A 121,896-nucleotide genomic window follows, 5' to 3' on the forward strand; every position below is an offset into this window, starting at 1 on the left:
AATAAAAATACTCTTATTCACCGCAGTGGAATACAAAGACCTTGAATTGTGATGCACAAATATTCTTGTTTTGTGAATTTCTGGACAGCCTGAGGAGGTTGAATTCTAACCACAAAATGTATGATTCCTTCAAATGTTGTCGCTCAGCAAGTCTTTTTTTTTAATAGGGTAAATTACCTATAGAGAATAAACTGGTCGCTGCAGCTTTACTAAAGGTCAGAGCTATTCAGTTCTGTTAATGGAGGGCCATGACCCGCAAAGTTTAGTTCTAATCACATCAAGTTGCTTGATTAGCTGATTCTATTTGATTGATTTTTTAATTGCATTCTGCAAGCCATGGCCTTCCAGGACTGTAATTGTATAGCCCTGTTATAGGTTCTAAAGCACCACTTGATACCAACTATAATGGGGGTTTTGATTTATCAAAATCATATCAGTGACTCAAATCTTTTGAATCCATTCACAAAAAGAATTGGTTCAGAGTTGCTTAGTTCAGTGTAATCTTCTATAGGTTAGCCTACATCATTGTAAGCTACTGGATTCAGTAGGTGGAAGAAAGTGTTATATTTGTGTGTTATTAGTGAGCCAAAAGCAAATAAATGATTACTTCCAATGTCGTCATTACATCATTTTAATGGTCAGTTTTAGACAAATTCTTCAGTCCCCTTACTTGTTGTGAACAAGATTGACTCACAAGCAAAAGAACAGATCCCCTCCTCCTGTCTGTCATCAGATGCTTGGTTAGTTCAGTGCTTAAGTTCAGCCCGCAATGTAATACTTTTCCATCTTTGAAGGCAGGAAATTTATCACATGCTTCAAGAAGCAGAGATAAAAAAATATCCAGTGCACAGAAGTGAACAAACGACTCGTTAATTTAAAAGATTCGTACAACACTAATTTGTTCACGAACACAACTAATACCAATCAGTAGGCCACTCTAGCAATACATCAAGTGCAATGTCAATAATTTCTCTTAGCTTGAAAATATTGAGCAGGGGCCTGTTTCAATAAGGAGGTTCAGCCAACTCTGAGTTAAAACTTGAACTCTGAGTTGATTTAGCCTGAGATTGGAAACTCTGAGTTTTCGGTTTTAGAACATCTGAATTGAGTTGGTTTAATCTACTCTGAGTTAAGCGCGTGCACCACGACTATGAAAAGCCATGAATCAATGGACCCATGAAATTACGATTCACCATGGCAACAGCACCCGACAAAAAGACGTCTGCATACTTCCGAGACAATAAACAAGTATAATTCTCAATCACTGTTATATTATCAGGTGAAAACTGACAGAAAGGCAAGTTATTGAACTAATACTCATTTTCATGGTATCCCACAGGCAAAAAAAAAAAAAAAAAGAAAAGAAGGTGACAGCAACTAAAAATGAATATTAAAACCGTAATTTAATATTTTAAATATTTAAGCATAAAAGGTTCATGGCTGTAGGCTACATGACTTTACAAACATTTAACATATTAAATTAATTTTTATTCAGTGTCTATTTCAATGTGGCGCAAATGTTTCCATGTTGTATAATGCTCTTTTCACATAATTAAATGTTCTCTAATCCAACCCGTTACATTTTTTAATTCGGCTAATGAAATTAACATTTGGCTTCTACACCGCCAACAGCAAGAAGGCAGAGGCTGGTCCTGCACCACCACGGATAGATGAAGAGGAGATACACAATATTGGAAGAATATTAAAATCCAAAAGGAAAAGAATTACTGTTGCTTTTGTATTTGTAGTAAATCAAAATTACCAAATAAATTGTGAATAATTTGTGTATTTAACAGCTGTGGTGGTTACGGCATAGATCTCTACCCTTCCATCTGGCATCCTCCCATTCCATACAGTAATCTGGTTCATTTTCGGAAGGTGCGATGATGGGATTTTGTGTCTCATTAATGCATCCAACCACACTGGAAATCATAAAGGAAATTCTAATTATTAGGTTACTTTCAGAGGTCACAGCAAGATGTTATCAAGTGAACATCATTTATGAGATTAGCCTCATTTAAACCGATTGGTTTACACTTCACACTTTCCTTCCCGCTCTGATACAGTGGCCTTGCTAATGTGCTCTGCATCTCCGATGTTATATAGAAAAATGCGCAATAAAGAATGTACTGCACTGCAAAAAATGCTTTTCTTACTTAGCCTTTTTGTCTTGTTGTTTCCAGTCAAAATATCTAAACATTCTTAAATCAAGATGCATACTACATAAGAAAAACTCTGGGTTTATCTAAGAAAACCTGCTCCCGACCAGGTTAGGTTCACAGAGTAAGTTGCCATGAAACGGACTTGACTTACTCTGCTTTCTCGGGTTTGACATACCATTCTGAAACGGAAAAGCCAGAGTTTCTCTCATTTCAGGGTTAACATACTCAGAGGTTTCACTTAACCTCCTTTCTGAAACAGGCCCCAGGCCTATGGCTGTAACGTGTTCTGTGTTGTGTTTCCCTGTGACCTAGTTTTCCCCAATCGGTTTGATTAGTGATTAAAAATGTCCTTCCTTTGTTTGCTCTGTGTATTTAGACCCTGTGTTCTCCCTCAGTCCTTGTCTGTTCTCGTTAATGTTTGTGTGGTTTTCTCCTGGTTCCAGAGTTTTGTCATTAAATACCTTTATAATCATTCTCCTTCGTGCTGTTTCCACATTACATTACATGGTCTCTAGGGATGGGCAAATGAAGGCTGCTGAAACCGCATACTCACTGAGTAGGTAGGCTACTTGGTTTCAATGAGTAGGCTACTTAAAGGGATACTCCACTTTTTTTGGAAATAGGCTCATTTTACAACTTCCCCAGAGTTAAACAGTTGAGTTTTACCGTTTTCGAATCCATTCAGCCGAACCCCGGGTCTGGCGGTACCACTTTTAGCATAGCTTAGCATAGATCATTGAATCGGACAGGACCATTAGCATCTCTCAAAAAAAAAAAAAAAAATCTCTCCCAAATTTTCACTTCATTTTCTTAATTTTATACGCAAAAATATTCACCCACAAGCAAAAGTTTTCCTCTTGTTGAATTTAACCCTCGTTTTATCCCTCAGGCTTATAGCAAACAAAAAATGTGGTTTCTTTATGTATAAAGGCCCGTACACACCGGGCCGAATTTCGCGCGCGATATTCGCCGACGTTTAACGCCTCGTGACTAAACAAAGGGCGCCAATGTGAGTGTGCACACCGACGCGAAAAACGCCACGCGTAAAGGCGTAATTTTTTTTTAAACGCCTCGGGTTCGTTTTTTTGGTTTGACGCGCCGCGTCAAAAACTATCCAACCAATGAGATTGGCACTTTTGCTCACGTGTCACGAGCTTCTGAAGTTACAGTAAAACACAACTTGAGGGCGCTCAAACACAAAACGGTCTTGCCGAGCACACATACGTAACAGCGAAGAAGATATACGCCAAGTAGCGTCTACACTGCCCATAGACAGACACTGCCGGGAAGAAATGACGAGGAAGATGCAAGGCAAGATGAATGTAGAGCTGCTGGTCTTGTTGGTGTCGGAATAAAGAACTATATGACAAACGCGACAGCGACTACAAAAATCTTGTTAAAAGAGAACTGTTATGGAGTGGCAGAGTATACTGTTATGGAGTGGTATTGTATTTCTGTTTTACCATCTAATGTCAGGGAATGAATTTGCATGTTCACTCGGCTCATCGTCAGCGAAAATCGCTTGGGTGTGAACACAAAAAACGCGTTGAAAAAACGCTGGCGAATAACGCGCGCCGATATTCGTCCCGGTGTGTACGGGCCTTTATGATGAATTATTAAAAGATATTTAACCTTTTCATTGTATTTTCATTTCATTGTTTCAAGCATCACTCAATTAAATAATTTTTTAATTTCAAGCATCTTAAATTAAGATTACCCCAAAATGAATTGCATTGCTAGCCCACCCCAACACTTACGCACAATAATAATAACAAATGCTGACCAATAGACTGGAATCTGATCATGAATGGGAAAGGGACATGGTGGCTATCCTTGCCTGAGTGCACCGTCTGCCTCATCACCTCATACAGCGAGCCTGAACAGAACCCTGTGAGGCTCGTCTCAACATCAAACACTCCTGTGAGCGAAGCATAGTAGAGCGAGCCTTTGGCATGCTGAAAACAAACTGGTGATTTATTTTCTTCACAGCCAGAGGTGAACCGTGCCTTCATGGCTGAGGTTGTTGCGTCCTGCGCTGTGCTTCACAATCTGAGGCAATAAGGACAGGTGGAGTGATGGAGGGTCTCATCCATGGCACCATTTCCAGGATTCAGCTTTGGGCTCCTCATCCTCAGTGCTCACACCAGCCTGCAGAGATTTCAGATCCTACAAAAATGGACCAACATAATACAAAAGCAGTCATTTTAACAGCACAATGTCATTTGATTTCTGTATTAGAAGTAACAAAATTATTTTACTTTATATTTTTAAACACTGTCCCTGTGACATCCAGACAAGATTGTTACCTCTGTGATTTATGTGCTCAATACTACATTTACATGTTGAGGTTGTTGCTGATGTGTTAACACATTAATAGGGAACACATGTGAAAACCCCCACGTCCCTGATCTCCGCGATGTTCGATTATGACGGATCCCCTCCCGTGGCCTCCTGGGATAGAAAAGTATCCATCGATGGGTGCTTCAGAATCTGGGCAGAAGCAGTAGCAGTAGCTTCTTGCCTACTCTTAAAGGGTAGCCTAACTCTCGCCAAAATTGAACCTAGGCTCTTTTTGTTAATCTACCCGAGTCAAACTTTCGTGTAAAAGCATAATTATAATGGAAACGGCACTTTTAAGATTGACTGTATTTTCGTTTTAGGTCCTAATGCCTTTTGAATGGGAGTGCATGGGGCACTTATGATAGCATCAAAATTGTTATTTTTAAAACACTAGGACGCTCGACACAACATAAAACTGTGCTCTAAGTATCGGGGCTCTACACATAAACTTGAGCATTGACTACATTGTTTGTGTGCACAGTTTACTAAAAAGAAAGATTTTGTAAGACTAACTATATCAGTTAGTGTTTCCGGTGGCTGAAATTTTGTCAGTCAAAAGTAGTCGCTCTCCGAATGCAACGTAATGAACTGACTCCATATGGGGAAATGTCATGAACTTGTAACTTCAATGAAAAGCATGATAACTTAGATAAATTATCCGTGAATTTATATGGAAATAAGCTTTAGGAGCTTTTCATCTTTACTCTCCTCATGTTACGTTGCATTCGGAGATCGACTACTTTTGACTGACAAAATTCCAGGATGTTTTTTTTCCCAGGATGGTTGGGGAAGACTCATGAATATTCATTAGGGAAGTCATCCCTGATTGGTCTTAACCCCAGTGACGGGTAGGTTTAGGGGCGGGGTTGGGGTAGGTCATCACATAGACCCCAGTGACGGGTAGGTTTAGGGGCGGGGTTAGGGTAGGTCATCAGACCAATCAGGGATGACTTCCCTAATGAATATTCATGAGTCTTCCCCAACCATCCTGGGAAAAATAATATCGCCCGCTGGCAGTGCTTCAGAGCTGCGTTCGTTAATGTAGCGTTTTGAACTTGGACTCAAATATAAATAAACGCAGTCGGTGCTTAACTCAAGGAGTTCAGCGAAGTTTTCAATATATTCACATATATTCGAAGTTCCCGGATTCGTGAGCTAAACGTTATTAAAACACAAAATAATATATACATCTACAATCATTTACAATAATATTTACAATCACAGTAACCTAGACAACGAGCTACAACCCAATTTTCCTCAAAACGAGCTTCATAATATAAATTTGTCTCTAACCAGCCAATTGAGAGACAAGTCAGAATAAGGGAATATCTGCAAAGTGCAAATCCCAAAACCCTTCTGCACATTTTATTAAACATAGAGCCGTGATGTGTGAACAAAATTTGGTGTGTTACAGTGAAGTTATTGAATATTTTTCATAATATAAAATGTGCAAAAGCAGTGTAGTATGACCAGTGGGACACCATTGGTGTAAACTGAATTGGGTGGCACTACAATTTGTAACTTTGAAGTTAATGACTATTTTTGTAGTCACGTTTTTTGGGTTATATTGCACAGACGGTCCCTTTGGACTTGTCTCTCAGCCACCTGCTCATAGAGATCCATTTAACCTATATTATAAAGCTCGTTTTGAGGGAAATTTGGTTGTTGCTCTACGTTACTGTGATTGCATAATAGGTATAATTTATGTTTTATCAGCGTTTAGCTCACGAGTTATTGATCCAAGAAGTTTGAATCTGTGAATATATATATAACTCCACCTTGAGTTAAGCACTGACCGCATTTCTTTATATTTTAGTCCAAGTTCAAACACTATGAAACGCTCCATTACGGAGATCTGAAACACTGCTAGCGGGACATTAAACAGGAAGTGTTTGTCCGAGCTCACAACAGATTTTGCGAGGGAAAGCAAATCATTTTGCGAGGGAACGCAAAAGTTTTGCGAGGGAACGCAAAGTTTCTCGGGGGAATGCAAAAAAATTGAAAAAATTATAATTCTCCCATCCTAAATTTTTTCCACCACCACGTCCCTTTAGGGGCTCCGTATATTCTTTTTAAAAATTATTCTTCTTTTTTTATGTCACTGTTATACAGTTATCGCTTTGGATGTTTGTGTCACATATTGTCAGTGTTTTGATTCTTTGTGTTTAGTCCCTGTCATTGGCTGCTATGTGGTTAGTCGATCGATCAGTCCCACCTTTGTTCTTCTTTGAACCAAAAAGCCTCAGTCTTTTGTTTGTATTTAATAAAGAATTGTTTGCAGTTAGATCCTCGCCTTAGTGCTCCTTCCTTGACAACCAGCCGTGACACTATGAATGTTAGCACATATATTGTTGGATATATAGGCATTTTTAAGTTAATTTCATTAGATGCATTATAGTAAATGCTTCTTTATTCACGAGTTCTTTTGCCCATATAATCTTTAAGCTAATAAGGTTGAGCATATTTGGCTTGCTGTCCGCAGTGGAGGGGCTCACGGAAGCAGCTTCAACTCGAGCTTCGATATACCCCCCAGTGGGACTACTAATGCTTAGATGATGAGTATGGTAGCAAGATGCCTAAATCATGTTTGTGGAGTTGGGAAGGTGGAGAGATGACAAAACAGCTGATGCCAGAGCAAGGTGAGCGGCTGCTTATGCTCTGGCGCTTAACTGAAAGATTAGATGGGTTCACTCCTCCTGAAATTATGGTATGAACTTCACTAAATAGCATCAGATGTGCTATTGTCTATTTTGTCACTGACAATGTGAATTGAAATCATTTTGTCTCTGCACTGAGCATGTTGCACTTTCTTTGGCCTCTGAATAAGAGCATTTTTGTGAGGAATCTTCTATGATTATGTGTGTGAACTTCTCCTCTATTTGGACTCAGCTAAGTTTACAGACATTTCCTTATTTGACCCTAAAACACAATACAATGCAATCTGTAATTCAAAGTCCCGGTAAAACACCTGTGAAAAATCAATACAGAAAATGATTTTATATTAGTACAATACATTGGACCCTTTTCTTTACTGACTGAGTGTTTATGATGTTCCTGGTTAGCATTTTATTGCCTGTCATCATCCCAGTGGTGTGTGATGTTCTTCTTGTAATGTTTGTATGAGCGAATGAGATGGGAGACAGAGAGGAAGTATCGTGTGACAGCAGAACAAGCTATCAGCCATTTCATGTCAGAGTTTGTCTTCTTTAACTGAGGCAGAGTTCAAGGTGTCTGAATCAGACAAGAAATCTCATTTCATCTCTCTCTGCTGCATTATCTGGTAATTGCCCTGTTTGCTAATGTGCTGTTGCTGATTCCCAGTGAAAATGCAGGATCTCTAATTAGAAACAGACAACATGTGTGTGTACTTAGCCTGTGAATACCAAAGAGCCACAGTGAAAGAAGAGGAAAATTGCTTAATGTGCTGAGAGGATATTAATTCAGCCTGCATCCACATCCTACTGTCAATAGGAGACAAATAAAACACTGCAGTCTGATAAAAGCCCTGGTTTGTACCACCTGTCTTATTTTGAGAGCTGCGTGGTTTAATGTAGTTGGCCCGACCACACTCAATTAGCCAGCTCGTCGTTCTTTCATTCAGATGTTCACCTACTCACTCATTTAGTCTCCATCAGGTTTTTTTTCTTTCTTTCTTTAAGTGTCAGCTAGTAATGAATTTTATGGCATTATACCATCTTAACTCAATGAGGCACCTATTATTTGGATTACCTAGACAACAGTGATATGTGATACTTAAACTTCTATCTGCTCAAATTCTCTTAACTTAATTTATTACAATCTTATGTGTAAAGTATACTATAGAGGTAATGTAATGTTCTCTAATACAATCCCATTCACATGCATTAACACAGCTACTTCTAAAACCAGACAGAAAGCTACGAGACAAAGAGCTTTGCCATTTAGAGTCTTTATTATTCAAAACAAGATGCATTTAGCATCTCTTGACCTATCTAGAAGAACAAATTTAGCAATGTGGCCTTAAGAATAAATGAAAATCACTCTGGGTATCTGTTATTAGTCCTGTGTCTTGCCAGCTGAGGAGTCACAAGATGAACAATTCTAATATCTCTCCTGACCAGATGCTAACACACATTCCTTAGAGAAGCAATAATGCTACAAGGAGGCTGTTAGTCACCCAAGCACCATAACATTTTCAAAACATGTCTTCAAACGATTCATGTCTTTCTATGTGGCTTACAATTTTGAGAGAAGAGATTTGCTTAATAGTCCCTAAGAGACAATGAAGCTAGATAAAGATATATGTTATGGAAAGCACCAATGCTATGTTATGAGGCTATTGCAACCTAAGAAGTACATCTGAGAAGCTCTTTCTTCCATCTGAGTTGGGATTTGCTTTTACAACATCATATATTCATTCCAAAACATTTATTTATTTTCTAACATAAACATTTACCCATGAAAAGTAAGTGACTAACTTTACATCTGTTGCCTATAAGAGCAAATTATTATTAGTGAAATACAGCATGAAAAATAAATAAATAAACTGTGCAAACTCATTCATTAACATTCATTACAGGCTTGTTTGTCAGCATGTTTTAGCGGCATATCAGCATGTTTTCATGACATGTTCGTTCCGAAAGGAAAACTAGCTTCATTTGTATTGAATGCAGTGTATATACTACCTACTACTTCATTAAAACTTAAAGGGCACCTATATGACCCTTTTCACAAGATGTAAAATAAGTCTCTGATGTCCCCAGAGTATGTATGTGAAGTTTTAGCTCAAAATACCCAACAGACTTTTACAGCATGTTTAAATTGTCATTTTTTGGGGCTCAGAAAAACGAGCTGTTTTAGTGTGTATCCCTTTAAATGCAAATTAACTGCTGCTGCCGGCCCAGGGGGCGGAGCCTCACGAGCTCGCGCTTCAGTCAGGACAATCTCATCTGATAATATCAAAACAGAAACTCTCAGTAGCGTGTTCATTTTGACTCGGAGTCGGACAATAATGCCCACAATGCCAGAGAATATATACTGTATGGAGATTAAACAGGTATAGTTTAGCTTAACTAGATGTACCGCATCGCGGTACAAAATATGACCGCCGCTCAGGCCTGCACTGGCTTTCCACAAAAATAAATGACGTGGAGTAATTTGGCTGTATTGCGTGTTTATGTATATACCTAAAAAAAGTAATAGTATGTGCATGTCTGTCTGTGTGTGTGTGTGTGTGTGTGTGTGTGTGTGTGTGTGTGTGTGTATGTGTGTGTATTTGTGTATGTGTGTGTCTGTGTGTGTGTGTGTGTGTGTGAGTGTGTGTCTGTGCGTGTATGTATGTGTGCGTACATGTGTGCGCGTGTGTGTTTGTGTGTGTGTGTGTCTGTGCATGTGGATTTGTATGTGTGTGTATGGGTGTGTGTCTGTGCGTGTGGATGTCAGTGTGTGTGCATGCTTGCGTTTGTTTGTATTCCTGCATGTGTGTGTGTGACAGTATCATCCTAAACCAGCAACCCTTCGCTCAACAGCACCATCTACAGGCCGATGAGTGTACAGTCACTAAATGTGCACATAAATGAATTTATTTTATACCCCCCCATGGATGAAATTCTACAAAACCCCCAGAGGTTGTCAAGTTAATCATACACATGAAATATGGTGCAGTTCTGAACATCTCCACTGAAGATAGGGGCGATTAAAGCAGAATAATATTGCATTTTCATTTTTTATGGGAGGGGCGCAAATCACAAATGAGTGATTATGGGCTAGGTTGATGTGCCATAAAAATTTCTTCATCCTCGGTGCCACGGTTCAGGTAGTTATTTAGGAAAAACTGCATTTTTGGGGGTTTGGGGGGGGCCCAGCGCGGGGGTGGAGTGGCCCCCGGGGACCAAACGAAATTTTTCCTTAGAAGTCTAGTGGGGCTACATGCCCACCAAATTTCATGTTCCCCGGTGCTTCGGTGTCCCTGGTATCGTTGACGAAAAATTCAGTAAGGTGACAAAAAAAAAAAAAAAAAAAAACTTTGACAATCCCTATATGACCGGCTAGCTACGCTAGCGGCGGTCATAATTATGGTTATAACTTATTTGTCATCTGCTTTTATCCACTATTAATACAAGCCTGCTGTAGCAGACCTCGTCCGAATGATGACCAAAATATACTGATGAGTTCATTGAAGTTTATTGTACATCACACAAAAGATGAAGCGTTAGTTTTACTCCAGAGAATCACTGTAAGAACAGCTAAATTATACACACCTTTTCAGTCTGTGCTTAATAAACTGGTACACTGTAAATCCGTAAAACTATTCGATGAGCTGTCATAAAGTGCGCGCTCTCACTTTCATTTCTGCCGTGCTCAGTAACGTTAGTCCTGTCGCTCCGGAGAGTGTAATCTGGATCACGAACAGTTGGTACAGATCCATCCTCGAGTAAGAACGAGAGTAAATGAAGACTGATATGTTCATTCTGACATCCAACAACAAAACACCTCAATCGCTTAGGAGACATTCTTGTCTACAGCTGCTCAAGCGTCGAACAATGGCGGACTGTGTCCAGCTCACTCAGGGCGGGTCTATGCTCAAACTGAAGTGTCACTCAACAGTCGTGGGAGGGGCCTGCGCAATTCTACGTCACATTGCGCTGAATCTGAGAACAGCTCATTCTGAGACAGTGCTTATGATTTATTGAGATTGTAAAAAAACCACTGGGTGGATTTTTATCATTCTAGGGTGGTTTTGCTCACACACTGCCAACACACATTTATGTTCAAACACTATGTAAAAGTGAATTTTGCATAATAGGTGCCCTTTAAGCAGTAGGTATTGGCTGAAATATGGCAGAAATAGGCCTGTCCTAATACCTACACTTGCAGTCTATGCACTTGACCACTTGACGTATTTCCTGTATTTTGCCCCAATGATCAAGTGGGCTTGAGAACCCTGTTAGAACCCTGCTTTTCTGTTAGAACGGTCTCGTGTTAGCGGCCCCTAAGTTAATAACTAATGATGGTTGCGACGGAAGTGAATCTATCAAAACTAACTTTAGCTGGACAATAACTTTATTTTGATAACACAATATAACATTGACACCAAATGAAAAGAGTTTTTACTGTAATAAAAACAGATTTGGGAGCATTAGCAGAACTGAAGGTGTCCGAATATATACAGGAAACTCACATGGTCATCGTCGTCAGTGAAACCGACCAATCGTGGAACAGCTGTTGTTATCAGAATTTCGTTTGCTCTCGCAGTACTTTGACACGTGATCCCTGTCACGTGGCGTCGACGCTGTCTCAAGTCATTCAAAATTTCTAACCAGCATACACTACTTAAAATCAGACACCAATCAGTCATTTTCGGATTTGACATTTCAGCTCCTATGGCCATATGGGATACCGCAGGCTACTATATTTGCCTTGGTATGTGTAGGCCTATTTTGTACAACTGTTTTTATCACTATAATTAGAAGCATCACAATTTTAAATTTGTGTCTTCTGTTAGTTACATAGCAACTAGTGAACAGACATGTAGAAGTTTGCAAAGTATTGAAAATATAATAAATAAAAGCTCTGTAAACACTTGCATTTTTTGCAAGACTATAAGTGTGTCCCATCGGGTGATCAATAGTTCTACACATAGGCTACTTGCAGTCTTTACGCCTACTTGAACACTTGGGCCAAATAGAGGAAATATGTCATGCAAGTAGACAAGTGGTCAAGTGCAAAGACCGCAAGTGTGGGTATTTGGACAAGACAAACGACTAGTTACACACTTCAGAATCTCAGTGGATGCCATACTTTATGTGAATAATTGTCCGCTTACTGTGTCATGAATTTGGACATCCTACTCATGGACATGTGCATAGCATTAGTGTTTTTACTGCATTTTTCAAATGAATGCAGCCTTGGTGAGCATAAGAGAATTCTTTCAAAAACATGCCATATTGCATCTTTGGTGGGGTTTTATGAGTTGGAACAAATGGAAACAAATTAATTTCCTATTCATTAAGCTCAGCATATTTCATGTGGGATGGTTGTGTAGGTGGCTTCAAAGTTTAGTTTCCCTGGAAAGAAGTACAGGAACTGTGCGGTTGAATGCAGGTGAGCTGAAAGCGATCAAGAGCATGAACACCTGTGACATTCTTTCCTTGCCGTTTTCAATTAAAACCTCTCCTGAGCTCCTGAAAAAATCAAAGACTCGTGTTTCTCACCTTTGAAAGGGCGAGACTAAGTCACAGCGGCTCCATCACACATCTTTCACAACACACGATTCAGAATCTGTGCTCTGCTGGGAAACATTAAGCATCTTCCATTCTCTGTGCTCTAATGACATCTCAGGGACAAAGACTGTTCACTTTAACTGTGCTTGTTGCGTCTGAACAAAGACTGGAAAATTAGGAAAGAATAAAAAGAGAAACAGCGCATGTGACTGCGTGTTAAGACAGAGATGCGTGGAGGGAGATGACGGAGGAGAAAATCGCATCTGCCCTTCAGTGAGAACCAAACGCTCTGACGGGTCATTATAGATTACAGCATTTTTACGTCGAGGTATGATGTGATGAGCGAACACTCCTCCTGCACATCACACAGATAACGTCACTCTTGCTGACAGAACATCATCATTTAGATGTGAATGAAGACATAGCTCTCAGTCTATCACCCCTAACACCTCTCCAAATCCATTTGATTAAAAAAAGGGGTTTTCAAACTGTGGTCTGGGGAATTCAGTCATTATTTTGAATTAAAAAGTTTGGAGTAATAAAGATTTGTAATGTTATTTATGCTCACCAAGGCTGTGTTTATTTGATATTTGATTTGATTTATTTGAACACAAAAAAACAGTAATATTGTGAAATATTATTATAATTAAAAATAACTGTTTTCTATTTGAATATTTAAAATTTAATTTATTCCTGTCATTTAAAGCTGAATTTTCAGCATCATTACTCCAGTCTTAAGTGTCACATGATCCTTTAGAAATCATTCAGATATGATGATTTGCCACTGAAGAAACTCTGTAATTATAAATTGTAATAAAACTTCTCAATATTTTTGTTTTTACTGTATTAAATAAATGCAGTCTTGATGAGCATAAAATACTTAGTATATATAGACTGGAATTCTTTTCATACGAAACTGATTTTATACAGAATTTGGTGTCCTTCAGTCATTTTAAAATTGTCATGTGTGATTTAAAGAATGAATCGATGTGTAAATGTTGTAAAGGCTGTATGTTTTATTTTTGTTTTATTACATGTTGTTACTTGTTAAATGTGTATTAGTAAATGGCAATTATTTATTTTATTTAAGAATTAATCTATAGCTGCATTTATATTTGAAGAAGGGATTCCTCATATTAGGGGGTCCTTGGCTTTAAACATTTTTAAAAACCCTGCTAAACTACCTCAGCAAGAACAAAAGAACAGCAGAAGGTTTAATACTGCAGTCAATATGAAGATGTGCGTACATTATTAAAAATTGACTTAGTTAACAGTTAATCACTAAACCAACACCTTTAAGGTACACAAAATCGAGCCATCATTTATTTAGACAAACTTAAGGCACTGACTGACCATTAGAAATTGATGCCGCAATTCATGAATGAATGGCTCGATTGGGACATTGAAGCTCTATCATGAGGGAAATACATCAACACCATTGACCACTGAGACATCAGTCAAATGTCCCCAGTGTTTGAATTAAACAAGTGTGGTGTTTATCCAGTAACTGAAGTCTTCAGTCAACTTTTCCAAATAAAAATGATCAAAGGGCATGAGAGACATGAGAGCTAATGTGCAAAACAGGATCTCAATCCCACGTACACTATAGCATTCAATAGTTTGTGTCAGTACGTTTTTTTATGTTTTTTAAAGAAGTCTCTTATGCTCACTAAGGCTGTATTTATTTGATCCAAAATATGGTTGAAATGGTAAAATTGTGAAATATTATTACAATTTCAAATAACTGTATGTAATTTATTCCTGTGATGGCAAAGCTGAATTTTCAGCATCATTACTCCAGTCTCTTCACTTCACAGTGCACGTATTGTGTATGTATTCACAGGCACAATGCTCAGATGTCACAGCTGTTATACGGCTGGAGGACTGTATTATCCAATCAGGAGCCATAAACCAGCATACTTCAAAACTAAAGTAAGTATGCACCTAAATGTAATAAAACAATAAAATGTTACTTTGTAGATGTAGATCTTAAATATTTACTTGCATGGGTTTCAGTCTGCATTGGAACATAATAGGTGTGCTATTTGCAGAAGAAAGAAAAAAAAACTATACATAATGTAGTATATGAAATATTCAGGGTTTTATTTGATGTTATTTTTCTTTCCAATAGAGGAAGGTAAATGCTAAACAGAAATATGTGTCATGAATCAATGTCATCATTAATTTCAACCATGCTCTGAGTGTCAAAACAACTGTAGACAGTAACAAAGGCATAATGCAACCAGGCTCAGCTGTGTGATATTTCTATAGCAACAGCTAATCTTGTAATTTGTTGAAACGTGCTTCTTTAATGTAATTGATTTTCTATTGGCATTCCATTGATTGAGTGTGTAATCACCCTTTTTGTTTTTTCTCTCAAGGGACGTTCATCACAACAAGGGAACAACTGAAATGACCTGTCCTTGTATATAGAGTATGTATATGTCCTCTATGTGTGTGTACAGACACACACACACACACACACACGCACGCACGCACGCACGCACGCACGCACGCACGCACGCACACACACACATATATATATATGTAGGCTATATTTGTACACATGTAAATGTATATGTACTTTATATGTTTTAAAATGTAATGTATTCCTGTGATGGTAAAGCTGAATTTCCAGTCTTCAGTGTCACATGATCCTTCAGAAATCATTCTAATCCAGGCTAATGATTTGCTGAAACATTTATTATTATTATCAATGCTGAAAACAGTTGTGCTGCTTAATATTTTTGTGGAACCCAGGATAAAAAGAGAGTTTAGAAGAACAGCATTTATTTGAAATAGAAATCTTTTATAACATTATAAATGTCTGTATTGTCACTTTTTATAAATTTTGATCATTTCAGTCATTGCTGAATAATTTCACAAAAAAATCTTACTGACCCCAAACATTTGAACCCTAGCATATTAACAAGTGAATTTTAAAATCTGGTTAAAAAATATGTAATTTTAATCTTTTGATTGTGATGAGACTGTACTGAGATCCGGTAACAGATTACAAGTAAAGCAAGTTACATAAACAGAGTAGGCCTATCTTTTTCAAGTAGGTCTAACTAACACATTACTTTTAAATTTACAACAAAAATCGAAGTTACTTTCTCAAATAAGTAACGCAAGTTATTTTGTTTTCCCATTTGTAGACTGACACCTCTCCTGTCTTCGTGTAGAGAGAAATCGGGTGTCGAGCATCCACTGTGCAAGTTCGTCACGAGCCCGTATTGGCACTGGAAACACGGAGATTCTGCACGGCGGGTCCATTGAAAACAATTTGAAAAATATTGGTGGGCACACGGCCTAAATGTGAGCATGCATTTATTTAGTCTATCTCACATGCCCAAAAACGGATTCAGTATTGCTCAAAATTAATAAAAATAGCCTAGTGAAATACTAACTAATGAAATATTACACAAACCTGCTTTAAGCTTTATGTATATAGGTTTGTTTGAGCTGCGCCCTATAATGTACACATGCGTGAATTTGCTTTTCCTTCACCCTGAGGCTTAGCCTGTTCATTTCACTTTTGGTGTGAAAGAGCTATTAGAACTTTTAGAACTTTTATTTTATTTTGTTATTAAAATCAAACGAGCAAGCCCAGCCCAGGTGAAAAAGAAGTAACACAAACGTAACCTAACGTATTACTTTCCATAAAAAGTAACCAAGTAACACAATTAGTTATACTTTTGTAAGGAGCAGCGCAATATTGTAACTCTTTACTTTTTAAAGTAACTTTCCCCAACACTGCTGAAATCTAGCTATATTAAATAATGATTTTACTAAATGGGAAATGATCAAGGTGAAAGATTTATGCACCACTATTTGTGCTATAAATGATTCTCCACAGACATTTATAGTATGTTTGCTCATAAAATAGATATCTGTATATACACTTACCACGCACACACCTCTACAAGAGCAGGGTATAAACGCCTCCTCTCTGTGTGTGATGTGGGCGTGTGAGTGTTGGCGTCTATGGCCAAAAGGTTATTGTAGCAAGATATGAAAGGCTGAGTGAGATGTTTGCCCGGGGTGCCGGTCGCACACACACTGACTGCTGCTTGCATCGGGGCAGAATCTACTTATAAAGACAGAGACACAGCAGAGCCGTCACACGGTGACATCACTCTTTAACTCCTTCGTGATGATGAATTCTTTCATTACCTCTAATTAGACCTCAAGCCCTGGGTTCATGATTGCTATCCCTGAGGTAAACAGAGGAAGAGCTTTATCGAGATATGTTGAGAAAGGCTCTGCCACACTGGCTTTATATAGATTCCTGCAGATTCATAACCCTCCCTGTGTCTAAATACTCCCAAATGGATTAGGAGATGGATGCAAAGACTGTCCCAGTCCAAACACAGAGATCAATACCTCTCCTCTGCCTATATCAGCTCAGGATGGGCAGTGTGTGTGAGGGACTGTTTGCAATGAATTTGTAAATGGCATCACAATCATTGATTATGTGAGAAGACTTTATTCAGTTGACAAAATTTTTTTTTTTGATACATAACAGTGACATCTGCTTCACTATAGCATAAACCTTTAGTTTATTACAGGTGCAGTGATAAAGGATGCAATACTGGCCTTGTCAGAGACAGAGAGCTATACAATACATTCTTAATGATGTTTAAGACTTTCCAAGATGAGGGGAAACAAGAGAAACAGACAATAATTCTGTTTGACTAAAGGCCCTACGGAGACAAATGAATTTGTAAAAAACAAAACATACACACACACACACACACACACACACACACACACACACACACACACACACACACACACACACACACACACACACACACACACACACACACACACACACACACACACACACACACACACACACACATACAGTACTGTCCAAAAGTCTTAGGCATGTTAATACCCGCCCCCCCCCATTAATTGTTATTAATTGTAATAATCCAGAGAGATTTATGTATGCACATGGAGTCTGACAACAGCCGGTATGGTATGATCTGATCTCACCATCATTGAGTCCGTCTGTGATTACATGAAGAAACAGAAAAAACTAAGACAAACTAAATCCAGAAGAACTGCGGGAAAGTCTCCAAGATGCTTGAAGAAACCTTCCTGCAAAGCTACAGTACTGTGAAAAGTACTGGCACCTGTGTTAAAATGCTGTAAAGTGAGAATGCTTTCAAAAATAAAATCACAAATTGAATTTATTTATGATTTAAAGGGATACTTAAGGATTTAGCATTAAGCTTTGTATTAGTAGAAAACCTGTAGTATTTTCGAATTACCGTGCTTTCTACCCTCATATCCCCCTGAGATGAGAGATTTATGTATTTTTTGTCTGGAAAAAGTAGTAGGGGCTGTCCCGCATGTTTTCAGCCCGCCCATTGAGGGTGGGATCTCACTCACAGAATGTACACAGTATCAGCCGTCTGTCTTTGGAATCTAAGCCAGCAGGCTCTTGTTCTGTGGAGAAAGCTGAGTAGTAGGAGAAAGCTGAGTAGTAGGGGTTACCATCCTCTTTTTCCCGGACATGTCCGGCCGTCGAGATCGTCCAAAATGTCCGGGATTCAGTTTTTGCTTTCTGCAGTCGCCATTCATTGTTTACATGCACACCTTTTGTTTCAATCTAACTGAATTCATTTCGATTGGTGAATCTGAATGTAGTGTTTACATGAACGCTAAACAAGTGATCGGTTGATGTGCGTTTTAACATTGCTAAGAAAATTCCCGCTCCTCCATGAGAGATAGGAGACCTGTGCGTCTCAGTGATCACGCCACCGGCCTCGCGTCATTCTCCCGCGCCCCTCAGCCTTGTCCTGCTCGCCACAGTAAACATAATGAATGGCGACTGTACAACGCAATAGCCGAAACCAAGACATTTTGGGCAATCTCGAAATCCCGGGCAAACTCGTCACGGAGTCTCACTAGTAGCCTAGCCTTATTGTTTTCAACTGCGCTCTCTTACCGGTAGGCGCGGCTTGGGAGTGGCCTCCTAGGGCAGCGAAGCAAGTGCATTCTGGGAGTTGTTGTCTTTCATCCACATAAGCCAAAAATTAATTTTCTGGCTTTTCTCAGTCTAGAAAGCTCCAAATTCAAAAATAATTTCACATTACTTCTGCATAAATGACCTATTTTAAAAACACATTCATCTTTCCAGAGGTGAAGTATCCATTTAACTTCTATTAACTAATTCAAATCAATACATGGTGTAACGACCCTTTGCTTAAAACGGCTTTTGTCCAGGCACACTTGTGCATAGTTTTTCAGGTAGCTTTGCAGGAAGGTTTCTTCAAGCATCTTGGAGACGTTCCCGCAGTTCTTCTGGATTTAGTCTGTCTCAGTTTTTTCTGTTTCTTCATGTAATCACAGACGGACTCGATGATGGTGAGATCAGATCATACCGGCTGTTGTCAGACTCCTTGTGCATACACAAATCTCACTGGATTATTACAATTAATGGCAAAAAGAATGTTTGGAAATGTAAACTGATATTTCCTACTGACACACTACAGCAAAATATATACATAACTGACTTAAAACCATTTTGGGGGGAGGGGGGGATATGAACATGCCTAAGACTTTTGCACAGTACTGTATGTATATATATATATATATATATATATATATATATATATATATATATATATATATATATATATATATTTATAGTACGTTTGTTGATAACTTGGAAATGCACTTGGCATAACATGGCATAACATCTAATGTTTTTGTTAGGTAACCTAAAATGCTTGGTAAAATCTAAATAGATGTTGAAGATGTTGTTCAAGTGCAATATTATTTAATATGATTAAATCAACCTTTAAATTTACGGGTCTGATCAGGAACAAATAGATCATGAAAGGGATAGTTCTGCCAAAAAAAAAAAAAAAAAAAGTGTAATCAGTACTCCCTCGTTTCATTCCAAACCTGTGTGACAGATCACATAAGACAATATTTTATTAGACCTTCATTTTTGTAAAATAATATCTTCTTTTATGTTCTACAGAAGCCATACAAGTTTGGAACAATAAAAGGGTTTGTTTTGAATTTTCAGCATCATTACTCCAGTCTTCAGTGTCACATGATCCTTCAGAAATTCTCAGATATGATGATTTGCCACTCAAGAAACTCTGTAATTATAAAATTATTATTATGTTTTTTATTTTTTTTACAGTGGATCTGAACATTTCTTCTTTTCCTGATAGTATTACCCCACAAAATATTTAGACATTAGGTCATTGCGTAAGTCATTAAATGTAAAATGGTAAAATTTTCTATACATTTCTTTTTTATATTTGACAAGTAAATCTTGAATTTTATAATGATACAGAATGCAACACTGAATAAGGCTGCATTTTGCTACAGTTCTACAGTAATACCATATTGAAATATATTCTCTGAAAAATGAAATACTGTCAAAACAATTAGATGAAGAACATCACCTATACACAGATGTTAGTCTTTCAATTTCATTTCCATCTATAGAAAAGGGAACAACTCAGGAATCATTTTGTACTGCAATGTAAACATGGACCATGTAAAACATACTGCAGTGAATTCAATATAGTCCTTTTTTTGTTTTGTTGAAAATGTACAAAAGAAAATACTGTAAAATCAATGCTACCTGTTGTTAGTGTTTTTATGTTGTTTAATGAGTGGCAAAGAATGTTTGTTGAGTGCAAACTTTTTCCATATAGTGTTAAGGAAGATTGAGTTGATTTGAGACATGTATGAAGTGTTTTGGTAGTTTTAGTGCATTTTGAAAGTGAAATGAACTGCTGTGCCAAGTTAAAAGTTGGTATTCTGTTGTGTGGTGCTGTTTGTATGATTTTTTTCGAGACTGTTTAAGGATTATTTGAGAAATGTACATGTGACTGAGAAAAACTGTTAGAGGATCATTTGTCTTTTCAGTTGAAAGCTCAGTTATTAAGCTATCATTCACATGAAACAAATACAGTTATGTAATCAAGTCAGCATATATTGTTATTGTTATTTTCCATTCATACATTTTGAAACCACAAGCAACAGAAAAAGATATTGCTCCGTAAAATAATGCAGTTAACATCTGCCACTATTCTTGCAATTCCTTACTGAATTAGCTTGTTTCAAGCTACACACCTACGTTTACAGTCTGCTATATCTGGCTGCATTGGATTGCATGTGACGTCACTCTCTATTGCTGACATCACATGTTGGGAAAGAGGAGCTGTGGGTTTCTATAAAAGCAGTGACACGTAAGGCACAGGGAGATGCGAGTAAACTTAAGAGGTAAAGAGGTCTGGTCGTTATTTATTTGGTGAACTCTCTGAATGTGCAGTGGCTGCACACTGTAGGCTACTTATGGAAAGTGGAGACTTTGAGATTGTGGAGCCACTTGCACCTGTCAACATTTCAGACATGAATGATTCACTGTTGAACCTGGGTTTGAATATGTCAGAAGTTCTCGCGCCTTTCGCCAACAGCTCGTCTCGTGATTTGCGCCTGGACTATCGCTCTCTCATCACTTCGGCCACTATGTTTGGCTTCGGAGTCCTCGGAAACCTCGTGGCGATCGTGGTGCTTTGCATCTCCAAGAAGGAACAGAAGGAGACCACCTTCTACACTCTGGTGTGCGGGATGGCCATCACGGACCTGCTGGGCACCTGTTTCACCAGTCCGGTGGTCATCGCCACATACATCGTGGGCAGGTGGCCGGGCGGAACGCTCCTGTGCCATTTCTTCTCCTTTTCCATGCTGTTCTTCGGCTCGGCTGGGATGTCTATTCTGTGCGCCATGTCAGTGGAGAGATATCTGGCCATAAACCACGCGTACTTCTACTCTCAGCATGTGGATCGGGCCATGGCTCGGTTCGCGCTGATGGCGACGTATCTGGCTAATATCGTGTTGTGCATCATGCCCAGTTTTGGTTTCGGAAAACACATGAGACACTTTCCCGGAACTTGGTGCTTCTTGGACTGGCGCGCCATGGACCCCGTCGGCGCCTCGTACACGTTTCTGTACGGAGGTTTCATGCTACTGTTGATCGCCATCACCGTCCTGTGTAATTTCGCTGTGTGTCGTTCACTGGTCGGGATGAGTAAGATGAGTCGCATGGTGAGGGCAGATGTATCTGGCCAGCGCAGGTTCAAATTAACATCTGCGGCGGAGATCCAGATGTTCTGGCTGTTAATTTTAATGACCATCGTGTTCCTAATATGCTCCATCCCTTTAGTGGTGAGTTATTCAGTACTACTATATTATTTGTTCTTGTGTATTTCATATTATTTATGAATAAGCAATATAGCCTACCGGTGGAGCTTGTCTCTAATCCTGCCAATCATAACGCAACATAAAGAGTGTCTCATACCTCACAACCATGACAGATCTTTCAGCATCCGTTCCAACCACAACCTCAGTCCCACTTTTCTAGAAATTAACTACTGACTTAATTTGTCATCACTAGCTTATTATGGCTATTTATAGCTCAAATGGAGTCTCAGACTTCAAGCAAGCCAAATTCAGACTTGATTTGATTATACGAGGATTAAATGAGCAGGTGAACTTGTGTTATTTGTCGCCTCTTGAAAGTGGGGGAATGGCGTGAGTTATTAAATCGCTATGTTATTATCGCTAACTTATTTTTATTTATTTTTTTTATTAAAAAACATAATAAAAATGCAATTCTTACAAAAATGAATCGGGTTTTAAAGTAAAAATGTGTAGGTAAAAAAAAAAAAAAGAAACTCTAAAAAAAATTACTTAAAAAATCTGTGAAGCAATTTTTTTAAAAAATATCACTGAAAAACATATTGTTGTCATGTGACAAGGAAATTATTCAGATTCTAATGACGTCGGTTTACTATTGTTATTATTATTAAATGGTTAGTTCACCTAAAAAGGAAAATTATTTAATTAATTTCTCACCCTCATGTCATTCTAAAGATCTTTTTGATGAAATCTGAGAGATTCCTGTCTCTCCATAGACAGCTACGCAACTACACTTTGACGCTTCAAAAAGTTCATAAAGTGATCGTAAAACTAATCCATATGAATTGAGCGGTTTCGTCCAAATTTTCTGAAGAGACTTGATCACTTTATATGATGAACAGATTTAATTAAGGCTTTTATTCACATATAAACATAATGATCAGCGAATATAAACAGAAGCTCAACCTGCTTGATGCGCGAGAACAAACCTCATTGGTTCTTGCGGAAGCGCAAATGTGCTGAGTAACACGAGATAATGAACCTCATTGGTTCTTTCGAAAGCTCAAACGTGCTGCGTAACACGAGAGAATGAACCTCATTGGTTTTTGCGGAAGCTCAAACGTGCTGCGTAACACGAGAGAATGAACATCATTGGTTCTTGCGGAAGCTCAAATGTGCTGCGTAACACGAGAGAATGAACCTCATTGGTTCTTGCGGAAGCTCAAACGTGCTGCGTAACATGAGAATGAACCTCATTGGTTCTCGCACATCAAGCGAACATGCAAGCTTCAGTTTATCACAACTGATGTGTGCGTTGATGAATGTTTATATGTGAATAAAAGCCTAAATTCAATCTGTATATCATATAAAATGATCGCGTCTCTTCAGAAAATTTGGACTGAACCGCTCGATTCATATGGATTAGTTTTACGATCTCTTTATGAACTTTTTGAAGCGTCAAAGTGTCAGTTACATAGCTGTCAGGGACAGAAAGCTCTCAGATTTCATCAAAATATCTTCATTTGTGTTCGAAGATGAACGAAAATCTTACAGGTTTGGAACGACATGAGGGTGAGTAATTAATGACAGAATTGTAATTTTTGGGTTAACTAATCCTTTAAGACAGGTTTTAATGAGGTCAAATGGAATAACCTTAAGAAAAGTAGATATTCATGAATAAAAAAATCATGATGATTGTAAAAAGATTGTTTTAAAAATAGATATACATTTTATATGTGTCATAAGTAATGATTAAGTTGTGTACAATAATGTGTATTCAAGGTGCAACAAGGAAAATATTTTCGCACTTTTCACTTGTAGGATAGGCCGTACTTGTATAATGTGTAATATGGACACAATCGCCATTACTTTCAAAGAGTTTGTGATCTTTTCTCATTTTAATGGGATTGAATTTTTGTTCAATTTAACAGGTGCGCATTTTCGTCAACCAGCTGTACGATCCTGCTCACATATCATCAGGCAGAAGTCCAGACTATCGCAGTGATCTCCTGGCCATTAGATTCGCCTCCTTCAACCCTATCCTGGATCCATGGGTGTATATTCTGTGCAGGAAAAACTTATTAACCAAAGGTTGCACGCGACTCAAGCGTATCATCAGACTGAGGAAAGGGGATCATAGTCATGTTTCAGGTTGGATGGATGGTCAGCACTCCCCTCCGTCATTTGCCCAAAGCAATTGCACAAGTTACGCATCGTTGCGAACAGCCCTCTGTAGAAACGACGTGTGTAAACAGACCTGCACGAACACTAAATCTTATGTGGACTTAACCCTTCGCCAAGCATGGGACTTTGATACAGCCCTTGCAGAGTTTCATCCTTTCAGCGTCGAGCAGAATGGCGTCATGGGTTTTGATGAAGACGAAGGAGCGTCAAGCCCCAAACTCCTCACCAAGACTGTTGTGGCTCCACCAGCCGCAGAACAATTAGAAAATAAAGCTGAAATAGTGACCTGCACTTTCAGTACACCAAGTTCATGTTTATCGGGAAAGTGCATGAGACAATGACCTAGATCCAAATCTAGATTCAATCTGTAAAGCACTGTGAGAAAAAAAAAAAAAACTTTTTCTCTTTTTTGTGTCATTTTACATTCACAAATAATTCTGTGAATTTGCTTATTTTGATTCTGAATGATCCTGATTTTAGGATTAAACCATAACACTTGTATATCTATTATAGATGACATGGATGTTAGATGACATGGATGTGTTTAATATGTGGTTATGGATATGCTGCTTCCTTCTACTGTGCTGTGCCACGTTGCATGCTGGGTTGTACTTGACTGTGACTTGTCAAACTGTGAATAATTTATTAAAGGTGCAATTTATTTTCATCACATGTTAGAGTACAACTGACCAACAAACTTCTATTGTAAAAAGCTAAAATCAGTCTTTCAGATAAAATTGAAAGAATTGAATTGATAAGAATTGATGAAAGAATTTCATTCACAGAAGGACCATGTATCTAATAGATTCACAGTCAATGATGATACCTCAATGATACTTGAATTTTGATGCTTAATAAGTATTTTGTAACATCCAAATACCCTGATTCATCTTAATTCATGACTTAAATACAGCATTAATATTTTTGAAATGACTCATTTTAAATAATGTTGTATTTCCATAAAATTCAATAACAGAATATAATACTTGTTGTTTAAATGTTGTTTTAAAAAAAAAGGGTGTGATAATAATACACGTGTACCTTTGAAGGGCTGTCATAGAGAAATATACGGTTTGCAGCCAGATGGTGTAGTTACAGCATCCACCAGCAGGGGCGAACTAGCCCATGAGGATTACACTGGTCTACAGCCAAAATGCTTCTTAAATAAATGTAGTCAAACTCTACTAATGCTGGGTCAATGAGAACGAAGCCGATGCCTGAAATTATTGATTGAGTCTAGTTTTCAAGATATGCTATTGGGTCAGCATGACCTTGGGAATGCCGGAGGATAGGTGAGATCTCAATTTAAACCAGATATTATTAAACTACATCTTTGACTGGATTTATGAATAAATCTAAGACTAGGTTAGGACAATAGGCTATACTTGCTTTAGGACAATAGGCCATACTTGCTTTAGGTTAGGACATACTTGCTTTTTAGGCAAAACAATGAATGAACTGAGGTTTGCAGCCCTGTAAGAGTGTCATGCTCTCTCATTTGTCAGTGTTTGATTTTGCAAAGGGACACTTTTCTGTTTAGCCATAGTGAGCAGAGAGGCCTCGTACCTGTGTGAACAAAGCATATAACTTCAAATGGAGCCCATGAATGCTTGCTGGACAGTGACAACAGATGCTCCATATAATGAATACAAGAGACAAGCCAATCAGTTGTTTTAATTGTCATATTTGAATTCAGCACAATGGGGAAAATGTTCTATTGGGTTGTTGTCTGATAATATGTAGAGCATTGCAGTCAAACTAACAAAACAATTTAAATAAAAATGTACAAAAAAAAATATTACAGTAATACTGATAGTTTATCAGGTAAATATGAATTGTACACTGTGAATATTTTACTTAAAATAATATATATAGGCATAGATGCAGACTGTATGCTACTGAAGTTTGCCACCATTATGACACAAAACAACCTGCATTATCAAAACAGACATGTTTGAGAGTTGCCGTCACTGAATTATAAAAGTGTGACTAAAATGCCTGGCAGATGAAAACATAGTAAGTGCATAGATCTGATCTTGTTTATATCTAGCCTACCATTAAAAGCCTGTAATGCGTGTTTGAACCGACATAACTCTTTTGAACAATTGAGCTTTGTCGTAGCTTATATTGACCAGCAGATGTCAACACCGCACAGCTTTTAAACCGAATACTTAAACGTTGACTAAACTAAGTTGATACAATTTTACATTGTCTGCTGAACTGACAGACAGACAGACAACGTAAGTTACTTAACTAAAGCTATTTATTGGCGCCTGCCACGATTTTTTTAACAATATCCTGGCCACTATTTTCCAAACAACGAAAGCTAATGGGCACCTTTCAAAATACTAAAAATATCACCATAAAGAAGTCCACGACGTGCGCCTTAATTGCGAGTCTGAGACCATAGATTTGTGTGACAAACACAACAAAATATGAGCCTAATCCTGATTATCTTCATTCCACTGAACAGCGACCGGATCCTTGAGTCATTAAGCCCGAGTCGATCAGTTCGATTCGTTAATTAATCATTCAGACAGGTTTTGTGAATGCCGAGATTTGCTGAGATTTTCAGTGGATGCTGATTTACAGTTTCCACACAGTTGTAATATGGCATTAGAAGATTTGAAATATTATAATATGAACCACTTTAATGATGGTGTCATTGTGGACCATCAGTCCATTCATTTTTTATAAGGCGCACTTACAGTTTATCAATTTTGTGTCCCACGGAAGAAAGTCATAGGCCTACAGGTTTAGAACGACATGAAGGTGACTGAATGATGACAGAACTTTCATATTTTTTGGACGAACTATTCTTTTAATACAATGTAAGCTTGCCATTTGCTGATTTGTGCTAATGTGAATAATGACAGTAATATTATTTGTTTCTCACACAAGAATTGGAATAGATTTTATGTAGCCTACGTACTATTATACTTTTTTGAATTATGGCAGTATAGTTTATGATCCTCTTTAGCTATACATGCTTATGTCAACATAAGCTGCTGAGCCAGTTTGCAAAATATCTACAGTGCTCCAATTAAGAAAGAACTATGGTTTTATAATGATTTAAAGGTCAAAGTAATAATTTGTTTTGTTGTTGCACGAACTGATCCTTCAACTACAGACCGCTGAAGAGTACTAATATATTGTGATCACAATGTTGCAAGCATCTGGTCCTAGTAGTGCAGTTATACCTTAAAAATGCAGAAGAGGCTCCAATCTCCTGTTAATTAAGTTCACCCATGGTGTGAGAGGTGCAGACTCACTGCACAGAGGCCCCTGAGCCACAGCCAGGCCGGTCTGTGAGGGCTGCGCTCATTAGCAGCCCGACAACAGATGGAAACGTTCTTTGCACTTTAGCAGATGAGAGGTTCACCTAGGGCCTAATGGTGCTGTAATGTACATACATGTCTCCAAGCAGTCTACCTGACTACCTGATGATTGCCATTAGCTGAACTGAGACAAGAGGTCAATGGAGAGAAAAGCTCTGTGGTGCGGATGAACTTTTTGACGATTTTAAGTTGTTTAATAGAGATAACATGGAAGCATACAAATAAAATCACACATGCTATATACCCAAACTCAATCTCTCTTTGAAGAGTTTGCAGAAAGATGTAAGACCCTTAAAGTGTTTGCTGCTGCACCTAAATGAAAGGACAAGAATCTTAATTCACATTATGTATAAACAGCTTTATTCCTATACAGAAAATATGAAGTACAAAAATAAAAGAGTAACTTTGCCAACAACAACAATTATAATTGATAAATAAAACATGTAAAATACTGAAGCAAAGCCATTTATTGTTATCAGCTTTTTAAAACAATATTTTTGGAGCAGCTTTTAATATTGAAACTGAATACAACATCAAGACTCTTAAGGTCAGCAGATTGGGCAGACAGATGGACTCGTCGGAACACAATCCTTCTCCCCCTTATCCTTAGTGTTTTGGAAGAAAACTATTTTAATTTCCTTTTCATAAATTTAATCTGAGACTTACCAGTAAGTGCTCTGAGAGTTTTATAACCCTTGGAGGACACAAAAAAAGCACCCAATGAAATCACTCAACAGATCATGACAAAGTTATCTACAAGTTCTTCCTACTTCATGAAAACATTTGGGTTAAATAGCTCAGTTTTTCCGCAACCGTGATATTTTGCAGCTGACTTTTTTTTTCAAAGCCTTGTTGTTATCCATGCTGGTTCATCATGAGATGACAGGGATTGAAGAACACAGGCCAAGGTATAAACAATAAATATAAACATCCACAAGACACATGTGTGGACATAGTAATAAATAAATAACTTAAATGAAAAAATAAATATGATATCTGTTAGGTGTACAGTAAATGTCAAGGGATGCATGGCATCCATTTGGTAACAAAAAGATAAACAATGACAAATGCATTGTGGTCATCATCTGTGTTGATAAAAGAGAACGCTAATGAGCCTGCTAAAGCACAGTCTGGTTGACATCACACTCTGGCGCAATCAATGTCATTTTATTACTACATATAAACATATAAATGCTAAAAATGTCAGGTAAAATGTATCAAGAACTGACTTTTAGTTCAGTATGTAGCTGAATCCAACTATCTTTCCACATAGTTTGACAATTTAGACCTACGTAATGCTTCCCTAATGTATCTTATTAATAATATTTTTATATCATATGTACTTTGTACATTAAAATTTGATGTACCATCATAAATAAATCATTACAAATATTTCATTGTACTACTGGACTAGACAGCCCCTATTGGTTAAGCATCAAATATTCTTTTGTATTTTTAGATTTTATTCACTTAATATTTATCTTTCATCAACTTTCTATATAAAAACCTGGCCTTATGGAACACGAACCCTTTTAATACCTCTTACTTTATTTATGGTATTAAAAGGATTACAAATATAAGATAGAAAAATAGTTCATATCAGTCCTGTAAAAATCCTGAGAAATGAAAATCCTACTGCAAATACAATCAACCTTCAGCGCTTCCAGCTGAAAGGGTAATACTAACTGGCCTGTGTGTTTTCTATGGGCTCAACTTTTAATAATACTCAACATATGTTTGTGCAATTACATTGTAATTACACCATTAATGTGCTGTTAATGAACGATCCAAACGTTGCTAATCTGGCTGAAATATTACATGCCAGATTGAAGGCCAGGAAACTGGGCACTGACATCCAGGATCAACAAATGAGTCTGACAAATGAAACAGGGTTTCGTTCTGTATCCAAGTCTGATGAAACTCCTAGTAAGCAAATGCTCGTTGAGTTATAACATGTAGTTTTTGTTTATAGAGCCATTCAGATGGACGATCCAAAGTTGCAGTTCTTCCATCCGCAAACTCTTTCCATGTTGAGTCCAAAGAGTCTCTTGTCGACATGGTCGAATCATATTCTAACACCATTCAAGCTTTTCTGTCGAGGCTTGGGCTGTCGAGAACAGGCTGTTCTGAATCACTTACAGCCAAACCAAATTCCCTCAAAGTGTTTCACCACGGCCAACCCGCCCGACCTCGTTCTGTAGTCACGGTCCAGGAGGCTTTCCGATTCCTCCTTTCCTCTCTTTGACCATTGCACAATTTCTTCAGGTCACGCTCCCCCTCCCCTCATTCAGCTCTCCTCATCCCACGCACTCACAGTCCGCAGCGGAGAGGGACTTGATGGTTCGCCAGGTTGTCGCAGCATCCATGAAAGACACCGGTTCATAGCTCGTGGGGCGGCAGCAAGGGTGTGCGCTAACCTTCCTGGCGGTGCGCTTGGGCAGACTACCGTTGGCCAGCAGAGTGCGCAGAGCCAAGTCGTAATTCCCACGAGACCTCTGGCAGGAGCCGACGCAGAACTTGAAGAGAACAATCTCGTCTGAGTCGAAGCCCATGCCCAGGTCCCGTACGCGCATCTCACGTTTCTCCACGCGACAGTCCCGACTGCTATGCCGTCCCCTGCTGCTCTTCTCTTTCTTTTTCTTTTCCTCCTTCTCTTTTTTCTTCTTTTTCTTGCGCACTCCTTTGGTCTGTATATCAGAGGTATCCGGTGAGCGGGGGGAGCGTTCCCATCGTGCTGGCTGCTGGTCGTCCTCGACGAGAACAGATGGCTCTGCGGGAGAGATGGAAATAGACAAAAAGAAAGAGAGGTTTATCAGGCCTGAATAATTCCTTATTGATTCATTGTAGAAATGATTCCCAGACATCCGACTCACCAAACAGGCCATGCCACGGGGAGTCACTGCCCTCCTCAAGCTCTTCCTCAACGTTTGGAAAAGGCTCTAAAGGTGGCTCCTCCACCCCAGCACCAGCAAATCCCACCGCAGCTTCAGATTCTGCTCGAAAACGCGACCTGCCTCCTGCCACTAGCGGCAGTAGAGACATCACAACCCATACAAGCACCTGTGCAAACAAAGCAAAGGTGGATGGCAAATGAAAGGACATTTTTTCACAGTAATTAGAGCATCTCCAGGTTACTTGAATCAATGGATGACCTAGCAAAGAATTCGCCCGTTTATACACACCTGCCAGCGTTTCCTGTGACATGGTGCGTTTGTGACTGATGGCATGGCTGGCATTTCTCTGATCCAACTCCTCGGCCACCACCAAACTCCCACCTGCTTGGAAAGAACAAAGAATGGCTTTATTATACAGTGACCTACAGTTATACAAGTACATACCAAGGCAGGTAATGTAAACTTCAGAGCGCAACATGCGGGTGACACATACACATGCATACAAACGTATAATCAAAGGTGTCCCATTCATCACGGTCATAATGCCTTTAGAAACATGCTCATTGTTGTTATAGAGAGAGACCAGTGCGATCTCTGAGCACGACCGGTGCTGACTTGCCTGCGGACAAAGCTACAGTGTTAAAAAGAGCCGTTGTCCATCAAATAAACTGCCTTGAAGCAAACTCTGTCAAAAGCATTCTTGATGTGGTTAGATTGCAGCGTGTAGAAGGAGCCTCATGCTCTCAGGGGGTCCTACAAGCCACAGAGATACAGAGAGGTTGATAAGAACTCTGAGCAATGCAGATGTTTATTGACTCATTGCAGTGTGTGACTGTGTAACCTGTGCTGGGGGCTTTGATTTATATCAGGGTCAGGAACGGGGCACAGTGTCTCAGTTAACACCATTCAAACAGCAGGACTCAGTCAAACACGGCAACCCGAAAATGATTGATGAGGACAGACCAATTATTTGCTAGGGAAAAAGGGATGGCAGGCAGCACAGCAGAGTATGCTATGCTTATATTTTGGCATAGTTTCATAGCGTTGCAGTTGTGTAGAGATGACTGAGGCTGGATTCCTTTCTCTTGCTAACCTCTGAGAGATCCGCTCTAGAGGAAATGAACTGATGGCACACTTAAGCCCAATTTACAAGAATTAACTCACAATAAAGCAGTTAGCCACAAGAGGATGTGCCTTAATTTTAGCATGGTTACAGGGTGTTGTTAGACACAACATGTTCATGTCTTCAGTGTTTATGAAGAGCCAATTTATAACAGCAAGCTTATTGTGCATATTGTTATAATTTCTTTTTTGAAACATAAAAGAAGTTTGTTGCAGATTATAGGGATGTGCCGATAGATTAAGGGTGATATATTTTTAAGACAATAGTATTTATCATATTTTTATTATTTCTACATACAGAAATGTATATTAAAATAAGCAAATTGCAGATATAATTTTGTCTTAATTAATAAAAAAAGTAAAATCACCCATTTGAAACTCTACCAGTGAATTTAGGTATCATAACTGTATGATGTACAGTATGAAAATTGTTATATTTGCTAAACGTTACATTTAACTTATTAAATTGTGAGTAATTACGTTTGAGTGTTAGATAACAGTAAGGGGAAAGTTAGTGGAAATGAGCATGCACAATTAAATATCCAATTTAAATCTCTAATATTGGCAAATAACCAATATGGTACTGATATAGTTCATTCCTAAAGCATAATTTCTAAGATGCTCTTTTCCATACATTTAATGTGTATGGTAAAGAAGACTGTCCTTGCTCCCAATCTACTTTCATTTTATCTTATTTGGTGTTCAAACGAAGAAAACAAGCCATACAAGTGGGGAAAGACATGCGGATAATTAAATGACAACAGATTTTTCATTTCTCGTGAAACTATTCCTTCAAGCCTGCATTATGGAAGTATTTAGGAAATGTAAGGCATAATCTAAATTCGAATCACATTAATGGGGGCTGGACACTCACTCTACCTGTTCTGTTTTTTCTGCATCATTTGCGATGACTCTCATAATGTTAAAGAAATGTCGTCGTAAAGTTTTAAGGGTCAGAGGATCTTTTCTCATGCAGTTGGAAGCCATTCAAGCCAAATCATCCAGACTCCTGATCTACTCACAAGCTCACCTTTGGACAAAAGTACTTTAGAATGATATACAGAATAAATCTTTACTGCCAAAAAATAAAAATAAAAAGTAGTATCTCATGTGCTTCTCAGGAGCATTAAAGATGTCTAATGCTGTATCTTAAGATCTTCAGTCATCCTGGTTTATTGGCTGCTTAAGGCAAATGTAGAATTTATGTATTCTAAATCCAGCCAAATAAATATGAACCCGGTTTCAACAGCTTCAGGACATATTTATGGCGTCTCTGGAGGCCGGCTTCAGCTGAGAAAGACCACATATGACCAGAGATGAATGTGGACATGCTGTCAAGAGGGTTTATGGCATGGATTCCCATTGAAATGTGACTTCGACCATCCGTCTAACTCTTGCATGTGTTGCATTAAAATCGAAGTGTTGTTTATGCGCAAGGATTTATTGTATTCTGATGATTTTCTAATTATAATTGTATACATATCGGAAACCTCCTTAAAATATGCATCTAAACTGCCATAATTGCTTTGATCATAAGTGACATAAAAGCATACGCCCTGAGCTGCATATGTGATTGTTTGTTTATAAATGGTTTGCGTGCGTGTGTATGAGTGTTATGGCTGTGACTCTGTGAGCGTACACATCTGTTTTCCTGACCACAACAATCATTCTTACAGTCTGGCTGGCTTCCCTCCTTCACTCTTCAGCTTCTATCCAGCTGAATGTATAAACCCAATGTAGAATAACCAGGCTGAACGTAACAAGCAAATCAATATCAGACACCTACAGAGAAACAAGACCAGCTCCGCCACAAGAATTCGGAAATGTATCCATTGTAGACTATGGAAGTGCAATCTGGCTAATAGGTTGGTCTGCGCTCGGGGTCTGTGCGGCTCATTTCGTGCTGTCAGTTTCTAAATAAGCCCCTTGGCCTCTCGTTCCCTGACGACCCCCCACCTCACGGCTTCCTGTAAGCTGAGCTGGCATGCTGGGGGCGCAGGCCAGAGGTTATGATAAGAGCACTACCTGCCTCTCAAACGCACAGCAGGCCTTTACAGCCAGATAAGCATTGAAAACGGTTTATGACACAACAAATTCACACTTGCTATGAAAATTATTAGGTAACGGCTTCCGATAAGGGAGGCATCACTATTATTATTACTCACACTACGTCAGGTGTTTATTCTAAACTTCCAGTTCCAGCCCTAAGAATTCAGCTTCGGTGCATAACCTGTCCCGCTCAGTTTATGCTACAGATATGAGAGATACTTCAAATCAAGCATATCAAAACCGTTCTAATCGCTTGGCAGGCACAAAAATGGGCGACAATCCAATAAACATACATTGAATGAGGGATCGAGTCATATGTAGGATTCAGAATATCACAGAGGGTCTCAATCAGTTCCCGTGCACACAAATTCAGGCACTGGTAAGGCCAGTAAGGACCCAGGCTCACTACACATTGGGACACTGATGACTCTATTTCAGGCGACATGACATCGCCCTCATTGTAGAACATCACTAATGATATTTATGAACAACAGCAGAACTGATATCTTTATGACATTATTTTTTATTTCATTTAAAGTACATTATGATAAAACTTTGCTTGTTACATATATGTGCAACATTTCAGCTGTAAATAAATTATAGGGCTACATGTTAGCTAGATTGTTCATTTCCTGTCAAGCAATGTATGTCTATGCTAAAATATAATTAAATAATGGTTTGTATTTTAAAAAAACATTATTGCGTGTCATTATGTAGTGACTTATGTTTTGCACTTCAGAACTGCCGTTAAGGGAGCGTAGTGAGCATTGATGCTCCCTGGTTTTTACAGTGCATTGTGGGACTTTTTAGAGAGCAAATGTTTTAGTGCACTGGAAGGATTTTGCGATTGAGACAGCCCTTAAAATGGCCGACTCCCTGATCAGTGCCTTGACTACTGAACTAGGGAGCTGATTGAGACTTAAAGGCGGGTTCTTTTGATTAAGCCAGTATAAGCATCCAATTAGAAACTGCATAGCAATGCCCTGGCAACCACCTAGAAAACCCAATACCCTATCACTATACAGGCAGACAAATAATTCATTAGTAATCGGATTCATGGCTCAATCGGATTGAAAAAGCCTTCATGTTAACACCTCGATCAATCTGAGTGAGCTCGGATGAAATTTCAATTGGACTGGAAGGGCTGGCATAGACCTGAAATAATATGATCAATAGCAAAAGTACCTCGGGCACACGCAGTGTTGTGATGCGTATATTTACATATGTTTTACGACTTATGAATGTATGTGCCTATGTTTATTTTCTTCTTTCATCTTTAAAAAATGGTCGGTGCAAATCAAAATGACAGTTAAATTCACGGTAGCTCCAGTGAAATTATTGCACTGGTTTTCTCTGGTTCTAAATGCAGCAACTGGGCACTACACATGCACTGAAGTTTTGTTCAGAATACATACATGTACATTTAAATGAACATGTGAATCAGATTGTAAGAGTTTATATAAACAGAACTTTCAGAAAATGAAATCTGATCAGATCGGTTCTGATTGATGAAAATTAGTGCAGGTAAACATACCAATTGTCGTCTTAATAATTCTAGTTTCTTAATGGTTCCATGAACGATTCTTTTATAATTTCAAAAAACAAACAAATACAATTCCATTGCCAAATGATGAGATAATTTCAATAACAAATAAGCAAAAGGTGTGTTTACATGACTTTTGAATGACTTCAATGTCTTTTTAGAGAATGCAATCCAATAGTTGGCCTTAACTACATATTAAATAAGCAAAAAACAACCTTTTCATAAAATACTAATAACAAATCTCAGTGTTCGTTTTTAAATACATATTGTCATGTGAACAACCAGTTAGGAAATTTAGGTCTCAAGAGTTAGTTGAAATCTGTATTCACTTAAAGTCCCCTTGTAGTCAATAATTTTATCCCTTAAAACTTTACATATTTAAAAGTTAAGTTTTTTAATGTTAAATTAATTGTGAAAATTCTTAATGTCTTAAAATAACTTGAATGTAACTCTACAGCCTTGCCTTATTTACACAGTTCTATGAATATGCAAATTAGCTCCACCTCCACTCACTCACACCAGCTCAGAGATCCACTTGTTGACGTGATTAGTTACAAGGTAGTGTGTGATGTCAGAAACACCAGCAATTACAATTACAAACTCTTAAAGCATATTAAAAATACCACATATACATCTAAACAACATTAAAAGCTTGATTTTCACCACAGGGGGACTTTAAGAGTCAATAGTTCAGGATTCAGACTACACTTTTTCTGCTGTATGTTTGTTTCACTTAACAACATTGAATTATAATAGTCATTCTTTTGGTTGCACTCCACCAGGGGTGTCAAACCCTGTTCCTGGAGAGCCACAGCCCAGCAGAGCTTAGCTTCAGCCCTAAACGCACATGATCCAGCTCATCAAATCTTTTAGACTAATTTGAAAACTACAGGAGTGTGTTTTGGAGCAGGATTGGAACTCCAGGAGCTGAGTTTGACACCCCTGCACTACACTGTTCATGCTGTAGATTCAGCATTTTTAAATGAACAAAAATGAAGCTCAACTCCAATAAACAAGCACATGTAAAAATCTCTTACTGACTTTTCTTTATCCTGTGTGAACTGACCATTTCTAAGACGTGTCTTTGTGCAAACAATCTATTATACAAAGCTCTTCCATGAATGTCAAATCAGAGAATATAATTAGCAGCTCTTAAGCAGGAAAACCGATTTACTTAAAGGCAACTTATTTACATCTTTACAAATGAGACATAAGAACCCTCTAGATTTGGTTTCAGATTTGGTTAGGGAAGCCCACACGGTCCTCAAAGCACATAAACTCAAGAAAGTGTGGTTGAAGTGCAAACCCACACTGACCCAAACCGTCCAAATCTTCCTATGCAGTGAAAAGCATCTTCCACAGTCCCTCTCACCCACCTCTAGAGGTGCACCTGGTTGTGTTTAAGTGCCCTAAGCAGTGTCTTTGTTGGCCAGTCGCTCTGTGCCTCTTGTTAACATGTGAGCTGAGGGTGCCTGAGGGACGGGACCATGCGGCTGCACTCTTGAGGAACTGCAGAGCGGTTCTGACGGCCTCTGTGCTGGGACTCATTGATTAAAGGCATGCTTCAAAAGCACAACAACCTGCCCTCGGGCACTTACATGCCACCGTTAAAGAATACGGGAGTATCACAGTGGCGTCATTGTGACTAACGTGGATACCAGACATCTCACCCTGCAAAGTCTCATTTCCAGGAGATGGCACTACACCCCACCCCCCGTGAAATGAAAAAAATGACATTATAAACTACTGTATTATTATATTCATTTGTGTAAGCCGCATAACACAGGTTCGTTCATTCAATAGTATTAGAGTGCCGAAAGGGAAAGTGACCGAGGGTATCCCAACATAAGTGGTCACAGAAAACGTGTGATGATACCAGGCATAACGGTAATGCCTCTTCTTGGCTGACCACTTTTGATCAGCGGTATTCAGGGATATTGTATATAATATAAGGATATTGTATATCAAGATGTGGGAGACTCTGGGAGGTGGGATGTCTGGGATGAAAAACTCCTCAGTCGTGACGACAGATGCAAATGAGGGGCTGTCATTTTAAAGCTGGTACGAGGGTGTTGACTTTTGTGATGTGCGTTGGAAAATCTATATCATAAATATACATGATTAAGCAGATGATTTGTTAATTATGATGTTTAAAAGTAAAAGCTGACATGATAATTTTTTCCTGGAATTCAAGCCGTAATCTGTCTAGACTGGACTCAAGTTGGTGCATAAGCGAGTCTCAAGAGAGAACCCCTGCGTTTTTTCACTGTCCCCCTTCCATCTCGGACAGAACCATTAGAGGTGTTTGATGTGCCAGGTCTACCTGTCACCATTAATGATGAGGAGCAGTGGTGTGGGATAGGCCACACTAAATCAGCCAGCCAATAAAAGACACCTGGTGAAAGCAGAGATGCAAAGTACACTTCACCAGCCTGGCCTGCTTGATCATTGCCAGACACGCTTTTATCCGGGGGTGTGAACTTCAGCCGTGAGGTGCGTGTAATATATCTATCCGTGTTCCCTCTGGCTTGCTAAACTCCATCGGACTCAATCTCCAATCCAAAATTGGCACATGCAAAGAGCAGGCAGCGTGCATGTCCTTTCAAGTTCATAGGTCTTTCCTTCTAACAGTACTTATTACATACACCCTGTATATAATGTATTGGACCTGTTACAACGGACTGCATTTTGGCTATTTGCAGATATCCGAGACACTGGTTTTATGACATTTTAATGTGCTTATGCTCCAGAACTCGAGTTCAATCGCAGCATGTCTGAGTGCGTGACATCCAAGCGTATAATTCAATAATCCTTCTCTGGCAAAAGGTAAGTTCTCATTACTGTCAGAGTCCAGCCACTGGAGAGGTGAAGAGAGAGCGTACGCTGCCAAGAAAACCAGCATTACCTGTTTGAAACCCTTTACTCTTTTGTTCCAGGATCCAAGGGGGAAAAAAACACACTGATTATTGGATTGTGAACACATGTGGTTTTCAGACCACCATTCATGTCACTGAGTGAACATGATAGCAAAAACAACTTCCATTAATTGCTAAGATCCATCATTCAGGTCTCTGCTGCTTTCAGTTTCTCTCTTAGAAAGACTCTTATTCTAGAACAGCATACTCATATCCATAGATTGTTGCGTGTAATGGAAGAACATGAACGGCAAACGCAAAAAATGCACACAGTACAGCAAAGCTAACACAGGGGTCCTCAAAATAAGAAAATTCGCAAAAATACAGGATCATTATTGGTATCAATGGTTCCATGAAGAACCTTTGATATTCAATGGAACCTTTCCATTGCACAAAAGCTTCATTATAGTGGAAAAAGGTTCTTTAGATTTTTTTTATATTCTTTACACAAGGAAAAAAAATCGTTCTTCGTGAGAACAGATCTCTGAAAAGTTCTTTAAGCAACCAAAAATGGTTCTTCTATAGCATCGCTGTGAAAACCCCCTTCTGGAACCTTTATTTTTAAGAGTTTATTCAATTAATCAGATTCATCTGAAAAGACCTTTTAATGAGTTCAATTTGTCAACACAATAATGATACAGTCAAATCAACATCAGTGATGTGCGCACGTCCTGGGTCGTTCCCTTTTGACTTCTTACGGCACTAAATTCCCGAATTCACGGTACATCAGCAATGAAATCAGCAGTGTTCGAGTTAGAGGCTGTGAGCCTTGACAAAAGAGGCAGGTTGGTTGGTAAGCTTTATTTTTGCTACGCAAATGCAGTGGCCACTGTTTGCATTCCACACCACGCGGCTGCATCACGAGCCTGACGGACGGAGCTCAAGAGCGCGTCCCTTCCCCTCCGGATCCTCAACTGAGTCACAGGCCTGGACCACACAAACAGCTCGCTCAGGCACCTACAAGCGTGCATGAATGCACATATATATCACAATACAAATGGCTCCGATTAGGATAATTATTTTATCATTGATATTATCATTATTTATCATCTCATTTTCAAAACAGTTTGAAAAGCTTTTTATTAGGGATCTACTACATTCCTGCCTCCCAATGTTAACAGACATGTTCCGATGTCTGTTAAAATTATTCCGTCTATTATTAAAAACACTCTCATGCATCTTACCCACTCATGCATTTCAAACCCCTCAATATAGTTTTGTTCTAAATTCTCTAAAAATTATTTAAGCATAGTTTCTTTAAAGTAGAATGGATGATAGAGCATTAACATATTCCCTGGTATTGATCACTCATTTGTGCTCATTTCCTCAGTTTTTACATTTAGATTAACTTTGCTGTCATCTATGGCTCACAGAAATGTTGACTTAAAAAAGAAAATTCTGTCATCATTTACTCACCCTCAAGTTGTTTCAAACCTGTATGAATTTCTTTCTTCTGCTGAACACAAAAGAAGATATTTTGAAGAATGTCGGTAATCAGACAGTTGATGTATCCTATTGACTTCCATAGTATTGGTTTTCCTACTATGGATGTCAATGGGGTCCATCAACTATTTGTTTACTGACATTCTACAAAATATCTTCTTTTGTGTTCAGCAGAAGAAAAAAAATTACAGGTTTGAAACAACTTGAGGGTGAGTAAATGATGACCGAATTTTCATTTTTAAGTGAACTATTCATTTAAAGATAATCTTTAAAAACCACTAATAAACGAATAACACTGTTAAATTTAGCAAACATAAATGGCAATTTTTCATACTGTACATTATGAAGTTGTGATGCCTTAAATCACTTTTTTTTTTATTAACACGAAACCGTACAGAATTTGGTCCCACTTTAACTACTGTACTTAGGTCAAAAACATTGTTTGGTACAATGTACTTATTGTGTTCATGTGGTATTCCAAATTACTTTAGCTGCTAGCAAGGTGGGTTATGGGTAAGGTTAGGAACAGGTTTGGTAGTATTGTTAGGTTTAAGGGTGGGTTAAGGTGTAAGGGAAGGGTCAACAATATAACTAACTATAGATGTAACTGTAGAAATTACAGATGCAATTACAGGCTGGTATTTTTTTGAAAAATATAAGTACAACCTAAAACATATATGTACATGATAAGTGTATTGTATCCACTGTTTTAAATTATACTACATATTAGTTAAAGACACTGAATATAAAGTAGACCCCAGAATTTTTATATTGGCCTGCCATGTATCATCATCCATAACATCAAAACAACTCTCAGCTTTTCGGTGTTGGCCAACATTTTTAATATCAGTGCATCCATACTTTAAAGCTTATTTTGTTTAATCTAAAGAACAAACCAAATTTGATTTTCAAATGAGAAGAACGTGTTTGATACTCAACCTGAGTTTTTCAAGTCTTCCTACTTGATGCTCAGCAGTAAAATCTGTCCTCCTTCATTTATGATCAGTAATAAATGCCTATCCCCATTCACTCATCTACTTCACACCCCTTACACATTTGCTAAAAATTTATACATTAGTCATGTTTCTCTAGATCTAAAGAAAATCAGCTATCATTCACCTGGCAAAACATTGTTAACAGGCTGATTTTATACAAATGACCCGTATGAAGTGGGTCAGCATTGCAACTCTGAGAAGATGATCTGAGCTGACAACCAGCAGTGGCACCAACTCATAAATCTGAGCTGCAAGATTATTAGAGAACAAATTTTATAGTCCAGATTCGTAAAGTCTGTGCTAAGCAGTTCAGATGCAGTAGCAAATGTCGTTTCCTGTCTGAAACCCATCCTGAACAACAGCTTTACCTTCTCTTCATTAAAGTGTCTTGCCTTTTGCTTTGATAACCAAATACAGCCAGATTAACTACATTTAAAAGGGACCGACAGAGCAAGAACACTTGGATGAACAAGTCCTTAAATGGGAATAAATTAGGGAAGAGAGGGTAATGGTGAAGATAGTATTTCCCTCTCGAGGCTTAGCCTGAGCAGTCACAGCGACCTCTAAAGAGAGAGAAAGAAAGAGAGGGATAGACTAAGCAACTAAATACTCTATAAAAGGAAGCCAGAACAGTTAGCCTTGAGATAAGAGTTGGTGGTTTAAAAGAGAGAAGCTTCATCACTGAATTCACGTATCATATACAAACCTATCCTACACAATTAGTCAACTTCCTAAGCCATAAACCTGTGTAAAGGACCACCTAAACCCTGCTCTAGCAGACTCTTGGTTTCTAAATTAATCCACAGGTAATTATTTCAACCGAGGCAGCGCTCGGGCACAGAGGCCAGCCCATCCTCATAGGCATTTATACTGTAGCTCTCGTCTCATTTGTTCAAATTAAGCTCAGGGAGGGGGGAAAACTAGCTATTAGTGTGTCTGGATGAACTAACGACATCCAAAGCGTTTCCATGTCGCCCAGTTGAGCCCCAGACAGGCTTCGAGTAATGACCTGGCCCGCTCTTTCAAAGGCACCGACGCCACCATGATTAATGCATCTGACCTCGCAATTTCGGAAGAATACAGCTTATTGTATTAAAGACTGCTTCCAGCCACAAACATGGGTGTACAATAAGTCCACTTAACATTCTTAGCTATCAAAAGTTTGGTAAGAGATGTTCAGATAAAGAGAAAAAGGTAATATCCCTCATCAGTGTCATGAATGAAGTCTTGAGCGTATTCATCTGGCAAAAACACCAACAATTAAGCGAAAACCAAGGGTCAGACCTGGTGAAACTTTTGTGCGCATTTATAAATTTGGTTTTATTGTATGAGCAATAGTCTGAGTGACTGAGTCTGAGGGGCAAGATATAAACAATCACAAAATCTGATTTTCTTCGTGCCACAATCAAGGCAAATGAACGAGCTCTGTCAAAAAACTATTTGCGTGTATAAAAAGACTGTGTGTTATAAATCTGCAGAGTATGAGGAATGCAACAATGGAGCTATGCATCAAAATGAATAGCTTTTGCTAATCATTTTTGGTAACCACAAGAGGGAGGACGTTCAATCTATTTTACAAGGGGGAGACTGTGTGGAATATCCAGATTGTGTAAGATAAGCATAATCATACCAATGGCAAAAAATAGGTCAAAATAAAAGGTTGGGAGTCTTAAAGGGATGATTAATCTCAAAATAAAAATGTCCTCATGTTTTTCCAAACCTGTATGAATTTCTTTCTTCTATGGAACACTTTTTTTTTTGTCCACAAAATGAAAGCTGTTTTGGACCCCAAAGTACTTCAAAATATCTTCTTTTGAAATCATGTTCACCTAAGGAGGTAACTAGAAACAGTAAATCGCTCGAGCACAGGACTGACACACCATCAGTAAGTCATTATTTATCACTTTATTATAGATTTTTAATATACCACAAAATAAAGTGTTGTTTAAAAAGTCTTTAGGTAGTTGACATTTAGCTAACTATCCTTGGGGTTCCAAAATGACAATGTGGCTCGCTTGTGATGAACTTCAACAGATTGCGCCTTCCTGAACACTTCCTGAAATTCCTTTTCAAAAGCCAATCTTCCTTAAAAGCCATTGAATAATTTGCACACTGGTTGGCACCATGATGAATTTTCTAGAAACTGACACAGAGGCCCATTCAGATGGAACACAGACAGTTGCACTGACCCTTAGAGAGAATGAGCTCAGGTCAGCTAAGGCCAAGGGACGTGGACCCTGCGGTAGAGTTGCAGGACACTGTGAGATATCTCAACCTTCTCCTCAAAAGCACTAATATAATCTCTTCTTCACACACATGCCTGAACATTTCTGTCACATTCTGAACCCAGCTTATTCATTGTACATGCCAGTTATCTTCTTGATAGGTCTTGCTGCGCTAGAAGCCAGTAGCAATGTCCAGTGTGTGAATGTGTCATCATTTAAACCTTCCTACCATGCTGCTGAGGTTCGGGAATGTGCACATGAAAACACAAGGAGGGAGGTGCCACATCTACGCCGGGGGTTTGAGAGATCATTATATGACATGAAGAAGTAAAACCTTCAGAGGTGAGAGCCAGGTCAACTAACACATGAGTGACCGAAGAATTGGAGGGAGAAAAAAAACCCTCATCCGTGATAATAAATAAAAGTATGTTGCTTTTTTTTGCCTTGCCATGTGATTGGTTCTCGGCCGTGGTTTCGGAGGACCTCAGCACTGCACATTTTGGATGTGTCCTTTTTTGAAAACACCTGGTTATACCACCTGCTTATTAGCTGACCTGAATTGGGTGTGTCAGATTAGGAAGACATCCAATATGTTCAGTGTCGGGGTCCTCAAAGAAAACGAATGAAAACCACTGCTCTATAGTGAGGCAAATACAAAGCATGTAAGCTATGCAAAAACACACATGGACATGTCATTGAGGTAGGTGCGGTGCTAGTCCAGGGCTGATCTGAAAGCAAAGATTCCAGAATGACAGCCCTGAAAATGGAAATCAGTGCACAAAAAATGAAATCCAAGCCTTCAGTGGAATCTGATATTTAAAAATAATTTGAATAAATCAAGTTCAGCTCACGTGGAACTCTTATATACTTTATATATATTATGTGATCAATAAGTTATGACAACATATATTTTTACATTGCTTTAACTCATCAAAATAAGTTAAGCAATTTTCAACTTTTTTATAAGTTATACAAGATTCAACAATTTTTTTAAAGTCAGTTTAATGTAATTTAAGTTGAAATGACTTAAACATCCAAGTTGATTGTACATGAAAATTTGAGGCACTTTTAACTTTTTTTTTCCAGTGTATGTTAATCATAAAATAACATACATTTATTTACAATAGGTAATAGTAAGTGGGCTATAAGAAGTCAATCAAACAGCAACAAGAAAACAGATTTCTTAAAAAAATAAAAAAATAATTTGAGAAGTGTGTTTAATGTTAATTAATGTTAACGTTTAACCACAAGAAAAAGGCCCTTTTGATAAACTAAAACAGCTTTAAAGTGGAGACGACTTTCACTTTAACCAGAACGATATCTTTCACTATTTACGCTGTTGAAAACATCCCTTTCGCCTCAAATAAAACACTTTTGACAGTTTCCCTCTATCCATGGCAGCTCAATATCTGCTAATCACTCTAAATAAATAAAAAAACGACCAACCAAACCATGTTTGTTTTCAAGAATAAGTTCAGCAGGCTGTGAGAACAGAATGACAGGTAGCTTACAATGCCTCTCAGACCACACCTGATGACACCCGGCTCGTAGAAGTTTCAATTACACACCAGCCGTCTAATGTTTATTGCCTGAGGGGACATATTACAGAGGTCTGATCCAAATCCTTTGACAGTCTATAACTCTATCAATTCAAAGGCAGCCGATATGTCAAGAAGTTGAAGTTTTGCGCGTTACCGTGCGTATGGAGTGCTTGAGCGCGAGCGTGCCAAATCCTTCCAGCCTCGCGCTTCTCGTAGGCAGCTTGTCTTCGCGAGTAAAATCCACACGCGCCTCTGTAAAGCAACTGACTTTCTCACGGGTATGTCCTCTTCTAAAAGCGAGAGAACAAACTCTTCAAAGGAGAGGAGGACGGAGAGGCGCCTCCCTCCGTGGCCAAGCCTCTCTCTCTTCATCTTGTGATGATCCTGAGAGGAATGAAAATCAAAGCCAATTTTCCATGACCGGCTTAGCAGCTACAGTAATAATTTAAATAATATTAATAACAATAACAGCTAATATTTCATCGTCATTTATATTTTAGCAGAAATTGGTTTCGTTAAGCCATGGGCTATCGATTCACATAGGATAGTTTTCCTATTAATCTGTATTAAAACATAATTTCCCATTTTCTCACATAAAGAAAAGGGTGATAGTTTTAATATGAAATACTCTCCAAAAATCAAACTCCAACTTAACAAAAGTTCGAAACATAATTAACAACAGGGACCGATTTAAGAATTATAATAACGAAACGCGGCTGTGATTTGAAATGTGATTTTAATCACAGTTGTTGTGATTCATGATCCCGTATACTCAGTCTGTGAAAGTGAATGTGAGAGAACATCCATCCTGCTTTTATTAACCTCCTCAGTCCTGAGATGTGACATTTTACAAACAATGCTTATTTATGAAAAGAAAATGTTAATGTTGATCACTCTATTACCTGACATTTAGAAATAAAATCATGCACGGCACACTTTGTCTACAGCATGCTTTAGAGGGATGATGACATATTAATAGGCTACAAATTACGAATTCAAGAACAAACATGTGTATTCTTAGCAATGTAGGTTATTTAATGTGCAATTTATCTAATTATTTCCTGGAGCAGTTTACACATTGTTATTGTTAGTAGTTTGTAAATATGAAATGTGTGTACAGTAGCCTAGGCTATATGGAATATTGATCTATAAAATGCAACCTAAACGTCCAATACCGCGCATCAAAATGCACTTATTTCCCCCTCTTTTCATAACAGAAATGTTTTAACATGGAAATTATGTCAAATTTGTCCGGTGAAACATGTTATTAAAAAACAACACGCATTTCACCCGGTGTGTGAAGATCGCTTGGGCGCTTCTCTTGCTCATGGTGCCACAATTTATCTGAATATCTTTCTTCTTTTTTTTAAAAAAATACTATTTTTAGCCACTCATAGCTACTATGTTGAATGCGACACAGAAAATTATCATAAATTAATCGATTCATCAATAATAATGATAACCATAATACAAATAAAATAAAATAAATCGCTAGAAATTCATTTAAAACGTTTCTTCATCTCGTGTGAGATTAGCTTCAGCATAAGAATTCGCAACCCGTATTACGCGCAGGTAGCTTGGCTATTTTAATTAATACCGAGCACAAGTTGATTGCACAAACGTACATAAAATAAAATTAATCATGATTAAGGAAGACATATAGGTACTGATAAATTACTTACAGGGACACCCAGAGAGAGAAATTCTGTCATCATTTACTCACCCTCATGTTTCGTTACTTTCTTTCTTCTGTGGACTGTGGATCACAAAAGGAGATGTTAGGCAGAATGGCCATTCACCTTCACCTTATGGAAAAAAATTAAACATAAGTGAATGGTGACTGAGACTGTCAGTCCCTCGATAATGCCTAATATCAAGGGTGAGTAAATGATGACAGAATGCACATTTTTGGCTCAGGGTCAGTACAGACTACACAGTTTCATTCCATCAGTTTAGGTCGAGTTCCTGTATAAACTCTAATTTTAAATGTTAAATTTAAATGTCAGATATCAAGTATAATGATTTTCATCATCTTTCATTTAGTCACCCTCAAGCTTACTTATTTAAACAAAGACCATGCACTGCTGCTTTTGACAGTTGATATGTCTGCATATAGATGGCAGAGATGAAAAACTCTCTGGCCCTTGCTCTGCGAAACCTGCCCTCTGCTCCCCAAATGTCCATCAATGAAGTTCCCTCCGCCCACAGACAAGCGCTAACTTTGGCACTCCTTCCACTACAAATACCAAGCTCAAAGCACAAAGACAGGCCAAACAGGGCCTTGCTCGCTTTAGGCTTTCACAAAACATTATAACAAATTCTGGGAGGCTCTCCTGAGCTCTATTTATAGACCAAACCAACAATACACACAACTGAGAAAGGAATGGAGGAGTGTGAATCACCACTGGTCCGATATATATGATCAATTAACAGTGTAAAGTTCAAGTTCAAAAAGATTGATTGGGAAATCTCTCATTGCAACTAGGGTTTCCCCTCAGGTAACCCTGCTTGAATCACAATGGATGGCATTTAAACAGATAACATTGCTGATTATGTAGCCGTCATGATTTTCCGAAGTTCCTTTTCATGAGCACCACAGCATGTCCCACACAGGGTTTCACCAGGTGCACTCTAGGTATTTTCCAAGCTAGAACATTCAGTTTGTCAAATGTCTTGAGGCGGTGCTCAACTGCTGTTTCATTTGTGCTCTTTATACAAATCTTTATTACTTACAATGTTTTTAAGAGCTGATTACTGGCTATTAAACAGCTGGAGGACACCATATGTCAATATCTTGATAAAAGAAAACATAAAATACATCTACAGATGCCTTCAGTGCATCAAAATGAACAACTTCGCATTAAAACTAATTCACTAAAGTAATATAGATAAAAATTCGTAAGAGCCCATGAGCGCACACCTTCTTTGACATAATATGTGACTGTCTGCTTGAGTGATGAATGTGAACGTGCACTATTGTGTAGGGCTGAAGAACACGTCCTGTGTGTACTCACGGCTAAGCCCATGAGCACATGAACAACAGATACAGGCACCCAGTAAACAAACCGCTCAAATACCATCAAGGGTGACTGAGCTATGACAAACACAACTAACACTTGTCATGCATCCCCTCCCAACAGCATCCATGCTCTCGGCATGTAAGCCATGCAGTCTGTTTACCCTCACAGCTCCAGTTTTTAGTTCCAGGTTCAGCATGATCATTACACCAGCATATTGAAAGGTTGTCCCACTGACAATCCTCAAAAAACACTTGCAAGCTATTATAAAAAAATTTAATAAAAATCAAGACACCAGGTCTGTTTCATGTGAAAGCATGTATCGGAGTAAAAAAAGTAATATATATTTTTTAATCACTCTTTGTTATAACAGTCACAACAGTCAGACAAATTGTGAGATACAGTCACATTATTAGTTATAAAGTCGCAACTGCAAGATTTAAAGTCACATTGATAATTAAAAGTCTCAAATGTTAGATGTAGTGTCACATCATTAGCTGTAAAATCGCAATTTTGAGATTTAAAGTGATATTACCAAAGTCTCAAATGCCAGATGAAGTCACATTATTAGTATTAAAGTCGCAATTCGGGGGTGGTGGCGCTAGTGAGCACCATATGGAGTAGACATGTTTTGCTGAGCTCCTCTCCATATAAACTCACAATTACAAGATTTAAAGTCACATTATTAGTTAAAAAAAGCCGCAATTGTGACATTTAAAGTCACATTGTTAATTAAAGTCTCAAATGTGAGATGTAGTGTCACATTATTAGTTATAAAGTAGCAATTACAAGATATTAAGTCACATTATTAGTTAAATTCTCAAATGCGAGATGTAGAGTCACATTTGTAGTTATAAAGTTACAATTACAATATTTAAAGTCACATTATTAAAGTCTCGAATGCGATATGTAACGTCACAATTGTGACATTTAAAGTCAACATAACGATAATCCAACACAAGAGAAAGGCAATGTAATAATGTGTCCACAAACAATACCAGAAAATAAGGAACTAAAACAGAGGGTGTTATATACACAAGAACTAATGAAGTAATGAGGGACAGGTGTGAGAAATCAATCAAACAATGAATTACTATGACAACCAAGGACAGGCAGGAAGTTCGGAACAAAGGAAAGAGGAAAAAAGAGAAATGAACTAAAAGAACTGGTGGACTGGTGACAGAAGAGACCACCAGGGCGGAGCAGATGGAACAGGAGACCTACAGGTCAGAGTACAGATCAGGACATTACCAGGGAGTAGACAGAACTAGAGACCCCAAAAGCCAGACAGGATGATGGTGACCCACAGCGGTATAGATGGAGGAAGAAGCCATTGTAGAGTCCTGAACTCAACTGACCGAGGTGATGGCGTGATCGGCAAAGATCTAAGTGGAGTCCACTGGATCGCGAGACCAGGCACCAAAGACTGACTAGGAGACCAAGGCGGAGCTACAGTGATGAGTGGCCAAGGTGGAGCCAGGGTGCCGAAGGACTGAGGCGAAGCTGGTGTGAGTGAGGACTGAGACAGATCCGGAGGGAAGAAGGAGGACCCTGATTGAGCCGGAGTTGTGGAGGAATGAGGCACAGGACCGGAGGTCTGTGGAGAAGGTACAGAGACAACTAACAAAGGTGGAGCAGGAGGGAAGAGGGATCCCTGTGGAGCCAGAAGTACGATGGTTCCAGGTGGAGCCGAAGGAGTGAGGAGCCAAGCCGACTGGTCGACAGGCCGAGGTGGAGCTGTGTGTTCGGAGGTCTGAGGCGGAGCCAGGGGATCCATACACCACGGCAGAGCTGAAGACCTCTGTCCAGAAGAACTGTGCGGCTGACTTGGAGGAGGAGGGAATCGGAGGCTGATGTGGGACCATCAGCAATGATGGAGATTTGGCACTGTGCAAAACCATCAGCAACGATGAAGACTTGGAGCTGGGCAGGACTAACGGTGACAAAGAAGACTTGCAGCTAGGCAGGACCAGCGCTGATGAAGAAGACTTGGGGCTGGGCGGTGCAAGCGGCAAAGAAGAAGACTTGGAGTTGGGCAGTACCACTGGTGATGAAGAAAAAATGGAGATTGGGCTGGACCACTAGAGGAGGAAGAGGTTAGTGGGTGGGGACAAGGGTGGGAAGTGGCTCTGCCGAATCCCAGCCTATCAGCCACTCTGCGTCATCCAGCTCTTCTAAAACTCCCATGGGCACAGATTTATAAACCGGCTCATACACCTGGTCAGACTGGACATCAGGCTTTGTTTCCGGGAAGGACAAGGCTTCAGGCTCTGGCTCCATTGCGGGCATTGGCTCAGGCACAGCATCCATGGTGGGCATTTGCTGGGTCTCTCGTTCAGCAGTGGGCTTAGGCTCTTTATCCGCGGTGGGCATGGTCACTGGATCAGGGGTGGCCATGATGGACAAAATCAACAAGTGGTTTGTACATTCCAGACGTCGCAGAATAGCTTCTCTCCACGTTCCTCTACTCAGGCAAGTCGAGCAGGGTATAACAGTTCGCTCCTACTCAGTATAACGATTTTAGTGTCTCATTGTCATAATGAGAGCACTGGGCAAGCTGGCAAAAACGAGCGGTATAATACAAAATAGGTAATACTTCACGGGCGAGGGCAATCAATTCTGCTGCAATATACATATTTTTTTACGGTCTGGGGTTCTGTCACAGAAGGATGGTGAGGATGAAGATGAGATGTGAAGGACAATGAGGAACTAAAACACATGACACATGAACTAATGAGGGAAAGGTGTGAGAAATCAATCAAACAATGAATAACCATGACAACCAAGGACAAGTGGGAACATAGGAACAAAGGAAACAAACAAAGTCCTTGAAAATGAATCCAAAACACTGACAAAAAGTGACAATACTGTGAGACATAAAGTCACATTATTAGTTATAAATTCTCAATTGTGAGATATCACTCCTAAAGGTTCTTTATTGGCATAAATGTTTCCATGAAGAACCTTTAACATCCATTGAACCTCTCCATTTCACAAAAGGTTCTTTAGAGTGGAACATTTTTATTTATTATGTACTTCACAATAAAAAAATTAATTGTTCTTTTAAGAACTGTTCACTGAAAGGTTCTTAGGGGAAGGAAAATTTTTCTTCTATGGCATCGCTATACAAAACCCCCCATTTTGGAACCTTTATTTTAAAGAGTGTATTAAGTCACTTAATACTGATGTATTGTAAAACGTTTTTAGATTTTTAAATAAAAAATGTGACTTTTTTTTTTTAGAAACACAGTTTTAACTAAAATACTTATTGCTTCACGAAAAAAATATTACAAAAACATCTAGATTTCTAAATGTACTAAGTTTCAATGAAGGAGAACTCTCAACATGTTTTGTATGTCTTCTACAGTTACTGTCAGGATGGACTGCTTCTTCCCTGTCATTGTTTATCTACATTTGTGTTAAACCCTCAAAGCATTGTAAGAACATGCTGTACCCAATTGGAGTTTGTAAATGTCATGAAGAGAGTAAGGGAAAAACATAGTTTGCAGCCACATCTAACAGAACAAGCTAACACAAAGCAAAACAAATGGAGTAGCACAGCAGTGTCGCACACATGGGCCTTTCTTCATTTAACATTTAATAAAACCCATCTATTTTCTTAACCACACATGATTATTCTAATTATGTTGTAAAAACAAGATCATTTTTCCTTCAGAAATTCACATAAAAAATGGTAGAAAACGTAAGCTCAGCTAATCCGTCAGTTAACAAAATGCTTATTATCACGTGCACACCTGGGTATCTTTAAGTTATTAAACCCTCCTTCCACATGAACCATCAGGCTAATGCCAAGATATCCCAAAAGTTATTTAGCCAATTCTCAAGAGCAGGGTATGAGGAACGTGGTTCCATATGTGTAGATCAGTTAAAAGTCTTTCACAAGCGGCACGCTCGCTCAGATAAACTCATAACCTTCTCATTTTGTGACTCCACTGCTGAGATAGACAGACTGAGAATTTAACAGACACCAAGATTTAACAATTTTCAATAAAAACAAGCCAATAAGATGAGAGGATTGTTAGAAGAAAAGGTTCTATATAGAACCTTATAGGGTTCTGTCAGGCACTTCATATACAGTATAACCTTTAAGGGGTTCCCATCATGGGATCATTTTATGATTTCATTTTAATTATTATTTTTGTAATTTTTTTTCATGATTTAAACAGCTTATAAACATACTTTATCACTACAAAAAAGTTGAAATAACCTGTTAAACTTGAAAGTATTATGCAATAATTTAAGACATTAAATTTGAGTCAAGAATCTTGTTCTTTTGCACAATTTATTTCTAAGAGGGGCAGCAGCATATGGTAAATGTTTGGTGTCGAACAACTCTACGATGTAAAAAAAAGACTTTTTGAAGTTGTAAATAAAGCAAAGATTATTAGAGTATATGTTTTACAAGAAAACAATATTTCAGGATTTGTATTTTAATATTTCACGGTCAATGTGTTACTAGCGGTTTCTTTGTAATTGTTCGCAATTTTACAAGCAATTTTTTTTTCCCCAGTGTAGCTGACTAGCTTTCAGGCGTAAGGAACTTTCTTTTGGAAGGTCTGGGCCTCAACCACCAAATGAAAGTGAATAAATGTGGTGGGGTTTAGAAAGAGGTCACCATAACTCCATCTAGCATTCACTTGACTCTGAACACGTTCAGGTTGAGAGCTTCCAGACTGACATGCAATATGCACCAATCTCATGTGTCACGTCAAGCGAACAAACCACAGGTCAATGTAATCGCCCAACAGTGGGCTGTTCCGTGGTTGATGGACAATTTATGGGCAGTTTCTCTCACCTTTCTGAATTTATGAGGTATCAGCCAAGGCATTATGGGTTGGATTGCTTATCTAGGAGGAAACGCAGCTGAATTTACGTCTATCAGTGTAAAAGCACCAAATGATGGGAGGGAGTTCTCGGCTCCATTAGTAATGTGTGAGAGCTTGTATTGTTTTCAAGATTTTTTGGGTGCAAAGGGACTGTTAAGTCATCTTAAAGGGAACTGCCAAAACACAGAGTGTAGTTTTTGTGCCAGAACGTTGAAGGTTATATTACTGGCCTGTATTTACAGTGAAACATACATTACCGCAGTCACTTTAAAGGGCCTGAGTGTCACCCTATCAGAATACAGTTATAACATCTAGCAGCTGTACAAGCCCAGCTGAGAGCACGTCCCACTGTTGGAGGTGTTCTTCTAGAGCCACACATATGAAATGAGATCCTAGTCAATGTTACACTTGAGCATTAAAAGAAATAGAGAAAAGGAGAGAATCAAATAAAGCAATGTTATCCCTCACTTTGCTTTCACACAGTCTCTCTCTGCTAGGGTGAGGGAAGGTCCTTGCTTTTCTTCCCGATTTACACTTATGTTCCTGATGGATGTATTGTAAATGAAACTGTATTTGCTTAAAAAACCCATCAAAGAACCTATTTGCATAAAGAACAAATGCAAATACTAATATTTAAAAGAAGAGCCAGGCAAAATAACTTCAATAAACAAAAAAAACTTTAATGTAATAGACATGATCAACATTTGGTTTGTTAAAGAGGTCATTTGATGCTTTTTAATGTTTTCCTTTTCCTTCAGTGTGTAACGCATCAGTTTGTGCATGTATAAGATCTGCAAAGTTACAAAGCTCACAGTCTCCCACAAAAGGGATTTCTAACAGAGAACACTGATCCAGACCTGCCTTAAGACGGGTGCACACTGTCCGATTTATAATAGTCTTTTACGATTGTTTCTTGTCAGACTGTACGAACTTGATCATCGCTGTAAGCCATGTCACACTGTAAGATCTCAGTTGTCATAAATGGCAGTCAAGACGTGTTAAAAACGGACGCACACAAGAAAACTCATCCGGAGTTTTACATCATCAATCAATGACACGTTCGGTGACAGTGGGCTGCATTACATGAGGGACTAAAATTCTGAATAAATCTCTAATGGTCATTTTGGTCAGAAATCTAGCTGTTATCCAAATCACCATACATATTTTTTTTTTTAAAAAGCTTAAAAAAATGTCATGGTGGGATGGAAGGAGTGAATCTTTAATGACTTAGCTTGACACAAACAGCTGTTATAAACCACAATTTTTTTTTTATTGTTCTCAGGTCTCTTACATGACACAGATGGTAACATTGAACAAGGATTCTCTTCACCAGCTTCTTATTTTTGTTTTCAGTACTAAGCTTTGAAAACAAGCCTGTAGGTTAGACAGCTCTCTATATGTCCTGGTTGACCGGTGATTTGGCAGTGGTTTTGACAGCAGGTCATTCTAAGTGCAGTTACTGCAGGATGCTCTGTTGAGGCCTGGACATCTACTTCCCTCCCTGGAAAATCCCAATTCATCATCATAGGAATGTCTATAATACAGTGATTAATCACTTCTGGATCACAGAAGTGATCAATCAGACTCTATTCACTGAACCTGATTGTGCTGATTCCATTACATATCAATATAATCACCATATTTTTTCCTCACAGTATTATTTCTTTGTACATTTATATGTCTTAGAGTTCATTAATACAAACTAAATAAGTGGAAACTTTAAGTTATATGGTGACAAATGTTTCCATTAGTTATCATATTATTTTAAAGGCATTAATAAAAGAAAAAAATAATAAATAAATAAAAATCAACTGATACCTAAAAAGAAGTTGCTTAAGCTCCAGGCTGCATTTGATCAAAAATACAGTAAAAAAGTAATATTGTAAATCATTATTTCAAATAAAAAGCATCATTACTCCAGTCTTCAGTGTCACAGGATCCTTCAGAAGTCATTGTATTATGCTGATTTGGTGCTCAAGAAATTCTTATTTTTTTATTTTTCTTATTATCAATGCTAAAAACAGTTGTTCAGCTTAATACGGTTGTGGAATCCATGATATATATTATTTCCAGGATTCTTGGATGAATGAAAGTTCAAAACAACATTTATTTGAAATAGAAATCTTTTGTAACATTATAAATGTCTTTACTGACACTTTTGTTTTAATTTAATGTATTTCTAAGAAAAACAACCTTTAACTGATAGTTTGAACGCTGGTGTAAATGACCAACTATGTAGTTTTTTTAGTCTCTCTTTTTTTTTTAACCTGTTATAAAATTTATTTTAAAAAAACAAATCAGTTTATCAGTTTTCCCCCCCTTGGCACAAATTAAAAAATATTAACTGTGAATGTCATCCATCCATTTTCCAAACCGCTGGTATGATGTAGCGTCAAACTCCGCTCCTGGAGGGCCACTGTGACTGTCCCAGAGTGTAGCTCCAAAGTAATCCTGATGACCTTGATTAGCTGGTTCAGGTGGGTTTAATTAGGGTTGGAGCTAAATGTCGTAATTACGCGTAATTTCTCGAGATGACAACACGTGACGTTATATTTGGAGCTGTTCATGTCCTCAGACTGGGAATTGTGCATTAAATGAATCTGCAGCAATCACGTGGTACAATTAGGAGCTCTCAGAAAACCACTCTTACAAGCTCTAATTACGAGCTCTATGAGGACACGAACGCTTTTTAAAAGGGAAATAACGTAATTGCGGTAACCACGACATGGTGTGAACGCACCTAAACTCTGCAGGACAGTGAATTTGACACCACTGATATAGGGACATGTGGATGCTGGAGCCTATCCCAGCGTCTAGTGTACCGGATGGCCAGTTCATCACAGGGATAACATACTCTCACACTTCCACCTACGGGCAATTTTAGTGTTGAATAATGTTGTGTTGTGATGATACTTGCTATATTGGATAAAGGTTCAACTTTGAAACAGGCTTTGAAAGAGAAATGCAATGGGTTGTTTTTGGTTTATGATAATGTTATTTGTAAGACAAACCAAATCTGGGTGATACTCCTAGATTTGACTTGCACAAGTTTGAAAATATCAACCTTTTCCGGATGAGCCACTTACCTTCAATTTGTGATTCAAATATAATGTGCATTTGTGCACTGTCTTTGAAAAGAGTAGAGAAAGATAAAGATGACACACACAGGGCCAAAATTCAATTTAGGGCCAAAACTGCCCAACACATTAATTTTATTACAACTTGAAGATATATTTATATTATATATATATATATAAAAGAAACAATAACACTTTAGTATTTCCTTCTAACTCCAAATGATCATCATTATAACGCTGATTGGTGGCAGACTGCACAGTGTAAATGCACCAATCTACAAGGGCAAAGAACTCTTTAAAATGTCTTTCAGTCAGGAGGTTGACATGATGACTCCTTCCAGTCGTAGGATCTTGATGAATTGTGAGTAGTGAATTGAGTACACTACTAATGTGTAGTGTAACATGATGAACTCTGATGGCTAGTGCAATGCTATGTTTCCAGTACTTGCTCTGAAAGCTCACATCTCAAAACATAAAACTATAAAGCACTGAAACAGTATTCCTTAAAATGGTACCAAAATTGTACTCCCGTACCACGAAAAAAGTACAAAACAAACTCATCCTCTTTTGTATATATCTGTAACCTTTCTAATCTTGAAATGTACTTAAAAAAGAAAATGGTTCTTCTTGGTGTACTGGTCTGAATTCAGGATGGCAGTGTACCATGACGTCAGGTGATTTTGAGGTCTCTCTGAACTAGGGATGCACCGATCTGGGGTGTGTTTCCCATAGAACGACGTAACTCGCTGCTTAACTACCATAGTACAATGCATCGTTGAAGAAATCAACTAGCTAGTCATGACTGTTTCCCGAAACCGTACTGTCGCAAATTGGTAGTTCAATCACGTTGGTTAATGAAGTCACGCAGGTGGAGTAATAACTCATTTTAATGAATCTGTTTGAGAATTAAAGCTAGATATTTTGCTATAAATTACAGACATGTCATCTGAGGACTATCTCTTATTTTTCTCAGTTATTTAGCTTTATTTCCAGATTCAATCATAGGCTCGTTCTTACGTACCAGATGCGCACACACAAACTAAAAGACGTAAATGACATTTGTATGTATTCTAAATAAAATATATAGATTGTAATGAATGTCAGCTTGCTTATTTGGCAAAAAAAAAATGATGTATTAAGTCCACATGTAATGCAAACATGAAACTATGCTTCTAACCACAGGTTGAGAGCTGTCGTACCAACCACTCAAATTTGCGATGCTGTTTGCGAATGTTCGATGGAACTATTGTTTCGGGAAACACCGACTTGTTGAACTATACTGATAACGACGGAACTTTCGACCATAGTTGGCTAACGATGCTTTTGGGAAACGCACCCCTGGATTGTATCTGCAAAGATACAGACAGTTTTTGTCATTTCAGATATCGATCCAAATCCGATATTGTGCGCTACCCATGGTTGTTACCGTTTGGACAAAAACTATTTAATGCGAGTTTTCCGGCAATATATTCCAAGGTCCTTTAAAGCCATTCAATAGCTTTATGTAAGTAACAGATGGATATTTAAGTCATTAAATTTAAGTTCATGAAAACAGTCAGATGTCATTACCCATTATCCAACTCTGTCCGAGATGTCCTAATGTTCCCGTTTTCATGCATAATCTGTAGAGGTCTGTGTTTTTGTTTAAAAGGACAACATTTTGCTACTGGGTGTTTGTTAGATTAGAGCACTAACAGTTAGATGTTTGGAGTCAGTAATATTTAATGTTTTTAAAAGAAGTCTCTTATGCTCAACAAATCTGCATTGATTTGATCAAAAATACAGTAAAAACAGTAATATTGTGAAATACTGTTTAAAAGAAACAGCATTTATTTGAAATAGAATGAACAATGTAGCTTAGTCTTCACTGCTTCTTTTGATCAATATCATGCATCCTTGCTGAATTTTTTTTTTTCGTACAGACCCCAAACTTTTGAACAGTAGCATAGAATATGTAGTTGTTATATTGAAGTTGTGTTTTTATGAAGCTAGTGAGGTACAGGCCGATCTGGAATTCCAATTCAGGTTTTGTAATTAAACTGGAAAAATATAGTATCTGTGCATCCCTAATAGGTACCCAGTCTCCCACTTCAAGTAAACTGTAGTGTGTATTTATAACAGAAGTCATTTAGTAAATGTACCTTAAAAAAAAAAGAAGAAAAAAAGAAGCCTTCATCTATTCACCAAAATAAATAACTTAGATATTGAGCTCCTTTCCTCAACAAAAGAAGCTGTAACATAATACGCTCACATTCAGGAGATAAAGAGCCTCCTGTGCTCCTGGGCTGAATCAAAGACCTGCCTCTGCCCTTCCACACACTGTGGCAGGATACGCAGGAGTGCCCTGGACGGAGAATCACGTGTGAAGGCAGGGGCCGTAGCATTGAAATAAACTGTAAAAAAATCTTTGATATTTACACCGTTAATACATTCAGGCAGGAGAGGAGGGGCGTCTCCTCCGTTAGAGGTACATTTGGCACAATCAGTTAATGTTGCGACTCGCTCCTCAAGCACATTGTGTTGGTCCCCTCGAAGTCTCTGTTAGCTTCTATCTGTACTCCAACAAGGATTGACTTCTGAGATATTGAAGAACCCTTCAACGTTCCGCTCAGAGGAAGCCTGTCGGTAAGAAGGCACGTGTGCATCTTAACTGAGCAATCGCTCCCACATATGAAATTACGCTCTTCAGTGTTGTCTGGTCCAGGGTTTCCCAGGACTTTGCGCTTTCAAGTCCTCCAAGAAAGGCACCCACCTTGGGAGGTTCAAATCCCATTGGTTAAGTCTGTGATGATGTTGGCCCTCACCAACTTGCGAAGAAACTCCTTTTCCTTTGAGATGTTGTGAGTCCATGACTGTGGGGGAAACAAACAGCAGAGTGTCATTTCTTACTGAATGTGACTCTTGATAGGACAGTCTGCCCTTTTATTCTCATTATACCAAGCATGTTAGTCTTGGAAGCAAGATTTGAACTATTAGCATTCAATTTGGTGAATACAGCAACTTAAATTGGTCGCGAAGCATCCATTCAAATATGAAGGGGCATAACACATCATAAACAACCAATCACACTTCACTTCTCTTGTAACATGACATTTCAGACATGATCACTTATGAATATCGTGTCTGTGACTGATTGGATAAATAATGGATGAGGATGACATGAACCTGTTAAATCATCATAGTTTTTTCTTGTTTGTCAACTGATTTTTTTGGCTAAGCCCCACCCCCTTCTTATTTCAGTAAAATGCGCCATTCCAATTTCATGAGAAAACAAGTGTTTTATAAATTTTTCATTTTAGAATGAATTTGTACAAAATGTTCAGATTTTCATTTAAAAAAAAACATGCAAGCATGAAGGTTGACCCCTAAACCTTACCGTCAAAGGGGCGTAGGTGAAAAACGTATAAATTAGATTGTACAAGTTAACCACCAATTTGCCAAAATGTAAAAAATGGCATTGATAGTGTGTTGAATGTGCTCCTAAAGTGGTAGAATTGATTGGATATTATTCTTATATGGCCAGGTAGAAATTGTGACATCATAAAACATTGTTGCCATTTGTTTATTTATTATTATTATGCAGGAATGTAATTAAAATAGCAGAAACTGGGAATCAGGTGACAAGAGAAAAGCCTAATTTGAAAGTAATTGCAGCTGCTTACATTAGTGAACTGAACTGTTCCAAATGTTTTTACAACACATTCACTATAACACTGTGAACTAAATCCACAAAACAATAACCTGAAATCATTCAGAATTGACCTTGCTGAGGGTGACGCATAGTTTAAATAAATCTTGAGAAGTTCATGCGGTGGAATAAAGATAAAAAAAAACAAATTTAAATAAAAAAACAATATGGCCTGTATCCTCTTGGGGTATCTTGTGTCACTATTATTACTGGCCCCAAAACATTTTATTGTGTCTTTGGGCAATTGCTGTAAATTTGCATTTAAATCCAAACATGTAGATCCTCCATAGACTTGTATTAGAGACTTGTATTAAAGACTGTCACACTATAGATTAGGATCCAATTCTCACTATTAACTACTGCCTCAAACTACTAATTATTAAGTAAAGGTGGGGTAAGCGATATTTGAAAAACGCCGTTGGAAAGTTGGTCGGACCGTCACAACAACAAACGTGTAGCCATTCAGCATTAGGGGGCGTATGGCGGTGGAGGAGAGAGAACAAGCAAGAGGGAGATTTGAAGAAAAACAGTAGAAAAAGAGATGGCTGAGAGACGTTACAAAAACTGGAAAATGAAGGGTTATGATCAGGAAAGAGCTTTAGGACCTGTGTTAATATCAGAAAGAGAGCTGAGCGGGAAGGCCTGAAAACAGGACAGGCTGTTGCAATTAACAACAAATTCTTGTTTGCATTTACTCTTGTGTATGCATGTTCATTTTTTGTGCTTCCGTGTCGTTCGTTCATCATCTTCACTTTATTTTTCGTGACGCATTATTTTGTTGCGCTTCTGCTACGATAAATAGACATCCACTCTTGCATAACGGAGGCCAGCTAGTGAGAGTAGTGCAGGCTGATGACTGCTAGAGAATGCAGTGTTTACTGTTTAGCATCCTTGTTAGTGCATCCGCCTCGCATGCCAGCGATCACAGAGTCGGAGCAGGGCAGTTAGGATTGGAGGGTGAGCTTTGGAGGCGGAGCAATAAAGAGAGGGGTGTGTTTGTTTGTGTTGATTTCAAATATCAACAATGTTCAGCAAGGACTTGGAGAAGTAAAATACTGCACCTTTAATAGGAATAATGCATCAATATGTGCTTTATAAATACTAATAACATATCCTAGTAATATGTATGCTAATAAGCAATTAATTAATAGTGAGATTTGGACCCTAAACTACAGTGTTACTGAAAAGACATTTGCCAAGTGTTGATCAGTATTGTTTTTTTCACAGATTTGCAGGTTAGCGAAGGTCAGTATCAATCATGATAAAAAGTTAGATTAATTCTTAGTTCCACAGCACTTCACATCCACTACTATCTTTTATTACAACAATAACAGAGCTCTGAGTCACAGGAGAGGGACTGAGTGTGGTCTGGGATCAGAGAACTGGAGCTGTATTGACTCCTGTAAAAACCATCCTCTCTGGTTTTCCTTTAATATCCTATTGATATTTAATGTGATTTTCAGATGCAGAATGCCACAGCAGAGGATCCACTGTCCTGGCAATGCTGGATGAAACCAGAGCTTTGGGTTCCTGTGAGAGGCTCTCGGTCCGAACGGTTGCGACCTCACTGCCCCTGACAGGAGGTTCTGGGCCTGCTGGGGCCGTTATATCAGGCCAAAAACCTCTCGTCAGAGTCTCTGACTGCTCAGCCCTTGTGACGGATCACATTCACAAAAAACCCAGCAGATCCAGGAGTAAAGTTTCACTCTCCGAAAGAGAGAAAAGGGCACAGGCCAAAATGAATGCTGGGTTAAGAGTCTCCTCAGGCTGAAATGCCTTAGGGAGAGAGAATCTGAAACAATCTCTTCCTTATGCCTCAATACTTAAAGAAACAGCTCTCAGCATCTGGGGTCGGTAGGATTTCTTTAAGTTATTGAAATAAGTCTCTTAGCCTACGTTCACACTGTCAGTCCAAATCCAAAGATTATTTGTGTATCCGATTAGAATATGATCTAAAATTATTGACTGTCCACATTTGTGTAACGCAACTGTTCAGATCCGATTTATGTTTCCTATGCCACTCTTTCGTTTTCTGGAAAATTTGCATTGGTTTCTATGGCAATGACGTTGCGTTGGTAGTTATACGCCAAAAAACTACAAAAACAACAACAACAACAACCACAACATGGAGGAGTTTGCAATTCAGACGTTGTCTTACGACACGACAATGAGAAGCCGTCGTGCTGGACTACTCCGGCAGAACCGTAGGAAGCTGGTATGCGTGGCTTTATTCCATGCGGTCAAAATGCATGTCTCTGTTACATTGTGAATTCTGCTCGTCCGACACTTTGCAACAACACAACCTTGTTTCTGCAGAGACTTTCAGCATATTTTCTTTAACAACGTCTGACGTTTGTTTTAAGTGCTGTGAGAAAGTCATATAAATGCGATTTTAATATGATTTCAAACCACATGAATGTAGCTCAAAACGGATTTGTAACAATCGCATTTCATGTGATTATTTGCCGTTCACACTTCCTATGCACAAAAATCGGATTTGGTCTGACAGTCTGAACGAGGCTTTATGTTCATCAATGATGATGTATCAAAAATACAGTAAAAACAGTAATATTGTGAAATATTTAAATTTAAAATAACGGTTTTCTATTTTAAATTGTAATATGTAATTTATTCCTGTGATCAAAGCTGAATTTTCAGCATCATTACTCCAGTCTTCAGTGTCATATGATCCTTCAGAAATCAAATTATATGCTCATTTGCTGCTCAAGAAACATTTATCATTATTATCAATGTTGTAAGCAGTTTTGAGCTTAACATTTTTGTGGAAACCATGATTTCTTGCAGGATTCTTTGATGAATATAAAGTTTAAAAGAACAGCATTTATTTGAAATAGAAATCTAATTATGACTTTACTGTCACTTTTGATCAATTTAATGTGTCCTTGCTGAATACAAGTATTCATAAAAAAAAAAAAGACCCTAAACTTGTTTTTAATGGTAATGTATATAATTTTTCATAATATATATGTACAGATTAAACTACTCAGAGAGACATTATATAGGTTATAAGTCATTTCCTCACAGGTTTTTGAAGTGCATTAATGTAAATTTCACATTTTCCCCAACAAACTGGTGAAACCTTTTACTGTAATCCTGACATTTACCACTGAAAGCCATAGTCATAGAGTACTGTAGTAATGAATCCCTTACATCACAGCAGGGATGAAGACTCCTGTCAAACCTACATAAGCCCCTTTCACACAGAGATTCCGGAAAATACACGGATAAAGTGACCCGGGATTTGACCCAGGTTCGTTTGATTTTGGTTCATTCACACTGCCAGTGATTTTCCGGAATGAGAGAGTGCGTTCACACACAACCCGTAAAAATGCCATAAAGACACGTGACATCGATGTGACTTGTAATGTCTCAGCAGCAAACCACGCTTGTGCATTTTTTTCTCTGATTCGATCATAAAATTGCGCTTTACGTACCGTTTCACAGCTGGCGAACGATCCCGGCTTCAGCGTCATCACTATGACACGGCATTATTACGGCTTTTGTTCACACAGCGCGCGTTCCGGGACTGAACACGGCAATGTTACTAGGTCCCCAACACGGCATCGATCCCGGCATAAATCCCGGGTCGAGTTTGCGTTCACACAGAAGGCGCTCTGGCAATTTGCCGGCAATTTCCCGGGTTCAAAGCGCTGTGTGAAAGGGGCTATAGACAAATACTCTACACTGTTACAGTATGTGTGAGCTACTAGCTATACAAGGCCAACAGCTTAAACCCCATTTGTTTCAGTTGACATTACATAGCACACAAGTCTTAAACTGACAGCATACAGGCAGCAGGAAGTGAGTGAGTTCTGCATGAATGGTACCTGACTGTGATTTGACAAGGATGGGTGCCAGAGCAGTCAGGAGCTAACTGTGCGTTAACAGCTCTGTTTTATGAGCGTGCTTTTACAGCCATGGCAAATATGGGCAGAAAGGAATTTACAAAACATAACAACAAAGTTATCTACATATGGACTGATATGAGAAAAAAGGACAGCAAGTAGCCCAGGACATTCTGCTAATGACATCATTGTAATTTTCCATAAAGTGAACAGATAAACAGACATTGATCAAACAATGGTCTGAGAACTGAGCTCACACTTCACTTTACAAAATGTTGTGTCTATGCATTAAAACACCTCCACAACAAATCCAAAGTACTGTAAGAAATGTTTCAATTTAGAAGTTAATTTGACATTGTCAATTTAACAAACAAACAAATAAAACTGTTACCTCTTTTATAGCAGACATTTTGACTGTTTCGTAGTAGTGCAAGGGTGCATGAGGGGTGTTCATGTCATAGCCAAATCCAGCCACAGCGACCTCATCGCAGTTATGAAGAGCCATCGTTATGGCGACGGTGCCCAACGTTGGAATGTTCTATGGAAAAGAACGCAAGTTTAAATTGATACCGTACAATAAAGCAGCATTTTTAAATTTCACCATCAAGTACTAAGCATGATACTAAGAAGATAATACGAATGTCCTTGACTACAATACAATAACTTGTGCCTGTTTTGTGAATAGTAATGAGATAAAACAGGCTCATCCGGGTTACTGAAGTCGGCGGACTGCACTTTATGCTTGCAAGGAAAGTTGCAAAAAAATGCTGATAAAAAATGTAATCTCAAATATTTTGTGTACAGTCATTTAATTATGTCATCCTGTATTGCAGACTCGCTCTCTCGTTTCATACAAACGCAGCTACTGCCATTTTGATAAAAAAAAATAAAAAATAAAAAAGTACACTGTAATGGATTATAAGATAACAAACAGGTAAGATTTTAAAACAGTTCTCTTATCACCATAAATATGTATGTGGTGATATACTGCGTAATAAGTGGTATGACTGTATACCGTATCCCTTAAATGTCCGTGTAGTTTGAACTTGCCGCTTGCTAGCAACTGCTCTATCCGAAGAAGCTTTGCGTTTAAAGAGCTAATAAAATATTTCACCTCATATCAATATTTAATGTCTAATTATTTACTTATGTGGCAAGTAGCCGTATAATGAGCGGGATAATGTACATCCAGACGGTTGTTATCGCAGAATAAAGCCTTTCAGGGTAATGCAAGACCCCTTTCCGCTTCGTGTCGGGGTCCTGATCACTCTATCAGGGTTTATTCTGCGATAACAACCGGCTGGATGTACGTTATTTCGTACATAAAGCACTATTTTAACATTTCTGCCATCGCTATCAAATTTACAGTGTTACATAAAAACCATGAAAGCAGGTTATTTGAATGAATCAGCTAAAAAGACTCAGAAGATATCAGTCTAACAAATCATTTGAATCCATCAGAATGGTTACTGCATTAAAATTAGAAAACTGACTGGACATTTATATGGCATGTGTGTTGATAAGCATAATAACTATGCTTGCTGTGCTGTATTTTAATCTATTTAACATCGCTGTCTATGGTCTGCTCTGGTCCAGTTCTTCCTCAAGGTTTAGATAGCATTGTGCCAGAAGGAGTTCTGGCTTAGTTCTGGTCTGCAGTTGTTAACTCATCTTGAGCTGCGTGTGATTAACAATTTGCTTAAACAGACCCCCACCCCTGACACAGCAATTTCAGGAGGCAGACCTTCACTTCCTCATCTCCCTGGGGGAGTCAACCATTCTAAATCATTAGCTTACAGTGGCCTGGGGTCTGGTGCACACACACACACACACACACACACACACACACACACACACACACACACACACACACACACAATTAAGATCGTGTCAGTATATGCAGCCTTAAGCAGGTGGGTGTTTGGAGTGCTCAAGGGGGAGGCTGTGTCAAAATGTATCCCACCTTGATCAGTACCGTATGGGACAGCTTCCCTTCTGCGCTGCCCCCCTACCTACATAAACCTTAGGGGCCTGGGCTCTTCTCCATGTGCACTGCACATGTTCCACCATTGAGAGCAGGTTTGAGTTTTCAGGAGGTGGCCAAGCTCACACACAGACCCTTGTCTGTACTCATGCCATGATGGGATGGCTGAGAGCTTCATCAAGCTATGATGCTAGTGGCATTTATCTACTTTCTCAAGTCCAATTTCCTGGGACTGAAAGTAAAGTGTGTTGTTAATGAGCTCTTAGTAGGCAAGTACTCGTTGTTACAGCCCATGTTTGAGATCTGAGGCATGTCACATACACTTCTTTTTTTGACAGTGCTGATTCCCAGTCCTCCCCGTGGGCTACTGCACACCCAACACCCAGGTCTCAATAAAATATGTTTGCTAATGGGGTGGGGTGTTCTAGTGTGGTCACAGCATTCATGACAAATTTTTATTGTAGAATTTAGTATGCCAAATGATATACAGTTGTGGTCAGAATTATTGGCACCCCTGGTAAATATGATCAAAGATCCTTCAGATTTTTGTTTTTTATCTTCTTTCATTCAAAACAATAAAAAAAATCCAAACTTTCATTGAAGTAAACGAATTGAAAGTGGGTGTAAATCACATTATGAAATAAATGCTTTTTCCCCAAAACACGTTTGCCATAATTATTGGCACCTTTTCATTAAATACTTTTTGCAACCTCATTTTGCCAAGATAACAGCTCTGAGTCTTCTCCTGTAATGCCTGATGAGTTTGGAGAACACATGACAAAAGATCAGAGACCATTCCTCCATACAGAATCTCTCCAGATCCTTCAGATTCCCAGCTCCATGTTGGCGCTTCTCTTCAGATCTTGATTTGCTAGAATCCATGATACCATGTATCTGAACAAGATGTCCAGGACCTCCAGCAAAAAATAGGCCCAAAACATTAAAGATCCAGCAGAATATTTAACCGTGGGCATGGGGTACTTTTTCTGTTTGCACCAAACCACTCTAGTGTGTTTGCAACCAAAAAGCTCTTTTTTATTTTCATCTGACCTTAGAACCAGGTCCCTTTTGAAGTTCCAGTCATGTCTGAGAACTGAATATGTTGGGATTTGTTTTTGAATGAGCGAGGAGGATTTTTCTTGAAACCCTCACAAACAACATGTGATGTACTGTAGGTGCTGGGGTTTTTTTCAAGGCTTTCTGACCCCAAGACTCAACTAATCTCTGGAATTATCCAGCTGCGATCCTTGGAGAGTCTTTGGCCAATCTAACTTTCCTCTTCACATTGCATTAGGATGATATAGACACATGTCCTCTTCCAGGCAGATTTGTAACATCTTTAGTTGATTGGAACTTTCTAATTATTGCCCTGATGAATATGGGGATTTTCAATGCTTTAGCTATTTTCTTACTTTTCTTACCACTTTCTATTTTGTGAAGCTCAACAATCTTTTGCTGCACATCAGAACTATATTCTTTAGTTTTACTCATTGTGATGGATGATTAAGGGAATACGGGCTTTGTGTTTCCTAATATTTATACTCCTGAGAAACAAGAAGTCCCATCTAGACAATTTCATATTCCTAGTCTCCCTGGTGTGCTAATAAAAAAAATTAAAAAAATTAATGGAATATACTTCAGAGATATTTTACTCGTAAAAAATTCTAATTGTGGCCAATGTCTTTTAGAGAGAAAAATTATTTCATAATGTGATTTTCCCCCCCACTTTTGCTTCAGTGAAAGGTTGGATGTGTAAATTTTTTGTATGAAAGATCAAAAGGATAAACAATGCAGATTTATTTTTACAGCAATCTTTGATCATATTTACTAGGGGTGGCAATAATTCTGACCACAACTTTACAAGGTTCCCACCTCTTTGAATCATTGAATTTCAATGAAATTGAATTCCAGTTGTTTATGATTATTGGATAAGGATAATCTGCAAATCTGCATTCAGTTTGCTACCTCAATTGTGATTCATACTTTTTTTTAAAAAATTTTTTTTTTTATCTAACTCAACTTACGCCTGCCGTATTATTTTGAGATTTGAAATTTCTCCTTTGAAATTCTCCTTCTTGAGATTTGCTTTGTCCAGGTTTGGGCAAAATAAATGGCATTAGCTCTCTCCACCCATTGGATTAGTTAAGCTGCCTTTGACCTATGGTGATCTTTATAATAATTACAGGCTAATTGAGGAAACACGTGTCTAAGGCTTCCTGTGACCCCTATTAACATAAGATTGACTAAAGGCAATGCCTGCCATTTTGGTTCAATAAACTGGAGCAGTCCAACAGTTCCTTTCGAAGAGCTACTGGTTTTAGCAGTCAAATTCTCTTGCATTCAATGTGTTTAATGTAAACAATGTTATGAAGAGTACCAAAACTTAATGAGCATGTTGCTTACCCCTTTACCCATGAGGCCATTGTTCTGTGGAAGGCCAATAAACTGGAAGGAAGCCTCTTGTATGAAGAAGGGGTTGAGGATCCGTATCTCAGAGGGATCCCGGGGCACATAGTGCGCTACAGACTTCCAGAAGCCCTCTGTTCCCTGCTAAAGAAAAGAAGAAGAAAAAACAGAGAGAGAGAGAGAGAGAGAGAGAGAGAGAGAGAGAGAGAGAGAGAGAGAGAGAGAGAGAGAGAGAGAGATTATGGTATGGTCAAATGAGACAGCACATCCAAGTTTGATCACCAAATGCATCATGAAAAATGTATGGAACATTTTTGTTTCATCTTACAGCAGAAGTGAAGAAATCATCTCTTCCATAATCATGAGTTCAGGCACAAAGCCTATAAGGTGCCATCACTGCATACTGATGGCTTACGCGTAGACGGTTTTCATTAAAAGTGAAGCAAGCCGCCCAGGTTGGGCGAGCCTACAGGAAGTGGACAAATGAAATCCTGACCTCCACGAGCGTTCGGTGAGCAACGGCCCCCAGCTTCTCCCATAACAATTACTCAGGAGACCTGCAGAGTGCCATAGCTCAGCAATTATTCAATCTGCGACCTGGCACTGTGATCATCGGGTATTAGAGTTCTGACTAGACGAGCTCTGCGGAGCCACGGCAGCACTGCTGGCAAACAGCCAGCCAGGTCATCGGACTTAATGGGAGTCACCTGTTCAAATAAGCAGACTGCCTTTGATATAGCCCAACAATAGGAGCAGCTATTGAGCCGAACGAACGGCTTTGAAGCCGTTTTGGAGGCCCCCGCGCCCACAACAAGCCATGGCAAGAAAACATCATCTCTTCTGTCAACAGTACGGTTTTGCTGAACAGAAGCAGAAATTCTGGAGAATGATGAAACCACAAGCAGGTGTAAACAGGGGAAAAACTCGACAACAACAATACAATCATGAATTCAGAACCGGTGCATATCTACGTAACCACTGACATCCAGAGTAAAGTACAAACTGGACATATCTTGCCAAGCTGAAATATGCCTCCATCCAGAATGTAACAGTATCCGAAACAGAGTATGAGCAAACACGTGGGAAATGTGCTGGCATCCGACGCCGGTAGTGTTTGGTGTAAGAGTGATAGGATGTTTGAAGAAGAAATAAAACAGGAAGTCCCTGATTGATTCTTTTAAAATCACTTAGCACAAGTGAGGATGTCTCTTTAAGCTTTGACATTCCTTCCACTAGATCAGGCATCTCATAAATATGGTAAGATAGTTTCGTCTCGAAAGAGTTACTCTTGTGACTTACATAACCTACATGCTATGGAAAAAAATTGAATCCTCGTACAACGGTACATAACATTAAAACTAGGATCAATCTTTCATCAAAATTATTGAGTGTCTACAGAAGCTTAGGTACAGCTTACTATAAATCCTTTCAAACAACACTGAACACTGTATTGTTCTGCTTGTCTATTCATTCACTATTCATATATTCATTAAATATCAAGTACTAAAGGCTGCCAGCACTAATATTCTCAGCCAGGCGTGTTGAGGACTGTGACTTTTATAAGCAGTTTTAAAACATGCCAGGCAAACACTCTTGTGTTCAGTGGGACAATAAAACACTAAATGTTTACTAGACATACAGTGGCTTGAAGAACAATGGTTAGCCAAATAAACGACTGCCGTTGTCACAGCTAAATTTCAAAAACAAATCAAAACAAAAAACCCTCTAAATGGATTTCACAACATGTTATAATAGTTATAGCGATAATGAGTAAAAGTAGTGCTAAACAGAAAACAAAAAAAGTAATGCTATTTATATTTCTGTACTCATACAGTATCTGTACAGCTGGAAACAGTACTGGAAAATATCAACTAAAAATACAAAGTGCACAGTAGGATTTCATCAAAGCATCTGAAAAAGCCTAACCCATGAGTTAGTCTAGAGCCAGACTAGTTAAACAGGTTAAATAAAAGATAGTAGTAATTAATGAAGTGAATGGTGTAAGCCTTTTCTATAAACCAGGAATAGGTTTCCTGTAGCTCAAACAGTAGAGCATGGGGATAACAATGCAGAGATCATGGGAAATATATCAATATATGCACATTACCATTCAAAAGTTAGGGGTCAGTAAGATTATTTTGTTTGAAAGAAATGAATACATATACGTTTTAAAAGTACATTAAAATGACAAAGAGTCATTTTAAATTGTAATATTATTTCACAATTTTACTGTTTTTACTGTGTATTTGATAAAAATAATGATTGATTAAATTAATTATTTTCTCAAAAACATAAAAAAATCTTACAGACCCCAAACATTTGAACTGTAGAGTACCTTGAGTGCAAAGACATTTTGGATAAAGTGTATAAATGTAAATGTGCCTCACTGATAAAAAAAAAAAAAAGGATATTTTTCTTATACAAACTCATCGCTTCACTTCAGAAGGCCTTTATCAATCCCCCGGAGCCGTGTGGAGCACTTTTATGATGGATAGATGCACTTTAATGGACTTCAAAACAGAAACAGCCATTCACTGCCATTATAAAGCTTAGAAGAGCCAGGACATTTTTTTATATAACTCCGATTGTATTCGTCTGAAAGAAGACAGTCATTTACACCTAGGATGACTTGAGGTTGAGTAAATCATCGGCTAATTTAAATTTTTGGGTGAACTATCCCTTTAAAGACTGTGTTTATACCTTATCTTCCTCATCGTGTGTCTTCTTGCAACACGACGTGACACCATTATTGTGGAATGTATGAAATGTAAAATTTGAAAAATTTGCCGTGTCTCGATTTTCTTATTGCCAACTGTTTTCAAAGGACTGCACCAGCCTGATTCTGGTTTGCATTACAATTCCACCAAAGCTAGACAAGGTCATTCTAAACATAGCTCCATTGTTGACATCATCTACATTGGTTCCGCCTGGCTTTACTCCAGACCTCTCATCGGCATTCCAGGGAATCGCAGCCAGGAGTGCAGAGAAAGAAAAAGTGAGTGAGATACCCTGATTGATCACCTCTCCAAATCCTCAAAACCACAAGTGGTCTGCACTGCAGGAACTTTAACAACCGCCACACTCTCGTCAAACAGGACGGCCCCTGTAACTGATCTATTTAATAAAGCAGCAGGTGAGAGAGGCCTCTCAATTCCCGAACGCAGCTCCAGCATGCCCTTAACAAGCTTCCAAGCATGGCCGCCGAGTGTTAAATCACTCCATAAAAATCACAGGCCACATCGCCGACCTCTCTCTCCGTCAGCCGCTGGAAACGAGAGGTCAGGGTGAACATTCAGCGGTGGCTGGGAAAACCTGTTCCTGACTGCAGATGTGCGGTGAGAAAAATCTTCCCAGGAACACTAGTGGAGGATTTTCTGTTAACAATTTTTTTAAAATAATTTTGCATTGACGAACCAGGAGTGCAGAGCCTGAAATTCAATTACAGCATTTAACATGTAAAATAAGCCTAATCTAGATCAGGTTTTCCTATTGGTATTTTTATGACAAGCCGTGATGAAAGACAAAGCTGGATATCTTTTCGTCCGAATATGCGACGTACATTCTAATAAAAAATAAAAAAAAAATAAAAAAATGAAGGACAGTGACTTGGTTCTAGCCATTAGAGAAGTTCTGCATATGTCACCAGAGAAAGGTCTGTCATTTCACCGATATGACATTTTCATTAATAATTTCAAGGTCAGAAGAAATAATAATAATAAAAAGAAACCTATGCATGGAAGATATGTTCACAATAACGATCAATGACATCCATGTAGAAAACAGAATTTTCATTTCATACTGACCTAAAAAAAGCTTGTCAAAATAATACAAATGTAGATCTCATGATTGGTTTCTAAAGAGCCATGGAATTTATACAGTACATGCACTCTTTTAAAGTTTGAGACATTTAAACATTTTTCCTGATTGAACAGAATCATGGAAATTACATTTAATGTTTGTCAAAACACAAAATGACGTTTAGTGCTGACAAATTTGCATTTAAGATCTTAAGTTTCAGGATGGAGTACAGGTGTGGTTGATGTTATTTGCAATGAAGTGTGAAATGCAGTGAGACAGGTATTCGATATGTTCTCCTTTGACATCAGTGTAAACACTTCTGATTTCTTTAGTGTTATGCAAACGTAGATAGTGGGGAAAGGCAACAAATAAAAACGCCAAACTTCATTATAAAGAAGCTGCAAGCCAAAAAGTTAATGCACAATGAGAAGATAAATCTGGCGTTTTCAGGGCTCAGCTGGGTGGAATCAAATTTGGGGAGGCAGTGCTGGGGTGTAATGAAAAACCCTTTTTCAGCAGCACAGGTCAATTTACAATACAGTTTTTAAAAAAGTGAAATGTCAAAACCACAAGAAAATAGCCAGACAAAAAACATCAGTTTTCCCCTGATATTTAAAATATTGTGATATTTCATGAATTTCCTTAAAAAATAGTAGATGTAGACTGAACATCAACCACTATGGAAAGAGTTAGTTTATTATTATTTAAATACTTTAACAGTATTTACAAATATTTTAAATTTGCTTTTTATTTGTAGATTTACTTTAAGTTTTTGTTATGAGTTTTTATTTAATTTCTTATTTAACCTTATTTTTAAAGGAGAACTCCGGTCAATTTTAACATTGAGCTCATTTTTTTGTAAATTTGGAGTGCTGTCAGTACAGAGAACAACGACAAAAATCGGTGTTGCCTACACCGTGTTATCCTCTTTTAAAAATTTGCACCCTGTTGACTTCAATGGGGCACGTTTTAAATCTGCTTTTAGCCTCTTAACATCCTTGATGTGTCATTACAAGTGCCCAGCCATTGTGAGTGATTCCTTCAGAGTGAACGCGGTGAATCTGACTGCAGTAGATGTGAAAGATATGAATAAAAATCCAGTTAATTCAGCCAGTGCACATACCTGTATTTTCTTCCTGTTTTCGGTCGAAGTCCACAGTAGTCGATTGTCGAGTTCACGCGCGTGATCATAGATACTAAACCTATGCGCGTGAACTCGACAATCGACTACTGTGGACTTCGACCGAAAACAGGAAGAAAATACAGGTAAAAATACCCATTGAAGTCAACAGGGTGCAAATTTTAAAAAGAGGATAACACAGTGTAGGCAACACCGATTTTTGTCGTTGTTTTCTGTACTGACAGCACTCCAAATTTACAAAAAAATGAGCTCAATGTTAAAATTGACCGGAGTTCTCCTTTAAAGCTAATATTTATTTTTGGTCACACTTTATTTTAAGGTGACGTAATTACACATTACTATAGTGAGTACATTATGCATAATTACAAGTAACTAACCCTGAACCAAAACACTAACCGTAACTCTTAAAATAAAGTGTAACTTTTATTTTTATTCAAGTTTTATTCAAATGAGTTTAGTACAACTTAAAAGTTATCATCTAATATTTATATTTTATGTCAGATTTATTTCAATTAACAAAAACAACTTTTAATACTTTTAGTTAACAACACAGCATGGAAAGTGCTCTAGATCATGTTGTATAGAAGGTACACAACTTATATTTTCACCAGCAAAACTGTCGCAAGGAGAGTTACCATGCAGAAAACTTCCTGCATTCCTAATGGATAAGAAACTGAATCCGTGTAATTTAATGCTTGCTTCTTTAAAAGGGGGGAAAACCTCAAGTATACCTTTGATCAGGTTTACACTTGACATAGTCAGATTCGATGAGAAACGTCTGCACCAAGACTTCCTTTCAAAAATGATGCGCAAGGAAATCTAATCTGGTCACAGAGGGGCAAACAGGTTGTCAATGGCCCATTCCCACAGGTGCTCACGAGAATAAAAATAGCCAAGGGTTCCTTTGTAATATGAAAAATGTAGCTGTTCTCTTACAAATAATCACAATCCTTTCTCTCCGTATCTCAAGATACTGCACGCACACGGTTCAAGCAGAGGAAAACACGCTATTTTGAAAAAGTTTCCTGTTTATCTTTAGGGTTATATTTAAAAGGTCAATAAACTTGGGAGGTACACCGTTAAAGTGAAATGATCTTTTTTATGGTGTGTGCTCTAGCCGACTGAGCTGCAATCAAAGCCTGTCTTCTAGAGGCTCAGGCACGCTGTCAGACAGATGTTGTTCCTGCTGCTCTAGTTGCCATGCTCTGAATGCCTATAAACATATCAGGCCGGATGACAAATTTGCAACTGCAGCTAGGCCGTGACATATCAACATGCAAATTTATACCACCACAGTCAGAGATGAAGCCTGATAAGAAGTGTAAACCTGCACTGGCAAAGCATTTCACCCCAGGCTCTGCATGATTCATATGAACTTCAGTTTGTATATAAAGCTCTGAAGGTTTACTCTGAGGGCCCCAGCAGAAATGTGCACATTTTGTGGAGCACTCATCCACAGCAGGTCAGGTTCGTGAAATCTAGATCCCGTTGCTCTTGACCGGGTCAGGAATCCAAACTCTATTGGATACTCAGATGACACTCCTTTTGTGAGCAAGAATCTCAGCTATTTGCTCTTTTTTTGTCATCTTTGTCCTTGTTCTGACCTTTCTTTGCCTTGAGAGTCGTGACTTTCTGCTTTACAGACTCCCTTGGGTCATCCAGTGTGTGCATCTTCACTCTTCAAGGAAGCAAACAGGACAAATGGGTCAACTGACATCACTCAGGCTTTGGAAAAAGCGTGTTAGTAGAAGGAAAATCAAAAAAGTATAAGCAAAGCATAAGGTTGCATCCACATTACTGTCAGACCATCTAACTGATATGTAAACGGAACAATCAAAGTTTATTTCATCGTTATGTGCCATTTAAGAATGGGTCTTGTCTTAAATAAGACTAAAAATAGCCCCAGTTTGTGCTCATCAAAAAGCATTAAGCACTGGTTGCATTTCAGAAAGAAAAGCAAAATATACAGTTGTGTTTGTAGAGTTAAAGCTACAATATGTAATATTTTTTGCCACTAGGGGTCGCTAACCTCTTACAATAACAAAGGTGTAGGTTGATGACGCATAAGAGGAATTATGGAACTTGTCGTCATGCTGATGGATCTAATAATGTTTATGGATGAGTGAAAACAATCACGTTTTTAACATGTCTGTGGTATGAAGCAGGGCGCGATTGCTAATAAGAGACAGATATCAGCGCCACTCGCGAGTCCCACGGATATAAAGGAATAAGGAAATTTAATTCTACCGAACTACCCGCAAGTGCAGAATTTCTACTCACACAGGTTAGTTTATTTGAAGCATTAAACTTGTGAGGTAACGCAGCACAGTTTAACTTGGTCTACACTATCACACTAAACTGCATTTGAGTGTGTTGAAAGTTAAAATGTTATTCTATGCGTTAGTTTGTTGGCTATATGAGACTAGCAGTAAGCTAGATCAACATTAGAACATACTGATCATATTCTAACATTTCATTATGTTGAGCTATATAACATTGATTCGTTTTATGTACATTTGCTCACCTGTCTAATAAAGTACATGCAAGATGCTTGACTCAGTCAAGTCGAAGTTAGTCATGGACGCGAAGCTCTCGAAAACGCCACACCGATTGATCCTTGTTTTAGTTCTCCTTTTGTCCCAAAGTCTGCTTGCCATGGTCCATAATGTTTGAATGAAACAACAACAGCGTGAGCGTGCCGCTAGACGTAACGCAGTTGTCCATGTCTGTCCCCATGGTTACTATGGCAGTACGAGTGGAAACCAGTGTATTTCATACATTCCAATAATATTTCATCCTCCATATGGCTTGTTGAAAAGTCAACTTAGTTGCAGGTAGACTGCGAAAAGTCAGCCAATCAGATTAGAGACAGTGATTATTAAATGGTCAATTGCAAACTGCAATTCAACTGCAAATGGCCAGTGGTTGGTCCATTGGTATGTCATCAGAGACTGACACTACCCTAAGCATACCAAAGGACTGGTTTAAAGGTCTGGTACCATTTTTACTGCCTCAAAAGTAATACAGAGACATACAAGTGACTGTTTGGCTGATGAAAGCCTGGTTGTTGGCATGTTCAGAAGCAAACAACCACATGTCCCCTTGTTAACCCCAGGCTTGCTGCCCCATTAGGTCAAATGGAGAGACAACACCTGCATCACACTAAAAATAGATACGTTTTTACAAAAACACCACTACAAAGGGCTTGAAAATGCTGACTTGCAATCAAGCTACAAAGAGATCAAAAGTGCTGACTCTCAATGATCAAAAGTGACAAATAATGAAAGGTTTCATGGAGCCTGTTTCAAGCTTCAAAAAGAATGCACTATTATTCCCTGATCTTCCCTTCTAGGGGGCTGTTAAATCAATGAATGACTCATTTAGAGGAGTTTTGTGAATTGGATCAACGGATTAATTGCAAAGAATGCAAAGAATGACTCGTTCATGAATAAGTCATCGTTATTTCGCTCATGAACGCCAGGTAGGGCAGATTCCAACAATTTCAGGCAACAGCAATAAATGTCAGTCCATTTCTCACAATGCTATTGGCTTTGAAGACTTTGAATATAGTGAACAAGCCTTATCAGTACTTTTTATGAGTAGTACTTCTGTTGCTTTTTGGTCCTCTTTCACTTTGGTCCTCTTTATATTAAAAAGACTGTCCAGGATTGTTTTTAAATTCCCCAGGATGACTATATTATGACACATTGTTTTGGGTGAACTATCCCTTTAAAATTTCGCAAAAGTGCCATGAGTCACCTTTCCTTAAGGATTCGTGAGTAAACAAAGGCACGCTCTCCACAGGCATCAACAGAGATAGTCATGCACACAACAGTGTGTACTCCAGGAGTTACATACAAATAAAGCTACTTCAAACTAAACCACAAGATACAACGGGGCAACTATTATACAACTGGCAATGCTATGCAACACGCCGACATACGGAAAGTACCTTCAATAAATGTCAAAAGCGGGAGCCTGAAGGAGTGTCTGATAAGTGACATACTTTTGCCTTGCTCTTACCATGTAAGGCTGAAATAATAAGGGATTAAGACATATGGAAGAAAGAAGTGATGGGTAAATATATTCAGAGAGAAGCCAGAGGATTACCTAGTCAATGGTATTCTGAATGAAAATAATTATCGTGGGAGCCACATGCTCCTCCGCGACCTCTAGGACTCGTTAATTAAGTACGCTCTTATCACACATGACGGCTAGCCCATTGCCCATTTTCAAATCAGGCTCCTTCGTATGTTTTTACATCAGTGACCTCTGAGGCGTTAATCCATTTTGAATGACTAAAATAGGTGAAATCAAGAGAACAATGTGACGCGTTTATGGAGTTTTAACAAATCTGTGTTGTGTCGAGTGTTTAGTGTGAAAGTAATGTTCCGAGTTCAAAATGAATTCAACTCCGTGACCACAGAAAATGATTTTGACTTGACATTTTAATTCAGGATTATAAGGTAAAAAAAAGAAAAAGAAAAAAGAGTTAAAAAAATATATACGCATGGATAAAAGTTAGCATCACCCTGGTTCCTTCGACAAAAAACTAAATAGGCAAAATCCATTGGCTTTTGGATTATTGCAGAAAATAAGCTCTGTGATAAAAAAAAGATTCCAACAAATGTTTAAGTCTTCATTTAAAAAAAATTATATTTTCCCCGAAAGGTTGAGTTGAGTACAGCGAGGTTGTAAGTGGACTAGTGAGTAGACCTGAGTTTACCTGTTCGGCGTGATGTATAATGTCCCTGACAACCTTTGTAGTCCCATTTAGCCACTTGTTAGCAACCGCCTTTTACAAGACAAATAAAAAGCGGTTGCGCGACGCACCTGTCTCGTATCTCTCACGGAAGAGCGGAAGCATAAAAGGAGGAGCGACGACAGTGAAGGACGAGAGAGGACCAGGCCTGGACTATTTATGTTATGTTTTGTTTATATGTGGCGGCAGTCGCCCGCGAGGGGCTGCCGCATTTACTTTCGTTTTGTTGTTTGTTTATTTTATGATTATAAGGTTGTTGGAATGTTCGCCGGTTCCCATCCCCTTCTTCCCATAACAACTAACCTTGTTTCAATGGCTAATTTTGATTTTATGTCGGCTTTAATGCACATTCATGATATTACTGTTAAATATTCATCACATGCATGTTATTCCAAAAACATAATTGTTTGTCTTCATAATCTTTCATCAAAATGCAATAATTTGACTAACAGGTGGTTTGCATTTGTGAAGAGCACTCATGCCTCATAGCTTAATATTCAGGTGAACTCCAGCAAGATTCTTCAATGCTGGGAAGACACCCGTCTACTGTTCTGTCAATACGAAGTTACGAACTGAAAAGGTTGGCATTCCTTCCACCCTTGAGCGTCCACAGCGTACAAAAGAGTAGCAGAGAGAAAAAAAACCCTTCAAAGCTGCAAGCAGCCACTGTTCAAAGTTACATCAGTGTGACTGTTTGAGATGAAGAGAATGAGGAGTCAGTGCTAGTCAAGGATTACACTGAAGTCTAAAGCTACGTGCCTTTCTAAAACCAACTGCCCACACAATCGCACATGCCTTTATGCGTTCATCTCCAAATGAAAGACATCGCCACACAATGGATCTCAATCGCTGTTGTCACCGATTGCATAAACAAAGCGTTTTCCATTTCACCACCAGGTATCTGCCAATAAAGGGAAGCGTTTATAGTTTGGCAAAGTAGCAGCAACATCACCACATGTCAATCAACAGGATTTTTCTTTGGAGCGAAGACATTTTCAAAGATATGTCGTAAGATCTAAATAAGACTTGGAAGCGGCCTGCAGGGAATGTATTTGTTTTCAAACATGAGAAGAACTGTATACTGTTGTTAGGGACACAGTGTTTGATAAGATTATGTGTGATTAAGCATGGTGATGAATAGCTGTTATTGTTTAGAGATTACTCAAATTACTCAAAGAAACATCTGCGGTACGTATAGAGTGCACAAACTAGATAAACGCCTAGTCAGATTTTCATCTGGCCCTAAAATACCACCCTTCGCCAGTTAAAAATAAACACAGCCAAAGTTAAACTGTTTGAGAAAGGAGCGAGGGAATGCGAGGGGCTCTCGGAGTCTGACGTTGATCAATAGAGAAGAATAGAAGTCAGTCGTTTTTCATCTGTAAGAATTCACAATAGTGATAGGCTTCATTTGTCAAGTGACAATCGGTTAAAAACTCCACTTTAAACATGATACTCTTACAACTTAATACATGCACGGGAGGTCACGTAGACTAGCTGGATATAAACATCTTTTACAGCTGTGGCTGTCTGCCGGAGGAAGAAAAACAATCAGGAACTGCATTTTTACATTTTCGGAAGAAAATCTGAGTGCTGCTTGCCTGAACAAAAATCACTGCCAGGGGTTTTTATGCAGTTGCTAAGGTGTTCTTAGTGGTTTATGTCAATTGCTATGTGGTTGCTAGGGTATTCTGGGTGGTCTCTGTGATATTCTGTTTCTAGATATGGCTTGGGTCCCTCCTTCATCGTAGGGCTAAGAGTTTATTTTGCCCATTTTACTATCCATCGGATAAAAATCCAACTGTATAACTGTGATTGTTTAGAAAAGTAAAAGCACATGTAAACGTGTAAAAGCAGATTTTTGGTGTGCATGTAAACCTAATTCATTGAGGATGAGTTACATACCAAAGCTTAATATGACCAGCAGTACGAGTCATGCTTGTCTTTTTTATTAGCAAACGTTGGGTATCTAGAATATTCTTATTTTTATTTCCATTTTTACAACCAAGAACCTCCCCGTTAGATTCTAGTATGGCTGGAACATCCAATGTTCCTTTTTCAGGTAAAAAAAAAAGCTATTCTGTTAACTAATACTATTTTCATCAGTCACCATCCTCTGAACGCTGTTTCTAACATTATGGCAGACACATTGGAGCTTTCTTGACCCCTCATTTGGTGAAGGAAATTCTTCCTTCCATGGGATCAAAGCCAATGTATCAGAAGCCAGAGGGCAGATCAATTATCTGAGCACTTTCCACTGTCCAGCTTGTTACGATCAGATGTTCAGACAAATCTGGCTCTTTCAGGGGCCAGAGGGGAGGGAGGGTGATCAAATAGCTCTCTATTTTTCTTCCTCTGCCAAGTCTATTGCACACTGACAAATGTCATCCTGTAAAAAAATCCAGAGCTGGTCCCCTGAAAGCCCAGCAGCTGTGTTGGCCCGGGAACTCCTGAGGCACGTTGCCGCCAGATTCCCACTTGACAACAGGGGAAAACAAGCAGGTGTGCAGCTGAGGAAGACAAGTATATCCGAAAAGGGAGATTATGGGGGAAACCACACACGCCTTGACCAAACGCCTTGACCACAATTACATGGCAGAAGACTGGAAAAGAAAAAAACACGTCCTTGAGTAGCCGAGTCAGCCGACTCCAGAGGAGAAAGGAGTGCTTATGCTTGCTCTTTATGTGATAAGAAATGGGATGGAGGCAGAGCCATTAAAACTGTGTGAGATAAGAGAGAGCTCATTCAGACGTGCCGACCCTCCTGATTAAGAGGCTAATTCACAAGATGTCAGTCAAACCTGGAAGGAGAATGTTTTACCACACGCTAAAAATGAGACGAAAGTCCTTGAACAATAGAAGCCATTTCTTCTATAGCTATTCTTTATCAAAATCCTTTAACCACAAAAATTTCAATGCAGTATTTTTTTTGTTGGATGGCAATATTAACATTACTCTGAATTCATAAATGATTTCAAGTTTAATAAAAGTTAAATAAAATATAGTGCAGAAAATGGGCCTGTAAAAACAACTGGAATCATTCTACCTCACGCTTAAATAAATAAGGAGACCTTAACCCTTTAGAACCGGCTGTGTCGTCGCCGACACATATCAGCAAGTTATATTAATTTGACTGTAACTCTTCAACCAGTTGCACTATCAGAACCATTCAAATTGCCCCTGACAGTAGACAACATGCGCTTTTCGGCAATATACGGCTTATTACAGTAATTTCATGCTTTCCGTCTGCAAATGACAGCAGCGCGGGAAGGAAGGATTTGAACAGAGATACGAAGCGCGGCAGGTTAGAGTGTTTTGGATTGCATAAAATAATAAAAGAAACGAACAAATACATGGCGAAAGAAGTGTTAGACAGCAGAAGAGGGGATTGGGATGATTTTTAATGAAACTTGGGAAGTGGATGGCCGTTACTCTTTCACGTATCTAAGCATGTAGTGAGTGCATGTGTATGTGTGCGTGCCTATGAATGCATGCATTTGTATGTGTGCGTGTATGAAAAAAAGTGTCCTAAATGAAAACTGTGCAACCCAATGTCACAAAAAAGACTTGTATATATGTATTATAGTTAATTTATCAACTTTAAAGTGTTAGTTTCTTTCGTTCATGATTTTTTTCCAGTTTTTTTTCTAAATAAAAATCAGTACATTTATTCTCTTTTTTTATTTTTGTCTATTTAAATTCTATTTACAAACTCAACACACACAATAATGGTCAATAACTGTAATTTGTTGAAAGCTAATCTTTTTCTGAAAAAGATGACACCTTGCACATTAAGATAGCACATTGTTTTAGAATTGTACAGTCAAAAAATCTAAATATGTGAAAAACACCTATTTTAGCTTCAGGTTCTAAAGGGTTAACAAGTAAACAAAAAAACAAACAAAAAAAAAATACAGATTTTACTGAGGGAAACAAGGTCTTACCAGTTTCTCTCTGTTGACCATCTGTCTCAACCATTTAAAGTCGAGAGGTTTGAAAGCAGAGAAGACAAAGAGGGAATCTTTTTCATAGCGTTCAGGCTTCTGGATGGCCCCCTCAGGATAGGTTATCCTCATGGTGGTCTTAGTACCTACATCTCTGGTGTAACCATTCACTGGGGCCTCGTTGAGTCTAAAAAGTGCAAATCAGCGGCATTTGTGTCTGCAATTCTTTTATTTGTTCTGTTTATTGATTTGGACATTAAAAAAGCAGAACATGGTGACTGTGTGCACTCACCTTACTACAACATCGTATTCGTCGATGCGGGATCCTAAAGACTTGTTGCTAAGGATACCACCATTACCTACTATTATACACCTTTTACAACTCAAACTGCAAAGAGAACATATGAGAAAAAAGGTGGCATTACTCCAAAACCTGCATACATCTTTACAACCATATTCAGCTATTAAAACTGACACAAGCCTAACCTGATATTGCCTATAACTGTAGTTTAAAAAAGGTCAGGTAAAAGATGATACACTATATACATGCGTTATGCAAACCATGACAATCAGAGTCAGTCAGAACATTTTATGCTTAATACACATTAAAATATATTTTTTTTTTTAAAGAAATGAATTATTTTATTCAGCAAGGATGCATTAAACTGATCAAAAATTACTTTAAATACTTTTACAATGTTAAAAAAAGATTTCCATTTCAATAAAATGCCTCCTGGAATCCGTAAAAAAAAAGAAAAAAAAAAGAAGAAGAAAAGTATCACTGTTTCCACAAATATATTAAGTAGCACAACTGTTTTCAACACCGACAATAATAATAAATGTTTCTTGAGCATCAAATCATATTAGAATGATTTCTGAAGGATCATGTGACACTGAATACTGGATTAATTATGCTGAAAATTCAGCTTTACCATCACAGGAAAAAAATGACATTTTTAAATATATTAAAATTGAAAACAGTTATTTTAAATTGTAATAATATTTCATATCATTAATATTTTATTGAAATAAATGCAGGCTTGGTGAGCATAAGCCTTATTTCAAAACCCCAAAAAAAAAAAAAGAGAAGGTCTTACCTATCCAAATCTGGACCCAGTCCATAATTCTTTGTGGAAGATAAAATAACATCTATGATTCTTTCTGTAGAGAGAGAGAGAGAGAGAGAGAGAGAGAGAGAGAGAGAGAGAGAGAGAGAGAGAGAGAGAGAACAAAGAAGATGAAACAAAAACATCTCTAAATGGTTACGGCTCTAATCTGACTCAAATGATTTTCTCCATTAGTAATCTACACTTCTGGTGGTCTGATGGAGAAGCATGATTGTATTATTTGCTTGGAGGCTCCTGGAAGTTGTATTAGCAACTGAAAATAGGTTACTGACACCTTGGAAAAACCAGTCTGTAAAAGTGGAACGCCATTTGCAAACAAGTAAAATTCCTGTGCCAAAGACTTCAATTTAATGTTCTACAATGCCTTTAGTATGTCACCTCGTGATGTAAATTTACAGAGCTGTTTGGTCATAGTGATCATTCCTCCGATACCCTCGAAGGCATTCGTGGAAGCCACAGATTATGCCGCCTGATATCAGCGAAGATACGGGATTTCCTAGTAAGGCTGCATTAGTGTGATCCATTGAGGTAACTAAAGCATGAGTATGCATACTATAAAAGGCCAAAGATGAGAAAACAGATTGAAAAAGTGCTAATTCAAGGAGTACGGACTTGCCCATTTTCCCAAAATACCTTTTTGACCTTAACTATATTCCAATGAACAAGAATCAAGAAGGCATAACATGGAGGGAAACACTTTGGGAGGTCTGCTAGGCACTTTGCAGTACGTGTGAGGCGCCAAATCTACATCTGTACATAATTCTTCCTTTTTTTCCTCGTCCGGTGGTTTGAAAGCATCTACCCTAATGACTACCATTACTGTTTCTGACAACAAAGAGCTCACATGTGAGATTATCTTTTTTATTGCCATAGACGCTATGTTATTGAGAGGCAAACATAATAGGATGCACCAATGTAGTCCTGTGGTTTGGTTTGGTTTGGTTTGGTTTGGTTTGAAGTGAATGGATGTGATTACAACAATACAGAATGTAAAAACCTTCTGTAAATTGATTCATCCTCCAGAAGTGCAACAGTCGGTGTAGTGTGAAAGCTAACGTAAGAGCTGGAAATCTGCATTGACCCTAAACTGTGACCTGAATGATTAAAAAGCAGCAGGGAGTAGCCGTCATTGTTTGGACAAAGTGCTGACGGCTCACATCAAGCATCACCACACACTGCAAAAACAGCGTCGGGACCACACTGGAATACGAAACGAATATATATATATGCTCATAAACTATTTAAACAATTCATCGTGAGTTTTAGAGGAACTTCACCAAAGTAGCTAAGAGTGACACTTCATCCTGAGTCACCGGAGACATTTAAGAGGCTACTTAATACTGTAAGGCACTTAAAAGGCCAAACTTACAGTCAAAACAGCCCTAATGGTTTATTCTCCTTTGAGGTATTTGGTTCTCCCGTCTTTAAAGGATGTTGGGATTACCTTACGGTCGACAAAACCATCTGCAATGCTTTGACTGAATGTTTTCCACTGAGGGCGACGTAATCAAGAGCAGAAATCACAAAGTCGTAGGTGGCCGCAGGGATCGCTTATATCTGAATTGGTAGTGCAGAAATAAGACATCTATTTTTATGCCTTTCTGGCCCACGACTCGAGAACCTTTGTCAAGCTCTATTCAAGAACCACACGTATCACCTATCCAAATGAATAAAGTTAAAAGCGAAGTCACGCTAGGCTCACGATCCGTGCAGCAAACAGAAACCAGGTGTAATGTAAACAAGGGACCTGCTCTTTTGAAAGTCTTCATGTGCGTGGACACGGCAGCCCTTAACCGAACACAAAGGTTACATTCAAGGTACCCTTATGTGCCCGTTGCCCTCAAGTGCTGGAACATTTGACAATGTGCTGAAATCTAAGATGTAATCGTCTTTTCAGATGGAGGGGGAAAAAAACTGAGCAGACAACGGAGGATTACATTAACAACCAATTGGTTTCAAGAAACCGTTTTCTTATCTACAGGTCTTTCTCTGAATGTCTCATTCTCTTTGATACATTCACAAAGCTCAGTAGAATGAAGTTCTTGTTCTCTGCTGAATGGAATAAAACCCCCACATCACTGAGGTACATAAATGTCTGCCATACAGTGCATTACATCAGGCCACGTACACACAACAGAGGTTTACTCTCAGACACTCCTGCAATATCAGGGTCATCCCTGTCCTGAACCGGCAATGGTTGATCAAAGTAAGGTTTGGCATCCTACTGCTATATAGAAACATGAACGCTAACAGTTTAAAACATTTGGAGTTTATGACAGGAGTCATTTTTGTGACCAGAGACGTATTATTGTCCAGTAATACTTTTTATTTATGCCAGTTAAACTTCTGCTTTCTCTTGACTTTTCGAGAGTGAAGTTGCATGTCAAATGCAATTGTATCAATAATAAGCTCTATATACGAATGATAGAATTCCAGATAGGATTCTGATTAATTGCATTATTTTATTTGGGTCTGTTTTGTCCATTTTGCTTAAATATTCTTGAAAATCAGCTGCGGGACAAGTTTTGAATTGCTGAGTGCATGTGCAGGAGGGAAGATATTAATGTGCACTAGAGCTGTAGCGGTGCGTCGATGACGTCGACGCCAAAATTACGTCGACGTCATATTTTTTGCGTCGACGCTTCTTTATTTATTATCTATTTATTTTTTTGCACCATTCCCGGAGGTACAGCTCGCCACACACACACGTCTCCTTTCTCTGCAGAATGCCACAAATCCGCTCAACCAATCACAGCGCACCATTCCACGCATTGTAAACAGTAACGGTGGCGCTCTGACACCCGGCATCCTAGTTTTCCTTATCTACTTTGCACTTTTTGATCAACAAACAAACAAAAAAAATAATACATTGATGAACCTGTGGTGGATTCTGCCGTAGGGAAGAAACGTAAGCCATCGAAATCTAATCATTTACGTGAGGAGATTAAGAAGATGAGGCACGCGGGAGGAAGAGAAATGCCGACTGATGCTTGTTCTCACACGACAGCGTCAAACTTCTGTCGAATGCTGACACGTTAACCCCAGGGGATCTTTTAAAAAACTTTCAATTCTTGTACTCAAAGTCAACGAAAACCGAGCAGGACCTAAGCCATTTTACAGCTGATCGCCGTCAAAAAAGAAGGTCGCCGTCGTTCAGAAGGTATTTCTAGCGATGGCTGATTGAATGTAGCCTATGTTTAGTCCAGATTAGTATTGACCGAGTTCAGAGGCTGTCATATGTGGATCAACTTACTTTGTTGTGTATTTTCAACAGTTTCAATGTGAAAATTTACTTTTATATTGATTCAATGGATTAATTGCATGAAAAAAAAAAAGGATTTATCACATTTATACTATATTATTCAGAAGTAAACATTGTAGCTGACAGTGTGTTTATGTCAGAATGTTTATTTTTAAACCACAACCTTCTAAGTGCTTCTTTTACCAATATATTTAACATATCTTTTGCATTTCTCATCCAAACAACGTCAAACTTGGCACTGCACTTACTCGTGCCCAGACAGCTGTCGAGTTTGAAATCCATCGGAGTAACGGCTCGACAGAGATATGCGAATAACAGACAGGATAAATAATTCCAATTAGTCGTTAGATTAGTCGACTAATCGATAAAATAATCGCCCGACTAATCGTTTAATTAATAATCGTTTACCCCAGCCCTAATGTGCACAGTATGAAAGAGAAGGAATGATAGTGAGACTGACTTATATAAACCCAAAATATAAACTTTAGAAATGATAAATTTTTAAGATACAGAATGTTATTTGTTTATCAAGCCACAAAAACTAGTATAGCGTTGTGTGGAGGAGGGGGGGGGGGGGGGGGGGTAGTAGTCAAGTCAAGTCAAGTCAAGTATATTTGTATAGCGCTTTTCACAATACAGATTGTATCAAAGCAGCTTCACAGGATTAAATTAAAATAATACAACAAAGTTTGTTTCAAGAGGAATTTATTGATTGATAAAATTAAATTAAATATCCCCAAAATATCCCCAACTGAGCAAGCCAAAGGCAACAGTGGCAAGGAACCGAAAAACTCCATCAAGTGACCTAATGGTGTCCTAAAACTCCATCAGGTGACCTAATGGAGAAAAAAAAAACCTTGGGAGAACCCAGGCTCAGTCGGGAGCCAGTTCTCCTCTGGCATTTATGAGCTAGAGGCCGGATTGTAGTTTGAACTGTAGGATTATATGAATGCCTGGCTGAAGAAATGCGACTTTAATCTAGTTTTAAACTGGGAGAGCGAGTCTGAGCAACGAACAGTATCAGGAAGACTATTCCAGAGTTTTGGAGCCAAATGTGAAAATGCTCTCCCTCCTTTGGTGGTTCTGGATATCCTAGGTATGACCAAAAGCCTTGAATTTAGTGATCTTAAAGAGCGCGATGGATTATAGGGCGATAGAAGATCCGTTAAATAGACTGGAGCTAAGCCGTTAGAAAGGCTGCACATTATTTCATTTTAGCATTGATATTGCAATGTGCGCATCAGCGATATGCCTGGTTCAGACTACACAATTTTTTTGTCTGTTTTGTCAGTCAGATTATGTGATCTTGACTCCTAAATTCTTGTCTTGTCATGGACAAGAAACAGACAACACGTTGCTTCACGACCAATCATCGATTGGCATCTTTAACAATGTGCGTGACATCATTGAGAAGGCAGAACAAGCGACTGACTTCTGGAAACAAGAGCGTAAACAAACAATGGTTGTACTAGCCTAACGCTAATTCCAGTAATCACCGGGTTGCTGAAGCACCTCCGCTATCGCTCGCCAGCATTTATCTTTCACTCTGTCGTGGTAGTCGCTCGAGGAAACATCACAAAGGTAGGACTATTGTTGCCATATAGCTGCATTAACCTTTTCTCCATTGCATAATTCAATCTAGCAGCACCAATACAACCGTCTCTCTTTTGTCTCGCCATGTTTGACAGCTGTGTACAAAAGGGTTTACGTAGCCTGACTACGTCAGACTTCGTACTTCCGCTCAATTTCAGTTCGCTTCTGTACTCAGTCTGAGATAGCGACCTATCTCCCAGTTTTCCTCCGGCCTCAAAACAGCCGGCCAATCAACGAACAGAGGGCGGGCTGAGAGCCGTGACGTAGACGCTGATTGTACCGTGGATGCGTAGATTTACTTCACATAATCTGCAAAAGTCGTTCACAGCCATGTTCACTCCGGTATTTCGCTCGATGGTTTTGTTTTCGCATCATACATGTGTTTACAGTGGAAGTTCAATGCGGCTGAGCATGCGCATAACACACGTCATAACAAAACGTTATGTGATTGGCTTACGGGTAACCAATGATTTTACACTTTAGACAAGCAGCATCAGTTGTCATCCACTATGGCACACTATACGAGATGCGTTCTTGCGACACCAATTGTCATTTACGAATGACCATGACACCCTACCCTAACGGATATTTAGATATTTAGGAAACATGCTAATTTCACATACTCGTTTCTCTGAAAAACACTTCTACAGCCAGTTATATTATTATTTTACAAGCTCCGTATTGTCAGTCGGGTTTTGTTTGGTCTGTGTGATCTCGCCCACTGCCTGTTCACCCAATAGTATTTCGACACCCCGGGATGCCAGTTGGCAGGAGAAGCAGCGCATCGCAGCCTTGGAAACGAGCAAACAAACCGGGTCTGTGATTGCAGATTCCACACAACCTAAAAAGCCTCGATATCCATCAAAAAATCTCTATGAACGAGAGCATATTAGGGGCATAACAATGAACAGGACACAATAATAACAAAAATTTGTTGGAAAAAATTTTTTTTGCAGACCTCCCAAAAAGTGCTTCATACCGATTCAAATAATTAACTTGTGTAAATAAAAAATTTTTGGAAACAAGACAGCATTTGGAGAATATTGTTGTTAAAGGGCAAAGTCCACCTTAACAAATCTATTTTAAAAAAGATACATACCTTGTGTTTTAAATCCAAATGGAGGTAAATAGTTGTTAACTTTTGCAAGCCGCTTAAAGTTTCGGTCCAGAAACATGGAAGCTGGCTTACTAAACCTGCAAAAGCATAAGAAACAAAACATAATGAATGTACATTCTATTGACAACTAACATTCAGATGTAGACAAATGCAAATTCAGCAAATCTAATAGAAGACTGCAAATATTTGCACAGTACCAAAAACATCTCCATATCAATTCCATATCAAAAGGGCTAATAAAATATAGCCAAACAACACATTCCCTTCCTGGACATCAGGAGCTTGGGGAGTCAAAAGGGGCTTTTGTATGTGAGAGGTCTCACTTCATCTCTGCTTTGACCTGTGATTAAAGTTTAAAACAGTGTGGCTGATCCAGCACCAATCAATCACGAACCCAGGCCTCCGTTCACCCCTTCTTAGAGGAGTCAGGGGATACCCTACCCGGAGGCCATTTCCCAGCACACTCCCCTCTTAAAGCTTGATGTGCAAATGCAACGATAAATGCCTGTGCCTCTGACCCACAGATCCTCGCTGTCATTTTTTATCTACTCCGCCTGCTACCAAAGGGCATTTCGACAACATTTAAAGCAATACAAATGGGAAATCTCCAGGAAGTGGAACACTGAGCTGCTCAAAGGTGCCGGTAAGCAGTGTGAACTTTCAGAAGCCATCAAACAACATTTTTCAATACAGATCCCTTTCAGGGGTCATTTTTATAAGTCTCAGACAGCAGAGCATCTTCCACAAACACATCGTGAACGCTGCCACTTTTCTGCTTCCGTAAGTGTGGCCACACGATGGATGTCTGTTTTTACGACCCTCCCAACTCAACAGGCTCATTATTCATTTACAAACATGAGGATATTGGATCATTTTTCAGAGGTTTTTTTCCCCCTCTTTCTGAGGTCTTTTATAATTAAGTTAGAAAATTGCAGTAGATTGGTCAGGGGGAAGACTAACAAGGAAAGCTTGTCGAGAGTTACATGCGGTTTGAAAAAACTAGGTTCCCTTAAGAAAACTTAAAAGACTAATCATGGATCAGTAAAGAGAACACAAGGGTCATTTAAAAAAACAGCTCTTGCTTTTAGGAAGAAAAAATAGCAGAACCCCTTTCCCAAAATCCTTTCCAAAGTACAGAGCAGCAGGAGTTAATGACCATCAAAATTCACATTAAAGGGAGCAATTTAACAAGCTTTTTTGGTAACAGAGGACTCCAGTTGCTTTTGAACCATCTAAATCTACAACAATGTCTGATATGTCGGGAAAATGAGGACAAAGAGGATGTCAATTGAAAAAAAAAGTCAGAGCAATGGCAGGAAATGAGATGAGGAAATGAATGGGCTCACTATTGGCAACTGGTAAACAGATTCTGATAAAAGTGTTTCTATTTTATGTACTAATCGCTGAAGGCTAGAGGATATCCGACAACGTCAAGAAAAAAGGAAAAAAACGGTTGCATCGGATACTCTTCTGATATCACCTGATAAAAGCAGACAAAGCGAAGTCTTGCCAAAACAAACTGTGATTAATTAACTTGTGGCTTGTGGGGTGCGGACTAACTCGCATTATAAATAACTGGGTGAGAGAGCTTTAGGTCTAAAGACAGACAGGGGTCTGCTTGTCTTAAAGGGGTCCTGAACAGGAGGCCTGTGCACATTGTGCTCATTTCCTCATGGCTATCTCTCACTGGGGGCTGTATTTTTATAACCGGCCGCTCAAGTTCAACCAAGACATTTGATTTAAGAGTCCAATACAAACAATTTGGGGAAAGGAGTAGAGGTGTTGAAAATAAAGTTGATTCCATGGGTGAGCCAACGACTGAACTAACAGAGGGTGGGATCACATGGCTTCAGGTGGTTTCCTACACATGCAGGGATCCCCTATTAAAATGAAACCGCTAAAGGGAGAGATAAGCAATTGCCCAAATGACCATATACATGCAATTGGGCTTTAACCTTAATAGGACCATCCCTACTTTATCCAACCACTGATTAGTGAGGCTGATAAGTTTTTCTAGATTTAAAAAATAAATTGTTTGCATAAAGATAAAAGTAAAATTTTAAGGGACAGTATGTAAGTTTTTCCATTAGAGGACTTTTATTCAAAACAATAACAAAGGCGTAGCTTGATGACGCCTTGAATGAGTGCGGAATAATGGGAGTTGTTGTCTTCACCTCCACAGCTGATTAAAACCAATCAGACGGGACTTGGGTAGAAATCATATTCATGGATGAGCTAATGTATTAAAGCTTTATTAACGTTACTGTGGTATGAAGCAGGGCGGGGGTGAGAGCTGTCGGAGCGGAACACTCTCGGTGTTGGTATGAGACACTTGTTGCACACTGCAGTAAGCTAGATTGATATTAGAATATCATATTAATAAAAGATAGATTGTTACGAGTGTTTGTTAATGGCATACAATTCATTTTAAAACATTGTATGGTGGGCAAAAATGCTGTATTACTGTAAACAAAAATAAAGCTATTTCTGATTATGCCATTTTAGCCACTTGTCAAAATAGTGTTGTCTGATTTACTTTCTGGGTACAAACATGTTACTCGCAGTAAATCAAGAAAACAAGATTCAAACCGTATTGAACAAGGATTCGTTTTCTGTCGATGACGGTATCCAAACAGTTTCTCACCTGTCTAATAAAACGCATAATATATTAAAGTTTTGGGGTTTCCTGGAAAATCGAGGAAATCAAGGGTAATGGGACATGACGTCACTGACAGGCGACCCAATGATACAGACCATTACACTGGTTAAAATTGCCAAATCCTCTGGATTTAAACCTTGTTAGAAACATTTGGGATAATGTAAGTCCACAAGTCAACAAAATATTTAACATTGTTCTAGTGGTTTTTTGATATTTTAATCCAAAAATCTTACATATTGTGCCTTTAATTATACTAGGTGACTTTCTTGAAATTGAGTCTTAAGGTTCTTTATCCAAAATGTACACAGTTAGTCCTCTTAGATGCTTAAAAAATATCCAACTACAAAACTACTATGCTTTGATTAATTCAATGGAAACACTTTACAATAAGGTTCAATTTGTTTACATATACTGTCTACGTATAATACTTCGTTTTTTAAAAACTTTTTTAAAAATGCAAGCTTTTTATATTATTAATGAGCATGAATTAACAAGGAACAACAGTATATTTATCATTTATAATTAATCAATATTGTTGTACAGTTGTCAGTTTGTGAAACCTATTATCTGTTTATACGTTCAAAAAGTACATAAAATGTTTCTTTAGTTCACCGTGATTCTGGCAACATCTTAACTGAATCAATGTATCCTAAACATCATTATAAATAATTTATCATGCAATAAAAAAGCTCAAATATTTGTGTTGTAATGATGTGGCAGCAGTGCCTTTTGACCCCGAAAAATAAACAGAGACCCTGAGAACCTTGATCCATCACATGTTAATTAGAGGCACATTGTAGACACTGTTAACACATATGCCATTAATTGGGGGACCTGTTAAAAAGTTTTAGGCACCAATTCAGTCATTGCTCTGCTTTATGGGTCTCTTGATGCTTGTACTGCCTCTAGACAAATAACAACAAAACAAAACGTCTTCTGCAACGTGAACTTGTCATTCTTGTTGTCAACTGTTCTTTACACTCTCTCTTCTTTAAAAGGTTTTTTTCCTTAAATTAATATTTTTGTTTAGTCAGTTTTTGTTTAAATCAATCCAGGGCAACCATCTGACTAAATATTGCTGTTGCTATTGTGTGATAGTTACTGTTTTGTGATAGCTTCTAAAATCCCTTCCAAAATAATCTTGCTTGATTGGTGGAAAAGCTATTTCTAAACAATCTTATGGCGATGAGAGAAATATCCATGAACAAACCAAACCGTGATGCTTAATGTTTATCATCGTTGGGCATGCTGTAGTGGAAAAATGACTTCTGCTAACAATAGCCAGCAGGAGAATTATCCTAAAGATGAGGGAACAATGGAATACGGATGCCAGCAAATACGGAAAGCTCCATCAAAGGGCCATGGCGTCACTGAGGGTCGCTGAGCGTTGTGTGACATCATTGAGAGTCGAGGAGAGCTCTGAGAATTTAGTCAAATGGAAGAAGTTGACTCATTCGGTTCTCCACAGTGGCTGCTTTACAGAGCATTTTCCTCTCAGCCGCAATGACAGAATCACTGTCCACTTCCAAAAGAGTTACAACAGGCACATTGTGGAGCTGGCGAGCATGCGGAAGTGGTTGTTTGTTGTGGTAGGTCACAAATTAACAAGGACTTAATGGATCAGGGGAACAGCTTTCTGTTCAATCTGAGATATTATGAGACTGGCCTCAGGGGCTTCATGGCTGAGAAGTGACATAGTGTCTCTCAAAACCAGGGAGAGTTGAATACACAAGGAACTTGGTAAATCAGGACTACAGAAGTAAATCTTTAACAAAGCGGTCTTCCATTCATAGAGTTTGTACTTAATTCTGAAGACGACAGAGAGCTCAATATTGCAAAGCCTTCCAGATCAAAAGCAGGTTTCAAAAAAGCTGAACAGATAAAAAAAAAAAAAAAAGATGACTAAAAACACAGCATTCAGCCAAAGCTTCTTTGTGTTCTTCCAACCAAACATCCATCCCATCTGCCATCTTCATTTATCCTCCTTTTGAAATATGAAATACCTTTTCTCAAAACACAACCACATCTAGCAGAGTGCAAATTCAAGTGAAACTGCAATAGACCTCAATTCATATATATCAGCAATCAACAATAAGAATGTGTTTCTGTCAGTCACCACTTTGATGAACAATTTACTTTATATTTAGACATTTGTTTTGGGGATTTTTTTTTTTTTTTCATATATTTTCAACAATATCACCCATCTCAGACAGCTAACTTTAACTAATGGTGCACCAAATTATTTTTTACTGAAACACCAACACCAAAATTATTACATATGTATTGTAACAACCAACAGTCAACCAACAAACTGAGTTGTACAAACATTTAAACTGCATGCAAGGCAGTTTTTTAATAATCAAATTATGTTTCTACTCAAATTTTAACATTTAAACGGTGGCTGTAATATATTTTGACAGGTTTATTCAAACATACATTAAAGTGCCCCTATTATGCTATTGTAAAGGTTCCTAATTTTCTTTTGTTTACATGCAGCCTAGGTAATAAAAAATTAAAAATAAACTTTAATTTTCTTCCATTGCACATCATCTCTTTTCTCAAAGAGTCTGAAAATGGTTTGTTCGAAGATTCAGTCTCTCTAGCTACAACTAGAGTGTTTTGTACAGGGTCAAAGTAGATGTTTGCGGGCAGTCAATGAAGACCAAAGGCTGGCATTATGCAAATTTGTTACATTGTTACATAGGTATGTAACAGGAAATGAGAATGGAATTGCTGACAACTCAACACTTCTTTATTTTAGGAGACAATAACTTTAATTGTCATGTACTTTGATATTTAAAACTCTTTAGACAAATTACTCTCACAAACAGCTATATTACACACGGCATGAAAGTTAATATTTGAAAAAGCATAATAGGGGCACTTTAAATAATTATGATTAAGACATCACTAACAGAATAAGTAAAAATATAATTAAAATTATGTTATACAGAGCATATCTACCTGTTATAGCTTATACATGTTGTGTGCACGAAAAAGACACCAGAAAAGCACTAATTTCAGCCAAAATGTAAACTGTTTTTCAGTGGCCTAAATATCAGTGCATCACTCATTTAAAACAGCAGATTGTGCAACAACATGTACAATAAGTTACAGAAAAAGGCAATGGGTCATTCTTATTGTCGAACCCTGAGTATTATGTTAATAAAAAAATCGGTTCATACTTTGGATAGATAGCAGTCATTTTGGCAGCTGCATAGCCAGGTTTGCAGGATCCTTCACTGAGGTTTCCATACTTGTACACCAACTCTGGAGGCCTGTAGACAGTTAGAGAGGAGAAGAAAGAGGAGGCATTCATTTTGGGTTGTAAATGTTAAACCTGACAGAAACATCAGACAGCATAACTATGCTACAGGGTAATGGTGAATCTGAGGTATATTACATTGTTTTATCTTGCCTGGCACATGATGGATGGCATCTAGATCAGGATGTGATGGATTACTTTGTGAAACTTCGTTTATCGCTGATGTGTTAAATAAATGAAATAGTCAAACAATAGGAATGCAACACATTTTGCTGGCTGCACAAACAGTGAGCGTGTTTATTTCATACTTTTGTTCTGAAAGAATGTTCCAAGCTCAAAACAGCTAACGCTCTAAAGACAGCATTTGTGGTATGATGTTACCACAGAAAACAATTTTGACTTGCCCCTCAGTTTTATTTTTATAGGAAAAAGGCAAAAACTGGTTACACGCTCAGTAAACTAAACAGGGCCAGCGTTCCGGGTTGTTTAAAAGCTGAAATGTAAAGTACTTACACTAATTATTCCATAAAGCTAGTTTATTTTTCAAACAATAAAACTGTCTACTTTTCTAGATGAGTAAACATCTGGTTATGCGTGACAGAAGTTTGCACAATGCAAACAATGCTTTACAGACAGCAATGCCATATAACTCATGTCTTGTTAAAATCTGCAATGTTTGGAATCTTGTGGTTATACTTTATTGCCTCCATTGTAGGTGCCTTACAGTATTATTTTAATTTAATTTTAATTTAAATGTTTTCATTTTAATCAGGGTAGAGTTCTACGTGAGTCAAAGATATTTTGTATGACACTGACACAAAAAAGTTAAAAACTTGAACAGAACCTGGAACAATCAGGACTCTTTTTAAAAGACTTACAGTATTCTATTTGTTACAATTTCGGTTGAAGCAGAGGCAGAAGCAGGATCTAAAGTGCAGCAGTAATATTTAATAAACAGTCTCAAACTAAACAAAATAAACTCAGAACAAAAACCAGAACAACTTACACTTGCAACGTAAAATAACTGACCAAGAACAAGACAGAAGACAGGATATAAATAGACAGAACTAAAGAGACAAATTAACAAAACACACCAGAACTGAACTAACTAATTAATAAGTAACTATGGAAACAAACAGAAATGGGCAGAGGAAGACTAAACTGAACTAATAGACAGAACACAGACAAAGACAGAAATCAAAACAGACTAACAATGTAAAACTATTATTTTTAGATATATTTACACCAACATTTAAAATTATGGGGTTGGTAAGATAAAAAAAACAAGAAAAAGAAAGAAAGAAATGAATACTTTATTCAGCAACAATGCATTAAATCTGACTTTTTACATCGTTACAAAAATACTATGTCAAATAAATGCTGTTCTTTTGAACTCCTCAAAAAAATAATGTAAAAAATAAAGTAAAGTGATGCTGAAAATTCAGTTTTTACCATCACAGGAATAAATTACATTTTAAACTATATTAACATGGAAAACAGTTATTTTTGTATTTTGACCAAAAAATGCAGCCTATGTGAGCATAAGATAATTCTTTCAAAAATATTTTAAAATAAAAATATCTTACAGACCCCAAACTTTTGGACATACGTTATATATACATATAATATATCAAGTGGTTGTAACAATAATAAAATATCGAGAAATCCTCTAAATGGATGGGGGCAGCAGACACGCTCCTACCACCTAAACTGTGGCATCATTAATAACCTGCAGCTCACAATGAAAGCAGTTCAAATAAACAGGTGAAGAGGACACAGGTCAGGTCTGAGAGGCCAATGGGTTTGTGGGAGTGTGAGAGTGTGTGTGTGTGTGTGAGAGAGAGAGAGAGAGAGAGAGAGAGAGAGACATCAGGACTATCAGAGACTGGAGGTGGTTGAGAATGGACACATGCTGGCTGGACCACCTTGTTAAATGGCATCTAAAGCATCAACTGTGTAAATCTCAATACTGGATAAAAAATCACTATTAAATAACTATGTCCATTTTTCTGAAGTGTCAGTAACACAATAAAAAACCAAAACCATGTTCTCCGAATTTACATTGTTGATAAAATGCCGAAACCCCAGGTTTCAACATCAAATCACATAGTCTGACACTAAGTGCCTTTTCAACAGTTAAAATAAAAGCCACAAGACACTTATTTGCTGAAGCCTTCATTTTGATTAAGTGGTTGGCCCAATGGGACAGTGTCATATTTTGTTGTCGTGACAGCTCAGAGTCTTTGAGCAGCAGAACGGGTGGTGGATTGAGGCCAGCTGAATGATGAAGTGCACCACACAGACAGTTTTTGCTCACAGCGTCAATGAAATCTAAACCTGTCGAAGGCTTTGCTTATTGTACGTGCGCATGGTGTGGACAGACATGCCTTCTCTGATGCTCAACACTGAGAAATTAGGGCGAGGTGAGAGTCTGAGAGTATGGCTGCTTCAAAGATGAAATGTAAACATATACCTACCACACACAGACCTATCATACATCACAACACGTCACACACGAGGTCGCTGGAATAGATTGCTCAAAGACACTGATGGCACTGAATGGGGGCAAAAGCCTTTATTGCTTTAAAGACTTTTTAGTACCCTAGGTTTTTTATTTATTATATTTCTCTATATAATATGTATTGCTACAACCACTTGATATATTAAACACTACTATTCAAAAGTTTGGGGTTAATTTTTTTAAGAAATTCAGCAAAGATGCATTCAATTGATTAAAAGTGACTAAAGCCATTTATAAAGATTTATATCCCCCCCCCCCCCCCCCAAAAAAAAACTGTTGAACCTTCTATTCAAAGAATCCAATAAAAAAAAACAAGGTTTTATAATAATCATCATAATAATAATATTATAATAAGTGTTTCTAGAGCTGTAAAGCAGCATATTAGAATGATTTCTGAAGGATCATGTGACACTGATGACTGGAGGATTGTCTTTGCCATCACAGGAATAAATTATGTTCAAATATATAAAAAAACTGTTATTTTGAAATGTATTATTTCACAAGTTTACAGTTTTTACTTAATTTTTTATTTAAAAAATACAACATTGGTGAGCAAAAGCAATATATTTTGGAACAATAACATTTACATTTTTTTTAAATAATTTCTTACAGTTCAGGACGACTGAACTGAACAAGTGAAAGTAGAAAGGTAATGTGGTGAAAAAGAAACGGTGACCAGTGACAGCATCTAATACCTATAATACAAATTCTTTATGTAATCTAAAGATCATGATAGTAAAAAATAAAAAAATAATTATCAAGATACACTAAAAGGCTGCTTGCTCTTGTATTGACCGTTGTATTAACATTTCGATTATTTGATGTAAATTTTCTCTCTATTGGTGAAATGTATAAGGAAGGGATGGTATCATACAGAATACTTACAGCTTTGTGTCCAAATTCAGCACGAACCCTTGCTTATCAAACACTGTGAAGAGAAAGATGAAAATGAACATTAACTCAGAACATTATAAGCCAAACACAAAAAGAAATGTAAGTCCTCACTTGTTATGCCATCATCATGTCAAAATGCATCACTGGTGCATTTTTGTACCACTAAACATGTAAATAATAAATAACATTCAAATAGTTAGGTCATCATCTAAAGGATCTTAGTGTACGCAGAAGCAGCAGCAATATAAGATTAGACCAGCCAAAACATTCCACATTTCAACTGGGAAATTGTTAAAAAAGCAGCTCTCCACCTATGAGGGCTTCATAAGACCATAGGTGTCAATGAGGTGTCAATGATGCTAAGCCTTCAAAAAAGAAGAGAAAAAACAGAAGTGTGAGCAGGGGGAAATGAAAAAGCAGTAAACCAAAACTGCTGTGCATACTTAAGTATGCCTACTTCATTCCGTCTGGTCAATAGAAACAGTAACATCTTCAACTTTAAGCATGCTTAATGCGATAGCAAGAGCAGTGCCGCTAGAAACAAAAAAACATTTAACAAAAGACCAAATATTTACCAAGCAGACTGAAATAATGGGCTCAGTAAAAAGGACTGATGAACAGGTAAATGTGGAACAAAACATTAATTCAGCTGCTACATTCTCATTAGCAACAGTTGGTAGCATTCACAGCGTGAATAAGGCATCAGCGAGGACAGCATTGCTAGTCATATGGCACTAAGGCATGGGAAGGAGAGTTTGAGAACGCCTCTGATGCTCTCCAGACAGATGCTGCAGATTGGAGAGGAGGAACTGGTTAGAAAGTGACCACTTCTGAAAAGGAATTATTCACAATAGGCAATTCAGAGACAGACCCTCCGAGGGTGTTTTAACTGTGGAACCACAGCAAGCAAACTCTTAGATACCCGCCGGGGTCAGACATGAACCCTTTCAGATGGAGGCCCAAGTTTTTGATTACAATTTCACAGGGATGTAAAGTGGGTTGCAGAAATAAATAACACCAAAAACTGACAATCTAAGTATCTCTGGTATAGGTTTAGGCTGGTTTAGCAGTTTAAAACTGGCAGCCTGCAAATCACTGTGATTTATAATGCAAGTCTTTGCAAAATGAAGAGTGAAAACCCATTCATATTATAACAAACACATTCTGCTATAGTCATAAAGACATCATTCTAAGGTATGAAGGCTAAGATGTGGTTTTCATTCATAGTGTATTGTATGTTGGTGCACGTGTGTGCTGTTCTGTATGTATCCCAATGACAATATAATTACTGATGTATTAAACAAGATATGAAGTTGGTTATATTCTTTTATAGATTTAACTTGGTTTCATGTGTAATGCAAAAAAACGTTTAAAATAAAAAAGGAAATATCCCTATTAATCATTTACTTAACCAAAATATTATGTAGTTTTACTACAATGCTTTTCTAAAATGTCATGCAATCACAATTCCCACTTAAAAATAATACAATGAAAATAATCTGTGATGTCATTTTTTTTCTTTTTTTTTTCTTCTTTTTTTTCTTAAATATTTTTATTACGTTTCTCTTGGAGACTTAATCAGCAGCACTTCGATGTTTACTCAACACCCATCTCATTAAGTTCAAGTTCAACTCTGTAATGGAAAAAAAAAGACTGCACAAAGCACAATATTGACTGTAAATAAATGAGATTCACTTTTTGGTGGTTACGGCCCTGGTGCTCGGAGAAACATTTCTTAAAAGTTTAACAGGTCCTGATAATGACCCATGTACACTATCTTAAGACTCTTTCACACCAACTGTGACATACAAAATTTTGAATAGAAAGATTATTATGCAGCTAAGCAGGGATGAACTTTCTCTGACATTGTTTTTAATATCTGTTGAAAATTTTTTGTCTCACCTGGGGATAAAAACTCACCCAACCGAATCGAAGTCCGAATCCACTTTTGCTAGTTTAACGACAGGAAAAAGGGTCGTCCCTATTCTCTTAATGAGGAATGGGAGTGTTTTGGGCGTAACGTGCAATAAACCAATCAGAGTGTCATCTCCCATTCCCTTTGAAAGCCAGTTGCTCTCGTGCCATGGCGGATTCGCTATTTACATGGTGGAATTTGCAAGCGGAAAGACTGAACGTGTCTCCAGAGAGCACACGGATCTGCACGTGCGCGAGCTTAAAGCGGGGCAAGCAGACCATCTACAGGACAAGCCGGATTCCACCATATCTTTATCTACACAATACTAATCTTTTACATTGTAATCCTTTTATTTTTAATATTTGTCATCTTTGAGTGCTGCTGCCAATATTTGGCATCCCTGTGTGTGTAATAAATAGGCACATAGGCTATTACTAATGCGCCCTTTAAATAATAATTTAAAAAAACTGCGCCATTCAGACCAGACTTCAATCTTCGACACACAACAGACATTGACAGTTAAACAACTACTACTTTGACGCCTTCAAAAAGTTCATAAAGGGATCATAAAATCAAAATTAATTTAGCGGTTTAGTCTAAATTTTCTGAAAAGACACGATTGCTTTATATAATGAACAGATTGAATTTAGGCCATTCTTCTGTCATGTCAAACTGGTATAACAATTAATCTTGCTTATAGGCTTGTTATACTACCAGTTATGAGGTATTAAATTACGGTATGAAATTTTATATTGGATTAAAGGAGAAACATTATAAATGAAACATATACTTGACACAGTTGCTATATAAAAATCTTAACGAAGAGAATACACTTAAATAATGTATAGTTGTCGGTACACGTCACAGGGCCAGCGTTCTAAAAAACTAACTTTTATTTGAGAAAAAATATCTCTAATAGGTGTTATGCCACACATTTGAGCTTCCGCAAGAACCAAGGAGGTTCATTCTCGTGTTACGCAGCACGTTTGAGCTTCAGCAAGAACCAATGAGGTTCATTCTCGTGTTACGCAGCACGTTTGAGCTTCAGCAAGAACCAATGAGGTTTATTCTCGTGTTACGCAGCACGTTTGAGCTTCAGCAAGAACCAATGAGGTTTATTCTCATGTGTTACGCAGCACGTTTGAGCTTCCGCAAGAACCAATGAGGTTCATTCTCGTGTTACGCAGCACGTTTGAGCTTCAGCAAGAACCAAGGAGGTTTATTCTCATGTGTTACGCAGCACGTTTGAGCTTCCGCAAGAACCAATGAGGTTCATTCTCGTGTTACGCAGCACGTTTGAGCTTCCGCAAGAACCAAGGAGGTTCATTCTCGTGTTACGCAGCACGTTTGAGCTTCAGCAAGAACCAATGAGGTTCATTCTCGTGTTACGCAGCACGTTTGAGCTTCCGCAAGAACCAATGAGGTTTATTCTCGTGTTACGCAGCACGTTTGAGCTTCAGCAAGAACCAATGAGGTTTATTCTCATGTGTTACGCAGCACGTTTGAGCTTCCGCAAGAACCAATGAGGTTTATTCTCGTGTTACGCAGCACGTTTGAGCTTCAGCAAGAACCAATGAGGTTTATTCTCATGTGTTACGCAGCACGTTTGAGCTTCCGCAAGAACCAATGAGGTTCATTCTCGTGTTACGCAGCACGTTTGAGCTTCCGCAAGAACCAATGAGGTTTATTCTCGTGTTACGCAGCACGTTTGAGCTTCAGCAAGAACCAAGGAGGTTTATTCTCATGTGCTACGCAGCACGTTTGAGCTTCCGCAAGAACCAAGGAGGTTCATTCTCGTGTTACGGAGCACGTTTGAGCTTCAGCAAGAACCAATGAGGTTTATTCTCATGTGTTACGCAGCACGTTTGAGCTTCTGCAAGAACCAATGAGGTTTATTCTCGTGTTACGGAGCACGTTTGAGCTTCTGCAAGAACCAATGAGGTTTATTCTCATGTGTTACGCAGCACGTTTGAGCTTCAGCAAGAACCAATGAGGTTTATTCTCATGTGTTACGCAGCACGTTTGAGCTTCTGCAAGAACCAAGGAGGTTCATTCTCGTGTTACGGAGCACGTTTGAGCTTCAGCAAGAACCAATGAGGTTTATTCTCATGTGTTACACAGCACGTTTGAGCTTCTGCAAGAACCAATGAGGTTTATTCTCATGTGTTACGCAGCACGTTTGAGCTTCTGCAAGAACCAATGAGGTTTATTCTCGTGTTACGCAGCACGTTTGAGCTTCCGCAAGAACCAAGGAGGTTCATTCTCGTGTTACGGAGCACGTTTGAGCTTCAGCAAGAACCAATGAGGTTTATTCTCATGTGTTACGGAGCACGTTTGAGCTTCAGCAAGAACCAATGACGTTCATTCAAATTTTTGGGTGAACTACCCCTTTAAGGTACAGGTCAGGCACAAAGTGGGGCACCTTTCAGGTATTTGTCCTGGCTGGTGTGAGCTTTACTGTCATTCAGCACCACCTTTTTGTACTGTGCAAATTAATTAAATTATTTGTCGGTTTGTTTTTTGTTTTATCATATCGCATTTGGTGTGAAAGTGTCTTTTGTGAGTAATGTAGTGGAGGACATTCTCTCTGGACTACCAGGCCTCCCATATTAACTGCTAGGTTTCTCATGTTGACCAGAGTGCACTCTTTGCAGTAAGGCTGTACCTGAGCCTACTGTTCGTCCCACGGAGACAGGACCCTCGACCACCGGCTCTGAAACACAAGACCATCAATTAGGCCTCGTGGGTTCTGTCCTTGACACAATCTTCTGGAAACTTTGAGGTCACACTGAATGACCCTCAGGCCAAACCCACAATCACCAACCTATTTCAAACAGTACGAACTAGAAAGTTGCATTAGTTCCAGGAATTACATGAGGTTGAAAATTTCAGGATCCCCATCACCACAGTTTCCAGCTGATACCATTAGTGAAATTGATTATTAAAAAAAAGCTTTAAAAAAAAAGAAGCCCAGATGGATAAGGATGTTAGTTCCCAACGGAGAGCCCATTGATTATTTCACCAGTCCCCAATAATCGCCACAACAGAAGGAGCGGTAGAGTTTCTACCTTTGGTCACAGGCGATTTGACACTATTTTTAGTGACTTTATGGACTTTTACTGTGGCTGTCACATCTTTATCTGTGAAACAAAAGAATTAAAAATTAGCAGACCTGCTAAATATGTGCAAAGTCAAACAGCATATGATAATGAGGGTAAACATTATGAACATGCAGAAACCAAAAACACACATTAGCATACAGTGCCTTCAGAAAGTTTTCAGGTTTGATGCCACAGATCTTCTTTCAGAATGGACAAAACCAGCTTTGAAAACGATTACACTGAGTCTTGAACATTTAACACTATATCTCCACTGCGTCAAAGCAACATCTCATCTCACAATTAGGGGTGGGCGATATGACCATCTATCACGATAGGAGTAATTTTATTTCACGATAACGATATATCAAAATGTAGTTATTTTTGCTTTAAATAAGGTTTTTATAATCACAATTTTTGATACCATTTTCAATATCACAAAAAACTAATACTAAGTGAAAAAAACTCAAGCTTACTGAAGACAAGTGAACAGTCAGTGATCAAATAAGACAAAATAAATAAATTACAAGCAATAGGATAAAAAAAAAAACCCCACAATAGAACAAAGACACAAATGAAATAGACCTGAAAAAATTACCTGAAAAAATTCAAGCACCTAAATAAGAAATACTACATCAATTGTATACAAGTAATTAAATGTACAAAAAACACTGCATAGTCTTCACTGTGCAAATTAAATATAAATGTATTATTTTTAAAGTTAGAAAAGTGATTTAGCCAGGAGCAGTGAGTGATTATTTCTTTGTCTTTTGTTGTTTAAGATTAATGGCACAGACAGCAACAGGAATATTAGGCTGCTGCCACTTTAAGACCAGATGCACAGATCCAATATACTGTGACACATACACTTTCTCCACTGTTTACACTCACTTAAGAAATAAATGACTGTGTTCACGAGGATACTCGCAAAAACTGGACCGTTCAAACCCAATTAGGTGGCAAAAAGACCTCAGTTCAGTACTCGTGCACTCTATAAGCAGTGGCTTCATGTGGTTCATGAAGTGGCAAAGTTCATGACAGACAGACAGAGCTCAGAAACCATCTCTCAGACACATAATACCGAAATGAGTTCCCTACATTTCTCTTTCACTGCTTTTTGCGCTTAAATGATTTAAAATCATTTGTTTTTAAATTGCAATGTTCAAAATTGCATGCAAGCTTTTGTGCAGCACATCAATGTCACGCGAGTACGTATCCGCAATGGAGACGATAGTCCAAAATCTCTCCCGGTTGACAAATTTCTACCGGTTAATCGTGTCTACCAGTATATCGCCCACCCCAACTAACAATATTCACTAACATGGACCAATCAGCTGTAAGTTCAATGCTAGACATTTGCAACATTAAAATTAAAACAATCCTACATTTTTACGTTTTTGTGAGCCTATAAAACAAGTTATTTTAGAATAGTAAATATTACACCATTGCTACTACACTCTCAGAAAAAAAGGTACAAAAGCTGTCACTGTAGCGGGACTTTTTCAAAAGGTACACCTGTGTACCTAAAGAGTGCATATTAGTCCATCAAAGGTACATATTGGTACCAAAAGTGCACATATTAGTTCCAAAAGTGTACATATTAGTACCTAAATGGTACACATTAGAACCCTTTTGAAGGGTACTGGCCCAGTGACAGCTTTTGTACCTTTTTTTTCCTGAGAGTACGGAATAATTAGCTCAAAACAAAGCTGATTTAAATTAGGCCAGAAATCACATGCTAAGTTTGACATAATGGTAAGAAGATATTTAATAGCTTTTAGTTTATTTAAGGATAAACGTCATAGCAAAAATTAATAGTTGTAATTAAAATAATTATATTTCAGACGAACAAGAAAAATAAAGTGTAGCTCTACAGCTCGTCACTTTAGCTTACTTTAACCAGCTGAACTTTCAATGCAGACAAGCTCCATTGATTATTATGGGATCTTTTTAGTTTGGATGCATTATGAGGCTCGTGTCCGGTGTAGAGTAGATAAAGTGTAATAGCTCTGCTATGAACCTGGATCTGGGCGAGTTCAGACTCTCTAAAGCTCAATAACATTCGATTTATAAGGAACATTTGTATTAAAAAAAAAAGAAAAAAGTTTTTGCCCTCTCTTTGTCATTTATCATCAAAATAGGGTTGCGTTTCCTTCCTTTGTACCATTTTCAGAGCCATTTATTGTGATTTGTCTTTACAATGTGTCCTGAAGTGCCTTTCATAACAGGGGTGAGGTTAAAAAAAAAACATCCCAGGTTCACAAAATTTTCCAAAATAAACTGGGCGCAGCTGTCGAAATGTGCCGTTTATAATTAGTCTAACTTTTTCCACAGAGGTTCAAGATACCAAAGTCAGCGAAGGCAAACATGAATTGAACAAACTGAGAACAACTTGCTTGCTGAACACTAAATAATCTCGGAGACTGTACATGAGGAGAGGAATAAATGAAGAAACCTGCCAAATCCATTTCCTCAGCTGTGTTTCTGAGAGCCAATAAGAAACTATTAATCAATAAAACTTCAAAATAATTGCAGCAACCAAATAGTTATTTGCCTCATCATCGGTCTATAGCACAGCTCTTTTCCATATGAAATGAAAACACTTTATTCTGTCTTATCAAGTAGAACATCAATCATATTTACACTATTTACACATTTCAGGCCCTTTTGCAGATCAGGAACACGGGGACCATTCTGACTTGTCTGCACCAGGACCGAGCCGTATTCCAACAGCATGCTAAAGTACTTCAGTGTTAGTGCAGCACATGATAAACATCATGCTGCGGTGGTGAGTGTGTGTGTGTGTGTGTGTGTGTGTATGGACTGAAGCCGCCTTTCCACCATCTTCAAAATGTAACATTTGATTGTCGCATTTCGCCCCCTAGTGGCAGTTGCATGGAACTTACAAATCATTTGTGAACAAGCCTTTATCCTCCGCTTATTCAAAATGAATGAATAATAAATATATTAATATATCCACACAAAACAAACGACCAAAAAAAAGGTTTTCTAGAGCTACATAATGCAAATAATTACTTCAAATATAAATGTTTATTGCAGCCATTTTGCAAAAATGCAAAAAAAAAAAGAAAAAAAAGGGAAATTCTCACTTTGGTTTTTTACTAATCTTAGGCCTGGTTTCACAGAAAGGGCTTAGATTAAGCCAGGATTAGTTCTTAGTTCAATTAGTACATTTGAGTAGCTTTTATAAATGTTCTTGTTTGTTTGTTTATTACATTTTTAACACCATGTTAGCATAGTAGGCTCTTTACATGGCAAACACAAGGCCAATATCACAATCCATAGAATTTTTATTATTATATAAAACATTTCAACTTGACATAAGATAGAAAATCTAAAATCCATTCGGGGGATACTTTCAGAAATATTCCTATGTAAACATGTTTCTGAATAAAAAGCGTTTTCTAGCAGTATCATAAAAATGACAGTCCAACAGAATATGTTCAACAGTCAAACGAGAGACAAAGGAGGACAAAAACTCCGCCTATCAATAGAAACCCATGTGCGAGTCTTGAGTGACCCAGTCAGCACTTAGTAATGGAAATTTCGACAATTATGGGGTGACAAGACCTTGAGTCAGAGGCAATTAAAAAGTTCCGTTCTTGACCCTTCTCAATATTTTCCAGAACCAGGAGTAGTGTTCGAGACTCAGCTGTGAAGACAGATCCTTGGTCTGGAATTCAAATGCCATATTATTGATCTCCTATCACTGCTGCTGCTGATACGCAGTTATCTGTCTATAAATGTTCTTTTGAAGAAAATAAAAAAACATATTGAGACAAAACAATGGCACAGACATAAGTTGTTTTCAGTTAAAACAACCCAAACATTCTTTTTAGTCTGGGACTAGGCTTAAGCCTTGTCTGTGAAACCAGGGGTTATTATTTGAACATGCAGTCTGGTGGTTGCATGCGTTCTAGCAGCAAATACACATACGGTTGGTATAATAAACCATCATCACCCAGCAGCGGCCTCTGTGAATCTGACCCGTAGTGTGGTGCTCTCCCTCCCTCTAGTGGCCAAGGAAAGATTGCAAATTGAAGTACCTTATTTGGGATCCATCTGATGAAAAATAGAGTATTCCAATGGAAGACCATCAAGAATCTGCCTTATAACATTAATATCTCTGTAACCTTTCATTGGGCAAGCACAAAGTCTGTTTCTTAATTCCATGTCAACCATGTCACAATGTCAAGGTTGTTTGAATGTTGCCAGTAAACATTTAATATAACAGTAAGTGCTTGTGCTTAATGTTTAAATGGAAATGTTGCAAACAACTAGTTGACTAGATATTGTAAAGCGCCAGTGACAAGAGCTGTTGGCTCGGGACCCAGTTTCAAGTCCTTCATGTCCTGACCTGTGGCTGGTTGCATAAACTGCTAAGACTAGACTTACAAGTTCGTCATCACATTTCTTCCTTTAAGACTGTTCAGAACTGTTTTAAGTCAGTTACATAAAAAAAAAAAAACGTAGATTGGTCTAATTTGATACTAAAAAGTAAGCCTGTTTCACCCTTGACTAACCGGTAGTTGGTCATACTAGTACTTAAGACAGTCTTACCATAATGACTATGTTTATGCAACTGGTCCAAGATCTCATTCACCTTACTGTCTCTCAACTTTCCTGATTCTGGACCTATAAATAAAGGTTGAAACAAACCCATTAAAAAATAAATAAATAAACCCTTCTGAAACATTTGCTTGGTGGGCTCTTTAATATTGTATTAACAGTCCTGGATTTAAGGAAATATCTATGTCCTCTCTCGATGTATAAAAAGTAAATGGAACTGATCACCACCCAGTGTTATTTCCAAAATAATTTTTTAACATATGTTTGCACAGTTTTTGTGAAAAACATGCCTACAAAAAGTATAAAGGTACAGAGGTAATGGGGGATTACAATGTCATAACTTCAAACCAACATCAGTTTGCACTACAAACTTTATAACGTTTCATAATTTTTTTATGACACACAGCATGTCCTCTTCAGCCTAAACAAACAAGGAGCCTCTAGATAACAGAACTGAATTCACTCATTTCATAAGGAATATTGGTTTCATGCAAAATGTCATATTTTCCAATCAGGGCCGTTTAAACGATACCCTTTTCAGCTAAAAATTTCTATAAAAAACGCGCTGAATTAAAGTGACAGCGCATGTTTCATGGTCAAAATGAACACAGATTGACATGAAAATATAATAATCTCACCATAAATGCATTTAATTAAATAAAATGTAGTAATCTCACCATAAATGTATTTAATTAAATACTACTATTTTTCACAGTCATCTTTTTACAAAAGACATCTTTTCCTTAAAGCAAGGAAAACTACAATTTACCTCAACAAGGCGACATAATGAACAGCACTCGTCTCATTCGTGGAGGTGGAAAAACAAGTTCTTTGTGACATGCAAGATTTATTGTATTAAAATTTAAATGCAAAAGAAAAGGCATGAGAGTCGGCTGTTTTTGTCAATTTTAAGTTTTAATTAAAAATGTTTGCGATTTTAATATAAGTACATGGTTAAAAATGTTACCACTTGCTTGAGCAACTTAATATATAAATCTATATAGAAGTAGCCTAATGCATTGAATAATACGTTGTTTAAATTGTGTTTAAACGTGAATACGTCTATTAAAGAGTGTAGGCTATATGTGTACAAAGAGAATCGCAATGCTGACAAAACTTTTTGTTTAATAAAAGTTGCTGATAACTTCTGGATTTGAAATAAAAAATAGTGAGTAGGCCTATGTGTTTGTGGTACAGCCGTGGATCAGTTACGCACTGCAAACGCATCATATGTGAAAGCACTATAGCGTGTGCTGCTCCTGCACTGCATAACGGAGTATATGTGAAACGGGCGTAAGTCGTTTGTCATGGTTGTAAAAAAACAATGAAGTAATCAATAAATTATCGGGGAGGGTCATGCCTAACTAACTAAAAACTAACTTTCTAAGACTAAGAAAAAACTATGTTCAATTTGTGGAAAGAGGTTCAATTAGGAGGTCACACAGCCTCAATCAGAAGTTCTGGAAGCTCATAATTCATGTACAGTAAAGTCTGAAGAGACTCAGCCAGTCAGCTGAGTTTGTGGCAAACCCATACAGTGCTTTTAAATTGTTGTCTTTCAATGCATTAGATAATTCATACTCATAAAGTAGAGCTGAAATGTACGGAAGCGTATTGCATTCACTTGAGAAAAAAAAATCTACTCTGTTTTTCTGAATTAACGAGTTAATTATCTCAGAATTACGAGATAATTTTTCATGAATAAAAAGTTTTTGCTCTGTTTTTCTGAATTAATGACTTAATTATCTCAGAATTATGAGATAATTTTTCATATTTTTTTTTATTCTGTTTTTCTGAATTAACGAGTTAATTATCTCAGAATTACGAGATAATTTTTCATGAATAAAAGTTTTTACTCTGTTTTTCTGAATTATTGAGTTAATTATCTCAGAATTCTGAGATAATTAAGTCATTAATTCAGAAAAACTGAAAAAAAAAATTTTTATGAAAAATTATCTCATAATTCTGAGATAATTAAGTCATTAATTCAGAAAAACAGAGCAAATATTTTTATTTCAAGAAAAAATTCTCTCATAATTTTGAGATAATTAAGTCATTAATTCAGAAAAACAGAGCAAAAACTTTTTATTCATGAAAAATTATCTCGGAATTCTGAGATAATTAACTCGTTAATTCAGAAAAACAGAGCAAAAACTTTTTTTTTTCATGAAAAATTATCTCGTAATTCTGAGATAATTAACTCATTAATTCAGAAAAACAGAGTAGATTTTTTTTCCTCAAGTGAATGCAATACGCTTCCGTAGAAATGAGATTCATTATAAGATTATTAGTCAAAACATTTCAAAATGCAGCTACAGACTATTTTTCCAGTCATGAATTTTGTCATTGATGATTTCCATAAAATATTTTGCAAAAATCTCATCTAGTCTCATTCTCGTGAACCCAATCTCGTGTCTCATCCAACGCATTCTCATCCTTGGGCGTCATATACTGACGCTTTTGACATTTCGTCTACATCGAACGCACATGGCACCCTTTTAGCGTCAATATGAGACGCACAGAGCTTTGTTCGGTGATGGGTAGGTTTAGGTCTAGTGTAGGGATAGGGTTAGACCGCTAGGAGGCGCCTTCTGGCCCATTTCTATCTGCGTCTCATATTGACGCTAAAGGGTGCCATGTGCGTTCGATGTAGACGAAATGTCAAAAGCGTCAATATATGACGCCCGTCACACCCCTAATAGTAATAACAGTAAATTATGCATAATTACATGCAATTAACCCTCAACCAAAACCTAATCCAACCCTAACCCTTTAGTAAGTACATGCTGTAAATTATTATTACTCAGTACTTACATATATAATTACACTGTAACAATGACACCTTAAAATAAAGTGTAACCAAAATAATCAAATTAATTAAACACTTTTAAATAGACTGCAGCCATTACCATTTTGTCAGAACCACTAAATTAAATGTTATTTTGTTTGCTTGTCTGTTCAGAATTGTGGGAGAATCAGGATCTCATTTTAAAATTTCTCAATTTATCCAGAATGGTGCAGCTAAGTTCTCATGAGAGCGCAGAATTCAGTGAGCTTGCAGTTTAGAGATTGACAGCTGTAGCGATTATAAATGGATAAAAATCTAATATTTAGTCAAGCAAATTCCTACCACACCTGTTAACCATATAACTGAAAAGGAGGATATCTGAGAATCTTGCAATTTTCCAAATGCTTGCCCTACGGTCAAATGAAGCCCGGGTTATCACTGACTAATACTAAAAATATTTAAACATCTTTGTGTTAACAAAAAAAATATAATAAAAAAATACAATAAAATATAAATCATACTGAAAAAATACAAAAACGAAACAAAAGTTAGGAATATTGCCTTGAAGTTGAAGCACTAAAACTATTAACTGAAAATAAATATAAACTAAAAATAAATTAAAGAATATATTTTTAATAACATAAAATGACAAAAGTACATAATGACATTACTAAAGCCAATTCAAAATATAAATAAATCAATAAATAAATAACACCGCTTTGAGCAAACTATTACAAAATGTGAGCTCTTTAAAAACAGTACTGCAAACTCTGTGAACCGACACAAGTATAATCACTTTGAGACGTGATCTGACCTAAACAACCAGTTGTGTGGCAAGCACGCAAGCGGACTGTTAAGCTTAATAATTCAACTGCCAGAGGGTCTAACAAACAAACTGTGGCAAACATACATATTGACTGAGCAAAAGGCACCCACGTACAGAGAGGTCACAACCTGACTCACATTAACAGATAGATGGCAATACGAGGCCTGAGAACTACTCACGTGGCTTCTGGCCCCACACGTACAAATGGAGCTTCCCAGAAGAGTAGTAGATAAACCCCAAGACCAGCATGGGACACAGGACGAACAGTAGTTTGTGTGCAGGCTTCATGTTCCTCAACCATTCACATGGTACCGTGTTTTTACATCACCTAGAAACAGGATAGTAAAGTCAGGAAAAGCTGAATCACATGTTCACAGCATGCAGTCAAGCAAACAGACCCTCTTTATTAAAAGTACACAAGTCAGTTTGTCAGCTGAGGAACAAAACATTTACACACACGCATACATGTTTTTTTTCTCAAGAAATTGATACGTTTGTTCAACAATTATGCATTAAATTGATTAAAGGTCGAGTCAAATTTATTTGTATAGCGCTTTTCACAATACACATTGTATCAAAGCAGCTTCACAGTATTAAATTAAAATAATACAACAAAGTTTGTTTCAAGAGGAATTTATTGTTACTGTTACTAAAGGTGACAGTAAAGATATTTATATTGTTCCAGATCAATCTTTTTAAACTTACATAGTAAAATAAAATAAAAATAATTATTTAAAATTAGTAATATTTCAAAATTTTTCACTTGTGCTACTACTAAAAACAATTATGAGGCGATATTTGACTCTTTAAAATAACTTATTAAATGTGTCATCTTTTATGTCAAGTTCATACATTTATATTTATAAATTGAGTTAGAATAATAAGCGTAATCAGGAAGAATAAGTTACCAATCAAATTAAATCACTATTAACAAAATTCATCTTTGCAATACAGAGGTGGCATAGAAGAACAAAAAGGTGTATTAGGTATATACAGACTGTTTAATGAGGCTCAGAAGTGGCATGAATGCATTTAAATTCATGATAAAAATGTTATGCGATTAAGGTTTTAAATCAAAGGTTTTGATATAGAAATATTAAATGATTTAAATAACTGAAATGATACTGCCAGTAGTGGGAGGCAAGTCACTCCCTGTCTCTCAATGTCCATACTATTGAAGGGGGGTGGGTTGGAATCCACTGCTGCTTCAATGTATATGTAATGAGTGATTATAATCAAGATTAATCAATATTTTTCCTTCTAAATATCAAATGAGTTGAATGACTTCTCTGGAGATTTTACTTTGTTATAGAAGTTACCAGTGTGATCACTGAAATGTTCTTTTCATGTATGCTTTAATGTCAGTATTTGATATCTGAATGCAGTAACAGTGCTTGCTCATTTAGCCCGGCTTCCAGAAATGAAATAGGGACATGTTTTGTGTTTGAGAAAGGTCTTCAACGTGTTAAAACAAATAGGGGTCATTGAAGTCTATAGTTTAAGGGACCATTTCTCAACCTATATTTTCCATTTAGACTAAAGTGTCCTATCCTTGAGAGAAAGAACTTGTTATCTTGATGTTTTGAGACAGGACTCCTGTTTATAGTTAGAGCCTGGCCAAATCAAACCTTGTTGGAACCATGTCGGTGTGTGTGTTAGGCCCCGTCCACACTACTGCGTTTTAGTTTAGAAACGGAGAATTAAAACGAATACGATCTCCGTCCACACCAGCGTTTTAGCTGCGTATTAGAATTGATCTCCGTCCACATTAAAACGACTGAAAACGCGGATCACGTGACCATTCACCAACACTGGGCATGCGCGTGCCGGTGTAAACACAACTTCATTGATAAAATGATCCCACCATGCGCTGGTTCTTCCCGGGTTAACCCAAAACCGACGCTCCATGTACGGTCGATACCGCCGCTGCACACGGGAATTGTAACAGATCGCTCGAATAATAGCTTGCCTCCGGCGCATGTAGGCAGTTATAGCATTGTAAAATGCAGAATTTACTTGGCACAACAGCTGCTAGCAAAGATATACGCCATGACTGATGACACCCAATCATAGAGCCGAGCGTGAGCCTCTACTACGTCATCGTTTCTAAAGTCCTCCGTTTTGACCCGTCCAGACTAAAACGCCCTCCGGAGATTCAAAACGAAAAACGGGTCGGCAGCGTTTCTAAACTTCTCCGTTTTCGGTCTCCGTTTTTGCCGTTTTAGTGTGGACGGGAGGTGCAAACGTAGCAAAAGGTCTCCGTTTTTAAACGAAAACGCAGTAGTGTGGACGGGGCCTTAGTCTTCTTGGTTACAGGTTTGGGACATGCTGGCACCCAGCAACCCAAAGTTGCGACCTGGAAGGTCACGACGTCAGCTGCATAATCTATGAAGATATGCTATCTGTATATGTGTGGAAAATTACTGTGTTTATCAATTTCTTAGCCAATCAGAATCATTCAACCTGTAAGAAATGACGTAGCTTAGACGTAGCTTGGTGAAGGGTATAACTACTGTGATCTTTGTAACTGTAAGCGGGGTGGCCTACAAACTCATGTCTTGAAGCTGACTTCTGCTGATGAAACTGCAAACTATCTTCAGTAAAACTTTTCTTCAATTTATTATAATTCTGACTCCGGGTCTTCTTTCAAACATCTGGTCCTTGGGTCCTAAACTGTTAACCCCTAACACTATCCATCCTAAACGGTATGTGAGATTAAAAGAAGTGTGTCCCAAAGCGTAGTATGTTGAAAAGAGTATGTCAGAAGTCCCCGGATGGTCTACTATTTCCGGTGGATTTTCGAAGTGTGGAAAAGAGTAGCCTACATACTTTTAGGGTGTAGAATAAGTAGGCGAATTGAGACGCAGGGACTGTCTTTGTCACTGAATCATTCATTCAATCGATTTGTTCAAACGGCTGATTCATTCAGGAAAAAAGCAAGCAAATGTCTTTATGGGTCACTGAATCATTGACTCACTAGATTCATTTGAATACGCAGATTCATTCATAAACGAAACACCCGTGTTGGCTCGGAGATGCGCTGCGGGTCAGCTGTGATTTTGCTTGGAACTATTTCCGTTGACGAAATAGATAGAAATCTGACAATCCTGTTCTTAAAATGCAAGTCACTTAACCCTTGTGTTATATTGCGGGTCAATTTGACCCGTTTAGATTTTCTAGTTGTTGGAAATACTGGTTAACCTATGTTTTTTTTCTTGATATTTTGTGACTTTTTCTCATTTATCATCATGAACATGCATGCAAAGTTTCAACATGCTGGTGGTTTTTTTTTGGACATATACAAACAAAATTACTATTACGTCCGTGATGTTCGCGGGTCAATTTGACCCGCATATTTGAACGCTCTAAGGCAACTGTACGGACCCAAAATAATAACATTTCTTGGTTATATTTTGTTATTTAATTTTTTTACTACCTTATGAAGCTAAAAAATGAGGTTTTCCACACTTATTTCAATACAGAAAAATATTTTGTCAGCCACAGATGGTAAAAATTACCTATCATTTATTTTTTCAAGCTACCTGAAATAATATTAAACCTTTTTTTTTCTTCTTGATATTTTGTGACTTTTTCACATTTATCATCATGAACATGCATGCAAAGTTTCAACATGCTGGTGTTTTTTTTGTTGACATATACAAACAAAATTACTATTACGTTTGTGATGTTCGCAGGTCAGTTTGACCATCATAGGCAGCTATTCAAAAGCAACTGTACAGACACAAAATAAAAACATTTATTTTATGTATGTCAGGGCATCAACTCCAGTTCTAAAGTGTAAGTGTATCTAAAAGTGCTCTAACCCAAACCAAACACACTTGAAAAAGCTAAATCATGGTGTTCAGAATTAATTGCAAATTACAAATGAAAATCTTTGACAGACACAGATAGTAAAATAAGCTCTCATTTATATATTCAAGATATCTGAAATATCTTGAGACTTAGACATAGACAGCAGGAAAAATTTGCTCAGATTAATTGATTAATTGTTCAGTTATGATGTTCTAAGCAAAAAAAAAAAAATGTAAAAAAAATGTATATGCAAAACAAGTCAGCATACCGTTTATTTTCAAATTTTGTCAAAACAAAACAGTTTTTAAAAATGGTTAAAAAACATTTTCATTAAATCATATCTTCACATATATATTTTTTGAAATATTTGACAAATGTTGATATTAAAAGTTTACAGTTTGTACCTGAATCTTTGTTATTTTTCATAGTGTGATTTTTGAGGAATTGTATTGAATCCAATTAGGGTCAATTTGACCCGAACCATACACAGAATTCCAACATAACACAAGGGTTAATATTAACTTCATGTTTATTGAATTGTTGTATAAAATCAATACTATATTTGCCAAAGCCCTTTATAATCATTATATGTTCATCGCGATCTCTCAAACTTCCCTTATAATCAATGAAGTTGTCTACACTGCACAATGAATCTCTTATTTACATTGTGTCTGTACTTTGTTATAATGAGAGGATTCACGAGCCTGCATAACTCACCACTGAACAAACTCCAGCGTTTTGAGCGGTGAGTGGATTTTAACTTAAATGCCTCTGATTGGCCACTGTGTCTCAAGAAATCAACAGATATGTCTGTGATTGGTTACATTGCTCAACGCTGCAAAAACACGTTCTCTCATCATGCTCGTTCTCCAGAGTGCAAACACAAATATGCACAAATGGCGCTTTTCAAAATCTGTTTGGCCAATATGCTGTTATTAGTTTCAGCTGAGGGTGCACCCTCTAGCACCCCATAGAACCGGGCCTGATCGGGTCAGTCACACTGGTGTCGCACGCAGTCATTTTCAGTCACAAATGCGACTGAAATGGTCGCACTGTAGAGCACTGGGTAAGATGAGAGAGTGGGTATGTTGACCCACCGACCCATTTATCTTGGCAACCGTATACACTTTTGTTGTCATGTGCCCATATATTTTGGAACCACCCATAATTTCTGACAGACTGAAAAGGAGAAGCACGTGGGAGGAGTGGAAGGCATCCATTTACTTTTGGCTTGTCAGAGTAAAATTTTATGTAAAATGTAATGGCTGTAACATCAAAGCATATTTGTCCAGGTCTAAAAATATTTATGATGCATATTGGTAATTTAGCAATGTATACAACAATGCAAATTATTTAGCTAAATATTAGCCTGAATTGGTATGCTAGCTTTTTTTCTTTCTTTTTTTTCAAAATGGCAGCTTTGGGGAAAAGTGAGCCAAATGCTGTGAGGTAAACTGATCCAGCGTTTTAACTTACCCCACCATATAATAAGGCACTAAAGTTAAGTTACATTTCTGAAGTATGAACTGGTATAATAATTTCAATGTAATATTACGCAATTGGTTTAGCTTATCTCTTATTTTTCCAAGTTTATTTTATAGGAACAGTGTATAGTAATTTCCTACTACTTAATTTTGAAGAAACAGAGACAGAAAAACAGACAAAAAACCTCCGCAAGTAGTAACTTATGCACTGTCTTTTCACTCTGTCAAGTCTTCGTCATCAGTTAGGAACCTGGGTGTGCTCTTTGATACCAATCTTTCATTGGAAAGCCACTTTTCTAGCTTCTGTAAAACTGCATTCTTTCATCTTTAAAAACATATCTAAAATTCAAAATTACGACATATGCTTTCACTGAAAAATGTGGAACAGTTAGTTAATGTTTGTGACTCAAGGCTAAATTACTGTAATGCTCTTCTGGTTGGTTGCCCTTCAACCAGATGGAACTAGATAAATATTCTGAATGTTCTGATCCAATCTGACTTCTGATCTGTATCATAATCATACGTAGTTCGTTCGTTGGCCATTATTTTCCTGTTATCACTGTAAAGCTGCTTTGAAACAATCTGTATTGTAAAAAGCACTAGGCTATATAAATAAAGGTGACTTGGCTTGAGTACAAGAACACCAAATTATTATTTGATAGGAACCAGAAGATGCTTAATCATATTTATCTTTCCACCTGCAGTCCCTAATGGCCTATGCCAAGAAAAACTACCATGCCAAGAACTTTTGACTAAACTGTTTATTAGTTTCAGTGACATTTATTAATTCATTCTAATTTAGTATTTATTTAATTTTACTCAACAAACTCTCTGTTTAGTCTGGAAAGTTACATCTTTGGTTTTCAAAATATTGTTTAAGAAATGCAAACAATTAAAGATATTGAAATTTCTACTTCATTTGGTTGGTTTTATGTTGGTGGTTTAAGTTAGCTTTAAGAAAAGTAAAATGATTATTTGTATAAGGAAATTTGATTACTAAATTAGTTTTTAAAAGGGGTAAATTACCTTTACAATTTCACATGGGGTTGATTCAGATTCAGTTAGATGGTGATGACTCGGATCAACTTACCCCTAGCCTGGGGTAAATTGAGCCACAAGAACACTTTCTTTTATAAAGACATATTTTTTTAACCCCGTACATACATACATACATACATACATACACACACACACACACACACACACACGCATATATATATATATAAATGTAATATTGTGATATATAAATTGTAAATACATAAAATGTAATATTGTGATATATTATTACAATTTAAAAAAATTGGTTTTCAATTTATTATACCTTAAATGATCATTTATTTCTGTGATGCAAAGCTGAATTTTCAGGATCATTACTCCAGTCTTAATCCTTTAGAAATCATTCTAATATGATGATTCATTATCAAAGTTGGAAACAGTTCTGCTGCTTAATATTTTTTCATAACCTGTGATACTTTTTTAGGATACTTTGATGAATAAAAAGTAAAAAAATAAATAAATAAAAAAGCAGCACATTTTTTAAAAAATAGAAATCTTTTGTAACAACAATATACACTACTGGTCAGTAATTTGGGGTCAGTAATTTTTTTTCTTTCTTTTTTTGAAATAAATCAATACTTTTATTAAGCAAGGATGTGTTAATTCCAATGTTATGTGCAATAATGTACAGCACCTTGGTCAACAACCGTTGTTTTTAGTGGTGCTATATAAATAAAGTTGAGTTGAGTTGAGTTGAGTTAAATTGTTAAAAAGATATAGTAAAGAAGATTTATATTATTAGAAAATATTTTTTTATTTTGAATAAATGCAGTTCTTTTTAACCTTTTATTCATCAAATATATTAGGCAGCAGAACTGTTTCCAACACTCATAATAAATCAGAATATTAGAATGATTTCTAAAGGATCATGTGATAGACTGGATGTCACATGTGACACTGAAGACTGGAGTAATGATCCTGAAAATTCAGCTGTGCATCACAGAAATAAATGATAATTTAAAGTATAATAAATTGAAAACCAATTATTTTAAATTGTAACAATATATTACAATATTAAATTTTTTTTCTGTATTTTTTATCAAATAAATGCAGGCTTGATAAGCAGAAGAAACTTCTTTCAAAAACATTAAAAATAGTAATAGTTTCCACACTTTTGGCCTGTACTGTATGTGTATATATATATATATATATATATATATATATATATATATATATATATATATATATATATATATATTCTGATAATTTAAATTGATAGGAAACATCCTGAAATTACTTAAGATACTTTCATTGTACTTCTACCTAAAGTAAAAAAAAAAATGTGGCTCATCTTGCCCCACACTCCCCTCAGTCAGTTGCAAAATGTATGTTTAAAAGTTAATGAAATTAGTTGTTGTACACATCTCAATGATAGCTTTGTGTGAAAAACAGCTATTATTGTGAGGCTGCAGTTAGCTCTTTCGGCGGCTGCCTCACGGGCTCAGCTTGTACGTTTTCTCGTATATCGTAAGACTTAAGAAGACTTCATTTTTGGAGCTTGACTGCGCCTATTCACCATCCAAGATTGTATATGGAAAAGAGAAGCATGAACATCCTGCCAACTATCATGATGACTATTCCCTTAACCACTCATGGTATAGGCCTAGCATATCAAGGGAACAGTTTATGGGAATTAAATAAGAACAATTTTGTGTGTGGGAAAAATGACAGAAGCTCAAGGTGGATCAAAGTCTGTTATAATAATTGGTAAAATCCACTAAAATTTGTTGTCATATGAGCAGCACAACAATAATTTTAAACGTAATTAAGTGCTATAGAGATTATGTTCCCCTGTATGATACCTCAATGCCACAGAAAAACATACAAATACAGAAAATATAATCAAGAAGATCATATAGGTGTTCCAGCACAGTAACCGCAGGGAAAGTTCATCACATTAACTATAAACATGTTTCACTAACATTTGATGACCAGAAAGTGTCAAAACACATATCTTTTATAGGACTAAATAGATTGTTTAATCACTTAGAAACCTATTTTAATGCTGCTCTAAATAAATAAATACCACTTGTGTTGATAACAATAACATCTAAACATGTTACTTGTTTTTCACACTGTATCAATAATTCACCCTATTAATCTAATGTAACGTGGCATTTAAAACAAGTGAAAGACGGGAAAGTCAAAATCCATATTATGGAAGTCGCTCCTCGATTTTATCTGGCTATTTTCAGTTCGTCAAAACACAACTGACTCGCAGCAACAGCACCCGAAGAGCACAGCGTGATAATGTAAGTCTATCTTAAAGTATGAAGATTTCTGAGTGATAATGGCACTGTTATGTCCCGATGGTGCATGTTTGCATTTCTCAGACTGAGAGCGCAGGCAGGCTAACGGTTTACCCTCCCCTTTACTTCACACACAAACCAATGGTCAGCTCTCAAGGTAAACACAACATAACCGATACATTTCGACACTTCAGACAACATAAACGCGGTTCTAGGAGGAGAACAGGGTTTGAATACGTTACCTATTGTGGAAAATATGAAGGAAACGCGATGGATTATACGCGCTCAGGGGCCTAAAGCAAAGCAGCATATTTGCGCTCATTCAGCTAGCCAGCCACACACAAACACAGTCCAGACGGGCTAAAACTCATTCTCAAGCATACAGCATTCGGTACTCTTTTAAAAGCATCATACGTTTGATGTTTGGCAAACCGGCGCCGAGTTACCGGTAGTTAGTCGCGCAGATTGAACGGTAGCTCTGTGGTAAAACAACCGTTCGTTATAACGCATATAAAGGTCCATGAAAATTACCCCTTCCACGGGTTACTTTCACATTACCTGTCCCCACCAGTCGTCAAAACTCTCGGGTTAAAACGTTATCGACCACATTTTCCTTTTCCTCCGCCGTTACTGTCCATCTCTCTTCAGGTAAAAATTTGCGAGGATACTTTATCACCTCCTCTTTAAGCAACCAAAGTGAAGCTGCGTGTTGGTTTATTTCGATATCACCCTCCCCTCTCTTTCTCTCTACTCCGCACCGTTCAAGTGGGAGGTCTACAGACATGGTCCTAGCACGGTCGTGTTAGTGAGTCGACTACAGACTATACCGTCCACGTGTTCAAATTCGAATGTTCGACTGCTAAAAGTTCCCCAAAATGCAATCTAGTTCATTAATAAATCGATTGAACTAGTTTACAAAAAGTATCCGAAAGATTCAATTTTAAATTGGATTTAAATCGAATTCCAACTTTCCGACTAAACCCTTTCCGGAATGCCGAGAGCCGATAGCAGGGCTGATTTGTAGTGACAATTTTACTTCAGCTAAAGGGCGCAAGTAGGCAAGTTTCTTTTTACATTTATCGTCATATAGCCTATAACAATAAAGTTTCAAATAAAAATATTTTCAGATGTAAATAAATGTGTAGTCTATGGTTTAATGTCAATGCAAATCATAGGCCTAATTTGTTTCTAAATGAATTTGTTTAAATGAGCCCAATCTGCAATAGCTAGCCCTTACATGAAATTCAGTAAACGCATGAATTAATAAAACTAAATCAGAAGCCGTAATGTGTCTACTTGTTGGAACATTTTAGACTAGAGCATGTTATAGGCCCTATGTCACACCGGCATGTGAGTGATGACGTATAGGCCTACGTCATGTATAGACATAGCTTAATAATCGCTGAATAATTTTTTCTGAAATTGTAAAGTCACCTAACTGAAATAGTCTACATAATCTTGTTGTGACTTCCTTCAACAGTCAACTGTGTTTTGAATATTTATAGTGTATGTGGCAGTTTCATGGCAATGAATGCATCTTTTCATAGGCGCGGTCTTTCTGTTCTTCACGTGGCAGTCTCTCCTCGTCAGCTATTGCATTATATCTTTGCAGTTGTGAGCACATGATGGGCCCAGTTTGTCCTTTATGCCATTGGACAGCATTTTAGTTCCACCATTGTTTGGAGCAGCTCTACACGTTTTAGGCCTTTTTGCTGGAAAGGGCTATTATTAGGGGTCTAAACATTGAAGGTGCTGGAATCCTATTGTTACAATTGATTTTCTTCTTTCTTATTTTTCTGCCCTAAAAGTGTATGGGCATCAGAGACGGTAAATCACAGATACACCAAACACAGCAGGATGGTCCCAATCATGCACCGCACATACACACATTTTTCCCCTGAATCCTTGAGTCCATTTCCACACATTTTTTTTTCCATATTGGATTTTCTTAGAAACTGACTTTTTCAAACTCCTCCTAGGCTGTTGGTCTTATCTTCACCAAAAATAGGCACACGGAAGATAGGGGCAGTGCTGGTCAAACGTTTTTACAAACAATATAAGTTAATAAATTGGCGAGGCAACGGATATTTCTACGAGTTGACCTATAGCTGCTGAACGCAAAATCCAAGCTTAACGAAACTTGAAACACATAGACAACAGGACATTCTGAGGGTGCACACCAAGTTTTGTACAAGTCCACCAATTGGGGATGCTACATATAAAAAACCATTATAACTCCGTAACCGTATGATCCATGAAGTGGAAAATTGGTGTGCATCTTCTTTGTTGGACGTAATAACATATCCTCTAATATGACTCGGATACTACAAAAATATGTCCACTAGCAGCCAATTAAATTTCAGCGGATAATAACAGCAAATCTTAATGGCCTATCATTACAAGCCTCAAGGTGGTACTATAATAAGCAGCTTTACATGTGAGCTACTACCTCCGCAACCGTGTGTCAGAATCAAAATTCTTGTTTCTTCTGGATTCTTGCTTGAAGCCCCAACCCTAGCAAAATCTAAGTTATCAAATGAACTTTGATCTATTGAAGTGTTTTTCAGATACAGTTATTTTAGGCTATGTGTCTGATATGACCAAGTATGCCTATTATGCCTAGCCTATATCTTTAAGAAGTCCTAACTTTTTCAAACTTTGTAAAAATAGAGAAAAAAATTATTATAAAAACAGCAAATTGTAAACTATCAGCAATTTCAACTGAAAGATGAAGGCTTTTGATATTAATGGTGGGATAAGAAATCGTACTCCTCTCTGCGGTGAAGTCACGTTTTTTGACGTCACGTGTGTTATCGCGCAAAGTGATGGATCGCATAACACGGCAATGATGCATGCTGTGTCCCAATTCGCCTACTTATACTAAGCCATAAAAGTAAGCACTCTTTTTGAGAAGAAAAAGTACATACTTTGGAGTGTGTGGCAGAAGAGTGGACAAGCTTTGGAACATAATATC

The 121,896-nt window shown here is 37.8% G+C and overlaps 3 protein-coding genes across 7 annotated transcripts; 1 reads left to right on the plus strand and 2 right to left on the minus strand.

Annotated features, from left to right (window-relative positions):
* Positions 1 to 20,950: 20,950 nt before the first annotated feature.
* Positions 20,951 to 24,740, plus strand: ptger4c (prostaglandin E receptor 4 (subtype EP4) c). The gene is made up of 2 exons (XM_082171777.1): positions 20,951 to 21,913; positions 23,818 to 24,740. Exons 1-2 carry the CDS (start codon positions 21,041 to 21,043, stop codon positions 24,409 to 24,411), a joined length of 1,467 nt encoding a protein of 488 aa, XP_082027903.1. The 5' UTR covers positions 20,951 to 21,040; the 3' UTR covers positions 24,412 to 24,740.
* Positions 24,741 to 27,745: 3,005 nt separating this feature from the next.
* On the minus strand, positions 27,746 to 44,405 carry artnb (artemin b). Of its 2 annotated transcripts, none has more exons than XM_082172187.1 (4): positions 44,290 to 44,405; positions 30,591 to 30,686; positions 30,282 to 30,468; positions 27,746 to 30,178 (listed from the first exon to the last, which is right to left on the minus strand). In XM_082172187.1, exons 2-4 carry the CDS (start codon positions 30,642 to 30,644, stop codon positions 29,706 to 29,708), a joined length of 714 nt encoding a protein of 237 aa, XP_082028313.1. In that variant the 5' UTR covers positions 30,645 to 30,686; positions 44,290 to 44,405; the 3' UTR covers positions 27,746 to 29,705. The 2 variants fall into 2 exon arrangements, with proteins under 2 accessions (XP_082028313.1, XP_082028312.1); XM_082172186.1 differs by having other exon boundaries at positions 30,591 to 30,683; positions 44,290 to 44,403.
* A 10,770-nt stretch (positions 44,406 to 55,175) lies between these two features.
* On the minus strand, positions 55,176 to 119,693 carry st3gal3b (ST3 beta-galactoside alpha-2,3-sialyltransferase 3b). Of its 4 annotated transcripts, XM_082172178.1 has the most exons (14): positions 119,481 to 119,693; positions 110,500 to 110,648; positions 106,698 to 106,772; positions 102,087 to 102,158; positions 101,684 to 101,731; positions 97,095 to 97,137; positions 93,609 to 93,701; positions 87,747 to 87,841; positions 81,763 to 81,826; positions 80,958 to 81,053; positions 80,666 to 80,852; positions 67,018 to 67,164; positions 63,022 to 63,168; positions 55,176 to 57,928 (listed from the first exon to the last, which is right to left on the minus strand). In XM_082172178.1, the coding sequence occupies exons 2-14, from the start codon at positions 110,606 to 110,608 to the stop codon at positions 57,839 to 57,841; spliced, it is 1,266 nt and encodes a 421-aa protein (XP_082028304.1). In that variant the 5' UTR covers positions 110,609 to 110,648; positions 119,481 to 119,693; the 3' UTR covers positions 55,176 to 57,838. The 4 variants fall into 4 exon arrangements, with proteins under 4 accessions (XP_082028304.1, XP_082028305.1, XP_082028306.1 ...); XM_082172179.1 differs by lacking the exon at positions 106,698 to 106,772 and having other exon boundaries at positions 119,481 to 119,689; XM_082172180.1 differs by lacking the exons at positions 102,087 to 102,158; positions 106,698 to 106,772 and having other exon boundaries at positions 119,481 to 119,689.
* Between the last annotated feature and the right edge of the window lie 2,203 nt (positions 119,694 to 121,896).

Source organism: Leuciscus leuciscus, assembly GCF_965113295.1.
Source record: "Leuciscus leuciscus genome assembly, chromosome: 6".
NCBI lineage: Eukaryota > Metazoa > Chordata > Actinopteri > Cypriniformes > Leuciscidae > Leuciscus > Leuciscus leuciscus.

Excerpts from the sequence above, each read along its gene's own strand:
- artnb (XM_082172187.1), bottom strand. The coding sequence starts at position 30,644 with ATGCCAGCCATGCCATCAGTCACAAACGCACCATGTCACAGGAAACGC. Across the intron at positions 30,469-30,590 it reads GTCACAGGAAACGCTGGCAG|GTGCTTGTATGGGTTGTGAT; the intron begins GTGTGTATAAAC and ends TTGTTTGCACAG. Across the intron at positions 30,179-30,281 it reads CCCGTGGCATGGCCTGTTTG|AGCCATCTGTTCTCGTCGAG; the intron begins GTGAGTCGGATG and ends TCTCTCCCGCAG.
- ptger4c (XM_082171777.1), top strand. The coding sequence starts at position 21,041 with ATGGAAAGTGGAGACTTTGAGATTGTGGAGCCACTTGCACCTGTCAAC. Across the intron at positions 21,914-23,817 it reads TATGCTCCATCCCTTTAGTG|GTGCGCATTTTCGTCAACCA; the intron begins GTGAGTTATTCA and ends TCAATTTAACAG.
- st3gal3b (XM_082172178.1), bottom strand. The coding sequence starts at position 110,608 with ATGAAGCCTGCACACAAACTACTGTTCGTCCTGTGTCCCATGCTGGTC. Across the intron at positions 97,138-101,683 it reads GGGACGAACAGTAGGCTCAG|TGTTTGATAAGCAAGGGTTC; the intron begins GTACAGCCTTAC and ends TTCTCTTCACAG. Across the intron at positions 87,842-93,608 it reads ATGACTGCTATCTATCCAAA|GTTTAGTAAGCCAGCTTCCA; the intron begins GTATGAACCGAT and ends ATGCTTTTGCAG.